The 122,633-nt window shown below is 33.0% G+C and overlaps 17 protein-coding genes, 1 non-coding gene and 1 pseudogene across 26 annotated transcripts; 3 read left to right on the forward strand and 16 right to left on the reverse strand.

Annotated features, from left to right (window-relative positions):
• Positions 1 to 14,434: 14,434 nt before the first annotated feature.
• On the reverse strand, positions 14,435 to 19,125 carry LOC122580324 (annotated as a pseudogene).
• Positions 19,126 to 24,634: 5,509 nt separating this feature from the next.
• Positions 24,635 to 26,714, forward strand: LOC122578207 (B2 protein-like). Its single transcript, XM_043750116.1, has 5 exons — positions 24,635 to 25,506; positions 25,787 to 25,887; positions 26,012 to 26,095; positions 26,205 to 26,315; positions 26,432 to 26,714. The coding sequence occupies exons 1-5, from the start codon at positions 24,840 to 24,842 to the stop codon at positions 26,471 to 26,473; spliced, it is 1,005 nt and encodes a 334-aa protein (XP_043606051.1). The 5' UTR covers positions 24,635 to 24,839; the 3' UTR covers positions 26,474 to 26,714.
• An 887-nt stretch (positions 26,715 to 27,601) lies between these two features.
• Positions 27,602 to 29,009, reverse strand: LOC122611378 (uncharacterized protein At3g28850). The gene has a single exon (XM_043784400.1). It carries the CDS (start codon positions 28,914 to 28,916, stop codon positions 27,804 to 27,806), a length of 1,113 nt encoding a protein of 370 aa, XP_043640335.1. The 5' UTR covers positions 28,917 to 29,009; the 3' UTR covers positions 27,602 to 27,803.
• Positions 29,010 to 32,070: 3,061 nt separating this feature from the next.
• LOC122578503 lies at positions 32,071 to 34,577 on the forward strand. Its single transcript, XM_043750476.1, has 2 exons — positions 32,071 to 32,171; positions 33,210 to 34,577. Exon 2 carries the CDS (start codon positions 33,425 to 33,427, stop codon positions 33,761 to 33,763), a length of 339 nt encoding a protein of 112 aa, XP_043606411.1. The 5' UTR covers positions 32,071 to 32,171; positions 33,210 to 33,424; the 3' UTR covers positions 33,764 to 34,577.
• Positions 34,578 to 36,108: 1,531 nt separating this feature from the next.
• Positions 36,109 to 38,071, reverse strand: LOC122579055 (RNA polymerase II transcriptional coactivator KELP). The gene is made up of 3 exons (XM_043751145.1): positions 37,599 to 38,071; positions 36,958 to 37,063; positions 36,109 to 36,446 (listed from the first exon to the last, which is right to left on the reverse strand). Exons 1-3 carry the CDS (start codon positions 37,911 to 37,913, stop codon positions 36,352 to 36,354), a joined length of 516 nt encoding a protein of 171 aa, XP_043607080.1. The 5' UTR covers positions 37,914 to 38,071; the 3' UTR covers positions 36,109 to 36,351.
• A 779-nt stretch (positions 38,072 to 38,850) lies between these two features.
• LOC122611340 lies at positions 38,851 to 40,409 on the reverse strand. Its single transcript, XM_043784360.1, has 3 exons — positions 40,044 to 40,409; positions 39,607 to 39,873; positions 38,851 to 39,095 (listed from the first exon to the last, which is right to left on the reverse strand). The coding sequence occupies exons 1-3, from the start codon at positions 40,310 to 40,312 to the stop codon at positions 39,059 to 39,061; spliced, it is 573 nt and encodes a 190-aa protein (XP_043640295.1). The 5' UTR covers positions 40,313 to 40,409; the 3' UTR covers positions 38,851 to 39,058.
• A 320-nt stretch (positions 40,410 to 40,729) lies between these two features.
• On the reverse strand, positions 40,730 to 44,568 carry LOC122611339 (F-box protein SKIP8). 3 transcript variants are annotated; one of them, XM_043784358.1, is made up of 4 exons: positions 44,468 to 44,568; positions 43,926 to 44,197; positions 41,894 to 42,090; positions 40,730 to 41,185 (listed from the first exon to the last, which is right to left on the reverse strand). In XM_043784358.1, the coding sequence occupies exons 2-4, from the start codon at positions 44,166 to 44,168 to the stop codon at positions 40,927 to 40,929; spliced, it is 699 nt and encodes a 232-aa protein (XP_043640293.1). In that variant the 5' UTR covers positions 44,169 to 44,197; positions 44,468 to 44,568; the 3' UTR covers positions 40,730 to 40,926. The 3 variants fall into 3 exon arrangements, with proteins under 3 accessions (XP_043640293.1, XP_043640292.1, XP_043640291.1); XM_043784357.1 differs by having other exon boundaries at positions 43,926 to 44,259; XM_043784356.1 differs by lacking the exon at positions 44,468 to 44,568 and having other exon boundaries at positions 43,926 to 44,448.
• Positions 44,569 to 49,067: 4,499 nt separating this feature from the next.
• LOC122579384 (SUN domain-containing protein 5) lies at positions 49,068 to 53,338 on the reverse strand. Its single transcript, XM_043751551.1, has 4 exons — positions 52,999 to 53,338; positions 50,843 to 52,155; positions 50,403 to 50,488; positions 49,068 to 49,566 (listed from the first exon to the last, which is right to left on the reverse strand). Exons 1-4 carry the CDS (start codon positions 53,078 to 53,080, stop codon positions 49,344 to 49,346), a joined length of 1,704 nt encoding a protein of 567 aa, XP_043607486.1. The 5' UTR covers positions 53,081 to 53,338; the 3' UTR covers positions 49,068 to 49,343.
• Positions 53,339 to 56,359: 3,021 nt separating this feature from the next.
• On the reverse strand, positions 56,360 to 57,850 carry LOC122579633 (mitochondrial import inner membrane translocase subunit Tim13). The gene is made up of 2 exons (XM_043751838.1): positions 57,643 to 57,850; positions 56,360 to 56,717 (listed from the first exon to the last, which is right to left on the reverse strand). The coding sequence occupies exons 1-2, from the start codon at positions 57,754 to 57,756 to the stop codon at positions 56,568 to 56,570; spliced, it is 264 nt and encodes an 87-aa protein (XP_043607773.1). The 5' UTR covers positions 57,757 to 57,850; the 3' UTR covers positions 56,360 to 56,567.
• Positions 57,851 to 63,590: 5,740 nt separating this feature from the next.
• On the forward strand, positions 63,591 to 65,100 carry LOC122609951 (calcineurin B-like protein 7). Its single transcript, XM_043782913.1, has 8 exons — positions 63,591 to 63,690; positions 63,772 to 63,854; positions 63,995 to 64,054; positions 64,123 to 64,231; positions 64,326 to 64,378; positions 64,473 to 64,553; positions 64,647 to 64,759; positions 64,841 to 65,100. The coding sequence occupies exons 1-8, from the start codon at positions 63,591 to 63,593 to the stop codon at positions 64,908 to 64,910; spliced, it is 669 nt and encodes a 222-aa protein (XP_043638848.1). The 3' UTR covers positions 64,911 to 65,100.
• Positions 65,101 to 65,394: 294 nt separating this feature from the next.
• Positions 65,395 to 66,175, reverse strand: LOC122609952 (photosystem I reaction center subunit II, chloroplastic-like). Its single transcript, XM_043782914.1, has one exon. It carries the CDS (start codon positions 66,103 to 66,105, stop codon positions 65,482 to 65,484), a length of 624 nt encoding a protein of 207 aa, XP_043638849.1. The 5' UTR covers positions 66,106 to 66,175; the 3' UTR covers positions 65,395 to 65,481.
• A 639-nt stretch (positions 66,176 to 66,814) lies between these two features.
• LOC122578971 (GDSL esterase/lipase At4g10955-like) lies at positions 66,815 to 69,193 on the reverse strand. The gene is made up of 3 exons (XM_043751044.1): positions 69,133 to 69,193; positions 68,672 to 68,813; positions 66,815 to 68,042 (listed from the first exon to the last, which is right to left on the reverse strand). The coding sequence occupies exons 2-3, from the start codon at positions 68,731 to 68,733 to the stop codon at positions 67,061 to 67,063; spliced, it is 1,044 nt and encodes a 347-aa protein (XP_043606979.1). The 5' UTR covers positions 68,734 to 68,813; positions 69,133 to 69,193; the 3' UTR covers positions 66,815 to 67,060.
• Positions 69,194 to 72,126: 2,933 nt separating this feature from the next.
• Positions 72,127 to 76,418, reverse strand: LOC122580210 (origin of replication complex subunit 4). Its single transcript, XM_043752488.1, has 16 exons — positions 76,275 to 76,418; positions 76,045 to 76,135; positions 75,900 to 75,956; positions 75,757 to 75,804; positions 74,882 to 74,932; positions 74,758 to 74,801; positions 74,340 to 74,403; positions 74,114 to 74,200; positions 73,906 to 73,997; positions 73,735 to 73,816; positions 73,546 to 73,631; positions 73,354 to 73,463; positions 72,851 to 72,943; positions 72,709 to 72,773; positions 72,480 to 72,620; positions 72,127 to 72,320 (listed from the first exon to the last, which is right to left on the reverse strand). The coding sequence occupies exons 1-16, from the start codon at positions 76,379 to 76,381 to the stop codon at positions 72,291 to 72,293; spliced, it is 1,248 nt and encodes a 415-aa protein (XP_043608423.1). The 5' UTR covers positions 76,382 to 76,418; the 3' UTR covers positions 72,127 to 72,290.
• Positions 76,419 to 78,820: 2,402 nt separating this feature from the next.
• On the reverse strand, positions 78,821 to 83,636 carry LOC122579335 (dynamin-related protein 5A-like). 5 transcript variants are annotated; one of them, XM_043751491.1, is made up of 16 exons: positions 83,508 to 83,636; positions 83,127 to 83,190; positions 82,932 to 83,036; positions 82,736 to 82,837; positions 82,594 to 82,644; positions 82,445 to 82,506; positions 82,279 to 82,369; positions 82,124 to 82,188; positions 81,587 to 81,781; positions 81,369 to 81,488; positions 81,061 to 81,131; positions 80,430 to 80,655; positions 80,302 to 80,334; positions 79,760 to 79,988; positions 79,516 to 79,659; positions 78,821 to 79,009 (listed from the first exon to the last, which is right to left on the reverse strand). In XM_043751491.1, the coding sequence occupies exons 1-16, from the start codon at positions 83,634 to 83,636 to the stop codon at positions 78,888 to 78,890; spliced, it is 1,809 nt and encodes a 602-aa protein (XP_043607426.1). In that variant the 3' UTR covers positions 78,821 to 78,887. The 5 variants fall into 5 exon arrangements, with proteins under 5 accessions (XP_043607426.1, XP_043607425.1, XP_043607424.1 ...); XM_043751490.1 differs by having other exon boundaries at positions 78,821 to 79,013; positions 79,520 to 79,659; positions 80,302 to 80,352; XM_043751489.1 differs by having other exon boundaries at positions 80,302 to 80,352.
• A 1,051-nt stretch (positions 83,637 to 84,687) lies between these two features.
• Positions 84,688 to 88,287, reverse strand: LOC122578087 (UDP-glucose 4-epimerase GEPI48-like). The gene is made up of 9 exons (XM_043749963.1): positions 87,870 to 88,287; positions 87,276 to 87,325; positions 87,063 to 87,198; positions 86,868 to 86,969; positions 86,564 to 86,791; positions 86,034 to 86,112; positions 85,842 to 85,924; positions 85,584 to 85,675; positions 84,688 to 85,122 (listed from the first exon to the last, which is right to left on the reverse strand). Exons 1-9 carry the CDS (start codon positions 88,059 to 88,061, stop codon positions 85,023 to 85,025), a joined length of 1,062 nt encoding a protein of 353 aa, XP_043605898.1. The 5' UTR covers positions 88,062 to 88,287; the 3' UTR covers positions 84,688 to 85,022.
• Positions 88,288 to 95,693: 7,406 nt separating this feature from the next.
• LOC122579828 lies at positions 95,694 to 101,734 on the reverse strand. The gene is made up of 12 exons (XM_043752064.1): positions 101,276 to 101,734; positions 99,841 to 100,001; positions 99,675 to 99,752; positions 99,119 to 99,198; positions 98,627 to 98,711; positions 97,994 to 98,413; positions 97,250 to 97,357; positions 97,053 to 97,120; positions 96,852 to 96,939; positions 96,681 to 96,752; positions 96,363 to 96,416; positions 95,694 to 96,195 (listed from the first exon to the last, which is right to left on the reverse strand). The coding sequence occupies exons 1-12, from the start codon at positions 101,667 to 101,669 to the stop codon at positions 96,106 to 96,108; spliced, it is 1,698 nt and encodes a 565-aa protein (XP_043607999.1). The 5' UTR covers positions 101,670 to 101,734; the 3' UTR covers positions 95,694 to 96,105.
• A 75-nt stretch (positions 101,735 to 101,809) lies between these two features.
• On the reverse strand, positions 101,810 to 101,882 carry TRNAA-CGC. Its single transcript has one exon. It is a non-coding gene; the product is annotated as a tRNA-Ala (tRNA).
• A 673-nt stretch (positions 101,883 to 102,555) lies between these two features.
• LOC122610366 (nucleoside diphosphate kinase 3-like) lies at positions 102,556 to 108,884 on the reverse strand. Of its 2 annotated transcripts, XM_043783360.1 has the most exons (14): positions 108,747 to 108,884; positions 108,510 to 108,626; positions 108,216 to 108,298; positions 107,654 to 107,717; positions 107,435 to 107,552; positions 107,061 to 107,215; positions 106,636 to 106,678; positions 104,579 to 104,674; positions 103,892 to 104,023; positions 103,750 to 103,787; positions 103,573 to 103,623; positions 103,278 to 103,445; positions 103,084 to 103,196; positions 102,556 to 102,903 (listed from the first exon to the last, which is right to left on the reverse strand). In XM_043783360.1, exons 1-14 carry the CDS (start codon positions 108,867 to 108,869, stop codon positions 102,780 to 102,782), a joined length of 1,425 nt encoding a protein of 474 aa, XP_043639295.1. In that variant the 5' UTR covers positions 108,870 to 108,884; the 3' UTR covers positions 102,556 to 102,779. The 2 variants fall into 2 exon arrangements, with proteins under 2 accessions (XP_043639295.1, XP_043639294.1); XM_043783359.1 differs by lacking the exons at positions 106,636 to 106,678; positions 107,061 to 107,215; positions 107,435 to 107,552; ... (2 more) ...; positions 108,510 to 108,626; positions 108,747 to 108,884 and having other exon boundaries at positions 103,892 to 104,026; positions 104,579 to 104,790.
• Positions 108,885 to 115,981: 7,097 nt separating this feature from the next.
• On the reverse strand, positions 115,982 to 121,125 carry LOC122611101 (filaggrin-like). Of its 2 annotated transcripts, XM_043784069.1 has the most exons (6): positions 120,385 to 121,125; positions 118,258 to 119,170; positions 117,770 to 118,179; positions 116,889 to 117,688; positions 116,738 to 116,806; positions 115,982 to 116,606 (listed from the first exon to the last, which is right to left on the reverse strand). In XM_043784069.1, the coding sequence occupies exons 1-6, from the start codon at positions 121,004 to 121,006 to the stop codon at positions 116,079 to 116,081; spliced, it is 3,342 nt and encodes a 1,113-aa protein (XP_043640004.1). In that variant the 5' UTR covers positions 121,007 to 121,125; the 3' UTR covers positions 115,982 to 116,078. The 2 variants fall into 2 exon arrangements, with proteins under 2 accessions (XP_043640004.1, XP_043640003.1); XM_043784068.1 differs by having other exon boundaries at positions 116,889 to 118,179.
• Positions 121,126 to 122,633: the final 1,508 nt, after the last annotated feature.

Raw genomic sequence — 122,633 nt, forward strand, 5'->3', positions numbered from 1 at the left:
AATAGACTAATTTCGATTCGCTTCGATTCATTTCGGTACAGTGAACTCGAATTTAAAAATACATTAATATATTATAATATTATAATATTCTAAAGTTTAAACATTTTCAATACTTCAAAAAACAAATTACAACTTTTTAAACTTAGAACTTTAAAATCAACTACATAAATAAAACAAATACTTAAAACTTACTCAACGTTTTATCTTAATAATTACTCATCTCTTTGGATATGCATTTAATGTATTTATTTAGATAATTAAAAAGTTCAATTATTATTTAAATCAAAAATCTTTGAACCCAAACACAATTAACCGAATCCAATTCACCACCCTTTACGAGTTAGGTGTTTTTTGTCTTTGGTTCGCGAATCGGTACGCGAATCGTATCGTGAATTGGTTCGTCGAATCAAAAACGAAATTCGCGGGGTCATTAACGAATCCGATTACTATATGATGGATGGATGATTGGACGGGTTAACAACAACGATGTATGTATTTCTACTTTTTTTTTCCTCTAGCAATTAGTCATTAGAGGGCACTTCACCATACAACAGTGAAACTGTGAAACCCTACACGTACTTTAAACAACAAGATGTTGATCATGAGTTGTTACAAGTTTTTCTAAGAAAAACGCTCCATACATACTTTGGAGAGTCAAACACTAACCTGGGGGAAAACCTTGAAAGACTCTAACCAGTTAATCAAGCATTCGTTGTCTATATTTATAAGATTATGACTCGAAAACTTGTCTAAACATTCGATTGATACACATGAATATTATACATCATCTATTAAATTTATTTTATTTTCATCATTAGATCATTTTGCGTATCACCAAAATATTCAAAAGTATGAATGTGAGCCTGATACATTAGTCACAAATGTTTTTCTTAACTAAGATATTCCGAACATTGTTTGATTTGTAATCAAAGTTATTTGCTATAAGCATAGTATGTTAATAGGCGAGAAACAAACAACGATTTCTCGAGTGTAATCAAATTGCTACTCAAGCTTGGTTCGTTTAGTTTCTATTCAAGGAGAACAATTTCACGACCCAAGCTTAATAAATGAATATCCGACCTCGCTCTTTTAAATGCTATTTCAATATGTTTGATAGAGTTTCACAAGTCAGACGAGTTTATTAATTTAAGGCAATTTTTTGTGTTTTTGAATGATCTTATATGAGATTATTCGATCATAAGTGTAACTATTATATGAGTTTACCAGTTCAGATCGGTAGGTGATTCCTTAAGTCGAGGATGATTCATGGAAACCTACACTTCCGTACGCTACATATGATATATATTGGCCCTTTATTATTGTTACTAGTTAATTAACCCGGGTTTAACCCGGGCATGTTAATTAAAATTTAAAAATTATAAAATATATTAAAAAAATTTATGTAATGTTTGTTCTTAAAACATTATAACTTGATGTAAATCTAATAATTCTACTAACACAAAAATTATCTAGTTAATAAATCAACTAAATAAAAAAAAAATACATTTTGTTTGTAATATTATATAAGAGAGAATTTTTATTTTTATTCTTTATATAAATGATTGATATTCTTATTATACATGTAAAAAAAATGCATTTTTTATTTTATTTATATATGACATCATAATTAAATAAAAAGAGAGAGAATTTTTATTTTTATTCTTTATATAAATGATTAATATTCTTATTATACATGTAAAAAAATGCATTTTTTATTTTATTTATATATGACATTATAATTAAATAAAAAGAGTTTTGAGGTAAAATATGGATTTGCCATATAAAAAACTTTCTAAAAATACCTATAAACACAATCTTCTTTTATTATATATAGAGATTGTCGTACTATCAACATATATGTCTAATACTATATTAGTATCTTATAAAGCATTTTTGTCCCTTTTCAAATTCTCAATTAAGGATTTGAACTACCTAAATTACCCCTTTTATTTATTCAATAATTTAAATATTTTCTACCTAATATACATATAATATCCTAAAATCTCAATCACTCATTTTGTCTCTCTACTCAAATCTCAACCACTTATTTTGTTCTCTCTCCTACATAAATCACTTTATACCTCTAATTAATTCAAAAAAATTTATCTCAAAAACCGTATATCGATAAATTATAAAAATTGTATGGATGTTCCTAAAATTTCATGCTATTTCATTAGAGATGTTATTCGATATACTTTCGACGAATTTTTAAATCCGAGGGTGGAGCCCGTACGACTAAGACATTTGATTATCATACTCTATGACTTGACCTATCACCCCTACCATCTCACCGCCGTAACGCGCGGACACTATCTCTCGTTTTGATAGAATTAAACATAGGGTTTTTTAATTCAATTCAGGTAAAAGTCCTTCACATTTAATTTTTATTACATTTACACGAAAAGCGAAAATCATTTATTTAATTTGCAAAAAATATTAAAAAATAAAATATGAGAGGGTTTTGTGAGACAAATTTGATATTGTAGAATTGAAAGGGAAATATACATATGTTCACTTTGCAAAAAGATATTAAATTGTATTGTGAGAGAGTTTTATGAGATAACATCATAGTTAATTTTTTCTCTCTACATACATACATAGTAGGGGTGAGTAAAAACCGAACCGGAAAACCAACTAATAACTAAGGACCAGTTGTGTAATTCTAATGAAAGATGAAACATAAAAACATACATAGTAGGGGTGAGCAAAAATCGAACCGAAAAACCAACTAATAACTAAGGACCAGTTGTGTAATTCTAATGAAAGATGAAACATAAAAACTTAAAAAGAAAAGCTTTAAAATCATATAAGCATTGTGGACAAGAAAAAAGACAAACCAATCACATTTAGGTTATGTGAGCGCTTTTCCATTAGTGACACTAATAACAATTACACTATAAAGTGGTTATCTTTATTTTATTCACTATAAAAAGATTGATTATAAACCTAGTGAATGGTTGTCGTACGAAACCTTTTAAAATAGCCAGTGATCTTTATACAACACTTTTTGCTATACATAATAATATATGTATTATATAATTATATTGTACAACTGAAAAATGCATATATATATATATAATATTGTGTATGGTTAAAAGAGTTGCTAAAATGCAAAGTGTTTAGATATTTTTCTATCTTTGTCATATACTAATTAGTTAAAATTGAAATAAACACTAATTTTAGAATTAATAACATACACACTGTTATCTATATTATATTATTAAACAAATTACCCTCTTCATTTTTTAACATTCTACCTTTAAGATATCCAAAATACCCTTAATTTTCAACATATTTTTAACTCACACACTAAATTTACACAACATATCCTTAAAATATTTTTCAACCATATTTATCTAAACTATCTATCTCCTTAATTTATTAATTTAAATATTTTCAACTAATATTTTTATAATACTCTTAATAAAATTATTTACAAAAGATATGTCCCTTAACCACAAAATAACTACACTAATATTTATATCAATTACTTTTTGATTAGTAACCACATCGTTACCACTACCGCCACCATCACCACCCGTTGTCGCCACCGCCCTGCATTATGCGGGTATCCATCTTGTATAACATGTAAAATGTATCTAATATTAACTAACATGGTTTTTTCTTTGGTACAAAAAAAAAACCATGTTAGAAAAAACCATGTTTGGTTTTAGGTAAAATAAAAGAAGTATTAAAGTAAAATAATAAGTTTATCTTCACTGAAAATCATCGTACAACATGAAAGTCATCATGCATCAATTGCTTCGTGAATTTACGTGTATCAATTCAACGATGTTCTAAATGTCAAGATCTTGTTTTATTTATTTTACTTAAATATTTGTTTTACAATACTCAACCCCTGACTAAAATAGTCGAGAGGTAAGACAAATAATGATACATTTTTAGAATTATGTACAGTTTGATAGTGACTGTTAAGGTTTCTATACAAAAGTTAAAGAGATCTTAAATAAGCTTTACTATTTATTTTTTTATAAATAAAATAGTTTTAAATAGATTATCTTTTTTATATAAGTTTAAGTAATACGGAGTAATTAGTTAACGTTATTTCATATGTATTTTAAATTTAAACTTGATTAAAAATTTAACCAAGTTTGTTATAAAGAGAACAAATTTATATCCATTTATAATTAGAATATAATTAAATTGATGTAGTTAATAACAAATAAAAATAAATAATTTACAAGTCAAAATTTTATGTTTTTCAATAAAAATGGGACAATTTTTAAAACATGAGTAAATAAATTCTACTGATAAGAATTAAGGAGGTTAGATTTATTTAGTAGTAACTGAGTTGTGATATACCCGAGTTGTCAATGGACATTCTCCCTATAGCCCCCCAAGGGGCATGGACTTAGGGATGGCAACGAGGCGAGTATTGTCGGAGATTTTAATCTCCATCCTCATTCCCGGTTTTCACTTGTAATCTCCACCCCCACCCCCATCGCCGTCGGGGATAGAAATTTCATCCCCATATCCGTCCACATCAGGTGTCGGGGATCCTCATCGGATATCGAGGATACCTTTTTTGAATAAACATAAATTGAATGTAGTATACTAGTATAAGATTAGTAAAACGTGTGACTCAACCTTTTCATTCTATATATAAACTAATATCTATGTAAAATAAATGATAAACAATGTATAACACATAAAAAGTATTAAACAAAAAAATCTAAACAAAAAATAATTCTAACATATATAAAAAACTTAAAGAAAATCTAATAAATATGTATAGTGTTTTCGGGTTCGGGAACGGGGATCGGGGATTTACGGTGTCCTATCCCCGTCCCCATCGGGGAATAAATTCACATCCCCATCCCCTGTCAACTCGGGGATTTTTTGGTCAAATCGGATTCGGGTATCGGATTCCTCATCAGGGACGGGTATTTTTGCCATCTCTACATGGTATGGGTTCTCCACCAGCACCACCCGAAGGATGCTTTTTGATCTTTTAGCCACATAAACATCATACTTGTTCTCTATTTTTTTTTTTTTAATTTAAACACTAAATTTTATTATTACTAAATAGTTATGAAATTAATTAATGAATACTTTCCCACAACTAGGAATGAATATGATTTTTGGCTCAAAATGAAAAACCGAACAAAACTTTTAGTTTCTGAAAACCAAAAATAGTTTAGATTCGGATTTTGTTAGTTTAGTTTTTCAGTTTTTATTTCGTTTCGGATTATATTATATATTATTTCTTCTTAGGTTATAAGTTGGGTCGATTGTTTTGGTAATAATCTTTCTCATCCCACCAATATCTATGTCCAAATTTTATTTTCTTTAGTTATTATGCAATATGCAATGTTATATACAAGTCATTCTGTTAGAAAAGAAAAAGTAAGAACATATTCCATAAAAATAATCAAATAACCAAATTGAAATGAATCTTTAACCCATTTTATTCAATAATTGGAAATCCGATACTAAAGTTGATATAAATTTATGTGAGTAAAACACTGTATATAACTGTTAAAAATTTTTTAAAAAAAACCACCGTGTATATAATGGAATAGAATTGTTGTGATCGACACAAATTGATAATGGTAGACATTGTTATAAAGATTATATTGTTGTCTTGTTTAACTAATAATAATTATAATAAATAAAAGCTATTAAGAAATAAGATGATTGATTCAACAATTTAGAAGTGAATTTTTGATAGGAAAGATACTTTTTTATTCATGTTAGTTATATCTATTAGGATTGTATTTAACAATTTTTTTGAAAAGAGTTTGTACACCACTTAAACCAACCTAAATCAATAGGAATTTTAAAATTTAAAACCAAGCAAACACACACTCTTAGAATTTAGAAAACTCTTTTCATTGCTTTCTAGTTTATCTTTCAAGTTTCAAGGTAAATGAAAAGAACTTTTGTTATTGTCCCCACACATAGTTCCTTGATTTGATTGTAATTCATTATAGATCAATCTTCTCAAGTTGTTAGCTTAAAAATACTTCTGATTAGTTAGATTGTGACATGTGAAAAATCAGAAGGTAAAAATTAAGAAAGATAATTAATGGTATCCACATGTCACCATCTAAAGCTATTAAAAAAATTTTTAGATTAATTTTTTAGAAGGATAAATTATTTTTCTTCCCTATAACCTAACTTATCCAACGAAATACTGTACTTCTTCAAGTACTAAAAATGCGTCCTTTTGATTGAACACCTTTTGCTGTATGAACTCATGGTCAGTATTTTCTTTTCTCTCAAATTCTTAATATTAATAATAACAATTCAAATCAATATATATGACTTAGGAGTATAAATTACTACGGATAATGATAAATCAACCTAATTGGTGTGCCTAAAGATGTGTCTAATTGTAGGATGATGACATGTGAAAAAAATAAGGGGCAAGATTAGGAAAGAGAATTAATGGAATCCACATGTCAAATTCTTAAGGTTTTAGACATATCGTTAGGCACACCAATTAGGTTAGATTAATTATTTTCCAATTACTACAAAATAAGAGTATCAACAATGTGCACAATCTTTTTGTGTTTAACGAGGCACCATATCATCATTTTGTTATACGGAGTACTACATTGTATCAGCATCTTCTCATTGCATACAACTTTATCAAAATTATTTAATAAGTCTCATGTTGATTTTATACTGTTAGCTTTATATTTAAGTTAGCGCTAGTTTTGTACACTTGTAATAATTAAATCATTTTAATTAAGTATGGAGGGGGCTTAGTGTAATTATGAAAGAATCTTAGTGTAATTAACTTTGGGTATAAATACCCTCGACTACCAACATTGTAATGTTAGCCTTCATAATATAATTTCCATATTTTACATTTTCTCTCTTTCTCTCTCACACACATATATCATATTTACATGACCTAACATTGATTACATATACTCACTACTTAATATAAAAAAATAAGCATGAACCACCAAATAACTGGGACAATCACTTTTTCAAGGATTGATGAATAGTCCAACGCCTGTTAGAAAGCCATCTATAATAAGGATGAAGATCTCACTTTCACGATTATTATTCTTCAAAACTCGGAAAGTAACTTTTTTAATTATAATATGTTGTAATTTCGTTTTAGCTATTTGTTTTGTTTGTATATTATAATGGAATGTAATCGGTTCTATCTATTAACGCTATATGATGAAGACATGATAAGTTTAAAGTTATAATTCTAGTACTAATTTTAATAAACGTTTGCCAAAACCCGTTATTATTAATGTAAATATGGAGATCGACGAAATACCAAAATTCATGGTAAGTGTAACTCCTAAAGATGCTGGTCCAAATTAATGAACAAAAAACAGATGACTTCTTTAAGTGGGCCATGTTAATTATTTCCTATATTTGCAACGCATGATATATCACCCCTTTCATACTAAAGGAGACATCCAAAGTGACATCATTTTGGTGTGTTGTCAAGCAAACAATCCTTCCACATTGGAAGTATGATGTCAAGTGCTAGGTATTTTATGGTGTATTTGGTGTGTGGGGGCGTGTTTGGGAGGGGGAATAAGGCAGGTGTTCAAATAAGGTGTTTGGCGGGAGTATGGTTGCTAGGTGTCAAGGTGGCAGAGTATTTGGGAGGGGAAATAAGGCAGGTTGTAGTACATGGTGTGTGTTAGAGGAAGTGTAAAGGCGGGTCTTTTAAATTTTGAAAGTAGAAGGAAATAGAGTGAAGGACTCGAGGGAGAATAGAGAGAAAATGAATAAAAGATTAGATAGCGGTCTGATTTTTTATTTCATTTCCACTCAGGCCTTTTCTCTTTCTCTTAAAAACACACATTCTATATCTATATAATTTTTCTCATCTTATCTTGATCTTGTTTCTTGTGAAGAAATTGGGTTTATAAAATTATGTGTGGTTAATTGATTTGAACACGGTTAACAAAATATACAAATGAAATTTCAATGTTCTCTTCATCTTTAACATGTCTGGTTCTGGATAACCGAAATAGTCGCCGGCGGTGGGTTTTAAATATATACGTATATGTATATATGAGTGTGTGTGTGTGTGTGTGTGTGTAATGAATACGGCGGAAGAGGGTGGCCTAAAATCATATTATTCAGCAGCAGATGGAGATGATGATGAAAAGGTAATATTCAAAAGGTTTTTCTTTTTTTAAAAGTGTTCTTATTTTATCAAGTTTTTCATTTTTATCTAATCATAGGTAGTTTATTTGTCATTTTTGGAGTGGATTTTTGTTTAAAAAAAGGTTGTGATTGTTACAATTTGTAAGTTCCACCTCCATATTTGTGATTTAGGTGATTACTAATATAAAGAAATAAAATTTTGATGATGCATATAAAGTGCTCGATGAAATGTCTAAATGAAATTTGTGGTCGTTTTTAAATTTATATAAGTTATATTCTTGAAAAAGACATGTATATCTGTGTTTATGTGTGTGTGTGTGTGTATCTTTAAGGTTCTGGTCTTAATAGAGGAGGAAGCCTGAGGAACTTACATTTGAGGTAGACATAATATGTTCAGTTCTATATTTTTCAGAAGTAATATGCAAGATTTATATGCTTAAAGTTTCTCCTAATTATTTCAGAGTGACTTAGGAATGAGGGTTTGATGAAAGGGCTTAGAGAAATGTCATTTCAAGGTATGACTCGTGCTAGATATTGGTGAAGAACACAAGGAGGCTTGAACCAACTGGTTAAACTTTACATCAATGAGGTAATGTGACTGCTGCAAGTATACTACTATTTTTTTATGGTTATTCTAACTTGAAATCACTTAATTTAGGTTTTTTTTTTAATTGTAATTTAGGTTTTTTATTGTTGCTTTATAGGTGTTTAATGTTATGTTTAAATAATGAGCTTTGATTCTTTGAGGTATGTTTTTTTATATTTTGTTTTATAGGTATGGTTTTCTTTGAGAGAACTGAGAAGCGTTTATAGTTTCGATCATGAAGATTTGCTGTCGGTTGAGGTTCTTGGAAAAGGTAGCTATGGAACATTCTATGAAATGGTTTTTTGAATAATATTGGAAGTGACATCATTGGAAAGCTTATTTTGAATAAATTTGCCAGGTAGGAAATCTATAAACTGGAAGTGATTAATTTGTTAGTTGAAAGTAATATGCAAATTTTGGTGTTTTTTAAGTGATATTATCTTAAGGCTTTGTCGGGTCGACAAAGCCTTGCTTTTCGGCTTTACTGGATGGGTTCTGTCTTATATTGTCATCGATTTATTTGTTGTGTGTGTCATTATTCTTGTGGCTATGTACTTTTGTGGTTGTTTCATACTTGTTTTAAATGCTGCTCAAACAGAATGGGAGAAGGGAGGTAAGCTAATGTTGGACTTCGAGTTTGAGTACTGAAACAGTGTTGTTTAATGGTTGTTTTGAACACAACCAAAAGGGACTGAAAGGCTGGTGTTGGTTGGTTGTTTTGAGCTTCATTACAAGGGAAAAGATATAACCCGTGTATGAAAAGATATTCCTGAAATTAAATTTTCGAGTTTATAGGTAACAATCTTCTCATTGTTTTTTAGGCATGGAGAAATAAAGGGAAACGATATGACCCGTGTGCTTGCTTGAGGTGTTTTTTAGTTAAATAAGTGAGAAATGAGTGTAATTTGTGGATTTTCTTTGGATATGTAAGGTGAATTAGGGCGGAGAGCAAGAGAATGTGGACTACTTCTCCATTAATGTTGACGGAGGTGGGAATGATGAATTGCATCTTGATGATATTGTGAAGCAAAGAGAACAACTTCAACATTTGGAAGTTATTTTGAAACCTAGACTTATTGCTAGATCTGAAGTAACGGGGATGTAGGAACGGTTACAATCTTTGTTGTAATTGAAACCTAGACTTATTACAATCTTTGTTGTAATTGATATTAACTTTGGCAATAATTTTTTTAAAACAATTCTACTAAACTAAACTGTGCTTTTTTTGCGGGATAAAAATCTATGAACCTCTAAAACCCTAAAACAAAGGAGTAGCCTAATATAATGGAAAATAAGATGGACAAACACGTATATAATGTTATATATATATATATAAACACATGTTTTAAAATCTTTTTAATTATACGATTGAATTTACACAAAAATATAGTCAACTAAAATTGGTTAATTTAAATTTATAATAACAACACATTCGAATTTTGAGATGACAAATAATCACAAATATTATAAACATTCTACTAAATTCTATTCAATTTAATATCTTGACTTTTTATAAAATTTTTATTAAATTATTTTTTTTATAAATTAGCCCGCAGTTTCCCGCGGGATAAAAATCTAGTATTTATCTAATTATTAAATCGGTAGGAATCCTAGCCTTCTAAATCCCTCCTCAATATAAAGTTATTCTTAAAATTTGCCACATAGGTTTTATCCTATGTGGCATCTCTATATTTTTTAACAATATTTTTATCTTTTTTTTATATATCTCTTTTACAAAATTCAAAAACAAAAATTAAAAAATCATAAACCATATAACCTTACAATCTATTTTTAAAATTGGAAAATATCTACTTTTCAAAATATTTATATTATATCCTACGTATACTATAAACTCTAACTAATAACAATATATCACATTGATCATTGAACATGTAAAAACAATTTTCTTTAATCTTTATTAAAAAGGGTTTTTTCTTCTTAATCATTTATTTATTCCTTGACATGACTATATTTTATAAACATGGAGGACTTTTGTCTTTAGTTGTTATATTTGTTTTTATTATTATGATTAGGGTTGAAGGAAATGTTCATTAACTTAGTTGGTAAAAGCCTCTATAATGCCCAATGATATTGATACAATAAAGACAATAAACTTGAATATTTTTAAGATAATAAATGAATAAATGATGTTTAACACTGACGAAGCCCGACTAGACCGTTCCAATCAGCCAAATATAGCTCATCATCCTGAGGTAACAATTAATTTAAAGTAAGGTATCACCTTTAATAAAAAATTATTGGAATCCCGCTGTTGTAATATACTCTTTTTAATGAATATATATATATATATATATTTAATTAGATGTTAAGCGTTATTGGAAGTTTGGAAAAAAATTGCTTCATGGTGCAAACTAATTGGGTCACTTTCTTTCTAGTCTGTACGTGAAGTGATAAATATATACAAAATGGTTGGTTTGGGAAAGAAGTCAAGGAATTTATTTAAGGTTATTGTTTTCGTCACGTGTTGAAGGCTTTGGAAGGCAAGGAATAAAAGGATTTTTGACAAGATGATTTTTTGTAGCAATAAGGTTATTCCTGATGTTAAATCGACATGTTTCTTATGGTATAAAAGTAGGTTGAAAAAAGGATCAATCACTTGGGAGAATTGGAATAATTTTAATGTAATCTAATCCTCCTTGGATTTTTTTGTATCGTTGTACAACTTCGTAATTGCGGAGTAGTGGGATAGTGTATGAATGACATATAATTTTAAAAAAAAAAAGAAAAAAAAAGAAGATGTTAAGTGTTATTGATAAAGATTCCGATGTCCAAATCAGTGAATCACTATTATTAATCATATAACTAGGGACCAGATTTACATTGTCGATGGTTAACAACAAAAAAAAAAAAAAAAAGGAAGAAAAAAGTAAATAATTAGTTAAGTGGGAATTTGGTCCCCAGGAAGCAGTTGAGGGTCTGACCAGCTTTTGACCGAGCCCAAGTATTTTCGTGAACCACATGAACCTACATGTTGGGCTCATCGAGTATGGATCCATTCAACCCCTTTTCTTTCTATTTACAGAAAAAAGGAAAGAAAATGACATGTGAATAAACTGATCACTCCAATCATTCTATTTCTACTAGCAGCTGGTATTTTTGAAACCTCTCAATTAAGATGTCTCCTTAATTTCATACTAATCAAGACCAAACTCTAGTCACATGTGTTGGAGCAGAACTCAGCTAACCAATAATTGCTAGTAAATGAAAACCTTTTTGAAAAGAATCCGGCAAGTTAAGCATGCAACTTCTAGCTACTTACAATATATATCCACCCCAATGAGCCTTTTAGTTAACGAGACGTACCCCATGCGATTTGAGGCCACTTTGTGATTTTTTTCACCATTCCATTACCTTGGCCCACTTGCAAAGTATTTTGATGTTTATTGCGATTAATTGGTTCCTCTAAATCATTATTATAAATTTTTGCCAACTTGCGATTTAATTTCTATTTGTATTTGCAACTTTTTTACTTCAAGTTGCTACGTACTTTTTTTTTTTTACCCCCTTCAATTCCCTTTTGTATAACATATATGGATTCTTATCATGCACCTTGGGTTTTTCATGTTTACGCTACCGTATCTAAACTTCGTATATATAGCATATAAATAAATTAACCTAGGCACGTAGCCATGGTTTAAATCAAATACGACAACCCTTATGGCAAAGAAGAGTGGGCATGCAGTCGTATGACAACTCACCTCCAAGGTAGCTTAAGGGTTAACATCTTGTACTTCTGGGAATTGAAATGTTAAGAAACGGTCACAAGATACTCTGATTAGACCTTCTACAACAGTGATACACAATCGTCATATGTTGCTTTCTTTTGAGGTAAAAGCTTGAGTTGTTTTGACAAAGTTGAATTAACATGAAAGATTCAGTCAACAATTTTGTCATGGATGCATATATCATGTTATGATTGATTTTTATTTGGTTTATACAACATACCATCCATAGTTCTTCTTATAAATTAAATTTAATCAAACCTGGCCTAGCTAGCTTCTTTTCCATGTTATACAAAGTTAAAATAGAGTCATTTTTACTGAAACGAAAATTACAAATAAATGTGTTATTAAAATTATAAAAATGAAGTGAAGTGGGAATCGAAATCCATAAGATAAGATAGTAAAAAAAAAAAAAAAAAAGTTAAACGAAGACCACTTGTTAAATAAAAGAAGTCAAAGAGGCACATTAAGGCTCATTGATTTGCTGACTAAAACCCCTATTAGTGATTAAATTAGTGTTGCAGATTAATAATTAGGTCAATTAGAGCATCAATCAAAAGTGCACACCACCTTATTCTATTTTATCCTCCACATAATATCTAGTTAAAAACACACTCTAGGCTTATATATACACTATACTCTACTTTTGTTAATCATCTTAATTAGGCGATGTTCAGTTTTTAATTACCCCGACTACTTTAGAGCTTTTGGTTCATCTAGCTTTGTAAATACGAGTAATAATTTTTGATAAACTTAAACGACTATAACTATCATGTTTAGCTAGTAATGAAAAATTATTTGAGAATATTAACCCGAAATGTAAGGTGGACAAAATAGACATGAATCAATAATAATGGTAATAATAACAATAATAATTATTCTTTGATCATGTGGCCACTGATTATAATATGCTGATAAATCCTAATCATCAATTTTCTTTAAACCTTAATTTGATGGAGCTTAATGATGGCTTACCTGCCAACATTAAGCACTGCCGGTTGTTGGCCCAAGCTCTAGTTTTCTTGATAATAATAATCACCTTCAACTTATTTGGAGATGGAAATCTTATATAGCTACTCTACATTATAATAGGATATATCTACTCATTAACAATTAACTAATTATTATAAATTTATATCAAATTGCAACGTATAGTATTACATTAATTAAATTATGAAATTAAGAAGATATGACTTAATTAGCGTCTCTGAAATAGTTTTAGTTAAAGAATGTATCCATAGACATAGGGGATTAATTATTATGCGAGTAAAAGAAAAGCAAAAGAGGGATTCAATTAGGACAAAAATGATGACTTTATCTATGTTGTATTCATTGGAAAGAACAAGGAAGGAGTTACAAAGGTTAATTGTATATATTATTAATGACTTAATAATTATAGCCTCTCTGATGTCAATATCAAGTAGTCTTGCTTCGTCAAGATTTAATGATGTTTTTTATGGTTTGGATTAAGACCTTAATCTTGATTATACATTCACTGAAAGCAGAAAGGCGATCTAATGAAAGCAACAACTTTTATAATTCATTCCAGCTGGAAAAAAATAATTATAAGATTAATCAACTTGCAAGTGGACTTGTTTAATTCTCTTCATTTCCTAGATGTTTTTTGTTTGGAGAAACTAATTTAATCTTAATGTTGCTAGTGACGATACAAATGACGTTTAATTTCAAGAATTAACAATGATAACCCAAAGATTATTAGCTAATGACTTTATGCTTGCACTTATCAGGCCAACAACTGGTGACAGTTTCATGTTAAATGAAAAGTTTGTTTAATAACTTTTAAATCTAAAGTGCTTCAAAAGACATTCAGTGGTCCACTTGTGCCACTTTATGTGTTTTTAGGTCCAAGAAAGAAGCCTTGAATAAGATCTGATGAAGGTGCCATCAGTTCATGGATAATCTTGACTTAACTTGATCTTATAATATACATTAACTGAAGTTCCATGATAAAAACAGAATTTTATGTGCTTGTTCAAGGAGCGAAAGCAACCACAGAATTGTGCCCTCCAAATCCGAATGAGTTTGAGATGGCTGCAGTAAAGACACTACAAGCTAAAATACATATTATAGGAACAGTTTGTTATGGCATAACATTAAGGCGCTTAGATATTTTGTTCGAAGAAAACTGTTTTTAATAACGATATGCACTACGATTACATACCCACGTTGACTTCATGCTGTTTTTTCACATTCGGGACAGTATCTATATCTACTTGAGGCTCCAAGTTCTGCATAGATGAACAATCTTTTGTTAATAATCAGGAAGTGTAGAACTCAAATGCATGGATTAGTAGATGAAATAGCTAAAAAGGTATATAAAATTTGAATATGGTACATCTTGATTAATCGTGGGGTGTAGCCAACCGGTGGTGATTGCTTTTATGCACACAATGGCTTCCAATCCACCAGCAGCTCCAAGACCATGTCCGATCATTGACTAATAAAAATTAAACATGAAAAATGAACATTTCGTTAGATTTATAATTACATCTTGATCAAAAGAAAGCAGTCGAAGGTTTCTTGCCTATTGATCTTAATTACGATGTATCCTTGAAGATCTTTTTAATGGCAATAACTTCAGCCAAATCGCCAGCTAAGGTTGATGTTGCATGACAAATCACATAGTTCACCTGCATACTTATAAAGTTTGGGTTTGTTTTAATATTTAAGGTGCATTGTGTTATAAAGAGTAAGTTCTAGAAGCATATATGACCTCTTCGGGTGAAACGCCAGCATTTTCTAAGCATTTGGTGATGCAAGAAGAAATTCCAAGCCCATCTATGCGAGGATCAGTCATGTGATGAGCATCACAGGTTATTCCACCTCCTAGGTACTCAGCAATAATGTTGACTCCTCTTTTGGTTGCATGCTCCAAACTTTCCATGAGCTGTCAAGAATTCGAGTTCTTTCAAAATACAATGCTAGCTTATCACATTGAGAAGTTAAGTGGGAATACATTCCCATACTGATTCTAAACCAACTGAAGAGATACTTAGACATTTGTGAGCTAAGAACATTTCAAAACGTAACAAACAACCTTCAAAGACAGACCATCTCACATATTGGGCTTGACGGGCAACCCAAATTCGGATTCCCTATGTTTCAAGATTTTTGTTAATCATTATTTTAGTTTAAATGTTAATCACATGAACTTGAGGTTTTATGCAAATTATGTGCAATCTAAGTTGAAAATTTCACTATAGTAGACAAGTTCCGAATTAGTCAAACCTATCCGAATAGCAGCATCCTCTCTAGAAAGACCATTATACTCCATATGCCCATGGACTTTGTCTTAAAACTGTATGCTAGAACCCATAATATCTTGGTTTCATACGTGTGTGTGTGGCCAACTTTGGGCTGGATTTCATAACCCAACTGATTCTTGCAAAAGTTTATTGGTCATATTTGAAGGGCCCAACACAGTCGTTTCTTAGATTTTGCTGAACACTTTTAGCAACACATTGTATGGTTATCTGTTCTGGCAAAAGTGTATTGGTCATATGGTTATGATTGACTTTTGACTATATATATACATAAATAGTGAAAAAGTAACTATAAAAATGGTTGTTAAGTTGTTAACCATAAAGCCTTAAGACTACTTTTAGAGTTAAGTTGCATACCAGGACACCTGCACCTTCACCTATATATAACAAAACCATCGCGCTCTTGGTGCCAAGGTCGAGAAGCCTTGTGAGGTGCCTCATTTCTATGGGACAAGGCCCTACAAGCTATAAACCCGCCAACTCCAGTAGGATTAACAGCAGCCTCGGTTCCACCAACTACCATAATATCTCTTCAGTCTTACGGCTTTGGTAATGATGTTAACGCATTTTATGAAAAACTATATATTAGAGTTTCTTAGTTGCACAAGCTGTTGAAATAGAGTAGTTAGGCCCTATTAAGCCCATATCTATTGCTAATAATGCAGATCCCATGTTGGTAATTGTGTAAGGAATGAAAAATGGAGTTATTTTCTTAAATCCCTTCTCCATGCCGTTGCTGAATGTTGCCATGCCTCCCATCCCTGATCCTACAAGAACTCCTATCCTCGTTCGGTCCATCTGTTACATACAGTTCTTATATGATAAAATGATCCTATTTACGTAGTGGTTGCAAAATGGGGGAATCGGGAGTGTGCGTAATGGATTGGGTCAGGGTGACCCGTAACAATTTTCCGATAGTATTTCTATATATAGCGAGTGAATGTAACTTATGATTAATTCTTTATTATTATTTTCCATATAATCAATTTCTTTGAGCACAGTGATTTTACTAGGACGAGCTAGTAGGAGGCTAGGAGATGCACAATTCCTCCAACTAACACAACTTCTTGTTTAATTTTCATTCTAAAGGTTAAATCAACATTATTTTCTTTAATCGGTCTCTCCCAATCAAGCAACCAACCGGCCCCATTAATGTCAAATCCTAGCTACCCACAAAGTGAGTTAAGGTACTTTATCATGTTTTACATATACATTTCGGAAATTATTAATGCGTTTGCTACTCAACTTCCATTTCCTCTCTTATAAAAAGAAGTCCCCATATGAGCTAATAGAATCGAATATAGCAACTAAACGGTTAGAAATAGAAAAATGTGGTGTTAAATCATAATTAGAGTTCCATTTTCATAATTCATTGAAAGTTCAAAGAGTAAATGTAATTAGATAATCCATGTATAAATACCCCTCTAAATTCTCCATTTATCACCAAACCTTTTCATAATCTACATATATAATATTGTTGATATCTCCTCACTCTCTAATCTGTAACAACCACTTCACATATTTATACAATTATACCTCAACACATATTACTCAAAAAACCTCCATTAAAGCACAATTCAAGCTTAAATTCATTAATGCCTTGGATACCAATTGTTATTAACGAATTTGAGGAATTTGAGCTTGAATTGTGATTTAATAGAGGTTTTGTGAGTAATGTGTGTTTAGGTGTAAGTATGCGAAGTGGTGCTTATAGATTAGAGAGTGAGAGGATTCAACAAATTGTATGTGTAGATTATTGAATGCTTGGTATCAAATGAAGAAGTTAAGGGTATTTATACATTGATTTCCTAATTACAACTAAACCCTTTATATTTTCATAGACACGTAAATGAAACTGAAATTACAACTAAACACCATTTATTTTGATTTCGAACTTACGTAGGCCCAAGTATTTTACGTAGGCCCAAGTATTGAAGATCAAGTCATTTTGTATTTAGAAAGTCAAGACAAAAAGAGGTTTTCCCTAAAATGGTCATAACGTTTGCTACAGAGTTCCGATTTCGACGTATGACCAGTCGAAACGACCGTTGGAAAGAGGAGCATCAAGCTACAAACCGCTAAAGGGTCAGTCTTTGGGCCCAAGAACGCTATTTTCCATGAGTTATGGGCCTTTTTATTAGTTTTTCGGGTTTTTTTGGACTTTGTTTTTGTTATAACTTTCGGACCGCTTGTGTTTTAGGTCCCATTCGAATTTTACAGCTTTATTTATATCATTGTAATAATCATGGGAAAGTGATCGGACTTTGATAAATCAAAAATTCATTTTTCCCTACACATGTATGTGTTTGTGTGAAAATTCTTAGTTTTTCGGTATTCAATTTGAATCAACGAAAATTTAGACAAATTGTTTCTGGGCATTCTTAGCATCACCAGATTCAATTATCTATTTCGTATACGTCTGCGTCACTAACATAAATCCATTCAGAGGCAAGATACCTGATTTGTCGCATTCAAGTAATATGGGGATTGGTAGACTTGTAGTACACATTGAGCTAAAGATTAGGAAAAGGTTGGTTATCAACTATTAATAATAAAAAGAAAGGATTATTACTTATAGATGTAAGTAACTATGACAAAATGTCAATGTTATGTAAAGATCTCATAAACTGTTAATGTAATGTAATGAACTTTCAAATCCTGGTTATTGAATATACCTGGGTATATGTGTCAACCATATAAGCTGCCACATGTAATTTTTTAATTGGTCAAGTATATCCAATAATCGAGATTTAAAAGTTCTTTGATGACATAGACATTTTACAAGATTTTAACATAACATAGACATTTTGTCATAGTTAGTTATATCTATAGGTAATAATCACTAAAAAGAACAGACATTTTCAAGAACTTGTTGGCAAAGATGGGAATATCAAGCTAGGGCTTTTCTGCCAGCAACCAAACAATACCTCCAGCAATCATCAAGGCGGCGATCATTTTTCCCATCAATATAACCTACCCAGGAAAAGTGCCGAATCTGGCCAGCGAAACGAACAGTAAAGTTGGAAGCGTCAAATCTGTCTATTAGGGTGATTCCACTTTGAATCTCTAATAGTTTTTCATAAAATGCGTTAACATCATTACCAAAAACCGAAACAACTCCCATTCCTGTAATGACAACCCTCTTTTTCGGGTCTTTTTCTCGTTTAGGAGATGATATAGTTGGTGCAGCCAAGGCCTTGATTGCTGCCGTCTTTGAAGCTGAGAATAGGCAGCATTGTATCAGAACATTACGCTTAAAAAAGTTAAACATAGTCCCAACAGATTAAAAAGATTACCAACCTTTAAAACCATCATATTGAAACATTGGAACTCCATTGTTTCCTAAATCTTTACTTTTTAAGATCAAACCAGAATAACAAGTAGCTGCAACACTTGCCATTACCAAATGCAAATTACAAAAAGAGGTGAATCTGAAATGCTGGTTTGTTCACAATCTTATTCTCAACCAAAATGCAAGAGATCAGCTAAATGACTTAAAACTAATAAACTTGAAACGTTGAGTATACTTGATGGCTAATGTTTCTGGCAGGGTAGTTGGGAACCCATTTTCGCATGTCTATTGGTCTTATAACATGAAATGAAGCCTTGCCATCTTACATGACTCCTAAAATACCAAGATTGTGTGATATGAATTACATATAAATATAAACGTAAATAAAATTTTACTAACCTGTACCCTGGACACACGCTATATATGCATTCAATGAACTTAAAATTTTCTAGAAAAAAATCAACAAATGCATTTGATATTCAATAACTTGATCTAAAAATGTATTTAATCGTCGTTAATTCAATATAATACTTATCATTAAGGTGCATTAAATAGTTGTACACTTACCATAAAATTTAAGGGGTGAGTTTTTGATATGAAAACATACAACTTTTTTATGCATATTAACTGAAGCCCACATTTAGCATTTTCCATTATTATAAAGTGAACCATAAATACATATTTTATAGAAATACTTGAGTGAATCAATGAACTTAAAGTTCATAGATTACACACTAGCTTGTGATGGTATCAATGTGTGCTAAACTTACAGGCTATACAAAAGTTCCAGGCTCAACTTATTTTTTATTCGATGTTTGTATCAACAAAGAAGAGATTTTTGATCGCTGGCATTGTCTTTGAATTAGTGATCTTGCTTTCTTAGTTGACGGCAGAGTAAGATTAAGTGGGAGAAAACTAATAAATTTAGGGGTGGCAAATGAGTCGGTTTGCGTTAGCAGGTTGAAAATACCCAACCCGAACCAGGTTTGATATGAAAGTCGGGTTAGAAAACTCAACTTTAGATCATGCTCCTCTTGCGAGAAGCGATCTCTATTATTAATGCCAACAGAAACTTTCATTCCAGCTATGTAGAAGAAATAGAGATATTTTCTTTTCTGTTGTTTAGTTAAGCACTTCTGCTTCAAAGTTATATAAATTATGATAATCGTCGCTGCTCATTGATCTGGCCCCTACTTGGAGGCTGTTTTTTTTTTGTAGCTGCACGAATGTAAATCCATAAGTTTTCACTTATTTACAGCTCACTGATTTTTTAAGTTATGGCGAAACCTGTAAATCTGTAATAGGTGAATCATAATGGCCCGGTTTTTTAATGGGTAAGTAGCCTAATAGGCTGCGAAACTAGTAAGTTGTAGAGTCTCTTCATGAGGCCCAGTTGGATTCAAGAATTACTTGCCTACCTTACCTAGAATAAGCAATCGTTGGATATAAAAATTGTGTCTTGTACAAAACTTTGTCGGTTCGGTTCGTTTTATTACTTTTAAACAAATGTTTTGGAATGAAATGTCGTCAGACATATATTAGACTTTGTATACGTTTGATAAGTTGAATAAAATCTCGCTAAGTTTGAAGTCGCAAAGTGGGCTAACTTCTTTCATCAATATGATTAACCTATAACTTATAATTGAAGAAAAAAATCTCTGTAAGTTTAAATTAAATTAAATAAATATATTACATTTTATAGTCTTTTATATATAGATATATTCTCACTAGAAAAAATGTATCATTTTCTCAAAATTTTTATGAAGGAACTAGAAGAAGAAAATTTAGAATGTAGTGAATTTCATTTCTCTTGAAATTGTTTGGTTAATTACCCTTGGATTATAACTTAGGTATTAAACCCACCTAGGGTGGTAAGTTGGAAAAGTTATTTTCATTCTTTTTAAAACTTAAAATTCATTCTTTTTAAATTTCATAAAAACATTTCATGTAAATAATTTCTTTTTATTCGATTCTTGCCCACTACTTTATGTTTTTGTTTATTTTAAAATATATTTATACTATACTAAAAAGGTATGAATTTACAAATACTTTATGTATGGAATGTACAAGTTCTTATAACACATAATAATTTTTACTATTTTTCATTTTAACCCCTTATACTTTTTATCTTTTAACTTTTGCCCTACATCAAAGTTTTTTTTATTTATTTTGTTGACACTAAATTTTTGGGTTCTCATGTTTTCATCAAATAACTTTCACATGGTGACGATTTTACTTTTAAATATTTGGTTTTGACTATTTTTATTCTTCTTTTTATATATATAACGTTTTTAAATTTGTTTCACATCAAAGTTTTCGTTTTTATTTTCTTGACACTAAATTTTTGGGTTCTTATGTTTTTATCAAATAACTTTCACATGATTACGATTTTTTTAAACGTATTTCTGACTATTTTTATCCATTGTTATATATATATATAACGTTTTTAAATTTACCCCACATCAAAGTTTTTGTTTTTATTTTCTAGACACTGAATTTTTGGTATCTCAAGTTTTCATCAAATAACTTTCACATGGTTATGATTTTACTTTTTAAATACTTGGTTATGACTATTTTTATCCGTCTTTATATATATATATATATAACGTTTTTAATATACAATAACTTTCATGTTACGTCTTAGGTTTATGTAACATTTAAAACATTACTATAGTTATTATTTATGTTTTTATACAAAAAGTCTATACAAATTTACTAGTCCTTTATACCTGAAATGTATAAGTTCTTATAGCATATAATATCTTTATCAATTTTCAAAACCCTTAAAGTTTCTATCTTTTAACTTTTGCCTTACATCAAAGTCTTCATTTTTGTGACACTAAACTTTTGGATTTTCGACAGACAACTTTCACACACGATTACGGATTTACTTTTAAATATTTGGTTTTGACTATATATATATATAACGTTTTTAATACTCGTATATAATAACTTTCATTATCGTTATGTCTTACGCTCATGTAACATTTAAAACATTAATATAGTTATTGTTTTTGTTTTTATACAAAAATGTCTATACAAATTTACAAGTCCTTTATGCCTAAAACGTACAAGTTCTTATAGCATATATAATGATTTTTACCAATATTTTATATCTTTTAACTTTTGCCCTACATCAAAGTTTCATTTTCGTGACACTAAACTTTTGGATTTTCATCAGACAACTTTCGCACAATTACGCATTTACTTTTAAACATTTGATTTTGATTATTTTCATCTATTTATTTATATAAATAGCGTTTCTAATATATATAATAACGTTTACCGTTATTACGCCTTACGTTCATATTATATTTAAAACATTAATGTAGTTATTGTTTATGTTTTTATACATATTATAACTCTTTTATATTTTTTTTTTATTGTTATTGCTACATATTTAATTGTCAAGTTCGAATATTTGACATAAATTTGGGTCTAAAATTTTTTTGTGTAGAAAACGTACCCTGCGGCAACGCGCGGCTAAACCAGTTTCTACGTAATTTGTTATATCCCTTGAGAACACGTACAAAATTTAGAAATGAGAAAGCGACTGCGGGCCTTTTATCTTAGCATGGAAGCAAAGAAACTGAGTCATAGAACTGTGTGTGAACACTTGAAAATCTACAAGTAAATGTTAAACTTTTTTTTATATTTATTTTATGGACTTGAACTTATGCTTTGTATCCTCAATTAGAGAGTTTTGCTAAAACCAACCTTTTGTACAAACCTATATAGTTCTTTTCCCTCGCTACCATTTGTATGTTACATTTGATAATGAAAACACCATATGGTTTCTAGAAGCTTACCTGAAGTTTGATTTTGAATCCAACTTTCACTATCCATTTAACTTTTGTTGAAGCAAGACACGTTCACTGCAACAAATATGTCATTTCCTCATATTTGTTTTTTCATATCTTTAAAAAGTGTGAAAATTTTTGTTAATTTATTCACATTTAAAACTGTGTAGAAATAATTTACATTTCAGTGTGAAAAAACTTAAAAAATCACAATATTTACATACTTATACATGTGGAAAATAAAATTCACACTTTGAAGTATATAGAAATATATCAATTGTTCACATTTAAAAGTGTAAAAGTTAATTTTTAACACTTATTTTCTTCACACATGTAGGGTGTGAAGAAATCATATATTACAAATTGACTTTCACACTTTTAAGTGTGAAAAAATTATAATTTTTGAAATTTATACACACTTCTAAATATAACTTTTTTTCTACACATTTTTATATGTGATTAAATTTATAAATTTGTTCACATTTATTATAACAAAGTATAAACAAATGAATTTTTTTAAAAGTGGTTATACTATTATACTCTTACATAATTTATATCCAAACCATTTGTAATATTCCTCCGTCATACATATATCTAATAACATGCATGTAGAAAGCTAGTACTCCGTAGATACCAATAACAAAAACATCAATAATCCACACTCTATAAGACTATCTGCATCAGTTCAGGATATCCTTCTAACAAATATCCTAATCAACATGCTACGTCAGCTTTTCATCCATCCTTCCCACAAACACTTTTTATCCACAACAATAATATATTCATCCTTCTTACAAACAACCATATAAATTCCAAAGTAACTTTTGTTTTTTACCTTTATGTCTTTTCATCCTTCACAATCCTTCTGTACAAACAACCATCGATGGACATCTTCCATGTCACCACCCACATCAATAGTCTTCCTACAAACATCCTCCATGTCACCACAAATTTCCTATGAACATCCTTGTTGTGGATGGTCTAATCTCTTATTTTATTTTTCAAAATTCACAATTATTTTAACCGAAACAAAAGTAAACAAAATATGTTTAATGGAAAATGCTAAATACAGCCTTAAGGGTTGTATTTAACGTGCATAAAAAAACTTGTACCTTCCATATTAAAAGTCCGTCCCTGATTTTCATGGTAAATGTACAAACAATTTATGCACCTTAAACACAGCTTTAAGGGCTGTATTTAGCAAATCCCATGTTTAATTGCGTCATGTAATTTGACTAAACATGTTATAATAAACTATCTTAGAATGGTTAGAATTAAAATCTGTAATAACTTTTTTTTTTTATAACATTCAATAGATACACGTTTACTATATTCTTCTACACACTTACCCTACCAGGATTATATATATTTTGTACAAGGATTATATATATTTTATATCTTCTAGTATCACTTTCGACGTGTGATTGATTAGCCAATAATCATTATCACACATATTAACATTTTAACAAAACAGAGACATTTTACCAACCCATAAGTTTTTAGGGACTATAATTGTATCTACAATCAAAAATGAAAGCATATGTGTCCCTATCAAAGAAAACTTCCTTCTTCAGCTTTCTTCCACCTCTACGCGTTTTTGTGACATCATTTCCTCAATTACATCTCTTTCTTAATCGCATTAACACATCCATTAAACACATTTATATGAATTTCAAAACACTTTGAATATTTCATCACTAAACACAGTTCCTAGAAATTTCCTCAATACTTATATATATCTTTCATCTACACTTCACCTCACTTGACATTCACAACCTCACTCAAATACGAGTACTTCTTAGAAAATCAGTGAGCTTTTTTCATCTGGGATTCAATTATTTTATCGAAATTTTCAAATTCACAATCTTTTTTCGTCTGGGTATCAATCTTTTTTGATAAAAAGTTCAAGAATCACTTTTTTTTTATCCGGGGCTCAAGTTGTTTTTTCTTTTTTTTTGCTAACAGACTCGGATTTATAACGTTTTTTCCATCTGGGTATTAATAAAGTTGCAATCTTTAAGCATGGAGAACAACAATGAATCATCTTTTTGGCAATTCAGTGATCAACTTCGTGTGCAAAGCAACAATCTTTCAAATCTTTCTCTTAACGATTCAATTTGGAGCAATTCCTACGTGTCAAAACGGCCGGAAAAAGATCGCCGGAATTTTGACATCCGTGTCGGCGGTGGCGTCACGAATCCCGCAGCTGGAAACATCAATTCAGGCCCGTCAGCAAATACAAACTTTAATGGGTTCAACTTTGATTGGAAGATCGGGTCATCTGGTGTATTCGGGTCAAGTAATCAAAACCTAAACCCGGTTGGCGATTTTGGGATTAATGGTGGATTTAATAAAGGGATTTATACAAAACCCAGTTTGAATATTGATCAAAATCTTAATCAAAGTTTTAAACAGAATTATAATCAGATCAGTAACAGTAAAGTGGTAAATGGTAAAAATGGAGATGATAAACAAGGTAATAATTTTGGAAGTAAGCATGGGAAGAATAAAAAGAACAGTAATAATAATAATAATAATGGTGAAAAAGATGGCAGTAAAAACAGTGTGGATAAGAGGTTCAAGACATTGCCACCTTCAGAATCTTTGCCTAGAAATGAAACTGTTGGTGGTTACATTTTTGTTTGCAACAATGACACTATGCAAGAAAATCTTCAAAGGCAGCTCTTTGGTAAGTTAATTACTCTCTGATTTTGTGTATGTAAATACATATTATATCTATATCTACTGGATGTTAGATGTATTGAAACTTTAGTGAAGTAGTTTGCATGTTTTTCTTGTTAATCGTCTTATTTGGATTGACTTGGTAAAAAGTACGGGTAATTAGCAAAAGAGGGCAAAAAGGCTCATGATCTATCAAACTATCAACTTTGATGATTAACTAGCTAGCAATGTTGAATTTTAATTAGTGGCTAATATACTCATTAATTTTTGATTGTCATATATGGCAGGTTTACCACCTCGTTATCGCGACTCAGTGAGGCAAATCACACCTGGTTTACCTCTTTTTCTCTACAATTATTCGACTCACCAACTTCATGGAGTTTTTGAGGTATTCACAGTTGTTATTCTTTCTTTAACATGATTCATGTTTTAGTTTTATTCTACCATTATTTCACTTAATTACCAACTTTAGGGCGCTGATTAACATTGGAAATTATCTATATTATATACAGGCTGCAAGCTTTGGGGGTACTAACATTGATCCATTGGCCTGGGAGGACAAGAAAAACCAAGGCGAATCTCGCTTTCCTGCTCAGGTAACAACCTTTGTTCATCAGTAGTAAAAAACTGTCACCTAGTGACGACTTATCTAAACAACCAAATGCTTTGTTGCTAACCTTCTTGGTACATGGTTGTTGATTATAGGTGCGAGTCTTGACAAGGAACGTTTACGAGCCATTAGAAGAGGACTCTTTCAGGCCAATACTTCACCATTATGATGGGCCTAAGTTCCGCCTTGAGCTCAACATTCCTGAGGTATGTACCTAGATATATCGATTTACTTATCCTAATTGGCCACGTACATCAAAACATGTACATTTGAAACACCGAGAACCAACAATGTTCATGTTTTTGTTTATTTTGGTATGTAGGCTATCTCACTTTTGGACATATTTGAAGAGAAGAAAAACTAAAGGGCATTGGCACAGAGGTTTTCCAAAATACACATGGAAAACATACACAAAATGATACAAAGTTTTGTGTGCGCGCTATATCATAGTAGAAAGTTTTTTTAGTCGAGGATAGAATTAATATATGGTTAGTTATCTATAGTGAGCTAAGCGTGGGATATAAGACGTGTGTAAACTTCGGGTTGTAAATATGTTACACATGGAATGTTGCTACAATAATAATAAACAAAACTTGTTACTTCAATTCTTGATCTTATTATTATGATAACTATTGACCATATAGATTTGTATAGCGCTATATCATTGTAACCAAACATCCAAAACCTGGTTTTTCTCGTGCGACCTAGCTATGACAGACCAGCTGCAACTTTTTTTTTGCAAAGTGTCATATATTAAAAGTTTTTCATCTTTAATGACGCAAAAAATATAATCAGCTAAGGTATCATGTCACCATCAAAGTTTAACTTGAACTTGTAAAAGTAGAGCGTTCAGGACATTCTAAAGGTACATATTAATTAACGTTTTGTAGAAGTACAGCTTTAGCTTTATTAGCTGGATGAGGTTTTATTGATCTGTTTAAATTACTTGGAGAAGGTCTATCTGGGCATTCCCCTTTCATGGGCATTTCTGAACATTTTCTTTAGCCACCACAAGACTTTTATTCGGTGAAATTTGAACTTGAGTTCTCATATCTGGCCGGACATTAGCAGGTCTAACGGTGGTTATTTTTATCCGGTGAAATTTGTGGTTGTAAATTATTGTAACCAGCTGCCTATCCAGAAAGTTATCCGGACTCCGATACGTACATTCTTTTCTAAATTTTTCTTAGTCATCGTCGTTTATTAGTTGATGATCCATTCAATTGGAAAAGGTCCCCTCCTGTGGATCATTCCCAAGTGTCCATTAATTAGGAACTTATACGATTAGCTAGAGTGGCGAATTGTGCAAATTCTTAACTTAGTTAAGCAAATTAAACAAGATAAACATGTCTGGTCGCGTCATCAATATGTACGTAGTATAGTGTATGTATGTATTCGATTTCACTTTGCATCCTTCACATATAAGATTTGTAACAAATTGAACGATAACTTCTTAATTAGAGCAAAATTATACATATTCACAAAACTACTGTACTAAAAATTTGAGATCATTGTATCATTCAAAAACACACGTACGTACGTCTTATATATTGTCTTTCTATCTTAGAAAAACATACAAACCCGAAAGACAAAGGGCGTACAACAAAAGTACAATGGTGATTGAATTCGTTCTTCACAAATCCGGCCAAAAATACTCGAATATCGAGATCCATTTTCATCCAGAGCCACGCGTCTTATGAACACATAGGGCAATACATCAACCCGTTTTCGTTACATTCAGGACATCTTTCTTTTTCTTTCTTACCATCCACCACGATCTTGCAACTCCCTCCGCATTCCAAACATGGCACGAACCTTGCACCGCCACACCCTTCACACGCTTGCCTTCCGACTTGTTTCTCGATCCCAACTCGACTCAGTATCCTCCTGAGTCGACCCGTCTCATTTAGTCCAACAATCTCATCTACTCCACCAATATACCTACCTTTAACAAACATCCTAGGTACATTCACCAACTCACCAAGCAAATCTTTTAACTGAGCCCGAAACTCGCCATGTAACGAAATGTCCCGTTCTTCATACAAAAACCCATGGAGCTCCATAATAGACCTGACCCGGTTACAATCCTCATACGTCCTCCGGATCCCACCCAACGAAGTCGAATAAATTACCACTTTATCCGACCCGCCCGGTGGGCAAATTTCTGGGTAATCCTCAAGTGGGTCCCTCTTCATAAAAAGTGGTGGCAAACCTTGTTTCTCTCTTTCCTCTTGATCTCGTAGCAAAAACGGGTTTTCTCTCAAAGACTTGTACCCCTCAATAACCGGGGGAGGTACCATACCCGACCCGGATTCAGTACCCGGATCGGATCTTTTCAACCGGGCACCAAACTTGCTTAACTCGTTCATGGACTCTGTTTTTTTCAGCACGGGTGTTGGTTTATTTGCTGCCTTTGTTTTGTTTTCGAGTTCTTCAAGAGTATGAAAAGAGAAGCTCCTACGTTTAACCTTCTTCAGTGGCGCCGGCGGTGTAGCTTCCGGCGTTGGAACAGGCTGAACCGGTGCCGGAGAGTTTAAAGTGGGCTTCAAGTTTTCTAGCTCCTTACTAACTTCATCCCATGAACGTGGAGCATCTTCATTATTATCAAGTTTATCGAGTATTGGTTTTGGTAAGTTAGTGACGACTGGCTTTTCGGGTGAGTCCGGGGGCGATTTTTCGTCGGTTTTTTCTTCCAACAACCATGGTTCTTTGATGCTGTTGATATCGAAAACGGCAAAACTGGTGGCTGCCGGACGGTACACGTCCACTGTTCCGACGTCAACTTGTTTAGAGGAAGCACAACCCATAATAATGATTGAATAATTGTTTGGAAATTAAATGAGATAATTAGTTATATAGTAGTACCTAGTAATAGCTAGGAAGAAGAAATACGAATATATGTATGTATGTATGTATATATATATATTTGTGTGTGTGGCTTAGATGGAATTACCGTTTATCTAATTGGATTTTTGGTGTTATATTGCATGGGGACTTATTGTTATTTTGTGGTGTGTGAGCCTTTGTAAATGTGTCGCGGTCCCAAAATTTGGGTCACGTTACGTTGTGGACTGTAAGTTGACATCGTGCTTCTTTATACGCCTTAAATTATGTTTCATTTTTTCTAAGCTATGAAAAATGAATTTCGAACAATTTGTGTTCTATTTTGTTGGAGTATGTTGTACCAACGAATCACAATATAATTATAATTAGTAGTAGATTGTATATGATTAGAGTAGATAATATAATACGAGTAATTAAGTGTACAAAAAGAATAGTGTTTGGTCGATACATGTGTTCATTTTAATATTTTATAGCAAGATTTTTGACACACACACAGTTTAGCTTGTTAGGTCGCTCGTAGTAGCACTTGAACGAACTCGTCCAAGTGGTCTTCCTCCTCGTCCAAAATGGATGTTAATGCTAGGCGCCGCTTCTTGCTCGTCGAAAAAGAGGTTGTTCGGTTTAATTTTAAGAATGGGTTGCACGAGAGAAGTGGGGCCGGAAGAGAGAGATTGGGAGAGAGAGGTGGAGTTTTTTAATGTTTTTTGAGGGGTAGTTCTTGTAGAGGGAAAAATTGACATAGCAGTGAGGAGGAGGTAAGGAAGAGATTTAGGAAGGAGTCTTATTAAGAGAGGCCCTACGTAGCTCTTATCAAAGGGAACACATCCCAGTATTATATGTTGTACATATATATATATATATATATGAAGTTTGTTCATTTGAGTCCTGATTTTTCTTTGGAAACTAGGGGACAAATCTAGACCATTAGATTATCCCTTCAAAAATAAATCCCCACCCTTTATTTCCCTTCCCCTTGTCTTCTTCCTCCCACCAAACACAGACACAGACACACACACACACACACTATGACTCTCTCTCTCCCCCGCTTTTCCGGCAACCACTCTCCGGCGACGGGATCTTGAACCACCGCCATATCCACCTTTATCTCTGACCGGCGACAGCGACCAACTCCTCCTCCTTCTTCTCCGGCGATACAACCGTCGGAAAATGCAACAAACTTCGCCGGAAAACTTCAAACGCCGATATATCCTTCGTTCCTTCGAATTAGAACATCACACTTCTACCAAAACACTCACAATCACACCGCGAACAAACCCTGACCAGAAATTAATCCGATCTATACTCGCCGGAAAACTTGAAAAACTCACCGGAAAAATTAAAAACACTATAGCTGTGTTGTTTCTTCGAATTAATGCATGAAACTTGTACCAAAACACTCAGAAACACATTCCGCACAAACCCTATTCAATAAACACTGTTTTTGAGCTTGCCGGAAAAATCAGTGTCGCCGGAAAAATCAGAATCCACCATCTCTTGGATCGCCGCCCATCATTTCCATACCATTCCCGTATGCGTCCCTTGACGGTCAGTTTAGAACGGATAAGGGCCTCTGGCCCGTTCCGTATCCACCCGAAAACGAAATTGATTAGCCGGAGAAGATTCGACGACATTAGTGTCTTAGTGATTACCAATCAAGCTTGATTTGGCTTGACCAATCAAATATGATTAGAAAATGTCGCCGGAGTAATTCGCCAGAGTAATCAATCAAGCTTGATTGGCTTGACCAATCAAATATGATTGGACAATGTCGCCGGAGTAATCCTCCGGAGCCTGATTGGCTAGACCAATCAAATATGATTGCACAATCGCCGGAGTAATTCACCGGAGTAACCAATCATGTTTGATGGGATTTTGATGATGGTTGATCCAAGGGCTGAGATTAGTCCCTTGGTTTTCATCATTTTTAAAGGATCCATATGAATCCTATATATTTATTTATTTATTTATTTTTAATATATTGATTCGATCAGTACACTTTTATCCCTGTCCAAAGTTACTGAAAATTACATTCTACACTAAAATTTCTAACATTTTCTTTTATACACTGGTATAGAATAAAAATTCAATTGTGAGTTGATATGAGGGTATTTATGTAATCTAACTAAGTAGTGGTAGTTTAGAATTAATATAGTTTTGATTTAAGTGGACCAAGTCGAGCTTGTGAAGGACAAAACCGTGCAACCAAGATGGCAAACCAGACCCGTATGGAATTGAACCAGAAGTGCTACAAGCCTACAATTAATTGATCAATTATCGTTACGATCCTGTCCAAACAATTATCATTATTATTTTTATTAATAAAAAGTAAGCTTGAAGTAATGACACACCGTTAGTTCTTATTTTCTAATTTTTTTGATTAATTCTCTTTCGATGTACCCAATTTTGGATAGTTTCATAAATTCATGATAACCCTATATATGCCAAATCAATAATTATCAGAGACTAACAATTACCAAATTTATTGACCATCATTTCGTCCATAAACTAGTAAAGCTTACGTGATTTTGCCTCCTATGTCCAGTTGTCAATTCCTTTCCAAAACTTGCAAATGACACCCCAATAGTTATAACTTGTAAAATTACAAATGTATTCACGCAATGTACACTATATTTACCAAAAAATTTATACAGTACAGAGTATTATTTTTAGACACAACTGTTGGATTAGTGTGTACGTCATAACACAAAATTATACTACCGCTTACACACGAGCCTATTGGGTCACACACAATGAACATTTAGATACCCGGATATATGTATATTATATACATATATATAATCACTTTATTATTTAATCAATATAAAAAATTTGGATATCTTGAGATGCAATGTATCAAATCTTTGTATGGGCCATGCAGTATCACTTTGATATCTACATGTGGATTTCATATCTTGGATATTGATTTCTTTTTGCAAGTGGCTCGTTGAACTCGGCTATAAAAGGGTTGTATTTTGAGTCTAGCAGATATAGTTTCTTTTCTCTAGTATTCCAGGTATGCTAAGGATGAGAAATTACTCCCCTTTCTATTTGGTGTTCACGGCCATAACAAATAAAGTGTCAAACTAGGAGTTTGGCTCTTGGTGATTAAGGTCTAGCAACCTTCGGGTATTGTTTGAGGTGTTCGTGTGGATCAACTGTAGAGATATTCATATTATTGAATATTGTTTTTGTCACACAAGATTTCATCTACTTGGAAGGTATTAAATCTAGTCTAACTATTATGACAACTATCATGGTGTAATTGGATACTGAAGGAAATATTAATCGTGTGCAAGTTTTATAAATAATACATGTTTGTATTTTTAGTCTTCCGCTACGTATATAAAATAAACTATTTAAAAAGTACACACGAGAGCTAATCTTTCCAACAACAACACACTTTTTTGTTTTCACGATCTCTAATTATGGATTCTGATTTTCAGTTTAAGTAAGCAAGCATACATTGTTTTGTATTATCCAACGTACAATAGTAGGTTCTTCTAACAGTGTCGTCTCAAGCTTTTTTGTGGCATTAAAACGACACCAATTTTAGAGGCTTTTTTCTAAAATCTCTAACAACCATACTCTTTTATCCGGACTCGGTACCATATAATATGTTATTAAACCTAATGCTTATAGGCTTTACCTAGGTCTCAAACTCTTGTAATTCCTAGTTAAGAAAGCATAAACCTGAGTTCAAAAAAATAATATTATCCTGGTCTAAGCGTTACTAAGTCAGATTAATTATCTCAAAACTGAAATTTATAAAACTTAAGAAAATGAAGTAAAGAACGTGTTCACAAGGTTAAACTGTTAACTGTGGACTAATTAAGGTTTGTGGTCTGCATTCTGCAAAATACAAATAGGAAGTATGTATAAAGCCAGATTCATTTGTTTATAAACTGTGGTCCAAATGGTTGATGCCATTATGAAAAACATTAATTTATATTTAATTAACCAACTGCTACATTAATTTATATGAACATGTTAGTGTCCTTTTTTAATCATTTATTCTGTCTAGGATCACTTAATTTGATGCTTTCGTAACGGTCTTGTCTCACAATTATACGACTAATTCAAAATTTCGAATATATACTTGGTTGTTTATGTTTTGTTTTCTACCTTCATTGTACTTCATACCCTATATATGTGCCTAGATCATTTCCATTTTTTCTAGTATAGCATACATATGGGAAATTGTGCTTTCAAAGGAGTTGATGCATGTCTTGACCCGATTCGGATCATGACACCCTCAGGTAAAGTATTAGAGTTTAATGGCCCGAAGCTAGTCTCAGAAGTCGTTAGTGACTTTCCGGGACATGGGATTTTCAAAAAAGATGAGTTGTTGTCGCCATTAGACAACCACGGGCTACTCATTGGTGGGCAATTCTACAATCTCTTTCCTCTAGCTTCAGATGAAAGGGACCAACCAGTCAGAGTATCAAGTGCTGCTGGATTTGACCCCGTTAGGATGTCCACGAGTTCAGTTGCATTGCAACTTGTGACAAAGAACTTATCAGACAAGTCAGGGTTTGAAGTATTGCCGCCACCTAGAAAGGGGGTCTGGAAAGTGAAACTAGTAATCAACACAAAACAGTTGGAGGAGATACTCTCAGAGGATGGGAACACTGAGGCGTTGATTGAACAGATGCGGGCGGCGGCGGCTAGCTCGATGAAAGTGATGCCACGGCGGAGTACTAGTTATTGGGGAATAAAATTGAAGCCGATTTTTTGCAATGTTACAGATAAAACGGTGGTTGATGACAGATCGTCACCAAAGTCAGTCACACCATTGTTGCAGCAGCAGTAGCCCAAATAAATTCTGTAGCAAAAGATAGAAGGAACTCCTTATTCCAGTTTTATGTGATACCACCTAGTAACCACTCTTGTGTTTGCTCATTATCTTTTAGATAAGCGATAAACAAACTCTCACACACACACATACACATTGGGCTATGTTTCAACTTAAATCTCAATGAGCTTATTTCAAGTTTTTTAAATAGAAACTATGAGCGTTATAACTAAATTCAGTTCCAGTAACCTATAACCTTCAGTGTTTTGTTCAGCTAAACCTTATAAATGTAATCAACTAAGTCTGAAAAGTTATTATGTACATAAACTTACAAAAGGTTTATTGTATACATGAACCCTGCTAATTTTCTATTGTATACCGAAACCGGCTAAAGGCTTGATGTGGGCTGGTTAAGTGCATGAAAATGTAATAAACTATGCTCAAAACGTTATTGTGTGCATGAACTTGCAATAAATATTTATTGTATCAAGATTTTTACAATTTCCACTTTTTTCTTTTTTTCATCTCCCACAACATCTCTCGGCGGCGGGGTGTAAAAGGAATTACTTGTTTGTCGGTTTCATGATGAAATACAGAAAAAGGAATATCAAAGAGAAGAAGAAAAAGCAAAAGACAGTAACAGTGGACGACCAACATCTCTCGGCGGCGGGGTGTAAAAAGAATTACTTGTTTGTCGGTTTCATGATGAAATACAGAAAAAGGAATATGTGCGGTGGTTTGACATCGTTTTTCATCAGTGATTGTGTTTGTTATTCATTTCTTTGACATCATCATCATCATCAAGATATAAGATCCGATTTTTTTTATAAAATTCTTATGGTTCTAAATTATGATGAATGTGTGTAGTTAGAACTAGTTTTTTGACCCCAGGGAGACGTTGCCTAGGATCGACACTGCGTCATGCAAGCATTTATACATACAATAGTACCTAAAAGCTTGGACACTTAAAATTTACTATAGTTTAATTAGAAACCTTAAAATAAGAGATAAAAAGTAAGGAAAAAAAAAAATTTGATGATTAAAGTTAGAAACTCAAAATTAATTGATAAAAATTAAAAACTATAAAATTAAACTATAATTAAGTTTGTATACAAAAAGTTAGACTAAAGTTAAAAAACCAATAAGTTGAGTGGTACAAATAAATTAAAAGCTTTAAAATAAAAGATAGAAAGTAGAAAAAAAAAAAAAAATTGATGATTAATGTTAGAATCCAAAGTTAATTGATAAAAATTAAAAACTTTAAAAGTAAATTATACTTGTATATAAAAAGTTAAACTAAAAGTTAAGTGGTAAAAATAAGAAACGGTAAAAATATACAATCGTAAAAGAAAAAAAAATGCAGAAAATGACAAAATAAGAATAAGACAAAATTGTTGACGTCAGCAGGTAGCTAAGAAATCAAAAAGGTTATTGGCTAAGGGAATGACAGGTCAATCGTGTATTCGATAACGTTTCTGATTTTGTTCATGTATACAATAAACCTTTTGTAAGTTCATGTATACAATGACTTTTCGGCCTTAGTTGATTACATTTCCGTGCACTTAACCCGCACATCTCTATATGGAACCCAGGAATGTGTTCTTTTGTAAGCATGCTATCTGCAGACTTGTTTATAAAACAGAAGGGACATACCGTCAGAAGCTATGGAAACCAAGGGGAGTTCATTGAAAGGTCTCAGTCAGCCTGAAATGGTGACAAGACCACCCTAGCCTTAAGCGATCTGGCCAGCCAGGTTCCTTCACATATGATCAAAAATCAGCATAACATTTTTTTCTATGATGTTTGGTTTCATAATAGTTATTTAATAAAATGATGGGAAATCAAATTTGTTATCAAAAACATGTTACTACATGTAAGATAGAGAAAGTCGATTTCTAATTTTGAAATTTTGCAAATGGCCCGACCCGCGATAACCCAGCCCGGCCCACGACCCGCAATTACATGCAAATCGGAACCGTGACCCGGCCCGTGATGGTTCAGATCGGGTTCGAGCGGGTCGCGGGTTTCCTTCACCTTTTTTCGGTTTTTGGCTTGGCCCGGCCCGACCCGCGCAACCCGTGTACCGAAAATGCAACAAAAGCTTGACATGTGACCCGGCCCGTTAGCCCTTCGGGGGGGTCAGTTCGGGCCGGTTCCGGGTCGGGTCACGGGTTTCGTTTTTTTTCTCATCCCTAGATAAAACCACCATGATAAGTCATAACGGTCTTCCAATGTAAGTGAGTTTCAACAAGAGCAATTTAAAGTTTCTCTCAAAGTGTTCGTATACAGCGCCCATTCTTAATATTCCACCAAAAAGAAAACATTTCTACCACAAAACTATGTTCATAACCCACATACAGATATTGGTAGCACGGGAAATTAATAGTTTATACACTAACTATCAAACATGAGTCTATATTACCTATTTGAGGGTTCTTAAAATGTTTTCAACAGTAAAAACGACATATGAAAGAACACTGGGGAGACCAAAAGAGAACAAAACATGGTGCACTATAATAGGAACCCGATGAGTTACAATAGATAGGGTTTATTTCTAAATACTACAATGCCGTTAAGCTTTGAGTTGCACCTTAAAGATCAGATATTTAGTTCATCCTTTCCTCCAATTTCTTGATAGCTTTCTCTATTGCAGGCACATTCTTGCTGAAGGTAGTCCATTGCTCAGCAGTCAAACTGATACCTAAAAACAGCAGTGAAGAGAAAGGTCTCATACATAATTAAAACATACCGAAAAAGATGAATAGAAACCAACTGTAAGGAGAATGTAAAATATTAAAGAACAATACTTATGCCTATAAGTAACACATCTAATCAATTCAATACTTGACACATGAGTTAACATTATTTCCTCTTTCATTACCTCCACCTTTCATTTTCCGTATGTCATACCTCACGTCTCAAACCAGTTCGTGTTAAAACACTATTTCCTTTACTAAAAGTCATGAAAATCTTGAAAGTAGAAAGCAGCAATCATCATGATATATGATAAAGCACAGCCTAATCCAATGTTAATCTAAATTATGAAACCCGGTAATGCATCAATAGATTTTTTAGTAAACTAGCATGACTTGAAAAGGCCCATAAACTACGGTGCTTACGAGACAACAAACTTGTTATCCAGAAAGCAACCAGTTAGAGATATGTGAAAGCATTACCGATTAAACATCCAAATATAAGAACATCAATGATACCTTTAGAGCTAGGAAGCTCTTTGCCATCTTTTCTATAGTACTCCCTTATTGACACCAAACTTTTCCCTCTAAATTCAGTAAGCGTCACCCTTCTTTTATCCGACAACTGCAACCATCAGAAATATCAAACCACGGTCACATCATATAAACAACATAATTACATTTTAGAGTTTTCTGTAACTATAATGTATATCAATAGCCACAGGTGTGCCGCCTAGTTACTTCAATTGGGTGGACACTCTCCGTGGCAGGCGGTTGAGTCGGTCTAGACATTGTCTTAGATAGTTAAATATATTGTCCTTGAGCAGGGCATGTGGATTGTGGACGTTGTTTGGTATCAACGTTAAAAGTTTCTTTTAACTTTTATCAATCATAACCAGGTAATTTTGTTTTATAATATTATGAAAACATCTCAACATGAAACATATAATGTTAGGGTTTAACAATACCAATTTGGGGATTTTTACCTTCAATGAAGAACTTTAATCTGAAATTAACAACACAATATATGATATTAACTAATCACATCAAATCAAATCAAACTAAAACAACAAATTCAAAGCACATTAATTAAAAAAATAAACCTAAATTAGGGTTTCAAACATGTAAAATTTAATAAAATAAAAATAAGAGGAGCTTACTCTGCAAATAATAAGATCTCCTTCATCATCATATTCTTTGCCACCTTTTTTCTTATTATCATCTTCACTTTGTTCTTCTTCTTCTTCATCATCTTGTTCACTTTTTTCCTTACCTTCAGCTTTAGCTTGTTGTTCTTCGAGGTACGTCTGAACGATATTCCGTACAAGCTTTTTCCGTTCGGGTTCAGATAAATTGATTCCGAGCTTTTCGGATGCTGATTGTCTGACTTGAAATTCAGTGGTGGATTCCATGTCTGAATTTTGAAGGACTTCCAACACTGCTTCTTTTATTTTATTTGTTAATTCTGAATCCATATTATTATTCTGAATCCAAAGATGATAGATGTTGTGTTTGCCTGATTTAGGTTTTTCTGAAGCTAATAAATGAATCGTTCGGATGGCTCGTCTTCTAGCACTAATACGGTCAGGTCAGAGGTATCAGACGATAGTTTGGGTAAAGCTGTTTTGGAATCAAAGTTTCGTCTATTTTTAGATATTGGGCCTATTGTTATTTAACTAGCCCAAGTGACGCATCCAATCACGATTAAAGATTAGTGCGCTTTTTTTACTTGGTATTAATCCGTAACCTTAATGCATATTTGGTCATGTATGGCTCAAATATAATGATGTACTGACTAGTAGGCCAGCATCTAGGTGGAGTATTTTTTAGTCTTATTTATGCAGTCTAACAGACATATCTTGCGGCCATTTCCAAACATTTCCCTAACCAATTCCAAAATTGTAACTAGTAAGATTCGAAGCCTAAACCTATTCCAGGATTCTCATCTTGAATGACCCAAAACTAACTTATTTATGTGTGTGAGGGGAAAACAAGAAAGAACACATCATCATGACAACACTGAAAAGCTAATTCGAGACTCCATATATGACACCGACGGTAAACACCGGGCCTATACCGCTTAGTATGACATTCCTCAGTAATTAGTTAGTTAATTTACGTCTCAAGTTATATATCGTATGTAAAGTCCATTGATGTTAAAATTACTCTTGTAACTTACTCCAATCCTACTTTGTATATTTTTCCCTCCTTTGTGTTATATCGTATGTACAAAGTCCATCATCCATAGCTAATTACTTTATACATTTAATAATGGTTGACATCCAAATTAATTGGGACGCCGTCGTATATCATCAAGAATTGTTGAAACTGACAATTACAATCAAGAAATTGCCACAAGTTATTCAACATTGTGCAAATCACATGCAACTATGTTAGTGATTCATAAACAAGTGCGCATACAAGTGCTGTAATTGATAATAATATAACAAATTCTTTATACAAAGTATTTGGCAAAATCGTAAACGGTATCAAATATCAAGACTAATCAATGTTGAACCCCCTTCAGTATTTTCATATAGAATTCATTGGGAGCTTCTGTATCTACTCAAAAACAATTATAATTCGGGGCCATCGAGATCAGCTTCTTGTAACCTTTTCTTTATCTCTTAAATTTCCTAGGTCCTTGCTTCTTCTCGCTGCAAGGATTTCGAAAAGTCAAAAACCACTGGATCGATAAGGTGATAAACAGATTGCATTTTGACTTTTGAAGTCAAACACATTACTTTAAGCTTCCAATATGACACAATCCTTCAAAGGAATTTACAAAAAACTTACAACAGTATTTCACTCTAAACATGTGTAACAAACCCAAATTGTTAATGATATACTCTTCTAACAAAACTTATAAACACTGAATTATTTATTAGAAATGTGCTTGACCTACCAATATCAATAGATGGATTGGTATATGGTGGAGCCTAAGACCGAGAGTTCTTAGGTTCAAATCCTAGTGTGACCAAAATGCTCCCGGGAATGGAGATAGGGGTTTTCCCATACTGGGTTTCCTCTGGAATTGGAGTTGGGTATACGAAGAGGCATGCGAGCCCAAATTTGCCATTAAAAAAAAAAAACAAATGTGCTTGACCTCAAAAGTCAATCTTTGTCTTATGGTAACAAAAGGGAATGAATAATGGTAGATATGGCTACCTTGACTCGGTCTCTCCAGTAGCCGTGGCGGAAACAGAGGTGGTGGTGGTGGGTGAAGTCCTTGGGACAGTTCCAAAGCCAGCAACCTCGTCCATGCTCTGACCTTGGCGCCGGTAACGACCACCAGTGGCGATGAAACCAGGGCAAGGCCTGTAAGCTTTAATAGGCCACCAACCAAAACCGGGTACTGTCGCAATCCCACCTTGAATCCTTCCTTCACCATTGCACCCTCTTTCTATCTCTGCTTTCCCACATGACTTGCAACCCCTGCATACCATACATGCATACATATACACATACATACAAAATCAATTATACACCATATATTAATATTTATGCTACTAAATTCATTTTGTTAATCTCAGATTCTCAGATATTTAACTTTAATGAAAAGGAATAGGGGATAATCAAAATTGAAACTGGAATTGGAATCTTACCCCAAAGGGATTGAATTGATTGGTTGAGTAAAGGTGTCAGATGAGCTGCTTTCTTGTTGCTCATCATCGTCATCTTTTTCTTGTTTATCGACAGTGGAAGGTGAAGAAGAGGAAGCTCGGATTAGGATGAGCGAAGATCTCGCAGTCACTGGTTGCAATAATAATAATTTATTGTTGTTGTTAGAACCAAAAGAGGAAAATTGTTGGATAGAAATTGGGTACTGATTATGGTGTGAAATTGGGCTGGAAAACAGTGTTGTAGCTGCCATTTCTGTTCTCCTTTCTTTTCCTCTTTTTTTGGCCTGTAAAATTGAGGCCAAGAAGGAGAGAACCGTATCTCTGATGTGTGGCTGACAAGAGGCGCTTTGCCCACACACGTTGTTTTGTAATTTTAGTATTTACTTATTTAATTTAATTTAACTTAATTACAGTACACTGTAACTGTATATACAAACTGAAGTTACTTTTCCAGGCACGAAATTATAATTCGTTTTGGTATTTCACTTCTCACAACTCCTGAACCAATCATTTTTCTAATTAAAGGTTGCTTAGTACTTGGGTTAGCTTAACGGGTTACAAACTTATCAAAATTGATGATTATAACGGCTTCATAGCTCACTCAAATACCCTCTTTACATATGAATGTTTTATACCCAATCGGAAGGAGCAAAAAAGATCAACAGACATCGATCAATAGGAGAAAAAGATAGATTCATATACGATCATAAATATCCATCCAAATTCCAAAATAAACCAACATATCTTCAGGAGTCCTGCATTCCTAGTAGTTAAGAAAAAAACTGTACCATATCCTTTTCCGCCTTATCTTGATAAAGGTGTCATCTAAACTCAATATAAATAAAAGCATCTTCCTTCTCAATTCTCACCCAAGCATTGGAGGTTGATCAGCCCCTTCACCATTTTCAAGCATCAGGGAGCTATGGTGGTGAACCATCAACCACTGATCATTGTGGAACTCAAACACATTTGTCATGTTCATAGTGCCATGGTCCACTCCAACATGGGCTTTCATTGTCACCCAAGCTATCCCGGGCAATACCCGTGACCTTACATCCCGAACCTGGAAATTCAGTTGCTCCCAGTTAAAAGCCAATTGCCAGCTCCCCAAGACCCCGCTATACCTGCACGAATTCAAAACATGCTCTACACACATAAATAAAATGCATATCATACACAAATAGATAAATAAGATGCATAGAAAAGTAAGCAACATTGGTACAGTTTTATTTTGGTAACCAACTTCGTTCTAACTTAATTTTGGTAACCAACTATGTTTAGACCAGCTTCCAAAAGTTTCAATACAAGGTGACAGTGTCGGTAGCTTTTGACCGTGTCAACCCCTTTTTCCTAAGGAGGTGTATGAAGCCCATCATGCTTAGGTATTCACTTTGATGGATTTTTCTTGGTGGAGACAGGTTGGTTGCCCAAACCAGAAATAAACTGATAGCTGGTTACCTTTATATGCAACAGCTCATAAACCAAAATATAAATGTGAACACCCTGAACAGCAGAGCAACTTGCCTCAATTCCATGTTTTGGTAGACTAATGATTGTTTTTTCTTGTGTATTTTCAGAACCCATCATATATGAAGCTTAAAGGTCTTCCAAGTTGATATTAAAGTGCAACTTACACAGTGGGAGCATACACCAGATTTAGAACATTAGAGATTTCCAAACCATGTTGAAAAAAAGATGCAAATGGCATTTGACAATTATTATTAGGAGTCAGTTATTTTTATGTACAACACTTTGTTACGTATTAAACATATGATGGGAAAAATTCTAAAAGATATATATTTAAAAGCCAACAGGTAGATAGTAAAGCTCACCCACTGAAGAGCTCCCCTGAGGCATGGATACATTTAACATAATCTGCATTAAGCCAAAACCGACCCATATCTGGAAGAGATCTTTCCCTAATGATGTCAAAAAACTGCTGATTGGTATTCATAATTGCTCTGGTAGCTGCATAGTAGGCCTTCCACCCATTAGCAGGAATCACACTACCCTGTTCCAGTGTAAAATCCTGAAAAAGGAAGTACCAAATTCAAACCGGGTATTAATATTTTTACCAGAAAAGTTCTTTAGAATCTATATAAAAAAATTGAGACATGACAAAGAAAATTAACCAAGAACAATTAGCAATTTATAGCTAAACAAAGCTTTATATAACACAGATATGCAGAAGTGTGTTCCAGCTAAGCAACGTGGAAGAACACAAACATATCAACCTAATACTTTCATTACTACCATTGTGGTGTGTTGTATAAACATGTCAAATGATTCTCCTTCATGTCTGTACCTTTTAACGGTAAACATACATACACTCCACAGATATATGCATATGGCGCCCAAGTGCCCATCATACTACATGCAATGCTTCATACAATTATAGAAACCCGGCTGTGATCACATTCAGGGTATATGCTTACCAGCCCCTGGAGTTCTACTTTGAGCCATAGAGTGCATTTCCTATATGATAATGCATGAGTAAATGCTTAATTCTGAGGAATAATTTTGTTATACCATACAAGACATGTATTAACAGACAAGAAATAAGTAAAGAGCATTGTATAGAAAGTTATGCAGATCCCTCTAATTAATATATATATATATATATATATATAAACTGAATATTTTTATCATATAGAAAAACAGATCAAAGTAACCCTACACATTCCAACAAAACAATTTGGAGAAACATGGTCCTGTTATGTTGAATTTCTAGGTTTAAAAGAAAACAAGTGGAGAAAATGATAATAATATTAGGCAAGCAGGCACATTTCATTCCCTTATAACACACAATAAATCTGTATGCAACTTTTAACTAGTCATTCAGATTCATTACCTGGTTTATAATAGCCCCATAAACCAGATGATCCTAAAACTTTGATAACCATTCCGTGCTATCTCAATAAACCTAACATATATATGGGCCCAATATCTTTGTACAACTCAATGTTGAACTGTTTGAGTGTTGATTGTTATTATACGTAGACAAACTACAGTGTCCAGTTCATGTTTAACATCGATTGACCAAATATTACTCCCCCTCATCCCGGAAAATGCAATCGTTTCTATTTTGTTGTCCCAAAAACTGCTAGATCGCCTTCTTGGGCATGTTCTTCATGTGTATTGTACTTATATATGCCTGTTTGGTAACTATTGTGTAAAGCTAGTATATTCCAATGTGGTCCACCGTCCACGAGTTTTCTTTATTAAGTCCCTTCAATCAATTGTCCAATATTTTATCAAACTAACTGCCAAATCAAAGGTTCCAATTTTTAATTGGGACAAAGGAAACAGTTATTTTAATATCTACCTCCTACCTCCACTAGATACATTCTCAAAACATTCAAAATGTTGTGACTGGTTCATGAACGTGTAGTTTGAACCAGCTCAATAACTTCAAAATAGCTATTTCAATTATTTGGAAATCTAGTAAATCAGCTGATTGAAGCTTAAACAACACTAAATGAGTAAATGGTGCACTAGTTGCCTTCAAAACTAAAAATTGAGAACTAACATACATTGTAGAACAATTGTTCAGTCACACAGACTAACTTAATGCACATCCTCAGCAAATTCAACCGCCAGCTAGCTTAACCAATATATGGATTTAGCTTATTCTTCAGCTGTTGTTTGATACGTTCCATACAGGTAGTGATATATTCATCCATGTCAAACTAGTAAATGACACACGGCAAAGATGCATAAAGATTCACATAACTAGCAGACAGGTTTTCAAATCATTAGAAATTACAAATAACAACTATTCACACATCACCTGCCACAAACAATAGATACAACTATACGAATACAAATGTAACTTTAACGGTGAAGGATAAAAGGAAGAGGGACCTTATGATAAAGAGCCTTCCAAGCATTATCATCATTAGCAGCTTTCCTCATAGAAGAATTAGTCATAGACAACCTACAAAGACTAGGGAAATCCAAATAACTCAAAGCATGTGTCGTGATCTCTGGAACCAACTGTTCCATCATCGACGCACCGATCATTTGCTGCCGTTCCCTATCCCTCTCCACCCCCGCCACTTGTCCATTACCACCATTCATCATCCTCGCAGTCGCCGTTACAGCCATGGACTCACAACAACTACTTCCAACAATTCCTTTACAATTAACACAGGCACAATTACAAGCCCTAATTTTATCTATATTCTTTTTGGTGAATCTAAAAGGAAAGAGAGAAAATAAGCAACAAATCAGGGTTACGATTAGGGCTAGAATTAGAGATACGAAAGGGAAATCGCTCTCCATTGAGAAATATTTTTGTTAGACATGAAATCTTTACCAAACATAAAACCCTAATAAATATATAATTATGTCTATATATATAGTTTGTGTCTATAAAACTGCCTTTTTGTTTATATTTTTGTTACCTCTTTTTTGAGAATCCTAGAGTTTCCCTGTGGCATGAGATATATAGAGAGAGAAAGAAGGAAGGTGTTATATTTTTAGAGAGAGAAAGTGGCCGCTGAAGAAGACATGTAACTGACGAGCAGACTATGTATGTAACGCCTTTGGTTAAATAATACTGAGTGATGTAGTTAATAATAGTAACTATGCGTGGTTAATCTTTTATTATACTAAAGCACTGATCATTGTTTTCAATTTTGACTTTAATTTACATTTTTTTGTTTTTTATCACAAATTTATATTTTTTATCCAATAATTTTAATATATTAAATAAATAATGATTGTTAATATATATATATAATAAAATAATATGTAATATTTATCCAATAAAATAATAACTAATATATATCCAATTGAATAATAACTAGGTTCTAGATAAAATAAAACAAGTATTAAAGTAAAACAAATAAAACAATAGATTTTTTTTCACTAACAATCATTGTGCATCATTAAAATCATCGTGTATCAATATATATGTGAATCTCCGTGCATCAATTTTATTATGATCTAAAGGTCAAGATCTTGTCTTATTTATTTTACTTTAATACTTGTTTTACAATAACTAACCTCATAATAACTAATATATATATATCCAATAGTATGTTCTATCATATAAATATAAATTAATTAATTAAAAATAAATAAAATTTGACATAAATATATATATATTAACATTTTAAGAACAACTTCGATGAATATATTTGAAAAAAATATTTTAATATAAAACTCAAAGTGTTGATATATTGATCAATTTTTATTACTCAAAATAATATATTATGTTTTAAATCATAATAAAAATATCTAATATTGATAACATCCTAAGCCTCGTGTATTAGACACGAGCCTAAAACAGCTGAACTAATGACTTATTGACCAATCATATCACTCAATTTCGTCAAATTGATTCTCGCTTACGTCATCATAATCCTAATAATCATTATTAATATTTGTAGCAAAAGTCTCACTAATTTACAATTTTTTGTTTTTCATCAATAATTTATATTTTTTTAGCCCTAAATACTTAATTTATACTTTTTATAATATTTAGTCCCATCAACTTGAGGATATTTTTTTATAATATTTTATCATTTAATTAATTCGTTTATTGACCAATCACAACTCTCGATTTTTCTCAAACTTTTCACAAGTATGTTTAATATCACATTATGAGTATAACTGGTTTCAATAAAATTTTATAATATGGAAAATATTGCAACATTTGTCTTGTGGAGTGACTATGACAAACAAATCCATCAATATGATGTAATTATTGTATTACAATTTGCAAAGTATAACACTTGGAATCGTATATCTTCAAAACTGAAAGTTTTTATGACTTAAATAATTGAATGTTTGGAGATCTGATATTAATAATATTGTAAGTCTCGTGTCCAGTGTTGGACACAGGTCTAAAATCTAGTGTATGTATTATTGGATGGCGTTAAATGGTTCCGTTTAAAATTTCACGGAAGGGCAATTTTGTTTTCTTATTTTTTTTTATAATGATAAACTAATTGATGCCTAAAGATATGCCTCATAGTAAGTAAAATGATGACATGTGAAAAAATCAGGGGACAAGATTAGGAAAGAGAATTAGTGGAATCCACATGTCAAATTCTTAAGGTTTTAGGTTGATTTTTAGACATATAAGTTAGGTTGATTAATCATTTCTTTTCTTTTTTTCCTTTTAACTTTACAAAGTGCAAGTTTATAACTAACTAGTTTTTGACCCCAGTCGTTGCCCAGGATCAACGTTGTGTCATGCAAACATATATACATACAACATTACCTACACGTTTGGACACTTAATGTTGCTATAAAGAGTGCAAACTAAAAAATTTGTGAGCAAAACCAAGAGTTTGATGGTAAAAGTTATAAGCCTTAAAATAAGAGATAAAAATTTATAAAAAAAAAAAAGATTTGATGATTAAAATTAGAACTATAGTTAAGTTTGTATATAAAAAGTAAAACTAAAGTTAGAAAAATCCAAAACTTAATTGTTAAAAATAAGTTACAAACGTTAAAATAAGAAATCGAAAGTAAAAAAATTTTTTTTAATTAAAGTTAAAATCCAAAGTTAATTGATAAAAATTAAAAACTTTAAAAGTAAATTATACTTGTGTACAAAAAGTAGACTAAAGTGATAAACCTAAAAGTTAAGTGGTAAAAATAATAAACTCTGAAAGTATACAATTATTTTTAAAAAAGACATAATAGGAAAAAGACAAAATTGTTGACGTTAGTTAAGGCTTCAACAATTGTTATATATAAATAATGCTAAATCCACCCAAAAAAAAATATAAGATCATATGATCTTGACACTTAAAAAAATTAAATGATAAAATTAAAAGAAAAAATTAATAGATAAGACTGGATTTTTAAAATAACAAGTTAGCTAAAATCAAATGCTATGTTATAATAAAGTAACAATTAAATAAATCTTCTCTATCCTTAATAAAACAAGGTTCCTTAGCCTAATGCCTTCTAAAATTTTGCCAAGGGGCAACATTGCCCTTTCATTAGCTTAATTTTTGTTTAAATTTTGTTTTAACGTCAAAAAAAACAAAAACAATTTAACGTTTTTCCAGCTGAATTTAATGCTAAAATTTTGCCAGGTGCATATGATATTATTATTTGGTGAGTTTGCAACACCTTACAAGGACCGAGCTCCATTTATATTTTATGTATAGGGCGAACACTTAAAGATGTTCCCAGCTGAATTTAACGTTTTCCTCGGAAAAAGATTTGCTTGGAGAATCAACGTATCAAAATACAATATCGAGCACAAGTCTGATTTGTACACAGTTTACAAGTTCTCAGATAATGTTAGTGTTATTGAGGCTATACTCCATAGGGCATCAGGTGATAAAGTATTTATCAAATATAGTACCACGTAACGCTTGAAATTAACTTTTTTTTATTTCAATTATCTTAACACACATTATTTAAACTAATTTAAAATAGGGTGGCTCATCTGATGTTAATCTCCAAGTGTTGAATGAACTGCCATTAAGTATTAGGCTTAACAGAGAGGTACAACTTATTACATGCCAAACTTTTATTATTGAACCTTAAACTTAAACACGAAAACTGTTATACATATATTAAATTATTTCTAATTTTAAACATAAATAGGATGTTGTGTTCGGGACCAGTGAAACAGCCGATACTGCCTCAAGTTCAGGTTCTAAGAAAGTTGTTGAACATGAAGATGTAGATGATGTTCATAAAATGAAAGTTCCAAAGCTACCAAACTAATTCTCATAAACACACCTCCTACTTGAAGAACCCATTTGATGTTTCATGTTTTCTTTAAATGTTTTACCTTCTACATTTTTTAGTAATATATTGTTTCGCTACAATTTTATTTTATTGATTTCATGAAACTTCGAGTCGCCCAAAAAACTATGTATGGAATCATTGTAGGTGATTTAATTAAATATTATGGTTAATTGGATAAACGCACTTACAAGTATTTCAATATATAAAATTTCATATGTATTTTGCTACTCATACCCGGGTTGATTAGCTAGTAGATAAATATATGACGGATGGTTGTTCAAGACTTCAAGTTGTATGAAAAGGCCTGACTTTTGATTTAGATGTATTTTTAACTAGATTATTTTGTGACTCATTCTAACTTTTTCTTTATCAATCTTTCAAGATTTAAAAAGAAAAAAAAAATTGAAATTTAATTCTCTTAGTAATGAGATCATTACCACCTAGCTAAATGACTTTTCTTTAGTTTGGATGATACAGTGAAACCTCTATAAATTAATAGTATTGGGACTGAGATATGTTATTAATTTAGCGAGTTATTAGTTTATTGAGTGTTGATTTCCACTAGTTCTTTTAAGTTGGGTCTGAACAAATTATTAATTTTATCGAGATATTAATTTATCGAGTATTAATTTACAGAAGTTTGACTGTATATATGCTTATTCTTTTACTTTGGGTAACTTACCTTTTAATTTCTTTAGTTTAAGAAACTTTTTGTGATTTCTTTAATCTGAAGAAGACTTAACACTAAGAAAAAAATATCCAAGCTTGCCATTTAAATAAAGAAAAAAGATATTCCCATTATTTTAAGAAACAACATATTTTCCTAATCAAATAAATTAATATATTAGTTGCACAAATAAAGAAAGAATCACAATATATGTTACCTAAAGATTATATTCTGAAATTATATGTAATGGTTTCTTAGAAATTTAAAACTCTAAATTATAAAGAATAAATATCAAAACTTTGAGTGAGTAAACACTATTGTAAATGTTTATATATAGTTGAGCTAAAGCTATTAATACATAGCACGTGGCGGTAGTCGTGGCGGCGACGATGTGTTGGTGGGGCGACATTGGTGGTAGATAATGCGTCAAGTGGTGTAGATAATTGATGTAAAAGTAATTGATATAAATGGTTAATGGAGATATTTTAAAAGATAATTGATGTAAAAATAATTCCTCCGTTACTCCGTTTACATATATAATCAAATTACCAAGCTTGAAACCATGTATTGTATAGTGGATGTAACAAGATCACACCATCAAACACTTGGAAGAGTTCACGTGCTAACTCAACATACATAACGAGATCAAATTTACAATATTTAAACAAACGCATAACAAAGAACCCCAGATCTAAATCCATACCCGAGCAAAAATGTTCAAAGCCTGGAATAGTTGTTTATAACCTGATATCTAGAGGATGGGTTCATTTCAGCTTCACATTGAACCAATTTACTACAAAAGTACAATCTAAAAGAACCACAAAAAATATAACAGTTCTACATATTTCTATTTGTATAACCGGAACTGCAAAGATATATTAGTTAAAGTGTTAATAAAAGTTCAAAACCACAATTGCAGTGACAACACAGGTAACGAGTAGTAGCTTCCAATTAGTATTCTCCCTGCGTGCTCTGTTATAACGAGATTTAAAGATTCGATCTGCAACAATCTTCAAGATGACAGCAATGCCAAAAGATACACTCACAGTCAACACAGTGAGCTCAGCCTTGTCCAGGTTTTCTTGATCCCTTGCAACCTTCTCAATAGCTTGCCTGTAATCAACGGGTTCCCGTTAAGAAAAATAATAAGAACATCATGAAACTTTATCTTAGAAAAAATAAAAATATGATAATAGGCATTCCAAAATCAGGACCCTGATGCACCAGGGCCAACCTTTATATGCAAGCATGATATCTTTCTAAATACCTCTTACTATATGAAAGTCAACTATATTTGTTGTGTTTATAACTAGTGGTTACGAATGGCCCCACTCAAATTATGTTTTATATCAAACTGATCAAATGCTTCAAATGGGTGGTAAATCGCACAAAGTCCATTTTTAATACATATACCACCTCCAAACTAACTTACGGTTATTACTGTAACAATATAGTATTTATTTTTAATTTCACAATCAAAATTAATGCATATATCATCAACAAAAATAAAGTAAACAATGACAAAAAGATGACTGGATCAACTCAATCTGACCCGGTTGAGCCTGTTATTAAGCCCTACATCTCTTGCCACATGCCCACATCTAATATTGAGGGATTTCAACCTGGTATGTACGAACATATTTAGTTCTTGTTTTTCTTTATGCATATCAAATAAGTCACACAGGTCCGACCATGTTGTGAAAATATGGTGGATAACCATACAAATGAAGAAAAAATAACACAAGATGAAGAACACATACAGTGGACCGATTGAACTCTGCCTTAACTTTGACCGAAAGCAAATAAACCATTTATAGACTTAAACATATAACTTCTAAATATTCACCTCCATAACATGTAATCATGAACTAATTGTCAAAAGAAGGCAATCCACATATCAATAATGCATTTTATGTCTTAATTTTACAAGTGAATATAGCACTTATGACCTGAGCATGGCATTGTCTTTAACAATTGACTCCAGATGGGATGACACAAAAGCCTTCCACGACTCCAAGTCAGCAACTTCTTTTTCCTGAAATTGTTGATGGTATCAGGTGAACATAATTTTATTAGTTAATTACTTTACCTAGAGGTGGCATTGATTAATTTACTTATGAATGGGTCAATTCGGGGTATGTTTTACTTGTATATATTTGGGTCAAACTGGTCTAAAGTCGTCTACACTATATATTATCAAATGCATAAACCTCCTATGAAGTTTTTTTGAAAAAGAAAAGTATTCATCAAAATGATATACTTCAAATTATATCAGACACTAAGTACTTGTATAACTCTCAAAAGATCTGGCAAAAGAAGTTCTGATTCAACCAAACCCTCTCATTTTCCACCTCTAGCTCTAACCAACCATCTGGAAGAGATAACTAACCATGGTCGCCTTCCATAACAAAAGATCCTTAATTTCCAATCGGGCTTTCTCCACAAGCGCTGAATACTTAACAAGCTCAACATCTAGTTGAGGAATAAGATCTGATTGTCTCTTATTGAACTCTTTAATATAATTTTCCAGCAAAGATAAGTTCTTTTCGAGTAATCTGACCTTTTGCATCAGAATCTTTAAAACAGCATCACCATGTATTCTTCCATTACCTTTTGTTACAAGGTCGGGAATTTTTGTCACAGTATCGGGTAACTTTACCAGATCATCATCAACCCTTTTTCCATCATCAACACCTTCCTTCTTTTTACTAGCAGCATCAGGCACATTTGCTTTTTCACCTTCCATATTTCCATTTTTTGAGCCTGTAGTTTGTGATGAAGCAGGAGATTGGGTTAAACTAACGTTTTTTGATTCTTCTGAAGTCACAATAAGATCTTCAAGCATCCTCTCAATTGCATCCACACCATATACTTCAAAAAGATTTAACGTGCAGTAAAACTCCGACCCGTAATGACTAACTAAATTCAACTTCATGTATCTCGCCCATTTGGGTTCAGGGAGCTTGAAGTATTGATGGTGTTTAACGTTTACAGCAACAAAAGTTCCAAGAGGGTACCATGTTTCAGCTGGGAACACCAAGCTTCCAGACAATGAAAACTGCTTAAAATTAGAAGAATGGTGTTCAAAATTTGCAATTTTTACAGCATCAACTAAAGTCTCCTCTGCAAGCTCAATGATGACATATTTATCCACAACAGAACATGGGTTTCTTAAATACTTATCGTGATCTAAACCCAATATATTGCTTGCTCCATTTGCTTCCTTATTATGCGCCACAACTTTTGCACCCTTGGACGCAGAGGCGTAGTTATAATGAGTTCCATCAGGCTCGAGCCGGTGGGTAATATTTGGTATTCCGGTTGCTGCAGCACTTGGTGTGCTGCTTGACCCGTTATCTTGCTTTGTAATGTTTCTAAACTCGTCAAGATTAAGATAGGCGAGATGGGTCCTCCCATTTTGTATATCGTCCTGTTTCTTTTCTACGTAACTATCTTGAACTTCGGGATCACAAACTAATGCAGAGTAACCTAAAATCCTTGAAACTACTTCTTCAACCGGACTTGTTCCCTGAATATGATTCTTTTCAGTATCTACACAGCTATTTACAACACCATTCAAGTTCCCCGATAGATTGAACTCCACAAGCACCCTACCTGTATGACTTTGATCTTGTTCTTCGATATACGGATATGTAGCATTAGTAGTATCAGTGACATTACTATTATGTTCATCTACATTCCCTGCAAAAAATAATTTGAGACAGAACAATCATAATCAGATGATAGTGTTTGGATGTGCTTATACTGTATATTGCAAGTCATTATAGAGGGACAGCTAGCTGTTTGAGCAGCTGGCATATTCTGATTATTTAAGGATGAAAATTGACCCTTATATAATCCAGATAGTCACCATCATTTTGTTCTGGCTACATCAAAACTTATTATTCGATTCCTAAACATAGCATATAAAAATCAGGATGAGTTCCGCTATACCCAGAAACCAGAAGAATTCTCAGCAGAAAACATGTTCCAAATGAGATTTATCGAGGAACTTCAAACGTGTGGGGGTGTCAGCGAATTGCTTTATATTTAGGCAGACAATTTAAGCAAATGTGTGGGCCTGCTTATTTTGTAAGCAGATAAGCACTTGTTCGTAACATATGTAAAAGACAGTTTCCAAGTTTTGTTCAAAAACTTATATATGTAGTTTTCCAAACATAAAACCGATATAAACACACATTTCATTTTCCAGTAAAATGTGTACTGAAAGCTATAGAAACTTTAATTTAACTAAAATAGCTACTGTATGCTAGTTGAAAACTGATAAGGTAATCACTTTCAGAACGCAATGCCGCCGAATACCCCATAAGATCACACTTAAGAAAGACCCTAGAACATATTTTAAGCATATATATAAAACCTAGCAATGTAAAATTAGATGATACAAGTTAAGTTAAAATTAACAAACAGGGATCTCAAAATTCACAAGTCTAAGCATTATCACACAAATACAACAACATGATTAGCAAACAGGGGGTTTTAGAATTAATTATTAATTTCACAAATATAAAAGAGAGGGAATACCTTGTTGGTTGCTGGCAATGGCATTTTGGAAGCAGCCTAAGAAAAAGAATAATAAGGTGAGAAACGGGAACCTTAAGATCATTAATTGATTGATTAATTGATTGTTTAAATTAATGCCAAACCAAGCTCTGATTTTAATTAATTAGCTCTCCTTTTTCCTTTATCTTGTTTTTGTTAAAACTAAATGCGATTAATTATATGATATGATCATCATCATCCATGTACAGAAAAAGGGGTTTAAAAACCCACCCCTCCCTCTTTTGGTTGTCTCTAAATCTAATTCGATTTCTATTTCTATTTCTATTCCATTCAACAAACAAATACGAGTATTATTTTGCTGTGCTTATGGTAACGGCTCTGTTTGTGTTCCTTGTTTATTTATTTTTTATTTTTAACCTATTTTTATACTTTTTATTTCTATAATTAAAGAAATCAAATTATAAGATTTGGTCCATTTGGAATAATTGGATATTGCCTGTTAAAATGATGACACGTTTTTTGTGTCCACCCCAAAATCTAAAAGGGGGCTAAGTGAAAGTTTATAGCTTTTGCTCGACTTAAATCATCCCGAAACATCAAATCTAAAAAACTTATTCTCTCAGGGGTGTAAATGAGTCAAGCCTGCTCACGAAATACTCGAACTCGATTTGTAAATAGCTCGTTTCGAGCCGAGCTTTAACGAGCTCGAGCCGAATTCGAGCTTAACTGTTGACTTGTTTATTAAACGAGCTCGAGCTCGAGCTCGAGCTTTGAATCCATAACTCGATTAAGCTCGCGAGCCTAAACGAGCTTTCATATACTAATCGAGTTGAGCATAAACGAGCTTCTTTCACGAACCTCTCATAATCGAGCCTAGTTTTGATCACTTACCGAGCTCGATCTCGAGCCAAACTCGGACTTATTTAGTTTTTTTTAACAAACGAGCCGAGCTCGAGCTTTGAATCCATAACTCGATTAAGCTTGCGGGCCTAAACGAGCTTTCATATACTAATTGAGTCGAGCATAAACGAGCTTTTTTCACGAACCTCTCATAATCGAGCCTAGTTTTGATCACTTACCGAGCTCGATCTCGAGCCAAATTCGGACTTATTTAGTTTTTTTGACAAACGAGCCGAGCTCGAGCTTTCTTAACAAATCACGAGCCGGGATCGAGTTTATATAATAAGGCTCGAACGAGCCCGAGCTCCTTAAATGATCTCAAGCTCGGGCTCGGCTCAGCTCGTTTACACCCCTATTAAATCTCTCATTACCATATTGTCATCAAGATGGACATGGGACCATTTTGATCCCGTCTTTCCCAAATATCGTCAAATTTTAATACAGATCCCGTTCCTATTTGAATTGATACTTGGACAATACTAACATTATCCGCAATAACCGGATTTTTTTAAAACCGTCTCGGTCCTAATCCCGTGAACTCCCAAAAATGAATATCACTCCCTATCCCATTTGAAATTCAATACCAAATCTCGAAGCTAAAACCGAGACGAGATCAAGACTCGGTGTTTCTTGCTCATCCTTAGTTCTCATGCCACTATACACATCTCATCACATCAATACTGGACTCTATCATTCTACTTTTAAAGTATTAAATACTATACAAATAGGTGGACGCTATATATTTATACGAGTAAGTGTGACTTTGAACCACTAAATTAGAACCCAAAAAAAAAACCCAACTTACTCAATTAGAAAAAAAAAACTTAGCAGTGTCTGAGACTAACTGGTATGGCAAAGCCCTAGGCTAGCGATTTACTAGGCGCCATAGCCTATTTGAATATAATTGTAAACCGCTCCATCGCTACACCTGATCTATTTACTTACTCTTATGCGCTAACGCGCCCCTTTGTCAAATAGTAAACTTCCAATCGACTTCCGCCGGGTTGGTTGCTTGCTTCCAAAGCCCTAAGCAAGAGGTCCCATACTGTCCTGTCTTGAATGAGAACGTGAACTCGAACAATTGGCTTTACTTTAGCTACATGGATAGTTTTACCCACCTAACAAGAAACTACTGCTGTAATCCTGTTATCCTATTTATTCCCATGATGAAGGCTCAATTGTTTGAAATAGTGAATTATCATATAGGAAAAAAATGATACTACTACTTATAAGTCGAGTGACCCTAACAACTGCATAACTAATCTTATTGAATAGATGGGTTTCACAAACCTACTTCTCCTTCTTAGATGGAATTAATTCAATAAGATAAGGACTTAAATAATAAAAGGTAAAATAATACAAATTGAAAGGTGGAAACATAGTATCAAAGCTTTTTCAATCTATCTCTTGTTTTTTTTTTTTTTTTCATTCTCAAATTGTTAACATCACTTATCAGCTTTAAGTAAAGCAACATTAACTTTATAACCTTCTAGGCTTCTAGACAAGAAATTGTTGTACTATATCCTCCAAAGTAATTGTATACTTTTGTCAACTTGACATCCAGAAAAACGTATTGATTACAAATTTCGTCAATCTTTGTTTTTCAATATAGTGGACAATATATAACCCATTCTTGAATTGATAATGTTTTTTTTTTCATGCAAATCAATATTAAAAGGGAAAAGTATCTGTGTTTATGTAATTTTGTGACCGCCTATTATTGTATGAAAGAAACTTTAGTCGAGTTAATTATAAGTAAGTAACATGCTAAAACTAAATAAATCGTGTAAGAAATAAACATGGCACCACCGGCATCTGATAAATGGCCCAATGAAAGACTTCCACATCAGCTCATTCAATTTTAACATGTCACTTACATACAATAAACTAGACTAAAGTTTCTTTCATACAATAGTAGCTAATCACAAGTTACATACACAAGTACTTTTCCCATATTACAAAATTAGGCAATTGCTGTACCGAGAACCATTGTTTAATCAATCAATAAAATTCTCTTTAAGGTTTAAGCAACTTTAACATAAGACTAACATAGGCAGTACTTTTGATCAAAGATTCCATAACACAGGCAATCTTTAAATTTCTAAACAAACATTGAAAAACTTGGATAAAATCTTGTTATATTTTAACAAAGGTAAAAAATGGACCATCATAAGCAGGCCTGAGCACAAAAAAGTGGTCACTTTGGATTGCACTTATCTTTCCACACAATATGTTCAACCTCCTTCAATTGCTCAATAGTCAAGCAGTCGACACAGCAGTCTTAACTCGTTACCTGTACTGGGGTGGAAATCAACGGGGCTGTGTATGTTTTAACTAATCTCTTCTGGTCAAAGATCAATGACCATATATACCCATATACAACAATGCAATTATTAAGCTTCTGATTTTTATTCCTCCAGGAATGAGTGAAAAGGTAGCTAGCATCAAGGATTATACAAACAGGATATTAATAACAAGCAACTAAAGTACAATAGGCATCCATTAGTATATGGGGCTAAAAGTTTTAACATGCATTAATGACTTCATCAGCAAATCAAGTCAGTTATCAAAAAACACCTTATGATCCTTGCTTTCCTTCTAAGAAAGCAAAATGCAAGTTACACAATTTGTCTAAATAATCTCAAACATGTGCGACCTGAAAATTCACTCTATTGAATAGTAAAGAAAAACTATCGGTGCGCATTGAAAAGCGACTTGCTAATGATACCAGTAGCCTCTATATAGCGATCCACACACCTGGAGATGCAACTGCTCTCTCCCCCACTCAAACTGCTGCTTGGTTTAGTGATGCACTTGTCGAAGCACTTCCCCCTCACTGTCTGTTTCAACCATAGATTAATAGAATGTCAAAATTCTGAGCATAAGCATGAGAACAGAATTACAAAAGTGATCTTATAAACTCGACAATCAGATGCTGTATCCTGATGTATGAAACTCTTCTAAATCACCCAATTTACAAAAGAGATTGATAGGAGCACTGGAGATGTAAGCTAAGCAGACATGTACATCTAATCATGCTCGTTAAGATGTCAGATCAATAATAAGACTTTTGTGGTTTCCAAAATTCAGATGTTTCAAAATACAGTCACATTATGAATTGATATAAAATTTATTATTATACACCATCTTTCATGAAAATTCAGCTGTTTCAAGATAAAGTTATCTACTTTATTTTATTTTTTGAACGAAAAACTGACAAAACCCCCTGAAATTGGTATGCGCACCCAGAGTTCGAATCATGGTAACGCCTTGCTCTCCCATGTCAGACCCCCTACCCTTGCCCCCGGGTCCCAGATGAAACCCCTTTGACGAAAACACCCTGACCAATGGACCAAGACCCCGATGGCAAGATACACTTATATATTATGTATAGAAAATAACTGTAGAAATAAAACTTATTTATAGGCCATGACGCATTGTAAGAGCTCCTCAGGCAAATAAAATAACATTGAACAACACTTGGCACATAGAAGAAACCTACTACTACTGGAAAACTTCGGTGACTACCAACTAAAAATACCCAAATAGTAACAATAATAGACCACTTCAAAAAGAAAAAAAAAGGCAAACAAATATTAGCCATATGCTAACCACCAAATACACAAGGATAAAGTTATCGGCAGCAAAATACCTTTCATAAAGTTTTTCTAGCAGTATTAACTCATACGGTGCATCCTTTACACACACAGATATATATATATATATAATAGATATAGAGATAAAGGTATATAGATATAGATATACCTCGAGGAATTCTTCAGCGTAGGCTTGGGCAAGTGAAGCCTTAATCTGATCCATTAAGTCTTCAGGGGAGACCTTTGATGACGGAGATGAACTCGGCGGCGATGAGAAATCCATTAGTACGTGTGTTTGTGTGTGTTTTAATCTCTGAGCAGCGACAAAAGCAGATCTAATTATAAACCCTAGTTTTTGTGGGCTATTCGCCCTCTTTTCTTTTCATTTATTTACCCACCTTAAACCCTCCCCCGAGTATATTACATTTATGACCCCCCGTGTTAGCTTGGTTGACAATTTAGACTTGTCTTATTTTCCAAGCAAACAGGTTTACATACTCGTATTTTTTCATTTTTGAAATTTGTTTTTGATTAATATAAAAAAAGTTTGTTTTTCTTTTGGGTATCCAGCATATTTGAGTATTTGACCCGACCCGAGTATATCCTAGCATAAAGTTCAAAGAAAGGTAAATATATTATTATTATACTAGGTCTTTTACCCGCACGATGTACGGATAGTTAAAATACTGTTAACAAAATACGTATAAAAAATATAATCTAGATGTAGACATTGATAATTAATAAAAGTGTTTTATATTAATCTATACAACTATGTCATTCGGTGATAGCCCTTGTATTTTCATATTATGGTTAGTAACAAAATCGGTCAACAAAAACATTAAACAACATGAGTTGAATTTGACTCGGCTACATAGATTATAGAGAACGATTATAACATACTTTTAAATAAAATACATAGAAACCATGGAACGATTATAACATACTTTTAAACAATATGTCCTATTGTATATATATCAAAATGGTAAATGTCACTCATCGATTTTAATAAATGATTGTGAAGCATCAAAAAAGACATAACCAATCATATACACAAAAAGATAACCGATATTTATTTTAATAAAATAAAAGATTAGATAAATAAAAGATCTATTTTAATGTAAAATATGCATAGGTTCATATTACTAAGTCCCAAAGTAACATCGATCAAATGTACAATTAATTACGGGATTTTCAAACTTAGTTACAAAAACAAATTTTTACATAAAATAAATAAATTTTAATAATTCTATCTTGCATTTGAAAATTAAGTAAGTCATAGTTTTTTCTAAATATTTCAAATAAATTTAATTTAATAAAAAGATAAATATTATAAAAAAAAAAATTGGAGATGCACGTATGATAAAATCTTATGTGTCATTGTTTAAAGCTAGCTTTAGATTGAAAGAATGTTTTAGTTAATTAGGATTCTTACTGTTTTAATAGATATATAGATATAGATATCCCAAAACCATGAATCGTTTTGCGTGCCCATTTTTTAAAAAAACTTTTATTGTTTTACATTTTTACACCAAACTTTCATATATTCTATTTCTAACACAAACTTAGTTTATTTAGAATTTTTGGTTTTTAATTTTTGCCACATAACTTTAACCTTTTAACTTTTTGTCACATACCTTTAATTTCTTTTACTTTTTGCAATAATGTTTTGTTTTATTTAATTTTTAAACTTTTGTTTTTGTAAGTTTTGCCACGAAAGTTTCAATTTTACTTTTTATCACATACACTTTTAACCTTTACTTTTCTCTTCATAACTTTAATTTCTTTTACTTTTAGCACGAAATTTCTGTTTTATTTTGTTTTTAAACTTTCATTCTTTTTAATTTTTATCACATCAACTTTTAAACTTTTAGTTTTTGTCACATTAGTTTTATTTCCTTTACTTTTAGCACGAGATTTTTGTTATATTTACTTTTTAAATTTTCATTTTTCTAACTTTTGCCATGAAAGTTCCATTCTCTTTACTTTTTATCACATAAATTTACTAAAATTTTCGCCATTTTACTTTTTGCTACATAACGTTTCGTTTCTTTTACTTTCCGCACAAAAGTTTTGTTTTATTTACTTTTTATACTTTTATTTTTTTAACTTTTACCACGAAAGTTTCATTCTCTTACCTTTTACCAGAGTTTTATTTTCTTTACTTTTTATACCATATAACTTTGAGTTTTCGCCACATAACTTTCAATTTTGTAACTTTTTTCGCGAAAGTTTCATTTTCCTTACTTTTCACCACATAACTTTTGGATTTTTTCCTTTTGTCAACAAATTTTCACATTCTTAACCTTTTACCACATAACTTAAAAATTTTCAACTTCAGCCACCAAAGTTTTATTTTCTTTACTTTTTTACCACATAACTTTTCACTTTTTAACTTTTGCCACGAAAGTTTCATTTTATATAATTTTTCCACATGTGCAGATGTTACGAAATGTCTCCTGGGGTAACGCCCAGAAACAAAAACTAGTTAGATTCTAAAATAAAAAGTTAAGTCCAACAGCCCTATGTAGATTACATAATTTTTTGTTAAAAAAATATATTTTGGAGATTGTAAATTACATCAGTTGTTTCGATACCAACCCTCATGCCACATTACTATCTAATAAAACAAACCAACTTTTTCTTCCTTTAAACTTTATATCTTTGAAAAACCAAAAATATCCTTCTCTTTTATTCATTAATTTGAATATCTTCATCTAATATTTATACTATTTATACTATATATTAAAAATTATAGCCCCATTTATTTATGGAAATGTTACCCTATGCAATAAGACAATAATACCCTTACTTTTTTCCTACACATCTTTTTTATTTTATTCACTAATTTAATTATCTCCACTAATATACCTAAGATACCCTTAATGAAATAAATTACATCACCAGTCCCTCAAGTCTTAAAATAACTACACTAACCTAATAGCCACACTATTTGTCGTCACCGCCATCCATTCACTGTCACCCGTCACCACTACATTGTCATCACCGCCGCCGCATTTGCGCGGGCACCATGCTAGTATTATAAAAAGAATAACCTTTTTTATTTTTGGTAATGTTGAAAATATGTAATATTTTCACTTAGCACCCCTTAAAATACTTTCACATACACTACCTTTTTAACATTAATGATTAAATTACACTATCAATTCTTTATGTTTTAAAATATGTCCATTAACCATTCACATCAATTATATACACAACTCAACGTCTCTCCATCACCAACCGTCGCCCAACCATCACACCGTCGCCGTCACGACTACCGCCGCATCGTGCGGGTACCGTGCTAGTAACTATAATACACTTAATGAAATACTATTTACAATATAGATCCCCAAACACTTAAAATAACTACAATACCACTTTTAACATCAATTACTTTTATATTCACCACCATTGTCGCCCTCATCACCGTCCTCACTATCTTCCCCATTGCCGCCCCCATCACCGTCACCACCACCACCTCCGTCATCACTACCTCCACCGCCGCCACATTACGCGAGCATAAGTCTAGTTTTGTATCATTTAAACGTACATATTACAATAATTTATATGTTATGCAGCAAAATAAATGACCATTTGTTTGATTCTCTGCGATCATCATTTAATTAAACAAAACAATTAAACTGGTTATATTGGCATGGATTTAATATTCGTGACAAACATATTACTAAGGGAATGTCAAAGCCAATGTACGTGTTCCATCAATAATGTGACTTGGTGACTGGTGAGCCGAAGTCAAATAGGATTAACATTTCAACTATGTCAATGTAATTTATTTTCGAAATCGTTGTGATAAAGCTATTGTTCATAAAGTTATATATGTACGAAATTTTAAGAAGCAATGGAATTAAGCTACTTTTTCCAAGGTTATATATGAGGAAGGTTGGGAAACTCGTGACTCGGGATCGGATCGGCGAGTGGGGGAGTCACATTTTTAAAAACTCGGATCGGAATCGGGGAGGATCCGGATCAGATTTTTATATAGAAAAATATATATTTTTTAAAATTATATAGAATAAACTTTAAACTTAAAACATAACTATTTAAAAACTTTAATATAATTTTCTAAAGTTCAAACTTTATTCATTAGAATCATAAACTTAAACCAATTTAGGTTTTTTTTATTTAGAAAAAAAAAAAAACTTTGACCATAGTTGACCCGAGTTTTGACCCGATCCGAGCGATTCTTGACCGATCCACCTAATTTTTGACCGATCCAGGCGAGTTTGACCGAGTTTTACAAGCGACCAAGTCGTTGACTGAGTTTTGACCCGATTCCAGCTAACTCGACCCGTTTAACCCCCGATTCCGATCCCGAGTTCCCGGCCGAGTCGGCCGAGTTTTACAACACTGTATATGAGTATATAATTAATAAACAGATGTAGGACAAAATGACAAATAACTATAGAATCCAATCGTCCATGCCCGCTAAAGTTACGATACAAGGTAACTTTAATAATAAAACTTTAGGTTTCGCATTTTAAAAAGAGGTAATGGCGCAACTTATTTCTTGTTTACCTACTGTTTTGATGTAATTTGACAAAATCTATATATGAAAGTACAATTAAATAAGAAAAAAAAGTTATGACAAACAAAGTTTAATTTGTTGGCATATATAGTTAAACTATAAACTAAGGAAAAATAATAATGACAGCCCTAAAGGTTGTCATTAATACCTTATTATATACATAAAAAGTAGTACTTTATACATAACATCCCCTAAATTTTCAAATGACAAAATACAAATTTTAATACACTCAAATAACTAATACTGACAGCCATTAGAGCTGTTATTAACAAAACTCAAAACTAAATGAAAATTGAGATTTCAGAAAAAGTAGTAATAGAATTTTACCAATGCCTGAATTTGCTTTATACTAACCTATTAATAACCCACGTTAGACCGTCTTAAACTTTTTTATTTTTAAAAAAATAAAAAATAAATTAGACTCGGATATTCCCAAGTATACATCTATCTTTTAATCTACTCTACTCTTTTGCCTATCCATATATCCGCTTTCTCGCTTTATACATATACATTTATCTCTTATCTCGAACTCTAATTATCTATATAGACTACGACTTTATTTACGTAGACCGTCTTAAACTTTTGCTGTAGTTTTGTTGATCTTTTTTAACCTTAGCAATGTTGATTTAAGGTGATTGCATGGAATAACCTTAGGCAGTTAGGCGATTATCGCGGGACTAATTCCAATCAAAACGATAGTATCTTTTTTGAACATATTTGTATACAATAAACTTAATTTTATGCAAGGGGGGGGGGGGGGGGGGGGGGGGGGGGGGGGAAACTATCAGCATCGGTGTTAGAGACCACTCACAATGGTTGACACAATTACGAGTCGAGTGCAACATAAAAAAAAAATGGGTTAATTAATGTCAAATTAACTATTGATTGATTATTCAACTTTCAAGCTCCAAAAGTTAAACTGAATCCTTTTTTATATTGTGGCCTACGTGATTAGTGATCTTATTGCGATTATAATAATAAGGGTGACAGCTTCATAGAACATGACAAGCCTTGATCTCGTTCATCACCCATATTGTAATTAACAATCTAATAAATTAAGTGTATTATTATTATTACCTTGGCAGTTGGCACCATTTTTCAAACACAGGTCGGTTTCTCCATCTTCAACTCTTTCTGCAGTTCATATAATCTTCATTTGATTGTATGTGTTTATATTTATGAATTGATTCGTACTTACATAAAGTCAAAGCTTCTATAGAGCTTTACTAGGCTATGTGTATGTGTTTTGATGTATGTTGGAATGGAATGCCAAATGAGTTTTTATTTTGGGGTAATGTAAACGAAGAGAGATCTCTGTCCACGCTATCCGCGAAACAGTGTCCAAATCGGTATGCCAAGATTTGTAGCTAGTGAGTTTTAAAAATAGACGTCCTGACCAATTTCCTGCATTTCTTTAAATAGTTTATGTTTCTCAAATCAATGATTGGAACTGATTCAATCTGACCCGAAAGTACTTGGTTAAAACTTCCTTTTGGAGATTCATTTAGTGGTGTCTAGATTTTTTTCACGTTCTATCGAATTTACAGGTGCATACACATCAATATCTGAGAATGAAAAACATGACAATAAAAGAATGCTGTTGTTTCTTGAAGAAACTTAGAAACCCAAGTCGAATTATCCACTACGCTCTTCTTGCTTCTGAGACGTCATGTTAGTAGCATAAATTACATGTTTAATACTGCACAAGATTTCAGGTGAATCACTCTGATCGTGTTCTGTTTTGTTTAACAGTTTCCATCAATGAAATAGAGGCACTATATGATCTTTTTGAGAGACTAAGTTATGCTATCATTGAAGATGGCCGTATTCATAAGGTAACGTTTACCTTTCCATTGCACAAACAAGCTAACAAACGTTCGGAATTTTAATAAATATGATTATATGTTTATTTTACTCTCAAATAAACATTTACGAGGCACATAATAATTAAGAGATTATGCCATTTCATGAACAGGAAGAGTTCCGGCTTGCTCTTTTCAGTAATAGCACTATGCAGAATCTGTTTGCAGATAGAGTGAGCAAACATATTTAGAATCGCTCAACACAAGGATAAAATCTGACTTTTTAATTGCATTAATGCAGATGTTTGACTCATTTGACATCAAGAAAAACGGAGTTATTGAATTTGATGAATTTGTTCGTTCTCTAAACATCTTCCATCCTGATACTCCTGATTCTGCTAAAATTGAGTGTAAGATACATTGCAGTCTTGCAGATGAGTCAATGATCTTCTTAGAAGTTACAATTGACATTGACTTCACTGACATTTTAAAATTGTATTACAGTCATGTTTCGATTGTATGACTTGAAGCAAACTGGATTCATCGAACGAGATGAGGTAAACAGAACCATACCATACTTTCGACATTTAGTCAGTGTTTGACTTTAAGTTGGAACTTTGATCTTGATAAAACACTTAAAAAAAATTGAAGTTGAAGGAGATGGTTTTGGCTCTCTTGAGTGAAATGGATGCTGAGTTATCAGAAGATGCAGTTGAAGCTATCTTGGATAAGGTAGTGATAATGGATTTTTGGATTCAATCCTGACTATTTAGTCATCAATTTTGACTTATAGACATTGACATATTTCCTCATCTATTTGGTAAGACCATTTTGGATGCAGATCTAAATGGGGATGGAAAGATTGATTTAGAAGAGTGGAAGGTATTAATCTCAAAGTATCCATCCATTCTGAAGAACATGACTCTTCCACTTCTTAGGCAAGTTTTACTTTATATTCATCCTTCATCATATTCATTATTCTAGGAACAAAATGACTGATTCTTCTTATTATACAACAGGGAAATCACTCAAGCATTCCCAAACTTTGTGTTGAATACTCAAGTCCGAGAGCTAGAAGTAATAACATAAGAAGCAGCAAAGCTGCCTGCTACAAGTCATCTTTCACAGTACCAACCCCAAGTTTTGTTTGTACAAGCATCTGTTTTCATCTTTATGTGCAGCAACTGTAGAATTTTGTAAGTTATGTGACCAATTCCTCATGTAATCATCCATTTAACAGTCCAAGTTTAGTCAAATAACATTGAGGGTGTTAAAATCATGGTATCGATGAACTTTGACAGGCATGTACTAAAAGTTTAACCTGGACTAAGAATTGACAAAGAGAAAATAACATCTTAGCAACTTTACAGGAATTGTCATCGACAATAGCAATTTTACGAAGTTACAACTCTATATTCTATAGACAAACATAGCCCATTTTAACCGTTTAAACAAAGTTTGAGATACTAGGTACACAATTAGCCATACTATGAACCGCAACAAGCAAGTTAAACCAAGACTAGTTTACCAAACAACTTCATATGATCAGAACATAAAGCACACAAACATGAAATGAAATATAAAAAGCATTAGTTTATAATTACGAAACAATATTACATAATCACAAATCATCCCATGCATATATCATTGATTTATAAAATCATATATCATAAGGTTGTTTCCCTGTGAACTTAACTTCAATGGGACTAACATTCTTTCCAATGGACCTCATGTTTTGACCAACACCTTGACGACCAGCGTTGACTTTTTCAGGGTAGACACCATCTTTAGGATGCAAATACTGAACTTCACCATTAGGAAACACCCTATAAAACTGATACTTGATCTTGTACTTGGACCTCAATCTTGTCCCTAAAGCCAAACATTGTTCTTTCCTGGCTAACTTCAACAAGTTTGGTCCTTCCCTCATGATGGCAGCACCACCAGTTGGCATCTCAAAGATTTGTTCTTTTGGAGATTCCCATGTGATAACATAGAATTCTTCAACTTGTGCTTTACGAAGGAGCCCACCTGTGCTGCCTGCAAAGATGGGTGAAGGGGTGTTTGGGTCAAGTTCAGGTGGGGTGAAACCAGCTGGTGCTTCTTTAGCTGCAGGTGGTGCAGCAGCAGGGGTGCCTTCAGCTGCTGCAGCTGCTTTGATGGTGAAGGTCCTGGTGGTCAGGTTGAGATGTTTGACACCTGTGAAGGTGGTGGCTTGTTTCCATAAGGAAGTTTGGTTTGAAAGTGTTGGGGTGAAGAGGGAAGCTTGAGTTGCCATTGCCATTGAATTGAACAATGAAATGAAAATGGATCAAGATTCTGACTTGTGTTTGTGTGTGTAGAAATTGTAATGAGAGGATACAAGATTATGTGGAGTTGAAAGTGGGTGAGTCAGATAAGGTGATATGTTGTGACCAATGAGAATGTGGTATTTCGATACTCTCCTATATCTATGGTATAGATAATTTTGGCATATGTGGATTTTCTATTACAAGTTTACAATACTATTAACTTTGGTCCTCAAACTTCATTTTATTATGCTTTATGCTTCTACTTTTGAGATTTGGTCATGTCAAACTAAAAAAAAAATGGGTGGTGCTTTGCTTCCTTCATCATTTACATCCTTTCATTTTGATTCTTTGTTAGTTTAATCTTGTGTAATTAGTAACAACGCCTAGTTGTATTGACTCTAAAGTCTAAACGTTGTGAAACACCAAAGAAAAGCGACCAAGTAACATTACTACTTAACGTCAAAAAAGCGACACCCGCAGGCAATAATTAACATAACAAATTGCCCTTTTTAAGGAAGATGGAAGCCATTCTGGTTTCATATGTCATCCCTTCGGTTTGGACAAGCATGCAACAATACCACTTCAATAGTGTATGCAGTTGGCCAGTTGTGTATGATTAAGACCATCAAGTACAGGCTAAAATAACAAAAGTATCCCCAAGGGCATAGCAGGTGACAGGCTTAACAGTTGCAAAAAATGAAGTTATAAAAAACCGCCATAATGTAGTTTTTGATTCAACATCGTAGTCCGTTTTGTAAAAAAAACGTCTGTACAAACAAATTTATGCACTGGAGAATAACAAACAAGAGGGCAAGAATTTATAAAGCGGTAAAACATAATCTTTTGACATGAAAAGAATTTCAAAGTTCACTAACAGGTTCCAAAATGCACATCCAAATGAAAACCCTAGTGTCTTTTTGACCCCAAATGGTTTAGCATTCCTGATTATCATCTGTAGGTTCTGGATTCCAGCTGTTGATCTCGTTTCCACCACTGGTGAATGCCATGAGCTTCCCTTAAATCACGAGCACGAGACAAATTCACAGTCAAATTAGCTGATGGAAGGAGGTGCAGTGGTTCATGTGATTCCTTCCCAATTGCATCCATGAACAGACCAGCAATGGAATGTTGTGCTGCCAAACGTTCGACTCCTCCGGCTCCTATGCTTCCCATCTTTACTCGATGCCCAAAATACCCGATATACTCTGAACATATATGATCACGTGGATTCACATATAAACTAGGCACCCATGCTGCCAAATCAAGAAACAAATTATTTTGTGAAATGTTTCGTTGTTGATGATTGTTTTTCATTTTCACAGCAACAGCAAGTCCTGCTGTCACAAAACTGCCAGCGATTCTGAGACCATGTTTGACTTTCTTGTTCTTAATATGCTCGATAGGGGCAGCAACAAATGGCGGATTGAAAAGATGACATTCCAGAGAAACCCCATTTTTGACCATGTTCTTTCCTGCAAGCATAGCCATTGCCGCTCCAAGGGAATGACCCGTTAACCAGATATTCGTATCACCAGAAGCAACCATGTTTCTCACAGCTTGCATCGCGATCTCAAATCTTGAAGATTGATGCAATACATTTTTGACAAAATGCAAATCTAACTGCAAGTCTCTAGAGAATGCATCACCTTTAGTTACCGTGCCCCTGAAAGCAATGATATAAGAAGGGGCCGAATTTTTTGAAAGGGTATTATAGTTTGATAACAGGTCGGCTTTAAATTTGAAGACGGCACCAAAGATGGACGAGTCCGCATCATCAATGAGTTGACAATGCAAGTCGAAATTGAAAAAATTCCACCAAAAAGGAGCAAGTGCATCTGGCCCTTGACGGTTTTCTTGCCGGTCACGTTGCATGATGTATACACCTTGAACCATCGATGCCGCAACTGACCTTCGATGATCCACATCAGTCCTAAATCATAAGAGTGAATTGTTTACATTGACCCAATGAATACATAGTAAGGTATAACTTAACCACGAATGTGTAACAATGAAATGTCTAATTGTCTATAGAAAGTAGGACTGTAAACGAACCAAAGGATCCAGGGGAAGTTCATTAATGTTAGATTAGTATGTGAACAAACATGAAGAAGATTTTCTGCTAACATAATTATATGGACGAACACAAACATATGTCTCATTCGCGTTTTAACATTCGCTAAGTTTTATGATTTGTTGTGTATCATGTTCATTTGTATCATAGATTGATATGTAAATACATATATATTACGTATCACAATAATGTAGTAATACTTTAGGGAACAAAAATGAACAATCATAATAGAATAACGAATAACATCATGTCTATTTTAAACTTAGTATTCACTTTCATGTATGTATGTATGTATGTATGTTTAATATCATAAGGCTTGTGTTCCGTTACTTTACTATTATTTGCTCAAAACAAAGAAGCGTTTTCTTTCAAGTGTTAGTGTTCATTTGTTTGTCCCGGCTAAATATAAACAAACTGAGCATCAACCCACGCTTGTTTGGTTCGTTTACAGCCCGAATAGAAAGTGAAGTAAGGGAAAAAGTGGCTACCAGTCAACAGTAGTCAAGTGTAAGGGTCCTGAAAGCTGAAAAATATCCCTTTCTGAAGCCATTATACATACATATATGTATATGTTTTGTATTTTTGTGATTTGTTGTTGATTCAGAAGTCAAAGGTGGTTTATATGTGATACTGAAACATGATAACAAGAAAAGAACAAACAAATAAATACAGAATGATTATAAATAAAGTATAAAAAAAGAAAAAGGCAGCAGTTGTAATTGTAAACCAACTTGGGGAGTTGGGGGTACTAAACCTAATCAAATCAAGTAGATAAAAATCTAATAATTATCTTCTATTACTAAATTGAATATATATTCGATAAACATATACACCAGTGATATTTTTTTAGTAATTAAATTAGATTAAAAAGGATTATGCTGAAAAATAACATGGATTATTCCATAATAAGAAGGGAAAACAAACAAGGAACGAAAATGTAATGTAGTACCTGAGAGAGAGAGAGAAAGATTGTATGTATGAATTATATTATGATTATGATTATTATAGATAGATATGGATCTGATGGGCACCGCTACAAATGTATTACTCCGTATTTATTTATATAATTAAATAATTAAATATATTATAGAATGGGATTGATTTTATTTCCCGAAACCTTCACCAAGAGGTACTATGAAGATCAAAGTCGTAACCTTCCCCTCCCTCAAAAAGAAATATGATGCAGGTGGGATTTTGATTGATTTGCTTGCTTTCAATTCAATTACTAGTTTACTTTAATTAATTTTTGTTGTTGGCCGGTTAAAACTTTACACGCGGTATATCATATACCGGGAAAAAAAAAATGAAAATAGGGCACAACAATTCAACAAATGCATCAACAATTTTTTTATAACAAGATGGGGCGGTTAAACAGTGATTAAATAATACAAAACAGTGGAGGAGAAATTGACATGTGTGTGTTTAAATCGAAAGGAGAAAAAGAAATTATTGTGTGTTAGATCTTGTTATGGTGTTTAGAGATCTAAAATTAGAGGTAATATGTGAATTATGGGTAATATCAGGATATTGAAAAGATTGCTGAATTTCCTAGAGAGTCCAATAGATTTTATAAGTAATTGTAGATATAGATATAGATAAATAAATTGTCAATATTCTTTTTAAAATTGCATGTTTTATTTCTTTTATAAAAAGGTTTTGGAATGACTAGAAAAACCTTTAACCGCCCTTTGTGCACCATTTGACCTTTCTCCACGACAATGTTCATGACCATTTTTCATAAAGTCCTCAATAATGACTTATGTAGCACCGAAACGGATACGGTAAAGCGGCACGGGAATAATACGGGAACGGCAAAACTAAAAAAATTATGATACGGGTACGGCAAATATACGACTATAAGTAATAAAATATACATACATATATATATATATATATATAGATTTTATATAGAGACACTTGAGACTCATATGTATAATTTTATAATATATGTTTGATGGTGATCGGTGATCGCGGATTAAATTTTTATTAATCAATTTTGGAATAAAAAAAGGTTGATGGTGATCTCAATTATATAATTTAGTTGGTTTGTGTTTGGTGGTATGCATAGTCACAAGATGACAGACGTTTTTGAAATAAAAAAAACTCATTGAAACCCTAATATTAATTAGATACGGTATGAAAACTTCATAAAAATGTTTCGGTATATATAGAAACTTCAAGGAAACGTTTCGTACGCGTTTCGTACGAGTTTCCGTTCTCATGAAGTTCCCGAAACGGGTACGCTTAACTGTTTGGAGTTTCGGTGCATCATAGATAATGACAACACAAAGTATTTACACATCTAATACTACAACATAAAAATTACTCAATTCATATTGAAATGTCCCAATTAAAATATCCATTATGCAGTAATGAATTAGTTTATATTAAACTTTTATTTTATCAATTAACACTATAAAATTTTATTTTCTAAAGGGATAAAGGCATGGGAATGTACCCAACTATGGCAAAAAGACTATGTAATGTACCATACTACTCGACTTGCTATTCAGTGTAACCAACTACGTTTTTTTGGTTATTTAATACAAGCAACCGGATACACAACAAGTAGCAGGTTACCACTTGCATTTTTTATTTCTTTTTTATTAAAAAATTGACACCTGTTATGTTTAGTTTATAAATCTAAGTACTAAAAAATTTTCATACTGTTAAATGCCAAGATTAAGCAAGAAAGTATTCATGTTTCTCCTTTTCTTTTAGGATGTGAGACCTCTAAACCCGTCGTTGTCGTTGATCTCAGTCAGTTTATAACTTTCTCAGTAAAGAAACAAAAGTTCCACATATATATCCCAAGTTATTCCAACTTGTTATAGTTAATCAACTACTGTAAAATGCAGTATATTAAAGTTTCACATATATATCCCAAGTTATTCCAAAAATCGCGATTTAAATTTTTTCCGGCGAATCACCAATTTTTCTGGTGAGTGTTGGATTCGAAAACTTTTGGTCAGGGTTTGTGCTAGATTAATTTTGAGTCGATTGGTGGTAATTTCTAGTCGTAATTCGAATAAACAACAAAGTTATCGCGATTTTACTTTTTCCGGCGAGTGTTGGATTCAAAAAATCTTGGTCAGGGTTTGTGCGGGATTGAGTCGATTGGTAGTAGTTTCAAGTCATAATTCGAAGAAACAACAAAGTTATCGCGATTTTAATTTTTCTGGCGAGTGTTGGACTAGTGAGCATGATGATAGAAACCGGATGGAAACATATTGTAGCAGGTTGCTTACATTGCATAACCCAAAAATCAAAGTTGGTTACACTGAATAGCAAATCGAGTAGTAGGGTACATTACATATCATTTTTGCCATAGTTGGGTAGATTCTCATGCCTTTATCCCTTTTCTAAAATATCCCCACTATTCTCTTTATATAAATTACATTTATATCAACGTACATCACTTAACCCGCCATCGCCACCAATCGTTGCCGCCATCATTACCCGTTGCCACCGCCACTAGACCGTCATATGCATTATACATGACCAAGATATATTCGCTCGATATTTTAGCTATTGTGCATAAGCTACTTGGAGAACATAATGTATCGAACTCGATTATTTTGCTTTGGTTGTATACATACATCTTATATGCCTAATTTGGTTTCAAGCTTGACAGCTTATATAATTATCGCATAACGGATGAATAACCAAATATACACAACAGTTGATATTTGAAAGTTAGTACATACGATCATATATACTAAATAGATACACTCGTTAATATAGGTTTATAAACTGAATACGGAGTACATTTTAGTAAAACTGAACCTTTTTTTAACTATTTTTTGCATACTACCATTTTATTCCGTTAGAAATAAGAGGAAAAAAGAAAAGAATCTACACCAAGTAATTGATATGTAGATGTGCTGATATAGTGATATCTTCTTCTTTAATACATTCTAACCATTCACTTTTCTCCGTGAAGCAACTCAGATATATATAGATAATAAAGGGAAAAGTACAAGTCATACAGATCTGTTAAAAAAAGTTGAGATGCTGTCTCATCATATCAAAATCTCATACAAATATAATTTATAATGGTGTACACACATTGCTTCTACTACTAATCTCTTGCAGCAATTAAGCTTTTCATGATTCCATTAGTTTCAGAAGAATGGCCTGCATGCGTCATATTAGCAGAGCCTTTAGTCGATAACTTATGCAATTCTATTCTCGTTCACATCAATTAAGCTAAATGAACCCACAAGTACGTCATGTACCAGGAACCATAAATGAAATCATCAAGTGACCCACACACATAAAAGCAAAGTAACTTACTGGACATGAGCGATTGGATTTCAACCCTTGATGTAACTCAGATGGTGAAATTAGCAGCTTAACTGAACGAAACTCAATAGACTGATTGTGTCCTCTATCTGCATACTCAATTAACTGACGTTCAAGAAGGTGCTGAAAGGCCTGCACGTTATAAAGTTGGCAACACGACTTATTAATGATACTATCAGAATACAATAATCAATAAAATATACAGGAAAAATATATATACCCGTAAGCATACACTACGTGAATAGTTATCAGATGTCTGGAACGAATCATGTACGGTTTTGTACTCTGCATGGAGGACTCGCTAATAAGATATCATTCAACCACTGTTAGAAGAGACCATAATAGGCTGCATCTATACTGACCTTTCATTACAGAGTTAAAATTATACGACTCCTGTTCTTTGACTTCTAGCCTCTTCATGCAAACCATGATATAGAGTTCCAGAATTGAGCAATCTGCAACAAATAAAAAAAATTCATGCGAAGATCTTGTTTATCTCTCTGAAAGATATAGATGGAAATGGTGATGAAACAGATATTTTTAAAAAACCAAAGCATCAACAGTTCAAGTCCCACAAAGTCAGGTGCACCATGATTAATGAATCATTCTCTTTTCATTCCATGATAACTTGCATAGTTTAAAGAATAGGTTTTATTATCAACAAAATGAACAAACTCTGAATAATGATGAAAAAAATCTGATGGGCCCAAATCAGTCATAAATTCTTGATAACAATGGCAACATAATGCAACTTTATTTTGAACTTCCCAACATAGATTAAACATAGCATTATAGCAATTTAATGACACACACAAACGGGAACTATATAATTTTCATGGAATGACAATTATGACATAGCTCATACCTTTTAGGCAATCCAACTTAGGCTGGCGTTGGATGGTTGAGAGTGCAGATTTGAAGTTCTCGAGCGTGATAAAACCAGACTTTAAATCAATGAAACTTACAGCAGAAAACCTAACATGACTGACAAGTAAGTCTGGCGAAAAAGTTGCAGCAAATAGGCAATAAAAGAAAGCTTACAAGAAGAGGAGCTTACAGAAATCTCAAAAAATTACTAAAGGTGGAGTCACAATCTGATAATTTATCGATGACTTCAATGAATCTTTTATCTGCTAATATGTTCTACAGCATGTCAAGGAATGTCATAAACTTGTGAAAAAGCCTCTTAGCTATATAGACTTCAGAACTGTCAGAGAACAATGAGATTACAGAAGGAAAAGGATACTGAAATTCTTGCATTAAAATCTGTTACATAGTCAAAAGGAAGACTTGAATCTGTTGGTAACAGCAAAATGTATTTCAACAGTCTGCATGATGAATACACCAGTGTCAAAGCAGCGATTTTATAATAATATCAAACTTCAACCAAACAAAAGTGATATCACGCAACAATCACCTCTGTATATCATCCTTTTGGGGAGGAAGGAACAATAACTTCCGATGTGAGAACCGAGATCTTACTCTTTTTTCCAACAGCTGATCAGCATCCTGCATGGTACACAACTTAGATTCTTGTAATCATTTACAAACTGCAAACCATTTAGTTTAAACTATTCTAGAGTATGAATAAAACTAATGAAGTAATATTACTATGATGAACATACCAAACGACAACTGACACCAATTACAACAGCCTGTGATGATACAGATTGCATTGCATCCAACAAGCTGTAGAGTAATCTCTGCTTACCCTGCAACAACACTTTTGTCTTAGAAACATCAACTTAAACAAGACCAATAAGAAACAGAAGGTAAAAACAGCACCAAAGAGTCCATACATTGAGGATGAAAGAAAACAACTAAAGAATTCAATCAGTATGCTGACATCACCTGAGCAAAAAGGTCAAATTCATCCAACACAAAAATCACTGTCTTGTGTGCTAATCCACATTCACTGGATTGGAGATCATAATTAAGTAGAGAAAACTTGGCCATCAACTAAAAGTTTGAAGTAAAAAGAAACTACTCCCTCTATCCCATGAAAACTGCAATGCTTGCACATAGTTCAATTGACTCGTTTGACTTTAAATCAAACGTCTTAATTGCCTTTCAACGATACCATAGAGGAATCTTGCAGATCCAAGACAGAACTTTGTAATTATGACAATTAGGTAACCATTTTAAACTAAAAAGGTATATAAAAATATTTGCAGTTTTCATGGGACACCTCGAAGAGAAAACGTCTATAAAGAAGAGTATATTACAGAAAGTACACACATGTAGAAAGTTAAAACAAATAGACACTGACCGTAACATGGCTATCATGAACTGAGAATTATCATCAAATGATGCCTGTAATACATTCACAAGATGATCAGCTCAAGGTAGCATGACTCATATAGTATTTAGTGATAGATGAATCGAGATAATACCATTTTAGAAAACATCAGCTCATGCTCAATACATAGTTGTCTAGCGATTTCCTGAAAGGAAATGAAACAGATTCAACAAAGGTTGATACAAAAAATCAAGGGATTAGTTTCCTGGACTGTAAGAAACTTTGAACGAATGTCTATGGTAGGAAATAACTAAAGTTGTGTGTATTGTATGTAAACAACTCAAAATAATGTTTATTGTATGTAAGAATTTCGTTTCAACCAATCAAAATCTGACAAGTGGCACCTGTATATGGTTGCCACGTATGTTTTCTTACATACAATAAACATTTTTTCGAGTTGCTTACATACAATTCACACAACTATAGTTTTTTCCTACTATAGACATTCGGTCAAAGATAGTTACATTTCAGAAAACTAATCCCAAAAATCAAAGATGCCATCACTCTAAATGGGTTTGGTTATAAAGTTATAACTTCACATACGTGAGCCGACTAACATTCATAAAACCCAACTTGACAAAGATTGCCACCCAAAATGTTATCATTTGTACAAGATCATCATCGACTGATACTTGCATTTTTGTTACATAATAATTAATACTTCCGAGTTCCGAGTAAAACCTATATATTACTTTTTCTTACACATTGTATACTAAAATATGTCAACAATAAAAAAGACATCTGCTGCAAAACACCTAAGGGTATTGGCTTATCGTGTCCTATAATTTATCCAAAAAGCTTATCTGAAAAAAGGGGGTGGTTGATAAGCTCTTTTTTATAGAGCTATCGCCAAGGAGCTTTTCAAAATGGCAAATAAACATAAATTATAACAACATAACCATTGGAAGAATTATTGAAAAACATTAGCAACTTAACCATATGACAAAAGAGATAAACTCAAAATCTTACCTTTACAGCACAATTATCATCACAATGTAAAAGCCCATTCAGTTTGATCTAAAACATTGACAAAGCAATAGCTAATTAAACATACATTTAGACCAAAAGTATGAATACAATATCATGAAAAAAAAAATTATAAATATAAATACCACTGAGATCATTTCAGGAAATTCTTTAAGCAAATCTTCTAGAACAAGATCCAAAACCTAAATTCCAACAACTTAATTAATAAAAAAAATCACATTACAAAACCCTGACTATAATTAAACTAAGAAAATAATCTTGAAATCATACCGCGATTTTACCGCAACCACGAGGCCCCAAAAGAAGTAATGAATTGTTACATGCCTCAGTTATCGAACTTGATACTATAAACTTCAGCTTGCTAAAATTAAATCAAAAATTAAACTAATTTACTTCAAAATTTTGAATCTAATTATTCTTTAGAAATTAATTATCAGATAATATAGCTGGTTAGGTAAATAAAAAATAATAATAAAACAAAACAAAAAGGGGAAATGAACCTGTAGTTGCTATCGGGAGAATCGGAAAAAAGGGAGAAAATGAAATTAGGGTTAGAGATTCTTTTGCGAAGGAGTATCAGGGCTTCTTCTACTGACTTTTTATCCATCCGTACCGATCGGATGCTACTATTTCCGATGAACCGTTTACAGATAGGGCGGTGAAAGAGGAAAATGGCGGGAACATATTATATAAGGCCGTAAGGGCTACGGTGGGCCTGGGCGAATGATAATTGAAGGCCCATTGTTAAATGTTTGAAATTTTTAGAGTCTAAGTTATGAACGTTCTTGTAACAATTAACGAAGAAAAGATTCTAACCCTTATTACATCATTAAAAAAATGTTATTATATAATATTTACTAGCTAATCAACCCGCATATTATGCGGGCATTTGAATAGAATTTGATTTTATAATAATATACCACAACGAACGTGTTTAACTTTTTATTACGTTGAACATTATTGTATTGTATATTTTGAGTAAGTTGATATTATAATAATTTTTTGCCTACTTTTAACTATTATTGGATGATGTCATAAAAAATCAAGATTATATATTAAGAAGTCTTCTTTAATATAAAATGACATCATCACAATCTTGTTATATTAATATAAGAGATTTTACATTAGGCTTGATAGTTTTAAAAACATTTAAATGAAGAGACTAAAAATTAAAACTCAAATATGATGTCATAAATTAGTTAAATAAAAAATAAATAATTAATAAAAAAAAAGTCTAGTAATGCCAAATAAGATTTTCTTAAAAAGTATTGATGTGATCACAATTTTGATTTATTTATATAAAAGATAATATTTAAATTCAAAAAAAATTCTTTAATTTTGATTTTTTCTTATGGATCAATTCTAAGCTACTTAATAAGTATTTAAATTTATTTAATTCCAAAAGGGAGAAAAAAAACTTAGTTTTTATCCTTAGTTTAGGATCAATTCAAGTTAAGTAATATAATTCATTTAACATTTCCATAAGCCCATCACACATTATAATCTACATTAACACAATATATACATTAAAAAATATATGAGCAAGGTATATCTGTTATCTGTTTGATAAGCCTCTACCAAAAAACTCATTAAAAAATCATGAAAACAAAATCTTATTTCTTATTTCCAGGATTGCGATCATCTACACAAACACAAAAAGATAATCTTCTCAATATGTTAATCGTTCTTATTATTACTAATTGTAATTGAATTAGGTTTATATCCCCTTTTAATTGTAATCCAATTAGATTTTTATCCCGTTTTTGTGAATTTTACTTTATATTAATAGTTGGATTTAAGAAGACCTAATTGTAATCAAACTATATGAAACTCATTATATAAACCGTAACATACAGAGCTTCGATCATAGCTCACATAATTATTCAAACCAACATAGCAACTATGGCTGACAAAAACTCAACTACGTTACATCAATGACAATTCTGAAAATTGCACAATCAAGGTTCAAATTTTGCTTCTCTGGAAGACATTCTACCAAAAACCCACTCTAAACCAAGCAGTCTCGATATGCTCTTGGTAGACGAACAGGTAAATATCTTTTATACTCAGCTTTTTAATATCTTGTATACATATATATTAAATCGTTAAATATGCTTATTAATAGGGCACTAAGATATATTGTTCAATCCATTCCAACTTGATTTCCAAATTTGAAAACATGCTTGAAGAAGGAGGGTTCCAAGTTATTTCGAACTTTGAAGTTAAATCCACTAAGTCGATGTTTCTACTAGCAAATCATCCACATAGGCTTTGTTTTTTGGATGACACCGTTGTTTCTGACACTCCTGCCTTTGAAATTCCTAGCGACAAGTTTGAGTTTTGTTTGTTTGAACGAATCAACAACTAATAAGACTGCAAGTTTTGGTAATTCTTCCTTTTTATCATTAAATTTTTACGTTGTTTACCACTAATTGATAATGTCATAAACCCGTGTCAAGTATTGGATACAGGTCTAAAATCTAGTACTCGTATAAAACCAGAAGATATCTTTCATACTGTAAACTGTAATGGCATCCAATTTTGGATATTGACAACTGTTGCGATATCAAACCTTGAGTACTGTCCCTCTCACACATTGAAAATTCCGGTATGTATACTTAATAAACTTTATGGGACAAAATGTAAAGTTTTTTATTAACAAATTTCCTCATAAAACTAAAGTAGTAAAGTTGAATACACTGTCTAAATTAGATACTTTTGAACTGCAAGTTTAGAATAAAAGAAATATATGTGTTTTAAGTTAAATACATTGTCAATTCGTTATCATCTTTAACGGTCACTTCTCAAAACAAAAATTTAACATTTGTCTTGCATTATCACAATTGTGGCATTGCTTTGTTACTCGTGTTGAATACAAATTCCAAAAGCTCAAAGTGTAAATCAATAGTAATAGGAATTGTTGATATAAGTATTCTTTTTCCCCATAAATACTACTGCTACTTACTAAGATTTATTGGAAAGCCATATTGCTTAACACTTCGCGCCTCGCAATTGGTTAAATCCGATACTTAAACCATTAACATACTAATTGACACTATAAATCTGAAGAGCTTAATGAACAAAAATGACAAGTTTTTCATGGCCTTTTCATTTCAACGCCATGAAACTCCACTAATCTCCATTTGTGCACTCTTGTACAGTTCTAGTCTCTTTGCCAAAGATGAACGCCTCTCCATCATCGCAGGATCTTCATCCAACAGCTTTGATAATTGACCTGGCTGCATACAAATCATTACGATAAATTGATGTATGTAAGACCTCAAGGAAACAGACTGATAACCCAAAAATTACAAATAACGGTCAGGTAAAGGGTTAATTCACCTCATGTTTAATCTCTAACGGATCAAAATTGTATACTTAAAAGAAAACTAGATTGAAAGAAATGGGCCAGAAGTCTCCAAAAGTGAATTATAATTGTATGTCACATCCCAGATCATTTTATTAAAATAGAAAAGATTATTATTGAACTAATACTTACTTTTTTATAATTAAACTTGCCACATTAGTTATCAAAAAGATTTCAGTAAATTTGCACTTCAGGTCAACCCAACCTATGCCTAAATGTTAAATGTTCTGACCCAAACTATATTTACCCGTTATCAAACCCCAGTGACCGGTCCACGTTGCCACCTAAAATAGTTATGATGGCTGGGCTACTTCTACAATTTAATGGGTCAACATGTGAAACTCTTACCAACTAAACCATAGATGATCAGTAACTTACTGTTTTTTGACCCAACTCAGCAAAGAAACAGTCAAGTAAACTGCGTTTGGCTTCACGCACTTGACAGTGAACCACAGATTTTGGAACCGAGTTCACCAGGCCTGAAAGAACCATATTCACGTACTGCAAAACGGTTGTTCCTGTTTTCAGTTCAGGCTAAGTTAGCGACCATTTTCCTTTTTCAAATATGTTACATGTTAGGAAAAATATGATAACGATTTAAGGAATCCAGTAGCTCACCAATTCTTCTAAGATATATTTCATTATATCTATCAAAAATGGATTGTGTTGGGTTCCCGCCTTTCTCCATGTCTTGAGGAAGTTTGCGAAAGAAGTCAACCGTCAAGTAGCAACATTCCATATCAACTAGCATAAGTGTCGCCTTTTTACTTTCAGCTTTCATTCTTTCAAGAGACTCATTTGCAGCCCGTTCCACTTCTTTTCTCAAACTTGGGTACTGCTTCAGCTCCTGATCAAGTAATCTTTGTTATAGATAGAAAAAAGAAGGGGCTATCTTGACCTATTTAATTATCTATGACTCGATCCATCTGAATTTCTGTTTTTCTTTCAAATCATTACTATTAATCAAAATATTTTGTTATTTATCAAATAATTGAGCAAGGTAAAAAAGAAAATGTTAGCCCGTCAATCTAACCCAGCATTGCCCATATTAATACGAAGTCCTTTTGACCCGTTACCCAAACCATCCAACCCTCCTATCTTGCCACATCTATTATAAGTATAACATTTTGGAATACAAGAGTGCACTTCAAGAAACACACCATGGTCTCGCTGATTGCTTTTCGAACCAGCTCCTTTAATATCACATCAACCTAATATTAAAATCATGTTAGTTTAGGTTCAAAACTAGTAATTGAAAAACTTAAAAAGCTTTTGTATTTTGAGTTACCGCATTCACTGAGGCTTCGGCAGGCCCTTTGATGGTAACCAACGAGGACTCAATAATGTGACGATATCCTTGTTCAGGAGCAATTAGATGTGGTTGATACCCATCAGCTTCTGTGATCAACTTCTTGATATTCTCTGGTGATAGCTGTTTATCAAACTGCAACTTCTTAAGGGCAGAAGGAAGCTGGCTTTCAAAAACATGGTAAATTTTATTTCCTCCTGATCGCCTACACAACATGAAACCCAAAACTTCTGTTCATAAAAGCACAGGGGTCAGTTTTAACCCATATACATACATACGGGTTAATTTTCAGCTTTTGTACTATCTGTAACGGGTCAAACGGGTAGGAATAATGTAGAATATAGGAAAGATTAAACGAAAAGGGAACGGGCCAAATAAGTGAAAGTCGTCTATAGAGCATGTTTACTACATAAAACCTCTTAAACACATTACTATAAAATATTATTTTGAATTCATATTTGCCACACTGATTTCAGAACCAGTTTCGATTGGTACGATAATAACCCCTTTTGACCCGTTACCTGACCCATCCAACCAGCCCGGTTTTGCCAACAGCCACGGCATTATTCATGATGTATATAAAGCCAGTTATTAAGGATCGTATACTTACATCCCATCTAGATGTTCTTTGTATATCTGATCAAACGCCCGGCATATATCCATTATCACAAGCAATTTTCCCTGCATTGTTTTAGCCATAACAATTAATTCCATGTAACATCGAGTGGCCACCAGACACTAGTAGGAGATCCAGGATTTCCGACCAAGGTATACACTACCTTAATAGCTTTTTAAAGGAGATGCATTGCAAAATCTTTGTTTTTAGGTATTTTTCATTTATATATTATTATTATTTTTTTTGACATAAACTGGACTTTCATGGTTAGACCATAGCAGGCACAGAGATTAAAGACTTACTCCTGCATCAACAGAAATAGGCTTTCCAAGATGGCTAAGTTCAGCTTCAAGATCAGCTACGGTTTTGCTGATTAATGACTGTATGCCTGGGATTCGTGATTTAATCACACCTTCTAAATGCTGAAAGTAAACCAAGTCATCCGTCAAGACTCATTACATAACACAAAATAACAACAAGATTATTTTTATTTCAAGAACATTTATATATTTTTTGATACCTTTGATAGCATCTTCGCTAGATATTCAGAACCCATTCTTGAAGCCATGTGCTTGTACTCTCGGCTGTTGGAGAAGTATTCCCTTTCCTTGCCTCTAGCAGAAGTCATATCAACCCGCTTGTTGATGTCTTGTTGTGAACGATTAACAACCCCAACCCATGGAAATTTTAGCCGATAGGATTTACCTTCTAGGATCTAAGAAAGCAACAAGGCATGAATAAGATCAACCTCATTGGGTAAAAGTTATGAAATGGGTAGGTCAGATGTGTAGACCCGCCAACCTTTTATAGTTTATGCAAGTCTATTTTTTCAAACTTTTAAATAGTCTCTGTGATGAGGATAATTACAAAAACTATAGTAGTACATTGATATGAAAAATTGTTTAGAGTGAAATGATTTAGGAGTTTTGTACAAGTTAACTACACTTTGGGACGTTTTGTATAAGTAAACAATACTTATACTTGTTTCTACTTGTATCCAAGTAAACTTGGGAGGCTTTGTATAATCCTTTGATATCAGTTGTGCAGGTTAACTTACATCAACTGCATCGGTACCCTTGTCCATCAAATCGATTTTGGTCAAGACTCCAAAAGTTCTTTCTCCTACATACGATATTCAATTGAAGCCCATAACTTAGCATTTTAGTATATCACAAGTTTGAGAATCTACAAATAAAACAAAGTCATATTTACCTGTGGGGTCCACTTCACGTGAGATTCTAATTGCATCTGACGTAGCCAAATCTTGATTAGCAGGTGAAATTGCCAAAATAATGCAATTTGGCTGTCTCAAGAAAATCCCATTAATAGAAAGAATGATGATAAAATGGTCACTTTAGCAACTGAAATTAGAAGCTACCTTTTGAATGTAGGCACGGACCATATTCTCAATGTCTTGTACAATACTTTCAGATTGGCCATCTACATTATTGAAGATTTTAAATTAGTATCTTGTTCTGTTTGAACTTGATTTTCATTACAAAGCAACAATTTATCTGCTTCACTTACCAACTGCAACTTTTGTAAGGCCAGGAAGATCAACCAAAGTCAAGTTGACCACTGTCATGATCAAAGATTATTTAGTCAATCGTTTCCAAATTTGCTGATAAAAGATGAATGACAATGGTGCCAAAGGGTGTTGTAACATTACCATTTGGGGAATAGATACTTAGATGAATGGGGACACTTGAAATCTGTTTGGTTTGCCCCGTCTCACGATCAGTCTCATCTGAAATCTCTTTTCTCACAGCAACTACACAGTAAAATATCATCACATGTCACTGATTAACTATCGCAGCCACAATATGCACTTACATACACCAGTTATTTATAAGGTAATATTATACCAAAATCATAGAACTTCTTTGATGGAAGATGAAGGAATTCCGCATATTCTTTGCCTTGGTCTATCTTATGAAGTTGCAAAACCAGTGGACGCCGAGTAACAATTCCTGCATATAGCAAGTTTCAAAAGGAAATGTTCATCTAAAATTCAAACTTCTAACAAAGAGAATACTATGATAATTGACATAATCATGAACCTGATCCTCTTGGCAAGAAGTCTTTACCAACAACACTTTCCAAAACTGACGATTTGCCTGAACTCTGTCAGAATTATGCAACAAAAAAGTTTATATAATACAAATGTATGAATAACTTACAAGCAAGAGCCTACGGTGTATCCAAAGCCTTTCCAAAATCAAATACACATTGCGGTTCAAAACATTAATCATAAGCTGTTCAAAACATGTTCCCTTCTATTTGCCAACCGAAAAGAAACTGACTCTATTGATATACATGCATACATGTATCTAAGTTAGAAGCTAGAATCTTTACTGTACTTTTATGAAATTACGAGCAAAATATAAGAGGGATATTAACTAAACTCAACAACATAAAGAAATATAGAAGTAGAAGATAACCTGGCCACCAACTACAGCAATGGAAGGCAAAGAATCCCAAAGAGTAGGCAATGAAGTTGCTTCTCCGTGATCACCCAATGCCGTGCATGCTCTTTGCAACTTGTTCACTAAACTTATCAAATTCTCCATTGTAATAAAAGAAAGATAGATTGCAGGCCTTTCTTTAATTCAGTTAGAGAAGGGTTGTGCTTATATATATTTATTTATATAGACTTACAAGAAGACTCAGTGGTGATTTTATTATTGAAAATTAAACATAACAAGTACTCTACAAATGGACCCCATATTGCATTGTTTTCATAACTATAAATTAATTTTCAAAACCACACTTGCTTCTTCCTAAAACCTGGTCTTCAGGTCAAATTTAGATCTTAAATCAGCTTTAATGTTTATGTATGTTTATTAAGCTTTTAATACAACTTGCTTAGCACATATACACAAGTAAACGTTGAAGATATCATAAAATGAACTAAAATCTGGCAATAACATCTATTCGAAAATTACAATAAAGACAAGAGTATATTCTATATAGTTTTTGAAGTTAAAGTCGTGATTGAGTTGATTTATTGTCCTGTTTGTTGTTTTATACATATGTATTTGCATCAAAAGCGCGTATTCAGATTCTTTATGCTTCTTAAATTCGAATGCATTTGTATTTTTCTGGGCGTAACTTTTAATTTGGTTTGATATTTGACGTTTTGAGAGTCAGCGGGCTTATGGCACTTTGGAAGTATCAGTGATTGACCATATATTTCTTAGATTAGATTAATGTGAAACCATAGCATAAAACAAATGAATTCGGCTTAACCTACGTTTCCACACATCACACTCGTGGTTTCTATGGTACATTCCAACAGATTCTACATTGATAACATAAACCATGGAAGTCACTATAACAACTTAAATTGTGGAAGTAGCCTTAACACAGGGCCTAACTAAGTCATCGTTCATTCAAATCGAAGTTCAAACAAAGCTTTTGAAGCATTCATATCTTTGTTTTATTGCAGTCTAAATCACACTGCTTTGTTAAACACAGCTGATCTAGACCGGGCCTCACCGGCCTCTCTTATCCCCATTTTATTTTTGTCATCACCAAATTACTGGAAATCATAAAGCAACACACAATATAAAAGAACTAAAAAAAACTTCTTAAAAACAGCAGGTAAATAGATGCAGAGTATTTACTAAAATAATTTTAATTAATGAATAAAAGAAACTTTACCATCCCTATCCACTGCTACACAAGTACCATAGTTTCATATACAAGCAACCGATCTATTTGTACGATAAGAGACTAACTACAGTTCCAATTTAACCAGGCTATCTTACTTTCTATAAAGAAAAACCGGAAAAGGATAAAAAAAAGAAAAGAAAGAAATAGTAATTACAGAGCGTAAGAAACTAGGAAAACATCACTCGTAACACTAAATTTAATAATATTCATAAGCGTTCTCATGGTGCACGATTCATCAGCTTCCTACTTAAGACCAATATATAAGAATAAGCCGGCAAGTTTTACTTTTCTTTGGCTTCCTCTTTGGTTAAATAACCATAAGGGTTCTTGCTGGCCCAGTTCCACTGATCTCTACACATCTCCTCTATTCCATACTTTGCCCTGCAAATAATAGAGCACATATGCATAAGCATAATCTCAAAAGTGAAAAGTAATAATTCACCTGTTACAGGTTGGTAGGCTATAAAAAGATCTCCCTTTATTTAAAACTGGAAATTCAATGGGTGGATACGGATTATATTCAGCTTTAACGGGTAAACTAGGAAGTAGTAGATTAACCGGGTTGAAATTCGCCCAAAGTATATAGTTAATGCAAAAAACCTCCTAATCGTTATATTAATGTAATTATATCATCACTGAAACAATCTACTAATATAGCTCATGTAGTCACAGTTGACACACTTTATTTATTAAGAGAATAGTCTCTCAGGACAAAAAGTATTTCAGGTCTACCCAGCTCAACATGTACCAAAAAAGTGACCATTCTGACCCAAAGCTATTTTACCATAACCAATTTTCTATTTTGGCTAATCAGATATGCAAGATTACTGTTCATCACTTACTTCCAGTTTAGCTCGCGTTCTGCCTTCTCTGTTGATGCATATACCACCTCTGCATCACCGGGTCGACGGCCAGCCATTACAAGAGGGATTTCCTGGAAGAAGACAATCAAGGTGTAAACATAACCGAGAATTTATGTATATAAAAGAGACGCCCCGTGATTTGGATATCTTATCATATTACAACTATTGAAGTGCAAACTCTTCCCTATATGTATTCTTAGTGTAGAAACATCAAGGAATATGAGAATATCATCATACCTTTCCTGATGCCTTTTCAAATGCTGCTACCATCTCCAAAACAGACGTGCCTTTACCAGTTCCCAAGTTGTAGACTTCACAGCCTAAAATGAGATCACAGTTCAGTTAATAACTATTTCATATTTTTCTCTACACTATGCATTCAGTTAATACCATTCTATATGATTTATCACATTAGGAAAAAAGGCACACCTATTTTAGGGTCAGAAAGTTTTCTCAATGCAGCAGTGTGTCCATCCGCTAAATCTACAACATGGATGTAATCACGTACCTGAAATTAAAGATGGAAAAGGTTAGATCAAGATAAAGAACTCTATATAACATACGGAAATAAAACTTGGTAAAAACCTACAATGCCATATCAATTTTGTCTTTTAATTAAAATAGGTGGCTCACTACCAACATTCTCATGGTAAATTCAAATTTTAGACTTTTATTGACACTTAACTACAATATTTCCTAATCATTGCATACACAATCTTATAAGTTCTATCACTCTATCTTAACTTAAATACAAACAAGCACACACATATATATCATCTTTTGTGAAGTTAAATAGTCGCTCATTTGACATTTGGGAACCAAAACTGGGAAGAATAGTAGTAATAATTTCTGAAAATATTTATATGAACCAAAATGGGATAAAAATAAAAGCTAGACCCACACGAAGAGAAAATAATGATCGCCAATTCGAATAAGTAAAAACCTTGAAATAAACATACCCCTGTTCCATCTTTGGTTGAGTAGTCGGTCCCAAAAACTTTAAGCACAGGTAGCCTACCAACGGCTACTTGCTGGACAAAGGGCATGAGATTATTTGGAATCCCACGAGGATCCTCACCGATATCACCACTAGGGTGTGCACCAACAGGGTTGAAGTACCTCAACAAAATAATCTTCCATTTATTATCCGAAGCATAGAGATCCCGACATATTTCCTCAATCATCAGCTGCAGGGATACATTCTATTATTAGTCCACTACTTCAGTTTGACTTTGACCAGACATAAAAATGACCAATGTTTACCTTGGTTCGTCCATATGGGTTGGCTGCAGATAATGGGAACTCTTCGGTGCAGGGCACCTCCTTTGGCCAACCATAAACAGTAGCTGATGATGAAAACACAAGCTGAAATTTTGAAGAACAAAAAATCAATTAACAATTCTGGAGTCTGGTCATACAATGATTGAAATCTAGAAAGAACGAAGAATAAGTAATTACATTTTTGCATCCGTAGGCATTCATAACTTCCAACAGAGTTAAAGTACCGATGATATTGTTGTTGTAATACATCAAGGGCTTCTTGACACTTTCACCAACAGCTTTCAAACCCGAAAAATGAATCACAGCATCAAACCTGCATAACAGCCACCACGATAAGAAAAATGTGCATAACACAACGGTGTGTGTTTGAATTTTTGGAAAGAGTATTACTTGGTAGACGCAAAAAGCTCCTCTAACGCAGGCTTATCACGAATGTCCATCTGCATTCATTTTTGACAAGATTTTCAGAAACTATCGTTGGACTATACACTATATATTGTATGTATTTATACGCAGTAAAAGGATGCTGTAAAAGAAGCTAACGGAGAGCACGCCAAGCTTTTTGGGCAGTTATGCATCATTTTTCAATTGGTCGATGTGATTCACACCCGGCCAAAAAATGTGAGACATGTTGCGTTATCCTTCTTTTTTCAAAATTTTTTACCGTACAGTAAATTTTTTTTACCATAGAGTAAAAAGTAAAAACAACAATAAAGAAATCGTCATATGACTAATACAAAATCAAGAGTGACACATCATCCTCCTCTAAAACCACCACCAACCGACATAGCCAGCCGCGTGAATTTTCGGTTGAATCAAATATTCAAAATAGAAATACTAGGTAAAACTATCATCGATTTTCAGAATCTAATTCTTATTTTAAGAGGCATATATAAACATATAAACAAACACACCTGAAATTAAAAAAAGTTCAATTCCTGCAAAATTATCAAGATTAAAATTATATATAAATAAATAAATGACCTTGTGAAAAGAGAGATTGTGGGCATAATGACCGGCGAGGGTCTGAACACGATTAATAGCAACATGAGAAGAATTATCAAAATTGTCAACAACGACCGTCTTATAACCTTGTAACAACAGCTGCAGCACAGTATGACTCCCGATATAACCGGCACCGCCTGTCACCAACACGCACTGCATAGGCCCGCCCATCTTGATTCTTGTTCAATTTCGGAATTAAAAGAGGGGTTTTATGTATATATAGAGAGTGGGTTGTATTTATGTATGTAATGATGATCAATCTGTATGTGTTGAAGAAGAGTATATCTATATACGAAGAAGAGTATGTCTATATGTTGTTGTTGGGTTTTGACAGAGGAGAAAGATGAATTATATTGTGTGTGTTTTTTCTATAACAAACTACTGGATTGTAGGGGTGTGGGGGTTTTGACGTGATAAAAGAGTCCTATGGCATATTTATAGTGTGTTATGTCGTGGTATACTTTGATTGATTGCTTTGTGGGGCACGTTTTTGACAAGTAATTTTCTTTCCCTTACCCTTCTTTAATCAATTTATCTTATCAATATTATATCTATATCTATATCTACACTATATTATAAAACAAATTAGATTTTAAACCCGTATCTCACACTGGACAGGGTTTACGATATTATCAATATTAGATGTTCATACATTTAATTTATAAAAGTTTATAATTTTAAACGTATACAGTTCTAAGTATTATACTTTGCAAGTTGTAGTACAATAATCACATGTTCGTCACTGTCATTATTAACTGGGACATATTGATAGAATTGTTTGTCGTAGTCATTCCACAAGGTACATGTTATAATAATTTCTCTATTATAGAATTTTTGAAATCAGTTGTACTCATAATTTGATATTATTATTAAAGATAATTAAAAGTTAAAATATAAACATACTTGTAATCTTATACTTGATATTCAAGTATATGTATTTGATCATGATGCGAACTCATAACACGAATAGGTTTACTTTCAATCACATGTCTTATGATAATTAGATAACAATTAGGATTGTTTTCATACTCTTTGATAACAATTAGGATTCTTGATTTGAGTGACAGTTGAAACTTTAAAAAATTAAATATAAATACCTTATGTAACTTTTTTAAAAAATCTCCTCAAGTTGATGCTAAAAATAAATATAAATTAAGTATTGAAGGTTAAAAAGTGCAAATTATTGATGGAAAACAAAAATATGTAAATTAATGAGATTTTTTCTATAAATTAATATAAATACTAATATAATAATATATTTAGATAATGATTATTAGAGTTTTTAATTTATAGTTAATCTAAATGATGATATAAGCAAGAGTTAATTTGATGAAATTGAGCGATTTGATTGGTTAATAAGTCATTAATTCAACTGTCTTATAGTATATATTAAGATTCTCTCTGTCTAAATTTTAAGTTTCAATATTTACTTTCTCATAATATCCCCCTATCTATTATATATTTACTTAAAATAACTATAATCCTTTTTTCCTCTCCTTAAATCTCAACAAATCATTTTCTTTCTCTCTCCATCATAAATTATTTATTCCTCCAATTCATTCAAAATCTTTTATTTCAAAAATCGAACATCGATAAATTATAAAAATTATATGGGTGTTCTTAAAACTTCATGCTCTTTCATTAAAGATGTCATTCGATATACTTTCGATGAATTTTTAAATCTGGGGGCGCAACCCGTACGGTTAAGGCATTTAGCTATCACACTATATGACCTATCACCCCACTATCTCACCATCGCAACGCGCGGGTACTTAGTCTCGTTATCTTATAATATAATTATCACAGTCTTTCTCATAAAAGTGTTAGATGCAAAATTATCATTTTATCCTTAATAATTTAGTTTACATTATCAATCTATTGTCTTCTAAATTATCTCTAACTACCCATGTACATCAATTAATTGCACAGTTACACCCACCACCAACACCACCACAACGGGCGCCGTTACCCCCACCACTCGCCTTCACCACCAAACCGTCGCCGCATTGCGCGAATACAATGATAGTATTTCTTTATAATAATTATCTAACCCCCAATTTTTGGAAAATGTTAGAAATTTGTTACATGAAAAGGTACTAAATTACCCTTAATAAACACCCCCTATGAAAAGGGTTATTAGATATTACCAAGTTTGTCTTTAATGAATTAATTTACACGTTAAACTCTTATCTTGCTAATTTACACTCTAAATCTTTATTTTCTAAAATATTTCCACTATCACCATTACATTAACTTACACGGTTACACTACTCGACGCCAATTGTCGATGTCAGCACCACCCTTCACCGACACCACTAAACCATCGTCAACGTCACCGTTGCCGCATTGCGCTGATACCATTTTAGTTTATGATTATGAATTTATGATAATCCCAATTTGGAGGATAAAGGATATTTACCCAAGTAATTTAGAAAATAAAATAAAATCTAGAAGGGTCCATTAATGTAATGATACGTGATTGAAAGTTCAAACTATGATGAATTTGCTTATGATACATGTATCTTACTACTAACTATCATTGAAGAGATTACATGCATGTAATAAAGCATACTCAAATGTTATTTATTATAAAAAAAATCAAACAATATATTATCAATCTATATATTGTGCGGGTATTAAGATTAGTTATTAGTTATATAAATATATATAAATAGTGTGGGATTAATTTGCTTAATAAAACCATCATAATGAAATTAAGGTTCGAAGCAAAAACTACAGAAATAACGTGTTAAATTTACTTAACATGTATAAAAAGATTGTACATTTTCATACTAAAAGTTTACTCCTGAATTTTATGGTAAGTGTACAACTAATTAATGCACCTTAACGAAATCACTTAGACTTCGTGTAGCAAAACCCTATATAATTTTATGTGAATTTTTTATTTTTGTATTAATCATTTTTTAACTAATTGTTACATTTGTAGGATATATATACAAAGATTCAATATTATTAGTGTAGCTTACAACAAGGCTTTTTCTAGAAATCTCTATTGCCACGTCCTCAAATGCAACGTTATCCATTTATATGACATCATTTAACAAAAATATAAAATTTGGAACATATATATCAAAAATTCATGTCATTTTCAATGGAGATTTTTGGTCGGCACAAAAAGGAGTCATCTTTTATGAATTTTATAAGATGTGAGTCAACTATTTTATGCCACACTCAATACATCTAATCCATATTTAGTTTCGTAGTGGTTGAACAAAACTTCGAACATACTCGTACTTTATAGGATTTCAACTAGGTATTAAAGCCTTTGCTCTTTGGTTAACTTGAATTGGGAGTTTGATAAACATAATTTAAAAAATTATGGTTAAGCAAAAGATAAAATACTATACACAATGGTTGAAAATTGATATTATGTACAAGTAGTACAATATTGTAGTGTACCATTCAAAGCCTATAAGCTTAAAACTAGCACGTTACTCGCGCAATGTGGCGGTGGTTGTGGCGGCGACAATGTGGTTGTGAGGGCGACTGTTGATAATAGATGAGATGTCGAGTGGTGTAGATAATTGATGTAAAGTGTTAATGAGTATATTTTAAAAGATAAATGATTGATATTGTAATTTAATCATTAATGTTAAGAATATGCTAAGTAAAAATATTACATTTTTTTTAACACTTCAAAAAATAAAGCTATCTTTTTTATAATATAGTATAAAATATAGATAGCAAAATCCAATTCAAAAAGATACGATTACTATACATAGCTAATCTATATCTATACTATATTATAAAGCAAATAAGGTTTCAACTTTCAATTTCAACAATGTACACATGATAATACATAATGTACCATAAATCAACGCCTACAACTTTCTCCTTCCTTCATAAATCATTTTATTCTTCTAATTCTTTCAAAATATTTTATCTCAAAAATCGTACATCGATAAATTATAAAAATTATATGAGTGTTCTTAAAATTCCATGCTTTTTCATTAGAGATGTCATTCGATATACTTTTGACGAATTTTTAAATCCGAGGTCGGAGCCCGTACGGCTAAGACATTTGGCTATAACACTTTATGACATATCATCTGCTATGACCTATCATACTCTAGGACCTATCATACTCATTGTCTCACCGCCGCAACGCGCGGGTACTTGCTCTCGTAATTCCTTTAAGCATGATGTTTAAAATGGTTCAACGTTTAAAACACGAACCAATATCTAATGCGGATTAATGAATTGATTTCGGTTTTGATATTTGAATGATGATTATAGTTACCTTTCCCGGTTGTGATTGTGAATAATGTGATGGAGATTCACAAGAATCATATGAAAGGGAAAATAAATAAAAAGTAGTAAAATATAATAATGGGGAGGTTGGGTTTTACGTGACGGCTAACAATTGGGTGGCAAACGGCTAACAGTTGGGCGTCACTTAGTTTGTAACTTTACGGTGATGGTCACAATAATAATAGCCTAATAGGAATTGTTCAACCCAACTCATTTCGCTGATAAAGTAACACACCCCAACATGCCTCCCTCCCCCTCCTTCATATGCTTATATTCTTCCTACCTACCTTAATCATATTATTTTTTTCATCCATGAGAGTTTGTCTGGCAATTTTTTCTAATAAACTTGAAATAGAAGAAACAAATTATTTCGAATGTATGCTATAACCTTGGGTTTGGTTAGGTTGATCAAGCGACATTTTGTAATCAATCGACATTGTATAAATCTCAGTTCTACTGACTCATAATAACATCATGCAAATCTAAAAATAATGAAAGTTGTTTTCACTGTTGCATGAAAGTTGTTTTCACTGTTGCATTACACGGATACAATACTAGTTTTACTTACATGTGTAGTAGATTTACTCATTTACATCTTCTATAATCTAACAAGAAAGGGGAAAATTCAACCTAATCTAATCTATAAAAGTTGAAAGCAAAATTGTTTTATTTAGTTGATTCCTTTCAAATAACACCTGCATTATATTTACTAAATTAACTAATCATTCCTAGTGAGAGTACCATGTGGAAGTAGACATGTGGAAGTAGAGTAGGCTATATCTTCCTTTCTAGTTTATTGGGTTTTCGAATTGAATAACAATACAATTCTTGTATGATTTGTCTACTGGCTAGAATTATATTGAGTGTACCCTTCTTTTCTATTGAGCTTTTAAGTAAGGGATAATTATTATTATTACAGAGAGATAATCATTTGAAAGTAAATATCTACATAACTAAATAGAACGTCGCTTGGTTGGACCAAATTCTTCAAAAGTTAACCGAGGTCGATTCCACTTTAACGACCACACTTGAGCACGCGGAATATTGGCAAGGCATTGTTGGTCTGCTTAACGATGGTTGTCGGACTGAAGGTTATGTGACTGACCCGGGGGATGAATACGCAACAGAAGACTGTCTTCCAGAATCAAATGATTTATATGGCTATAAACACAGTGAATACTCGCGATGATAGTGACAGTGACATGTCTTCTACTGTTTCTCAATTTGGTTGGCGTTAAGTAATATTTTATATAAAATATGTAAAAGATTTCGGTCTTCAATGTTATGTTTTAATTTTAATGAAATGTTTTTTAGTTGGAGGAAGTAAAAGTAAAATTAGATAAAAATTAGTCTTTAGTATTGGATTAATTTTAATGAAATGTTTTTAGTTTGGAGGAAGTAAAAGTACAATTAGATAAAAATTAGTCTTTAGTATTGGATTAGTTTTTAGACAATGTTTTGCTGATAATGTTGATTAGGACTCCTGGGAATTGAGTTGCTACTAAGGTTGCGTTTGATTCACAGAATCTGATGGAATTTGATGGAATTGGAATTGAATTACATTCCTTAGTGCGTTTGGTTGCATAAAGAAGAGGGAATCTCATTCCATATGAATGTAAACATTCCATCATTTGATGGAATCTCCATTCCTTGGGGATGGAGGAAGGAATTTTATTCCTTACATCACTTGAATTTTCAAAAAATCAAAAACATTTCGTCAAATTCCATTCCATTCCTTCAAATTCCAATTCCTTTGAAAGATTTAAATCCTTCCCAAAACATTCTGTGAACCAAACGCGCCCTAAGTTTTGGGTATGGATGAATTAAATAAATAATGTTAGTAAAAGATTTTGTGTGGGCAGCGTTGAACACCGGCAAGTAATAAACTTTAAAGGATAGATAATCAATAAATGAGAAGAAGAACAAGAAATGAATATTCCAGACCAGAGCGTTTATTCCTTCCATTGGAACAGAATGGAATGGTGGCAGTACTTTATTTGTCCAACTGTCTCTCTCTCTCTCTTTCTCTCAACACCACAAGTCACACATTCAACATGACTTCCTTAAACTTTGCTTGCCGACCTCCACAAACTTTAACTGACTTTCAGAGATATATACATTGACCTTTTTTTTCCAAATAAACATGCAAAATAATAAACATAGCTCGTGGGTTATATATAAACATTTTATTACATAGATAAATGATTTACACATTTTATATAAAGCATAGAAAGAAAAAAACTATCCACTGTTATTTTCGTGAGTTTAAACTTTAAACCTTAGGGGGCGTTTGGTTGCGGAAAACACCTCTTGTTTTCCATTTTTGTTTTTAGGAAAACATGAAAAACAGAAAACGCGTTCTAATCATAGAAAAAAGAATGATTTCCAAAAAAAAAACAGTGTTTTCTACTTTTCCTCAGAAAACTTGAAAACATTTTTCTCTTGTTTTCCATTTTCCATTTCATTCCTCCCCATCCTCTCACATCTTTAACATGTTTTTTAGTTTTCTAATTAGAACGCGTTTTCAAAATTTTATTTGTATTCTATAAAATAAAAACCCCTTTCATTTTCTAGAAAGTTAAAAATGAAAAACTACAAAACATTTTCTACAACCAAACAAGTTTAAAGTTCTTCCATCATGATTTTTGAAAAAGTATCGATTAATAACGTTGCACATAAATTTCTACTTAATGGAGTAGCAGTATGATATGATAAAGATATATATACCTATTGCTACCTAATTGGCATACTCCACTAATCTTGGCTTCCAACACGGAATAAGAAACCTATTTAACACCCTCCTTTGACGTCATAATTTTTTTAGAAACGAAGGCATCTATAACGAATTTGTTGTTTTGTTGGGGGTCTTACACTTGAATTAGTTAAAGGAAAGTATTCGTTAGTATCACAAGGGGGAAACAAACATATGTCAAGGACATCAATTCTAAGTGCGGGTATGAGAGATGAAAAACACATTTGCGATGTTGGGGATTGATTTGTACTTAATAAGTAAAAAAGTTGGAATTTTTAAATGAACAACTTTTGTGATAAAGTAAAGAACCCTAATGGAACACCATTGGAAATGCAAGGGCGTAAAGTGCACTCATCTGTTTAATAGCACATGGCTTTGGTAATGGCTCCGTAAGCAAGTTTCCCATCTTCATAACTTCGTAAGTGTATTCCATCATAATGACAGCCATCCATCTAGCTAAATGATACAATCCAGCTTACAGAAAGTTTATTTAAAAAAAAAGGCTGCAAAATGCCAATTTATGCTGAGGTTTCCGACAAATAACAATGGTTGTTTAGTTTCAAATACCATTTTTAAGACTAAGCATATACCGAGTACTAATTTACAATCATTGTGATTCAGAATTTATGTGTCACTATGACCACTATAATCTATACCTCTCGTACAGATCACCAGGGTATGGTGCCGTTTTAAAACTAAAATAGGTACAGAGCATCATTTTTCCACAGTTCCACCAAATGAACTTTTTTGCTGAAAAATCTGGACCGGTAGGCACTTTCTTTTAAGAACACGAGTCACAATAACCAACTACACCACTATAATACAATAACATGATTTTAACCTATGTTACTTGACTAGAATAATTAAAAGCCCCGAATAATTTTTTCCTTCCAGTACTCACAACACTACAACAGCTAGTGCCTAGTGATGATTTAGCTTTTACTTATAATATTTTTGAACATCAATGTCCTTTTCTGCGGTTACAAAAGAATATTGAATGAATTCTGAATCTTTTATACAAGATCAAATGAACCCCATTTTCTCTTTTTTGAAATCGGTGCTGAAACTGAGAACAATCGTGTTGATTGTAATTAAGCTACGAATTTGATGGTTCGCAACTTATGGTGCTAAATATTCAAAGAACCAATATCCGCTACCTGATGATTATATAACTGTTTGACCAAAAGATGATCATGTATCAGAAATCTGTTGTGAAGGTATGATCTCAGAGCTGAGAAGCTTCTCGACTTCATCATTTGCCTCGGCTTGTATTCTCCATTTCTGTACAACGAACAGTTTCCATCATGACCCATATGAAAACAAAAGAAACAATAACAAGGGAATACATATAAATCAATTAGAGGTATTTATGATAGGTTCAACAATTTGGCTACATCATTTGATTTTACATTATCTTGCAAACCAAAAAGTAAAATTCATAGACTTACCGCTTCAAGATTCTCAAGTTCCATTATCTGTTCTATCTGTTCGGCTATAGTCTCCTGCACATGAAATTTATAAAGAATTATATATATAAGCATCGGAACTGACATCTAATAATCGCCATCCAGTTCTACTTTTAATAATAGTCGTCAACTTTTTCCTCAACATCCAGAAATAAATTATGTGGATCGTTGGATACTAAAAAGTAACTCATTGAAGCTTAAAAGGTCAAATGTTGACTTTCTTTTTGGTATAGAGGAACCCTGGGTTTTGAAATGGAAAACAAAACAAGGCACGAGAAAAGTATAATAATTGTTACACACCACACTGCTGGCTGCTTCAGCAGCAAGAACATCAGAGTCCATTTCCACCTCGATTTCGATCATTGAAGAAATCTGCAAAGGGAGAAAAATTAGCATGCAGTAACTCACAAAAGGTTAGTAGCTTAATAAAAGTATTATTTTCTCTCTGATTCACTGCTGTGGAAAACATACTCTTGCATAGCTTTCAATTAGTTCAATTCGTGATTTCAGTGAGCATTCCAATCCTTCACGCACCCTTTTGACTCTACTTCGCCGTGAACTTCAAAAAATGAAAATAGAAACACATCTTATGAATTACTATTTATTTGATAAAACCAAGCAATTACACAACAAAGACGAAAAGAAGTAACAGAAATAGATCGAGGAAATTACCGATAAGAAGGTTCTCCAACAGCAACAATTTTGTTCTCCAGCTGGCACATACGAGCCAGCATCCACACCTAATATGTTAGAAAAATCAAGATACTTAATCTATGCTGCAATATATGGCAAACGGCATAAAGAAGTACATGCACATACAATCTTAACAACGTATCTACAGACAACACGTGGGTACTACAGAAGAATACCTCATTTTCAGCAGCTTCTTTTAAATCCTTAATACGAGATTGAAGTGTGTCATACTGAGAAAGTAGTTGCTGCCTAATGGCAACTGTTTCCACAAGCCTTTGAGGAAGCTGGTGGAAAAAAAAATCAGTTATCATACTTACAGATGACACTGCCAAATGGTATAAATTCACACAGTGGAGCGGATTCCTTTGTTTTAACACAAACAAAAACCTGATTGATTTACAATCTACAGCACCACTACAATTGAGTACCAGAGACTGATTCAATTCATCAGCTCTTAATACAAAGAAATTTGCTAATGACAGCCCTAAGGGATGTCAATTACATGCATCCATTTTGCTATTAAAGGACTTAAATGTTATGCAAGTGTTACACAAAAGAATGAAGCATCTTTGAAATGCTTATGATGCTGAAGATTGAGTTAACATTCGGCAAACAGTCCATGAACTGTTCAGTAAAAAGTTCACCTATGTTATTTGCTTAGTAAACAGATGAACTTTAACATGATTCCTGGTCGTTTAGTTGAACCAACAAACATAAACAGTGGTCTTGTTTGTTTGTTTACTAATGGGAACATTTTGTAAGGTGTTTGCGTGCGTTTGTTATACACACACACATATGTGTGTATATATTGTATATTGTAATAAATAGTTGTACTTATGCAAATGAACGTAAATGTATTAAGATGAAAATGAAATAAATTTATATTGTGATAAAATGGTAACATTTTATAGCCAACTTACTTGACTGAACTGTGGAAAAACCAGACCATTTAAAGTGGCACCAACAGCAACGGATGAAACAGCCGCAACTGAAATAAACTGAGGTAAACTGGGGTCTATCATTCCTGAAGCCATGTCACCTGTGGCTAAGATTGTGAGAAGCGGAAAGAAGACACTTGGACTCAATAAGGATATTCCTCCATTTTTTGTAGGGGCCCTCAATAATGGTGATTCTTTGCCACTTAGATGGTTTGTTAGGCACATGGGTTCACCAGCGTAGTAGTTAGGGCTTTTGGGGGTAAATTTTAAGGGACCCACTTCCCGATAGACACTTGATGGAGCTGCTGCAGCAATTGTCACACGTTCCCCTTCTTGTGCAGGGAGATCTACTGTTTTAGTAGCAAATCTGTGTGTTCGAGCCATACCAGATGGTGTCTGGACCTGAGAGATAATGCAAAACGGATATATGAACAATTTTGCATCATTCAGACGGCACATGTAAGTAAGTTGCCAAAAGCCACGTGAAGACATTAAGTAATGGAATGACGAAAATAAGACTATTAAAGGTAAATCTGATAAGAGTCATAAACTTTTGAGATATGCATTGAGTTTTTAGGATATACAAGAATGAAATGTGTAGGAGGGAGAACTTACCACAACGGAGTGAACAGCAGCAGGAGTACTTTCTTTCGTTAGCTGCAAGAACTGTAGCCCCCTTTTCCATGCAGGTACATCCATGCTGCGTTCGGCAGGAGGACATCCTTAGAAAAAGTGAATATCACATGATCAACATCACACATCATGATACTTTTCAATGCAAGCACACTCAACAAAAGTGGTACCAGAAATCAGAAACTACCTTTTTCAATTTATAACCGTGTCAAGAATTGATATGGAATTTCAGTTGAGTATGAAAGTTTTGGTGAGAAAATAACTAGGGAAGGAGGGTCGACATTCTGAACCAACATGAAAAAACTCTAGTGATTATAAACTACTAAAAACTAATTCAGAGATTAGAAGTCCATTTTTACTCATGTAACAACCAGAAGCACTATGTAAGCAATAAGCACATAAATATGGCAATCATACGCACTTAATAAATACAAATCACACTGCAAAGGACAAAACGGAATACAAATAACCAACCTGATTTCTTCTGACTCAATACTAATGATGTTTCCGGAAACAAGCTCATATTGATAACGGCATTTAGAGCAGGAAACAATCTGCAGAATGACAAATTTAACCGATAATGAAGGAAAAAAGATAATGAGCTATAGGATGAGTAAATAACAGATCATCAGCTTCCATATGGTAATATAAATGTTTTGATGGCAGAGCTCATGAATATATGTAAATTTAACAGATCCCCAATGACTATCTTACTAGTGAAATCTTCTCCCAATTAAGTCTGTATAATAAACCGAGAGAGCGAAATTTGATAGAGCAAAAAAATTTGATAGAATACTCTAGCATAACTTTCCCAAACGCTTGCTAAGTAAACATTCAAAAATACACTGTCGTGACTAAACAAATCATTTAAAGTTCAAAAAAGTTTATGTCACAGGAACTATTACAGATAAAGAGGTAATACATCCATCAAGCGAAAACTAATTTTAGTTTTCGATATATAATTATATGCAGCTACTTTCATATTAAATACTAAATGTTATAGATAGATCTTGGGCTTTTTTGTGCATGCCTGAATACCATTTTGGGGCTGTGCAACAGCAACAGCTATCATGCAACTAGGACATCTTACAACCTTACCGAACGGTACCTGCATAGACAATAGCAAATTTCAGATTAACATACAAATAAAACATTAGCAATGATCCTATGCACCAAAAGAGTAACTGCAGTCATACCTCTTCACCAGGAGATACTCCCACGCGGCAAACATTTGCAATGATCCTAAGGGAATCTGAAACCCGCAATGATGCTGCAAGACCGCGAACCAACAATGTGTATGTATTTACATCAGGTCTCGACCACCTCAATCTGTCACCAACATCTTTATCTCCGACACCTATCTCCGCATGTCAAATATTAGTAAATTGCCAAAAACGTCTATTCTATTAGTTCATGAAAGAGCAAAAAGCCATAATATGACTCACATTAAGATATTCAAACATTACAACATGCACTATAGAACAAATGATATCATGCAAAATGTACTTGCATTAAAATCAATTCATATGTGATTAGCACATTGATTCACACGATAATAAAGAATTGTTTACAAGAAATTACCATCACAGAACCTTGTTTGTAAACAAATTTCTAGCACATGGAAACCACTGAATAATTGTTAAAATTCAAAAATCTTCAATCATATCCTTAAATAACAAACAAGAAATGTACGCATGCTATGCGTCAAGATGGATAGTTTCTCAACTTTTCAAAATTAAAAGATCAAGATTTCAGCAAAGAGACACTTCTAACTTTAAGAGTGACAGCATCCAGATCTGCCAACCCGCGGGATTTATAAGGTGGTAGTGGTAGTGTAATAAGCAATTTCATGTAGGCAGTCTTACCTCTATCCTATTCGAGGATAGGCACAAAAAATTTAGAGAAGTAATAAGCAAATGCATGTATAAAAATCGTACTTTATGGTTATATATAAAGTACCACTTTTTATGCATATAATAGTGTATTTGTGAACACCTAAAGGTTATCATAATCAAAATCCATAACAAAAACATACTCGTAATAGTAAGAGACTACATCATTATTCACATTTTTTACGCTAAAATTCTACTCAAAATGATCAAATTCTATACATATACATGTAATGAAATTCAACCTTATCGACATGGTGTCCCTAAATAGTATACATCTATATCTATACTTCTATACTATATTATAAAGCAAATTTTATTTTGTTGAATTTTAGGTTCCAATAGTGAAATTTTAAGTTTCAAACAATTTATCAAAACCACATTACATTAATAACGTATACTACTCGTCGGGGCCGCTACGTCACCTCCCCGCCGCCGCCATTACATCGCCGCATCGCGCGGTACCATTCTAGTAATAGATAATAAGTCATGACAAAATAGGATGTCGCTACTCGCTAACGATAGCCTATGACAAATTAGGATGTTGCTATATACAGTAATAAATAACCTCTCGTATGAACATACTCATTAACTATCTCAATAAAGTAAGCATACCCGACTAACTGCTTACGAAGATTGGTGTTAGTGTCTAGTTCCTACTCTACTTGCTCTTGTTTGTAAAATATAGATACACACACACACACACACACACACACATATATATATATATATATGTATATACCTGTATTGAAACTGGACCTCATGGCGTTAAAAACGGAGAGAGCCAAATCAGCATTATTCCGATCAAGCGCGGCGGAAATAATCAAGCAGCAATCGGAAGTAGTGACAACACCACTAGTCCTGTTAGTCATTTCACCAAACACCTGGAGTGCTTCACTTGCATCTTTAGCAGATGAAACTACTTTACTAATAATTGATTCATAACTATCACCAGAGTCAACAACAGTACTCTGATCACTCAAAGAAGCCTTTACAATGTTATTAGTATTATGAATTGGAGTGCGAAAAGTGTAGCAGTAGTAAGTAAGTTTTGGTGTGGATTCGTTGGTTAAGAAACGGTGATTGTGAAGGTAGAGACGGCTTGGCCATGGCGTGGATGTTATGTTCAACGTCATGCGGTTACTGTGTGTGTGTAAAATGAAGGTGAGATTGGTGTGTGTGGAGAAGATGAGGTACGAGAGGTTGAAAGCGGTTAGGAAGAGTTAAAGGATGACGATGAGGGATTTTTATAATGGTCGTTAAATTAAAAAGAAAATGGAGGTGCGGGGAATCGAACCCCGTGCCTCTCGCATGCGAAGCGAGCGCTCTACCATATGAGCTACACCCCCAATTTGTTCTACATCATCATAGTATATTTTATATAGCAACTAAATAACGTTTTTTTTTCCACTTCTTTTATTTATATCAGTTTATACACTTTTCTTTTCAATAGGTAAGTTTTGACCCTGCATGGCTGTATCTGTCTTTTCAGTCTTCCAATCTTTATCTCAATGTCTATAATCACTGAATTAGGGAAATAATGTAACAAAAAAAAGAAGAAAAAGGTTTAACTTTACAGAAACGTATTGCATCATTATCTTATTCATGAGAGGTTATGATTAATTAACCATAGTCGGAGATTTTTAATACCTTTTCACTCAAATTCTATTGATCATTAGTCGCTTTGGTAACTTGATACGGATATTAATGTTGGTCCCTTCCACATTGAAGTGATTGTTGGTAACTTAGGCGATTTGGTGTTCATGTTATTAGTAAAACCATTATAAATCAGTTAGCTATTGGATAATACGTGCGTGAAACCCACATATTCATTTGACAAACAGTGTTCCTTATCATTGTCTGCTAAAATAAAAACATATTTAAAATTTCCAACTCCACCAATTTAAATGTATGCTTGCACAACAGTTTGCAGCAATGATTATCTTTGGGTCGCTTTCTTAATGGAAGCATTCGAATAAGAACCAAGAAACAACATCAAGCCACCAAAAGTACATATGAAGATGGATGAAAATTCGAATAGATTACAACACAGCTTCAACCATACACTTCTGTCTTTAGCTAAAAAGATGGTCTATAAGAACTTTTTAAGTTCACAAAACTGATACCGTTCTGCTCATTTATAAATTAGAAAATAGAAATACAGCAATTTTATTCTTTGGTTTTATTCTTGGAGCCGAGAAATTAATTTGCCTAAGAAGGCACTGAAGAAGCAAAAATGGAAGGCATTAGTTGTTTCCGTAGACCCACTTTTCTTGATTGCTTGTGTAACTCGTCACCTCCTCTGGCTTGAACCATAGGTTGATTTCATCCTTGGCGGTTTCTGGGCCATCACTTCCATGGATGATATTCCTACAAAGCACAATCCAATGAGATCAATATATTATGCTAAAGTATGATCATAAAGGATGACTTGTACGTCTTAACATATCATGTACCAAAACAGAATATCATGAAAAACTTCTGAGTGGAACAATTAATGAATTATATATAAAAGAAATATATATATATTGGTGGTGCAGAGTAATATACCTTCCAACAACAACAGCCAAATCACCCCTGATGGTTCCTGGCTCAGATTTTTGTGGATCCGTGGCTCCAATTAGTTTACGGCCATATTTAATAACACCTTCTCCTTCCCAAACCTGCATAAATGAGTAAAGGGTCCTTAGTTCACTGGTTCATCAGTATTGAAACAAAAGATATCAATAATTGAATTTTCTTACCATGGCTAGAACAGGGCCAGAGCTAAGGAAGTCACAAAGGCCATCAAAAAAGGGTCTTTCCTTGAGATCATGGTAATGTTGTTGGGCGAAGGACTTTGTAGGGGTGATAAGCTTGATGGCTACAAGCTTGAAGCCTTTACGTTCAAAGCGAGCTATAATCTCTGATATCTAAAAGAAAAAAGAAAACTTTATTAGATAAGAAACAATGTTTTTAAAAAAAATATAAGTACTTTATTTTCTTCTTATTGGCTGTTAAGGGTATATAGAATGTATCAAAGAAAGATGGAAAAATTACCAGCCCTCTTTGCACACCATCTGGCTTGATAGCAATGAAAGTGCGCTCCATCTGCACACACATGAAGAAACGATCAATCATGCTTCACAGATGAAATTAACAGCAAGAAAGACGCATGTTATCAATCGTAAAAATGAAACTAAAAAAAAAAAGAGAGAAGGGATAGCATTGTAATACCCCTGCTGCATGTGCCTCTTGGTCCTGAAGCATGTAGGCTATGGATAAAAGAAAAGAAAAATACTTTCGATTATTACATATGATTTCGGCAGGAATATTTTAAAGACAATCATATGTCCAAAAGTAGTATCAAAGGGGAAACCTGCAGCAGGAAGGGCAAATGCTCCAGCAATCCATGAGCTAGAAGTGTTTCCAGAATTATCTCGCCCAAAAGAAGCTAGTGCCGGCAGCACTCCTTTGGATGAAACTGCTGCTGCAGCAGCAACAGCTCGTCCTTCTACAAAGTAAAGAACAGTAAGTAAATTCTACATTTCACATTGCATCAAAAATTTTGAGAATAAATCATCTTACGACACGGTAGTATACTGACAATCATGTCTTACATCATCATTATACAGCTAATGACTGCAAAAGATGACTAAATACTGTATATTATAATATACTAACCAGATTAATCATTCCAAAAACTTATAATCGAAACATCCTTCGTTTTAAAGCATGTTGCTAATTTTATAAAGTGAGTACTACAAACGAATATTCTTCTGATCATCTCCAATATAATGAAACAAATCTCCTTAAGAATTAAAAAAACAAAGATATAAAAATATCTATCAAAATTTATTTATAATAACAAAAGACTTAGACATATATAAGACAGAATTCAAAAAAATAAATAAATTCAATCACTACTATCAGTACTCATCTAAAGAATACATAATCTTACGGAAAATACTAATAAATCTGTTAGATATTTCTGGCAAATACAGATTAAAACGTAATCAGAAATGTAATTCATTCATATAGACATTATAAGTTGAAGAAAGAATACCGGAGGAGAACAGACGAGGATTATTGTGCTTAGAAATGAAAGAGCGGGCGGCGCGTGAAGCCGATCTGAAGATTTGAGTAGTCATCTTCTTCTCCTCTCAAGATTTTAACGGTCGGTGGTTTTCAGAGGGAGAGAGATAACAGCGCAGTCGCAGTGTGTGTGTGTGTGTGTGTGCAGTGAGGGTTTTGGTTGATTGTGATTGGATATTTGAGGTTCCCAATGTATTTGGTAGAAAAGGCAACTTCAGCAAAAAAAAAAAAAAAAAAAACTGAACAATACTTAAAAAGTGAACCCTCATCTTTTCATCTATTTTCAGACGGGTTCTTTTTGTTTCTCTTCTATTCGCTACAAGTAATATGTATAGAATACAAATGAAGCAAATTACGTATACTACAAGATAGAAGTGGTTAGGCATCGCAACGTCAAGATTTCAGATTTGTATCTTCTTATGTAAACATTTTGAGGGTGTCTAGATAAAAGATTCAAATAAGTCATAGATACTCACGGTTTTATCAAGTACACTTAAAGCAAAATTATGTCACGTAAAATTTTATTTGATTATTCGATGATATTTTTGTATCACAACATAATAAGAAATTGCATTTTTAAAAAATAAAAAAAGGATGGCTCAAAGCTTCATGTTTTGTTTAATATTCAATATTAAGGAGATAAGAATATAGAGAAGCATGGTTTTATCAGTCATTAAACACCTCGTATTCATATTATAAGGAGAAAAAACATCATGTGGCTAATAAAACACACAAGACGAATACTAATTATCATCCTATAGTCTTGCGATATATAATTAAATGCTTTCCTTTATATACGTATTTTTAATTGAACATGCTATCATATATGTACTTCATTTGATGCTTAAAAGTTTCGACATACTAGAGTATATGCTTAAAAATCTACCAAGTTAAAACATGAAATATCCAAACTTGAAAAAATTAAAGAGCGAGCAAAATAATAGATAAATTACAGTCCGGGTTAAGTTTAAACAACGAGCTTATATTGTAGGGTTTGTGTTCAAACTAACGTGAAGTTAAAGGCCTGTTATTGAAATAAATATCTCCACCAAATTATTATGGCATCATTTTGTTGAATCAGAATTGCCAAAACCCTCTATGCTCGATTGCATTAAATAGAATCCACGTGGCTCCAGATCTAATGCTCACGTGGTAGATTAGGTGAACTAATTAAACTTTTTCCAGAATAATGATGACTGGCCTTTTTTTTTTTTTTTCTTAAACTTTTTTCCCCAAATCGAGGAAACCTCATCGTATAATGGTGAAGCCTTACACGTATTCTAGACAACGAGATATTGACTATAAGCCGTTATAAGTATTTAAAAAGAAAAACCCCAAAATTTTGTTATCCCTAAGAATTGAACCCAAGACCTTAGGTAAAATCGAGAATGACTCTGACACCACTCATTATGAAATAAACCGTTGTATTTCATTCATAGTTTGTACCTTGAAGGATAAATTTATGAAAAGAAAAAAGATAAAATAATTTCTCAAATGCACTCCTAGTTATACAATAAAAAGTTACATCCCATACATAAAGTTATTGTAGCTTGTGTGAAAACGTATTCAATTGTCTAAAAGTTGGGCCATTTTTCAATCAAGGTGAATCATGTCCATGCGATCGGCATTTACCAAATATGAAATATCATTGCTATTTTAAACCGCCCTTACCAATTCCATGAAATCCGATGAAACTCAAAAAAGTAAGATTACCATCTTCTCATCACCTCTTTCTTTTCAATCAACTACGATACAAGTTTGCCAAATAGGCAAATATACACAGGGGGAAAGGAAGAAAAAAAAAAAGGACTATTGCCAACTACACACAAATCTGATCTTCAATTTCCATCGGTCATTTATAACACTATTAATTTGTAAACAATCTTCCTTATCTATTAGGAATCCCACAACTCGTATTAACAAACTAAACTTACCAGCTAACCCAACAACTTAAGTTATGTTCAGTTTACCAATCACCAATTTCATGTCATGTGTTTAATTGTCGTTAATGATCTCTAGAATCTGAGCCCAATTCGCATTTGTCTTGTAACGCTGTCAACCAATTATCTACCTGATTGATAAACAAACGAAGATGTGATTTTAGCTCATATTGGAATTATTATAGTAGTAATAACAATGACATCCACATAAAACAGCACAGCAGCTTCACAAGTTCCATAAAAACAACTTTTGGCACAGTAAAAACCAGTGAAGAGTAGCTTATTTTGAGCAGAACTTGCTATTTGAGAAGCTGTTCTATAGTTTGAACATGACAAGTAGATACCGTTTATTTACAGTGTGACAGTAAATATGCATATAGGACAGAGGTGCAAAAATCGGCGGGTGATATTTTTAGGTGTTAAGTAATTTTTTTAACTGATCTGTTAGATATAAAACATAAAAAAAAAATCGATTCACAAGTAAATCGGTCAAAATTCCATAGATGGATGTACCTGGATTTTAGAAGTGCTTGAACACTCATATCTAAGTCCATAGCGCGTTAAAATATAAAAATAGTGCAGAGTTTCCCCATCTTCTTTAGAAGCACATGGCATAGGACCTACTTCAACGACATCAGATAAGAGGGTGGAGTCTTGAGGGCTTAAATCTACAACAAATTTAGGCAGATCAGCAAAGTAAACCATCATAAGGCTAAGTACAAACAAGTACCACTATAATCAAATAACAAATTCGACTACTCAGATCTTGTAAGTTGGCTGATGCATACATCAAATAATATCTCAAATACTTATTTACATGTTCCATTACTAACCTACGAAAGAACTTGTAAACACAAATGGTGAAATGAACAGAATCTAGGTATTACCTGTGGACAGAAAATATAAGAAGAAGCAAGGACCATGAAGAACAACAAAACGTGGAAGCCAGTCATCAATTTCAGTGTCATCAAGAGGAAGAGGTTCTCCAGGTAATGCTGCCCATCTCTATGATAGAGCATATCAGAGAATTGCCCACAATAATCGACCATACATAGTGTCTCAATATCAGAAGCAGAGGAAAAGATAAAGGAGTCGATAGTAGATACCGTTCTCATGTGCAAGTAGCCTGAAAGATGGCAAGTGCGCAGAACCTCATCAATATGTTCCAACCTGCAAATAACAGGTGACACTGAGTCTTTGAACATTGATGGTGGATAGAGGCACCAGAGGTGGCAAGATGGGTAGGACTGGTAGCGGAGTCAAAACGGCCTTGGGTTGAAACGGGTCAGATTATAAGTATGTATTAACGCGGGTTTGGTTGACCCGCTTGACCATTTTTATCCATTTATTGTGGCAGTTACGATTACAAAAACAATATTAATAGATTTTAGGAGATGTTTAATGGGATTTCCTATTAGCCAGTTGTTTTGATTTCACACATTTGAGACAAAATATAGCGAAATGTGACCCATGATGGCCACCTCTATTAGGCATATAAGGACACTGAAACGGTCAAGCACCTGCAAATATCCTCCAAATCACATTCTTAACACAGGATACTTATTGATCTTAAGTTTGAACTTGAAGTGGGTAAAGAGTATATCTATGAAACAATATTATAAATGGCATGTTGGTTTTCCAGAAATAGGAAAGTATGAGTTGCCTTACTGGGCTCTCAAGTGAGCTTCTCTCTCTTCTAACTCAGCAAGCTCAGATTGAAGAGATTTTACTTCTCTAGATGATAATACAACCTGCATAACCCAAAAATTATTTCATGAAAGATGAAAAGAGGATCAGAATAAAGTTGAAGGGATTCTAACCTAATTGTATTTGAGTTGGCCTAACAACCAAAAGGTTGTTGATTCAAGTCCTATAACGCACAGATGTGTGCATTAATATGTTTCCTGTGAAACTTTGCCTATCCAAAAGAAAAAAAGTTGAAGGACAGTGTACGATACTGACCTTTTCTTGCCCATTTGTGTCATTTCCCCAAGATAGCCTCCGTGGACTAAGCAAGTTCAATATGGATGCAGCACTTCTTAACCTTCTTTTAGCCCACAAATGGCTGCCGGAACTATGCTAATGCCCATCAATGAACTTATATCAAACAAACTATTTTATATATGGAAAAAAATATGTATATTTCCAAGAAAAATAGGATCAACGTATAAATTTCATCACCAACATGAATAATAATACCTCAAATTCATTAGTGGTATAGGAGCTGGATGAACTACTTGTTTCAGGTGTCCCCATACCAGAAGCTGAAGCCTTAAAATGATCAGGGAAAATTTGGATTCCTCTAGGACCATCGTCACCCATGGTTCGAGTATTCAGAAGCTGGAAACGCGTTAAATTACCTCTAAGCATGTAACTAACTAGATAAAGAATAAGCAGCTACAAACATATGATGTTGAGCAAAAATGAAATTTATAGAGTGCATATTGTTTTGTAAAGTACTTATGGCTTAAAAGTTTAATATTTAGCTTATGTTAAGAGAAAACCGCAAACATTTGAAATTGTGTTTAGGCTTTTTGAAAACGCCATAAGCATTCCCAAACAAAACAAAGGCATACATCTTGTATTCCAATTTCCAAAAACTCTAAAGAATGTAACTTAAACTTTTGGGCTGGCTTGATGAATGTAAAAGCTTTTTATTTTATATTTTTTTTGCTTTTCTTTTTGACTTTTTTAGGCTGATAAATACAGGATCTACAATACGAAAAACTTATAGATAATAAAAACATTAAACCCTAACCAATTCGGATCATGTAAAAGGGGATATTAAGTAAGTCATTTAAGTTGGAATTACAGCGATCATGTCCAGCAAGCAAATCATATACATCAACCAAAATTCTAGTATCACATATAATACAAAACTTTAACTTTAAAAAAATAAATAAGTAGAAAAGAGAAAAGATATTACATAATAGATAGAGACAGCTTACGAAAATCGTGGAATAGGTGTGTTTGATCACACAGAAAGATGGAGATGGCAGTGATCTCTGAGGTTGCTGTTGTGTTTTTTTCTTTAATGTTAGTAACAGCAAAACGCCAGAATTTAATTGCACATGTATTTATTAAATTAAACTTTTTCAACGATTTATTATTATGCGAGTGTTTTGTTTCTGGTTTATTCAATTGTTTTGTGTCATAAAGATAAATTTTGTGGCCACTTTATAGGAGTAACATTTTGTAAAGTTATGTACTTATGTGGTTCCAGTTTATATTATTTCGTCCTTTGAGGTAACATACTAATCTATCTATATCTATTTTATATTATAAATCAAAAAGTTCTTGTCTAAATTTAAGTTTCAACATTTGTTTTCTCAAAATGTCCTCCTATATATTATATATTTACTTAAAATAACTATATTATTTTTTTCTCTCCTCAAATCTCAACCAATCATTTTTTTTCTCTCTCCTTCATAAATTATTTATTCCCTCAATTCATTCAAAATCTTTTATCTCAAAAACCGTACAACGATAAATCAAAAAAGTTATATGGGTGTTTTTAAAATTCCATGCTCATTCGATATACTTTCGACAAATTTTTAAATCTAAGGACGGAGCCCGTACGGCTAAAGCATTTGGCTATCACCTTCTATGACCTATCACCTTCTATGACCTATCACCTTCTATGACCTATCACACTCTATGACCCATCACCCCACCATCTCACCGTCGCAACGCGCGGATACTTGCTCTCGTACTATATTATAAAGCAAATCCACTTTTCAACTTTTAACATTCAATTTCAACAATGTACACATGATAATACATGATATACCATACATCAATGCATACATTTTTCTCTCTCCTACACAAATCATTTTATTTCTCTAATTTTTTAAAAATCTTTTATCTCAATAAGCGTACATCGATATATTATAAAAATTATATGGGTGTTCTTAAAACTTCATGTTCTTTCATTAGAGATGTCATTCGATATACTTTTGACGAATTTTTAAATCTGAGGATGGAATCCGTACGGCTAAGAAATTTGACTATGACACTCTATGACATATCACCTCCTATGACCTATCATACTCTATGACCTATCATCCTCATCATTTTACCGCCACAACGCGTGAATACTTGCTTTTATTACTAAAACGCAAGGGGTTTATTCCAAATTATTGTAACAAAGAAAGAGGGCTTTATTATTGTTAGTTTGTTGTCACAGTTGTCACAACTCACTCAGGCCCCACCATCTATTAACTCAAAGCCAATAGCACGTTTACACCATTTTTAACAATCATGTTTTCTCTGTATATAGTAGTTTGTTTTTTTTTTAAAGTTAGTTTCGATTCAGACGTATTAGAGATAATTTTAATCAATAAATCTCTGGACCTCCAACCTACTCCTCATGAAAAATATCTTGAGATGAGAACTTAAGACTCAAACCCGAAACCTTGAGAAAAAACTCACCTCTGGAGCCCACATAGTGGATTTAGAACTAGTTAATCAACCTGGGTTCAACTCAGGTTAACTTATAAACGTTTTTCAAATAAACCGAATAATATCCATGTAGCTTTAAAATATGTCATATTAAAATATATAATAATAGCGTTAAATAAATTGAAAAGTTGTGATAAATTATGTAAAAATACGAAAGTAAACGAAAATAAAAGTTGTAGACACACGTTGAAACACATACGATTATAAAAGCAAAAACGTAAAACCGATATTCGAAAAGACATCATAATTTTCGGCTTATTATAACAAAAAACTGAGGTGATTAAAATTTTATATAGCAATGTGAACATTAATGATATTTTAAATTTTAAAATTAATATAATATGATGATGTCATAATTAAATTCAAAGATTGTGTGGAAGTGCCACATGAGAGAATTTTAAAAAATCTTACGTCTAACAATTTTTCTTTATTTATATAATAGATATTCGAAACTTTTTTTTTGTTATATATGAGTATAATATAACGAGAGAAAGTACCCGCGCGTTGCGACGGTAAGATGGTGGGGTCATATGTCATAGGAGATGATAAGTCATAGAGTGTAATAGCCAAATGCCTTAGACGTACGGTTTCCGCCCTCAGATTTAAAAATTCGTCGAAAGTATAGCGAATGACATCTATAATGAAAGAACATGAAATTTTAATATCACCCATATAATTTTTATAATTTATCGATGTACGGTTTTTGAGATAAAATACTTTGAATGAATTAGAAGAATAAAATGATTTATGAAAAAGAGAGAGAAATGAGTAGTTGAGATTTTATAAGAGATAAAATTAGTTGTTGAGATGTATATAGATGTATTATACATTATGTCTTAGTATGTGTAAAATTATTGAAAAGTTGAAAAGTTTAAAATACTTTGTAATGTGATAGAGATATAACTACAATTAAGTAAAAAAAGAATGTTACGATGCTTTTTTTTCCTAATAAAAAGAACATCGTCTAATGTGTTCCGGCTCCATATAGACCACACCGAAATCACGTTACTTTTTATGCCAGATAAAATTTTTTTAACAGCCAGTCGATATTCGACATCAGGGGATACTTTACCGTATAATGGTGAATCATTACACGTATTTTAGACTACGAAATGTAGATCAATAAGTCGTTGCAGATGATTTAAAAGAAAAACCCCCAGGACATGTCACTCTATAGAGTCGAACTTATTACTTAGATCTAACCTTCGTTATCTACACCTGATAATTAATGAACAATGCCAAAAATCCAACAAGGCCATCAATGCATTGTAAGTTTCTTTTATGTTTATGTCTATGCATGTTTATTTGTATGTTTGATAATACTTTTAAGAAGTTTTTTTTTTTTTTTTACTATTTGTAAAAATATTCAAAATTTCTATTATCAAGTATAATTATCAACTTAATTCCAAGATGATATTAAATATCTTTATCTTTATCATTACTCCCTTATAAAAGAGATAACCTCTTTTTATATTAGGTAATTCTACCTTTGAATTACCAGAATTACCCTTGACTTTTTTTATGTTTTGTTCTTAATAAATTATAATTTACACTATAAACTTTTATTTTAATAATTAACACTTTAAGCTCTTGTTTTCTAAAAATTTCTACTATCACAATTACATCAACCTACACCATTTGACATCGCCACCACCACCAATAATAACATCACTGACAACATTAGACTGCTTTCCCCACCACCGCCGCCATATTGCGCAGGTACCATGCTCGTTATATTAATAAACAAACTACTATCCCCTCTTTTTAACTCTCTACCTTTAAAATACCCAAAATACCCTTAATTTTTAACACATTCTTATCTCACACACTACATCTACCTAATATATCCTACAAATATTTTCCACTCATATTTATCCAAAATATCTATCTTCTTTATTCATTAATTTAAATATTTCCACATAATATCTCTATAATACTAATAACTACACTATCATTTACATTAATCACTTTTAGATTAATAAACACATTGTTACCATCACCCCAACCAGTACCACCCGTTACCGGCACCGCCGCCGTATTGCATGAGTACCATCTCGTTTAAAAAAAAATGATAGATCGATAAGAATTATAAATGTTTGTTACACTCTTAAAATATATTCATCGAAAATCTGAATAATAAATGTCTTATCTGGTTTTATTTGAAAGTTCATCATTTTATGAGGTTCCATAATATTTACCTAATTTGATAATTGTATGATACACACATTTATCTTTTCATAAATTAATAATGAAAGTTAAAAGTAACACACAATTTATGTTTAATTAATGTTACATCTTGTATGCATGAATGGAAGTTTGAATGGAATGATTTGGAAGGTGTTTAGCATTGCTCGTTCAACAAAATTATTAGATAATTCTGTTTTGAAACCAAAAATAATTTGTTTTTAGAGTTGGGGAAAAATCCATAAAAGTTGATTTTTCACGTTTTTAATTGATTTTTCACGTTTTTAAGGGTACAAAACTCACTAATTCATAAGTAGGTCTCCAAACATCATGTTTCTGTATTTCTCTTTTCTTCTACCAATTAAATCATGCCTAGACATACGGAGTATATCTTGTTGTAATACTACTACTGTTACCTTTTATACGTCATGAAAATTTGTTATAATTGATTTTTAATGACTTATTTATAACATGTGCTAATATTTGACTATGTGTTTTATTTCGATAATATTACTACGGTATCCGCGCAATGCGGCGGTGATGGCAATGACGGTAGTCTGATGGTGACAGCGACGGTGGTGAATGTTGATGTAAATGTAATTAATGTAAAGATGATAGTAGGGATATTTTAAAAGTTAAAGGTTTAAAGTGAAAAATTAGTTCATTAAAGGCAATTACGTAATTTCTTATAAGTAATAAAGAAAGATGACTCATTAAGGGTAAATTAGTAATTTCCAAACTTTTCTTTTTCTAACTTTTCAACAACATGCCATAATTTTTATAATGTAGTAAAGACAAAAAAAATGTCTTTTTTGGTCAAAGTCACTAAATTATATATTTCGAATCGTTAAAAAAACTAATTATCTACTTATATGACAACATTAAACAACAAGACATATCTTTTATTATATTAAATCACAGTTGTTCTAATAACTTACTGACCAATCATAATTTTTGATATCTTAAAATCGATTTTTGTTGCAATTTTGACTTAAATTTACACATTTTTGTTTTACATCACAAATTTACACTTTTGAACCAATACTTCTAATATAATAAATAAATAATAATAGCTAGTATATATCCAAATAGAATAATAGTTAATATATATTCAATAAAATAATAGCTAATACACATCTTAATAGTATGTCCTATCATATAAATATAGATTAGTTAACTAAAAATAAATAAAATTTAGTGTAAATACATAATTAATTAATTAAAAAGAAATAAAATTCGATGTAAATATATTAGATTTTAAAACAATTGTATTATTATTCTTTTTTAAATTTTTTTATAATAATTGTCATGAGACATATACGAAAAACAAAACATCTAAAAACATCATCGTTATAGGAACTTTTTTGTTTTGTTTGTTTACCACGACACAAAATCATAACATTATCTAAGAATAAGATATTATTTCTAAGAATAATATCATATTCTAATTGAGATATCTAGGATATGTTTTATCCAAGAATAAGATATTATTTCTTAATAAGAACTTAATACACCTCGCGTAACAATAACATATTAACATTTACTGTTAATAATGTCATAAACTCCCGTGTATTTGACACAGGCCTAAAATATAATTTCAAACGATATAATCTTACATCACATTTTGTTACTTACAATTAATTATTTGATTCTAATTATACAAACAAGATAATATATTTTCAAAATGCATTTTCAAACACACTAAAAATGTGATTTCATCAATTACTACAATTTCCATTCTTTAAAAGGCCTTGTTTTTATTTCATTCCATCTTAAAATGAATATAAAATTATCTATAAGACCTTATAACTTCTACATAAACCCACTATTTGAATTTAAAAGCTTTAAAATTTTGAACTTTGAAATTCAGATCCTTTCAATTTCATCTATAAAACTTAATTAAAAAAAAAAATGAATATAATTCATAAAGCCTTGACATACCTAAAGATTATCCAGATAAAAATGCATATTGGACCAAGTAGAAATTTAAAATTGTTTTTTATAGATCTGGAAACTGAATGCTCCTTTTTATAAGTCAACTAGCCAGAATTGTAAAACAAAAACAAACGAAAAAACCCAATAACAAAACGAAACCGCACTAAAAAAAACAAGCAAACTGCCAACTGAACAAAATAGATTTTGATTTCAAAAACCGAATGGCGAAACCCAAACCAAAGGGATCCATCTACACCTTAACCCATAACATCTCCTACAACAATCGAGACAAAAAGGTTCAAATATCTTCTTTGATAGCGTGTCTTTTGTGGCCTATGCAAACCCCAGGGAATGTTGCCATTTTTACAAACGGTCAATAATCATTTTAACTTCAAACATTTAATATATATATCGTTTGGACAATACAATTTACACAAATAATCTTTTGTAATCAAAATTTGGGTTTACACATAAAAGTTTAAGGGTGAAAGCATTGTCAAAGAGGTTATAGGATTAAACCAACCAAGTCAAAATATATAGTAAAGCATAAAAAATTCTAGGATTAAACGACAGTTTTATGATTAAACAAAAACTGATGTTTCACGATGCACTGATCAAGTGAATTTCATATTTTTATTGTAAGTGTGGAAAGCTTAAGATGATAACTTCAACAAAATTTGATAATAAAACTTACCAGATTATACATCTTCCCAGAGAGTGCAAATCTAAACTCTATGTTGTTGCTGTTGCAAGAGCAAATCATAGACTTATGGATCGGTGAACAAAGACAATAAAACTTGCAGTAAGTGCAAGATTACCTGAAAAGCAAAAACGCCAGGACTACACAGGCAAAATAAAAAACAGAAAGGTTTTATTGATAAACAAGCAACGATAATAAGAGATAGAAAAGGGGGCCAGGGATGGCATTTAAAAAGATAAATATAAAATGTCTCAATGTGTACTTTCAGGAGAATGGTGATGTATCCGATTTAGATTTACTGACCCAAACTCAATTGACTCAATTGGCGACATCACTGGCACCCCAGTAGTTGACATATCAGATAAAGACACATCACCACCACCAATCTTCTCATCATTGGTAAATTCACTTTCTTCTTTAACCTTGGAAGGTAACAGGTCACTAACAGAGGGTGCAAGACACTCTTCAACTGGAGCCATGGTTAACTCAGGTTCTTCCTCTTGCTTTACAATGGCATGATCCACCTCCATATCCATTAGTTCCTCGGATTTGCTCTGTTCACTCACGATGGCTTCTGCGTCAAGGTTCTGAACTGGTGGTGCATCACTGTCTTTAGAAACCTCATCTATGTCCTCAGCAGCTACCTCCTCCAATGGCTTGCCATCACCATCAGAACCACCTATCTCTTTATTAGATGGTGGAACAAACTCCGGGTCTGATTTCTCGTTGTACATCAAATGGAGCTCTTCCTTTTGCTTCTTGTAAAGAAACATTGCTTTCTGGAAAACCACAGTGAAATATTATACTAAAAATGCATGTGTTGCAATCCTACACATACTATCCCAAGGCAAAATAAATAAATCAATAAATAACTAAAGAAAGAAAAAAGTTAATCTTGAAGAAAATGAACCTGGAAAACAGAATCATTTGTGACCGTAAATAGTGAGGCACCATTGGTAATGTTGGATTCTACACTCTCCTGATACATCGAAGCAAAATACTTGAGTAGACCATTTAAATGAAAATAATGCATCATGCAATAAAACATATATCATCTGTACCTCTACAAATAAAATTTTGCAGTCAAACTCATCAGACGAGTCTTGATCTACATCCATCATACCGATACACTTTTCAAACAGATCGGGCTGAGTAAGGTCCTGAGATACATCTATCCTAGAAAGATACGCTCGTGAGATCAGAGTACTGTTGTCCTCCTTTACTGCATCATAAACTTGAGGGCTTTCAGTGACTTTCTGAGCTTCGGGAGCAATTCTTTCAAGATTTAAAGTCTCAGCCTGAATATCCAGTTGATTTTGCTCAATGTCATCAGGCTGGCTTGTCTGCCCAGACCAGCTTTCATCAGTTGGCCCGTGAGTCGAATACCCATCTTTCTGGGGACCCAATTGCCCATCCATGCTTGGTCCCGCATTTTGGCTCTTCCACAAATCCCCACTTTGCTCCCACCCTCTGTTATTCAATTGGTTTCTTCGATCCCAATCGAGCCTACCGTATAAGTGGGATTCATCACTAAATACAGCATTATTAGCATCCCATCCATGCAACGGGGGTTGAACCGATTCATCCACTTGATTCCGCCATGCAAGAGGTCGACCATGTTCGGGAACATGATAAGGCAAACCTGGGTTTAATTTCATTGGTGGTCTACCAAACATTGGCGGGGGAAATTGCTGCATGAGGGGATGAAACATGGGTGGGGGAACATGCTGGAAAGGAATATAACCACCAGGTGGCATCGGGGAAGGCCAGTTTGGGACATTTTTCCAATTACCTTGAGATCTTCCCATGTTCTGGTCAGCCATCCTTCGATGACGATTGTTCGACTTATTTCTGTCATCTTCTGTATTGCCAAAAAAGGGGCTATCAGAACTTGTTCTGAATGAAGATGGAGACGGAGGTGGTAGATGAGACTTTGAATTACCAGAAAAGTGATTATTTCTCGTGTACGGAGAAGAAGCAGATAAATTTTCATTATCAACTTGTGAAAAATCATTGTCAGGATGTGCCTCCATAGACAAATCCCGACTTCCTTTACCATCCTTAACAGCATCCTTGGAACCACCACTTCTTGGGCCTGGCTCTTCAAGGTCAAGACTTCTTCTAGCATCAGACCTGTTCAAGTTCCTTCGTTCGTTACTGGTTGATGACGGGGATTTATCAACTTGCGGAGAAGATCGGGAATCTGGCTTCATGTAACTATCATCCTTTGGAGTCACTTTCTTATCTGATTGTCCCGGGACAGAAGTGTAATCTCTACTTGAGTGAGCATTATGCCGAGTTCGATCTTCATAAGCATAATCACGATACTTAGATTCTTCTTGCTTCGAAACCCTGAGCAACGTAAAACATTCTATAACATTTAGATGTCATAAGAAAGGAATAAAAAAACGAAGGAAGATAAAAAATAACCTGTGCTGATCTCTTGCAGGGTAAGAGCTCCCACCAGGAGAACTCCTACGACGACTATGACTAGTGGTTACTTCCGCATCGGCATAACGAGAACCAGGTCTTCCCCGTTCAGAAAGCGACTCTGCTTTAGCACTAGATCTTTTTTCTACGTCGGAACGTTGCTCCTTCATGCTACGGGATCTATAGTCATTAGACTCGTCTTTGTCATTACCTCTTCTCCTATCCTTGTCATCTTTATATCTGGCAACTCGATCATCATAAATCGGGCTTCCATCCCGGTTATTTGTTTTCTTATTATAAAGGTCACCAACAATGCCATCATCCCTCAACCGCTTGGTCTCTGGCTCAACTGGATGGTCTCTTGATGCATACTTGGAATCTCGTACTCTCTTCTCTCTATCGGCATCATCCCGGTGTCTGGCATCCCGATACTTATCGTCTTTATGTCTATAATCTCTATCATCATCTTGTTTGCGTTTTCCATCCCGTATCTTTTCATCTTTCTCGGCTATTTCGATATACTTTTCATCTTTGTATTTGTTATCTTTATTACCATCTTCACTATACTTATCATCACGGTATTTATCATCTCTGTGTTTGTTATATCTTTCACTTTCTCCTCGGTGCTTAACGTCCCTGTTCTTTCTATCACGTTCACCATCTTCACGATGCTTTTCATCCCTTTGTCGGGTTTCTTTAACACTGTCTTCTCTAACAACATCTACATACTCTTCATTTTTATGCCTTTCATCCTTGGCACGCTCAGTTCTTGAAGACAAACGCCTATCCTCGGCTTCTTTCACGTCATCTTGATATTTATCTTTGTCACTAGAACTTTCTCCTCTTCTCCGCATCCTCTTCTCGAGCTCCTTCTCTAACTCGGGGTTTCTCAAATCTTCTTCTATAGGCCATTCTGGCAGAAAATGAAACAAGATCAATAAAAAAATCAAGAAATATCATGTCCTCGAAAAAAAACCCTATACATGTGTATACAAGTCAGTTCATATTCCAGAACCACACTCTTTGGTCATAAAAACTGTAAATCAATATACTTGCTTTTCTTATGTACATGAAGAATAGAAGGGGAAAAAACAAGGCCATTAAGAATACATAAGGGATCCCAGATAGCGTATAAGCAGTAGAATCAGATGAGATCAGATTGACTTCATAGATAAAATAAGTTTTTTATATACCAATAACATAAACTTGACAGGATAGTCCTTTATTATAAAACCAATGAGTATGGAATTAAGATGTTCAAAACACATTGCATTTGAAGCTCTAGGCCAAGATATAGCAACCTCCCTATAATGCAAGGTAATATAATAATAGAAATTATGATAAAGCCCTATAATGTAACCTTGACATTTTCAGTATCCCCATTAACTGTTCTAAGCAAACTAATTCTCATTGAACATAACTTCAAGGTAAGTAACTAAGTATGACTGAAATTTTCAAGATCTTTATACATCCTTTGGTCTACATCAAACCAGTCCATCTACATAATAGATCAAAGTACTATCTGTGCATCCATGGGGAGTACAGGGACAAAAAAAAAAACCATAAGGTGCATATGATGTTTATCAATCTAGATAATACATGCAATACATGAAGGCTGAACTCAGCGGATCAGATGAAAAGTATCCAAAAATGGCACTGTCGTGAACAAAGACACGTATGAAGGCATGGGGATGAACCTAAACGAATGTAATGTTTGATATGTAGACGATATGATTAAAGTAGGTAGCGTGTAAATGTGAAGGTAGAGAAATCATTAAACCCCTTATGCGTATAAATTAAGGCGAACTATACTCACTACATGGGTTGAAACTCTAATGCCATTTCAAGGGAAAGCCAAATACGAGCTACATGGAAAGAAAAGAAAAACACAAGCATTCTCAATTTGTCATTTTTCTCCACTTTTCTGAAAAGCAGATTACCAGTCACTCAATGCTCATGTTTACAGGTCCTTTAATGGAGAAGCATACATCACACAAAGCCGCATAGCAAAATTCTAATTCCAGAATAAGTACTAAACTAAACAATGCTATGCATATACAAACTACACAATTTTCCTAGCATAAAAATAACTTCAAAAAAACACCGAAATCAACAAAGTTGACATACCAGTAATCTCTTTCACTCGTTTGCTCGACTGATTCTCGCCTTGCTTCGATACAGCCTCATTCTCAACCTTATCAGAATGACTTTTTCTTCCCCTATCCTTGTCTTTCGATTCCTTACTCTCTTTTACATACTGACTACTACTACTACTCTCTTTCCTCTCCGACTTCCTTTTTTCGCCTCGATCCTTCTCCAACACACCACTCGCACTCTCTCCATCATTCCTCTTACTACTCTTACTCTTCGAATCACTCCCCGATTTCGATAAATCCTTCGACTTTCCCAAAACATCCATATTCAATCCTTTCTCATCACTACTCCCGCCATTCCACCTGTCACTCCCTTCTCGAACCTTCTCCTCTCGCCTTTTCGACAAGCTCGTATTCGTATTCGCATACTCTTCGTTAACATCGCCATTCAGATGATTCACTATCAAATCCTTGATATGTTTCCTTTTCTCACTCGAAACTGAAACCCTAACGGAATCTTCTTTGCCGCCATTAATACTACTCTTTTCCTTCACTTTCACATCCTCGTCGGAACCGGAATATTCTCTCGCTGCCGTCGCCGACGAAGAGCTATGCTTGCTTTGCTTATGCGATTTACTTCGAGAACTTCTCGGCATACTAAATAACTGAATCAGGTAATATTAACGGCTGCAAAAATTCGTATATAAAAACCCTAATTTGAATAAAATAAAATTAGGTTAATTATAAGAAAACCCTAATTAAGTAGTATACGAAGTGTGATGAATTAATATTATTGTTGATTATTATTATGTGAAATTGAATTGAATCTGATTTTTTATTGGCAAAATTGAATATAGGGGGACGAAGAAACAGAATGCGATTTGAAATCTGGGGATTTTTAGAAGGTAAAAAAAAAAAAAAGAGAGAGAGAGAGAGAAGAAGGGGGAGGCGTTTGCGTTAAAGTGAATGGTGTTGTTTTTGAAGGTGTACTTCTTCGATAGATAATTACAAGTCAACTGACCAAAATACCCTTTTTGTTATGTACTCCTTCTAAGTTTGTTGACTCACTGTGTTTGTTTTGTTAATTCATGGATAGTTGGATACCATATCCATCCAATCAAATTCGTTAATCTTAGATGAAGCTTCAAAAGTGTGTATGTGTGTCTTTCAACATTCATCATTGTATTTGGTTTCATCTTTTGGGGAAAAAAATATGTAAAAAAAACATGCAATTAGCATGAACATGTTGAACAAGATTTGTGAACTTAAAGTCAACGATAGAATGGAACATATTGATAAAACTCATACAAGAGTTCCACTAGAAATCGATGGACTGACTCATTTTAATGCTACTACGAAACTTCAATAATCAAATTAAATCAACATGTTATATCAAATTTCGATATTCAAATTAATTAATTAAACATGTAATATATTACTTAATCTAATTGTTATTAAATAGAACACAACTTTCAAGATATCTATATATATATATATATATACGGAGTATATAGAGATATAGATAAATAGCAATCGGTTGCGTTGTAATAAAAGAACGTTTAATATGTTTGGTGTTTACCTTTCAAAATCACCATCGTTTAATTGATAGTTAAAGTAATCAGTACACCACTAAGATGGTGGAATTGACTACAGGTGCTAATGGGTTACGATTGGCGTATGGGTTAAAAATCTCTTATTTTAACTCGACTTGCTAAAAATTGTAGGTTAGAAATTTCAATTTTCACTCACAACCTGTTAATTCAAGCCTAACCCTTCAACCTAAGAATAATCGAGTTAGTGAAATGGTGGGTTGATTTCAAGTCAATTCGGTTGTGAGTTGACGAATTAAATTGGTCGGTGGGTCAATCTATTAAATAAAATTATATTAAGCATAAATTTAAAATATTTTTTGTTTGACGGGTCAACTTATTAACCCAAAGGTCAACCTGAACCCAACTCGAAATCAGGTTAGTGGGTGGGGGGTTGACTGGTCAAGTTTTCACAATCTTAACCTGATATACTGGGTCGGTTCTCAGGTTGAGTTTCACGTTGGGTCGAATTTTAACAACCCAAAAATGACCAATTTATACTTCGGTCTCCACTAATAAAAAGCAGGAGTTGAGTAGACTAAAAATCACATAATAAATATACTAGCTTTATGAGTGTAGCCATAAAAACGACATACTCGGTGTTATGCGGTGTCCGGTAGGCGTTTCAACGGCTTTGTACGCCCCACTTTGTACGGGCTTATGTTTCTTGTAAAATCTTTCAGAAGCCATTACA

The sequence above is a fragment of the Erigeron canadensis genome, chromosome 8, assembly GCF_010389155.1.
Source record: "Erigeron canadensis isolate Cc75 chromosome 8, C_canadensis_v1, whole genome shotgun sequence".
Lineage (NCBI taxonomy): Eukaryota > Viridiplantae > Streptophyta > Magnoliopsida > Asterales > Asteraceae > Erigeron > Erigeron canadensis.

Coding starts and splice junctions, on each gene's coding strand:
- LOC122579055 (XM_043751145.1), bottom strand. CDS start 37,913: ATGGATTCAGAATTAACAAATAAAATAAAAGAAGCAGTGTTGGAAGTC. Junction 37,064..37,598: donor GAGATCTTATTATTTGCAGA/GTAAGCTCCTCT, acceptor TGATGGTTGCAG/TTGTCGGATAAAAGAAGGGT. Junction 36,447..36,957: donor AGAGCTTCCTAGCTCTAAAG/GTATCATTGATG, acceptor TGCTGTTTTTAG/GTATCAGTTTGACTGCTGAG.
- LOC122611378 (XM_043784400.1), bottom strand. CDS start 28,916: ATGGGTTGTGCTTCCTCTAAACAAGTTGACGTCGGAACAGTGGACGTG.
- LOC122609951 (XM_043782913.1), top strand. CDS start 63,591: ATGAAAAACATGACAATAAAAGAATGCTGTTGTTTCTTGAAGAAACTT. Junction 63,691..63,771: donor TCTTGCTTCTGAGACGTCAT/GTTAGTAGCATA, acceptor TTTGTTTAACAG/TTTCCATCAATGAAATAGAG. Junction 63,855..63,994: donor AAGATGGCCGTATTCATAAG/GTAACGTTTACC, acceptor TTTCATGAACAG/GAAGAGTTCCGGCTTGCTCT.
- LOC122611340 (XM_043784360.1), bottom strand. CDS start 40,312: ATGGCAGCTACAACACTGTTTTCCAGCCCAATTTCACACCATAATCAG. Junction 39,874..40,043: donor ATCAATTCAATCCCTTTGGG/GTAAGATTCCAA, acceptor TATGGTATGCAG/GGGTTGCAAGTCATGTGGGA. Junction 39,096..39,606: donor ACTGGAGAGACCGAGTCAAG/GTAGCCATATCT, acceptor AAATCCTTGCAG/CGAGAAGAAGCAAGGACCTA.
- LOC122579384 (XM_043751551.1), bottom strand. CDS start 53,080: ATGATCTTAAGGTTCCCGTTTCTCACCTTATTATTCTTTTTCTTAGGC. Junction 50,489..50,842: donor TGTTATGGAAGGCGACCATG/GTTAGTTATCTC, acceptor CAACAATTTCAG/GAAAAAGAAGTTGCTGACTT. Junction 49,567..50,402: donor AAAGACAATGCCATGCTCAG/GTCATAAGTGCT, acceptor CGTTGATTACAG/GCAAGCTATTGAGAAGGTTG.
- LOC122611339 (XM_043784356.1), bottom strand. CDS start 44,345: ATGGAGAGCGATTTCCCTTTCGTATCTCTAATTCTAGCCCTAATCGTA. Junction 42,091..43,925: donor GGAAGGCTCTTTATCATAAG/GTCCCTCTTCCT, acceptor TTCCTTTTTCAG/GATTTTACACTGGAACAGGG. Junction 41,186..41,893: donor TCAGGGGAGCTCTTCAGTGG/GTGAGCTTTACT, acceptor GAATTCGTGCAG/GTATAGCGGGGTCTTGGGGA.
- LOC122609952 (XM_043782914.1), bottom strand. CDS start 66,105: ATGGCAATGGCAACTCAAGCTTCCCTCTTCACCCCAACACTTTCAAAC.
- LOC122578503 (XM_043750476.1), top strand. CDS start 33,425: ATGTCCACGAGTTCAGTTGCATTGCAACTTGTGACAAAGAACTTATCA.
- LOC122578971 (XM_043751044.1), bottom strand. CDS start 68,733: ATGGCTTCAGAAAGGGATATTTTTCAGCTTTCAGGACCCTTACACTTG. Junction 68,043..68,671: donor CACTTGACTACTGTTGACTG/GTAGCCACTTTT, acceptor CTTATGATTTAG/GACTGATGTGGATCATCGAA.
- LOC122579335 (XM_043751490.1), bottom strand. CDS start 83,636: ATGGAGAATTTGATAAGTTTAGTGAACAAGTTGCAAAGAGCATGCACG. Junction 81,132..81,368: donor CTATTTCTGTTGATGCAGGA/GTAAGTCTTTAA, acceptor AAAACAATGCAG/GGAAAATTGCTTGTGATAAT. Junction 79,989..80,301: donor AAGCAATCAGCGAGACCATG/GTGTGTTTCTTG, acceptor TTACTTGATCAG/GAGCTGAAGCAGTACCCAAG.
- LOC122579633 (XM_043751838.1), bottom strand. CDS start 57,756: ATGGATTTCTCATCGCCGCCGAGTTCATCTCCGTCATCAAAGGTCTCC. Junction 56,718..57,642: donor ACGCTGAAGAATTCCTCGAG/GTATATCTATAT, acceptor TGGTTGAAACAG/ACAGTGAGGGGGAAGTGCTT.
- LOC122580210 (XM_043752488.1), bottom strand. CDS start 76,381: ATGGATAAAAAGTCAGTAGAAGAAGCCCTGATACTCCTTCGCAAAAGA. Junction 74,802..74,881: donor AGCTGATGTTTTCTAAAATG/GTATTATCTCGA, acceptor AATGTATTACAG/GCATCATTTGATGATAATTC. Junction 74,404..74,757: donor TTCATGATAGCCATGTTACG/GTCAGTGTCTAT, acceptor TCTCCAATCCAG/TGAATGTGGATTAGCACACA.
- LOC122610366 (XM_043783360.1), bottom strand. CDS start 108,869: ATGGGTGACGATGGTCCTAGAGGAATCCAAATTTTCCCTGATCATTTT. Junction 103,197..103,277: donor CTGGCCCTGTTCTAGCCATG/GTAAGAAAATTC, acceptor TCATTTATGCAG/GTTTGGGAAGGAGAAGGTGT. Junction 102,904..103,083: donor TTGGCTGTTGTTGTTGGAAG/GTATATTACTCT, acceptor TGTGCTTTGTAG/GAATATCATCCATGGAAGTG.
- LOC122579828 (XM_043752064.1), bottom strand. CDS start 101,669: ATGACGTTGAACATAACATCCACGCCATGGCCAAGCCGTCTCTACCTT. Junction 96,940..97,052: donor GTTGGAGAACCTTCTTATCG/GTAATTTCCTCG, acceptor CATTTTTTGAAG/TTCACGGCGAAGTAGAGTCA. Junction 96,753..96,851: donor TAATTGAAAGCTATGCAAGA/GTATGTTTTCCA, acceptor CTCCCTTTGCAG/ATTTCTTCAATGATCGAAAT.
- LOC122611101 (XM_043784068.1), bottom strand. CDS start 121,006: ATGCCGAGAAGTTCTCGAAGTAAATCGCATAAGCAAAGCAAGCATAGC. Junction 116,807..116,888: donor GCAAAATTTTATTTGTAGAG/GTACAGATGATA, acceptor TCGATGTATCAG/GAGAGTGTAGAATCCAACAT. Junction 116,607..116,737: donor CAAATGATTCTGTTTTCCAG/GTTCATTTTCTT, acceptor GTGGTTTTCCAG/AAAGCAATGTTTCTTTACAA.
- LOC122578207 (XM_043750116.1), top strand. CDS start 24,840: ATGGAGAACAACAATGAATCATCTTTTTGGCAATTCAGTGATCAACTT. Junction 25,888..26,011: donor AACTTCATGGAGTTTTTGAG/GTATTCACAGTT, acceptor TATTATATACAG/GCTGCAAGCTTTGGGGGTAC. Junction 26,316..26,431: donor TTGAGCTCAACATTCCTGAG/GTATGTACCTAG, acceptor TTTGGTATGTAG/GCTATCTCACTTTTGGACAT.
- LOC122578087 (XM_043749963.1), bottom strand. CDS start 88,061: ATGGGCGGGCCTATGCAGTGCGTGTTGGTGACAGGCGGTGCCGGTTAT. Junction 85,925..86,033: donor ACTTTCTGACCCTAAAATAG/GTGTGCCTTTTT, acceptor ATCTCATTTTAG/GCTGTGAAGTCTACAACTTG. Junction 85,123..85,583: donor GAACGCGAGCTAAACTGGAA/GTAAGTGATGAA, acceptor TATTATTTGCAG/GGCAAAGTATGGAATAGAGG.